The sequence below is a fragment of the Nelumbo nucifera genome, chromosome 1 (genome assembly GCF_055504915.1).
Source record: "Nelumbo nucifera cultivar China Antique chromosome 1, China Antique-T2T, whole genome shotgun sequence".
Taxonomy (NCBI): domain Eukaryota; kingdom Viridiplantae; phylum Streptophyta; class Magnoliopsida; order Proteales; family Nelumbonaceae; genus Nelumbo; species Nelumbo nucifera.
Window position 1 is genome coordinate 75,835 of NC_142649.1, and position 137,838 is coordinate 213,672.

The 137,838-nt window shown below is 38.8% G+C and overlaps 1 protein-coding gene across 1 annotated transcript; it reads right to left on the minus strand.

The window, feature by feature from the left end:
• Positions 1 to 45,363: 45,363 nt before the first annotated feature.
• On the minus strand, positions 45,364 to 119,068 carry LOC104586073 (monocopper oxidase-like protein SKU5). Its single transcript, XM_010243175.2, has 9 exons — positions 118,791 to 119,068; positions 102,238 to 102,347; positions 101,889 to 102,159; positions 101,667 to 101,805; positions 72,769 to 73,132; positions 72,295 to 72,660; positions 72,121 to 72,199; positions 45,732 to 45,931; positions 45,364 to 45,597 (listed from the first exon to the last, which is right to left on the minus strand). Exons 1-9 carry the CDS (start codon positions 118,941 to 118,943, stop codon positions 45,486 to 45,488), a joined length of 1,794 nt encoding a protein of 597 aa, XP_010241477.1. The 5' UTR covers positions 118,944 to 119,068; the 3' UTR covers positions 45,364 to 45,485.
• Between the last annotated feature and the right edge of the window lie 18,770 nt (positions 119,069 to 137,838).

Here is a 137,838-nt window from a genome sequence, read left to right on the forward strand (position 1 = left end):
TTTGGATTTTCTAACTGTAGAAGATCTTTCCACTTGTGAACCTTGCCTTCAGGGTAAGATGACAAAATGGCCATTTAACGGTAAGCCTGAAAGATGTACAGGCACGCTTGACCTAATACATACTAATGTATGTGGCCCTCTGAGTGTTAGGACTCGTAACCAACACGTGTATTTCATCACATTTACCAATTATTATTCTCAGTATGGTTACATGTACCTAATGAGACACAAGTCCGAATCCTTTGAAAAGTTCAAAGAGTTCAGACAAGAGGTCGAGAAACAGTTAGGGAGAGAAATTAAGGCCCTTTGATCGGATTGAGGTGGCGAGTATCTCTCTAACGAATTCAGGGACTACTTGAAGGTCAACGGGATAGTGTTACAGTTGGCTCCTCTTGCTACACCGCAGCTTAATGGTGTTTCAGAGAGGAGGAATAGGACCTTATTGGATATGGTCCTGTCACTTCTCGTACACTCAGAGTTACCCACATCCTTTTTGGGATACGCATTAGAAACTGCGATATACGTGTTGAATCGGGTTCCAACCAAATTGGTTCTGAATACTCCATACGAACTTTGGACCGGAAAGAAACCAAGTATCAGACACTTGAAGATTTGGAGTTGTCCTACGCTCGTTAAAAGAACATGTGCGGATAAGTTGGAATCCAAGACCAGTCACCCAAAAGGCTTTGTGGGTTACCTGTTCTATGACCCAAGTGAGCAGAAGGTGTTCTGCAGCCAAAATGCACAGTTCTTGGAGAATGATTATATCCGCGACACCCATCGTTAGGAAATAGTTCATGATGAAGAGAGCTCAGGACCAGTGGGAGGGGTCCCACAAGTTCCAGGTATTGACCAACCTAGAAGATCTACCCGGGTATCCAAGCCACCAGTCCATTTTGGCTATGATCAGGATAGTTACCTGGTGGAAGCCTTGACTAGTGAGGAGGATCCCGTGACTTATAGGAAAGCTATGTTGGACATAGATTCCCTGAAGTGGGTAGATGCCATGAGAGCTGAGATGGACTCAATGGAGACCAATGGAGTCTGGACTCTAGTAGAACCGCCCCCCCGGGGTAAAAGCAATTGGTTGCAAATGGATCTATAAGAGGAAGAAGGGCCCCGATGATAAGGTTGAGACCTACAAAGCTCGTCTAGTGGCGAAGGGGTATACTCAGAAAGAGGGCATCGATTATGAGGAAACCTTTTTGCCCGTGGCTAGGCTTAAATCCATTAGGATTCTGCTAGCTGTAGCAGCATACCATGACTACGAGATTTGGCAAATGGATGTCAAAACTGTATTCCTGAATGGAGATCTTACTGAAGATATCTACATGCAACAACCGCAAGGTTTCATAGTTGCGGGTTAGGAACACATGGTATGTAAGTTAAATAGATCCATATATGGACTTAAGCAAGTTTCTAGGAGTTGGAACATCCGGTTTGACTCTACTATCAAAAAGTTTGACTTTAAGCAGAATCCGGATGAGCCCTGTGTTTATAGGAAGTCCAGTGGGGATAAGGTTACGTTCCTGGTTCTGTATGTAGACGACATTCTACTCATTGGGAATGATGTAGGAATGTTGACTACGGTGAAAGTATGGCTTTCACAACAATTCTCCATGAAAGATCTTGGAGAAGCCTCCTATATACTAGGTCTTCGACTCTATAGAGATAGATTGAAGCGGATAATAGGATTATCCCAATCAGCTTACATTGACAAAATTGTCAAGAGATGCAACATGGAGAACTCCAAGAAGGGAAATGTTCCTTTTAGGCATGGAGTCACTCTCTCCAAGAAGATGTCTCCCAAGACTTCTGAGGAGATTGAGGGTAGTGTTTGATCATTATAGGTTGAGAGGTTAAGTGTAAAACCATTGAGGGTAATATCTGATGGGCTAATTTTGCATCTGCCCACAGTCCTTGGGTTTTTATAAGGTGGCTTGACCCAAGGACCATTTAGTGTAAATGTTGGGCCCATTAAGAGCCCATGGTGATGGGCTTAGGGGTTCACTGTCTCCTACAGTAAATTCGGCCAGGCCTTGTAACAGAGGCTGGGTTGAACCCATGTGGCTAATGTGTAGATCAATGTTTGGGTCCCACGCCATACAAGGGTATCCAAATGGGCAGCAGTTTGGAAGATATGTGAGCACATGGACTTAATGGGTGTAAAGCCCAATTCGAACTGGTTTAATGAGATTAATTAAAGAGGGCAGATCTGGGATTTAGATCAGTAGATAGGATAAGGGATTATCACTATCCACTCAGAGAGTCCAGATCCAATTAGAGATTTGGATCAGGAAACTCCTAATTGGATTAGGAGGGTTGATCTTTATCTGCAGAAAGATAAGGGATTATCCTTATCTCTTAAAGAGAGTCCAGATCCAAATACAAGATTTGGATTAGGAAACTCGTAGTGGGATTAGGAGAACCTCTCTTTAAGGCTATAAATATAGGCGAAGGGTGAACGTCAAAATCATCCTTCAGTCTTACTGATTCAAGAGAGAAAACATCATATAGTTGGACTGATGCCATCTTCTGCTCTTGCCTTCTCCTGCTATTGCCGCCATTGCTAGTTCGATCTCCACCTGTAGGAGCGATCAAGAAAGGTTCTTGATATCAGTTTTTGGAGAAAAACTGATCTGAAGTCGTGCTCACTCGCCCTCCATCAGATTCTTGATGAAGAATCAGGTTCTTGCTAAATGATCACCCTACTGATTCTGCTCCACCCTACACTGTGTCATCTTTAGTGGGAGCAGTCTTTGGAGATCTCCTTGGGCATGAACACCTTCATTGGGAGTTACTACTACTCTGTATCAGGTATATCCCTCTCCTACCTTTTGGTTTCAGATCTGGTCTAGTTTAGGATTCAAGATTGATCCTTGAAAATGCAGTTTTCTAAAATAGGGAATGTGATTCCCACATGGGAGAGAGAAATTTTTGAAATTTCGCCCAACCTACCTGCAGGGTTCGGCCATCCATATGATGGATCTATCTTCCCTTTAGTGGTATCAAAGCCAGGTTCAAATCTTGAACCGAAATTGGCCAGATCTGAAACTGCGCAAATGGGCAGAAGGCATTCTACCCGATTTGCACAGATTAATGATTTTCTGGGAAATCGGTTCCCAGATTAAGGGCTATTGATCTGAAATTAAATTTTATAAATCTGAATTATATTTAGAATGGTTTTTTATATTTTTCTTGATTTATGGGTTGTTCGTACGGTGGAGATTGTAATCTTGATTGGCACAAGAAATTTGCGCTTTGCAGTTCTTTCACATTCTTGTCTGTAATTAATTATTTTTATTTTTAGACTAAATGTATAGGAATTCGATTTGATGTAATATTAATAGAAAATTAGGGTTTTTCTATTTTATTTCAATCAAGATCGGAGCAGATTGTGCAGAAGGAAGGATTTTCGCAGATTAGGGTTTGGCTATCTACGATTTGCAGTTTAAGAAACTACAAGTTGCGAACTAACCTCTATTTTGTAGGGTAGTAGATCTATGAACAGCCCTTATACTGATTCTTGAATGTCTTTTATCAGTAATTTAATTTTAGATCATAATCTTGATTTAAATCTTGAATTAAAAATCAAACCCTATACCCATTCGAACCAGATTGGACCAAACCGGTTCGATGGGGGCTGTTCTCAGCCCTAATTTTTCATTCTTGGGTCCAGGAGTTGATGTTTAATTGCAAGATATAATTTGGCCCACACCTGTAAAACCCAGTTTTAATGTGTTAAAACTGCTTAAGCCCATTAACTGCATAAAAGCTATATGGGCCGAACTGCTCTTTGCTATTCAGCCCATATACCTAGATAATATTAATTAGTAATATTATGAATTACTATGGTCTTTAATAATAGGTTTTACAGATATTAATTAATTGGATCAATTTTATCCCTGCATGTGATGTATGGATGTGTGATGTGCAACGTTCATGGGCCATAAGTACTTGGCCCATGCTGATACAATAGTGGCTCTTGCACACACCATGGCTGAATGCACATCATTGCCATGGTGTTCTTAAGATCATTAGATGATCCTCCCTTTCTTGGTGGACCCCACACCTTCCTAAGAGGAACCGTGCGGAACCTTATCCGTTTAGGGCCCATCGAAATCTGACTTTATGAAAGTCAGTGGGAGCCACTTTTGTTTGACCTAAATTAAACTAGGGCGCACCTTTTGTTCCCTCCTGAAATATGAGTGCATGTGATAGGGAGATTCATATGATGAACTCTCTAAAGGCCTTCCATCATTAGCATGAAAATGGGTCCTTCAGTAATGAGGAAACACACCATAAAATTGGGCTATCCATTTGCTGCTAGATCTGTTGGAATGTTTCATAAGATGATAGGGGCATCATAGACCGATGTGGGAGGGGCCTATCCTAAAATGGAAGACTCTCTCACGGTACCTTGGCATTCACGAATATGATGGGTAAGCACTCACTGGACAGAAAGGTTTAACCTAAAATGACAATGAACCTCGTCTGACAGAGGCCAAAGGGAAAGCTCATAAAATGAGTGGATATGATCCTTCATAGAAAGGTGGTGGGATTATGCAGCTGAAACAGTTGGCTCCATGTACCCTATGTGATTTTCCACATTTCTATAGACATAATTCGTAGTCTCCGTCATTGAGATAGGAGGGAAATCTCATAGATGAATAAATGGAAATTGAACATAGATTAAAAGTCATATCTATGTGGATAACATGAATCAAATTAGGTTGTCGATTAATATTTGCCTTTTATCAGAAATGGCAAACGGACAATTCGCTAAACTGTTGGACGACAACAAACTTAAGGGCCCAAACTATGTTGACTGGTACCATAACCTTATGCTGGTCCTCACTTCAGAGAAGTTGGACAAAGTAGCTAAGAATCCTGCCCCGGAACGTCCGGGTGATAGGGCTTCTGAGGCTTGTAGGAGGGACTACCAAGAATGGGAAGAGAAAAATTCCCTTGCCCGCTGCTACATCATAGCCTCCTTGGATAATCCGATATAGCGACAATTCGATCAGATCGAATTGTCCAAGGATATCTTGGATAGTCTAAGGATGATGTATGAAGAGCAGAATCATTCTACTCGACAGAACGTCTTGAAACAGTTCATGACCGTGTAGATGTCCAAGAACCAGCAGGTTCATGACCATTGTCTAAAGATGATGGGTTATATTAATGAACTTGAGGCTCTTGGATCTGGGCTGGACCATGTGACCAAGGTAGATGCCATCCTAAATTCTCTGCCTCCTTCCTTCAATTAGTTCATCATGAACTACAACATGAACAAGCTAAATGTTAGGATCTAGGAACTCAGCAATATGTTGCAGAGGACAGAGGAACTGATTAAGAAGGATGAGCCCATTGCCATGCTTGTTGAAGCAGGAAAGTCGGGCAAGAAGAAGAGGAAGGCAAAGAGAAAGCCTCAGAAGAAAGATACTAAGTCTAAGAAGTAGAAGAAAGACAGAGCATCAGATGCTTGTCACTTCTGCAAGCAGGCCGACCACTGGAAGAGGAACTATCCTCAGTACCTGGAATCCAAGAGACAAGGTAATTTCAAATCCTGTGTGCAGATGGATATTCTGTTCTTTTTAGTAATACGATTACTATCAAAAGAAATAACAAATTCCTAGAATATGGAGAACTTGAGAATGGTCTCTATGTTCTTCATCCTTCTCTAGAAGCTAACATAGCCGAAACTACGTCGGATGACATCCCCAAGAAAAGAATCCGTGATACAGTTAATCCCACGTGCCTGTGGCATTACCGACTTGGCCATATTAACATAGATCGTATCACAAGGTTGGTAAAGGATGGTCCTTTGGATTTTCTAACTGTAGAAGATCTTCCAACCTGTGAACCTTGTCTTCAGGGTAAGATGATGAAACGGCCATTGAACAGTAAGCCCGAAAGATGTACAGGCACGCTTGACCTTATACATATTGATGTATGTGGTCCCATGAGTGTTAGGACACCTAACCAGCACGTTTATTTTATAACATTTATCGATGATTACTCACGATATGGTTACGTGTACCTAATGAGACACAAGTCTGAATCCTTTGAAAAGTTCAAAGAGTTCAGACAAGAGGTCGAAAAACAGTTAGGGAGAGAAATTAAGACTCTTCGATCGGATCGAGGTGGAGAGTATCTCTCTGACGAATTCAGGGACTACTTAAAGGTCAATGGGATAATATCACAGCTAGCTCCTCCTACTACACCACAACTAAACGGTGTTTCAGAGAGGAGGAACAAAACTTTATTGGATATGGTCTGACCACTTCTCGTACACTCAGAGTTACCCACATTCTTTTGGGGTTATGCATTGGAGACTGTGATATACGTGCTGAACCGGGTTCCAACCAAATCAGTTCCAAAGACTCCCTATGAGCTTTGGATCGGAAAGAAACCAAGTGTAAGACACTTGAAGATTTGGGGTTGTCCGACACATGTTAAAAGAACGAGTGCGGACAAATTGAAATCCAAGACCAGTCGTTGTCTATTCGTGGGCTACCCCAAAGGCTCTGTGGGTTACCTATTCTATGACCTAGGAGAACAGAAGGTGTTCTGTAGTCGAACTGCCCATTTCTTGGAAGATGAATACATCCTGAACAATCATCGTCAGGAAGTTGTTCTTGATGAGGAGAGCTCAGGGGTAGTGGGAGGTGTCCCACAAGCTCCAAATAATGACCAACCTAAAAGATCTACCCGGGTTTCTAGGCCTCCAGTTCGTTTCGGCTATGACCAGGATAGTTACTTGGTGGAAGCTACGACAAGTGAGGAGGATCCCGTGACTTATACGGAAGCTATGTTGGACATAGATTCCTTGAAGTCGGTAGATGCCATAAGAGCTGAGATGGACTCAATGGAGACCAATGGAGTCTGGACTCTAATAGATCCACCCCCTGGGGTAAAAGCAATTGGTTACAAATGGATCTATAAGAGAAAGAAGGGCCCCGATGGTAAGGTTGAGTCCAACAAGGCTCACCGGTGGCCATGCTTAAATCCATTAGAATCCTGCTAGTTGTAGCAGCATACCATGATTACGAGATTTGGCAAATGGATGTCAAAACTGCGTTCCTGAATGGAGATCTTAGTGAAGATATCTATATGCAGCAACTGCAAGGTTTCATAGCTGCAGGTCAGGAACACATGGTATGTAAATTAAATAGATCCATATATGGACTTAAGCAAGTTTCTAGGAGTTGGAACATCTGGTTTGACTCTACCGTCAAAAGGTTAGACTTTGAGCAAAACCCGGATGAACCCTATGTTTATAGGAAATCCAGTAGGGATAAGGTTACATTCTTGGTTCTATATATAGATGACATTCTACTCATTGAGAATGATGTAGGAATGTTAACTACGGTGAAAGTGTGACTTTCACAGCAATTCTCCATGAAAGATCTTGGAGAAGCTTCCTTTATGCTGGGTCTTTGGCTCTATAGAGATAGATCGAAGAGGATAATAGGATTATCCCAATCTGCTTACATTGACAAGATAGTCAAGAGATACAACATGGAGAACTCAAAGAAAGGAAATGTTCCTTCCAGGCATGGAGTCACTCTCTCCAAGGGCATGTCTCCCAAGACTCCTGAGGAGATTGAGGGCATGAAGGACGTTTCCTATGCCTTAGCCGTAGGGAGCATCATGTATGCCATGTTGTGCACTCATCCTAACATCACTCAGGTGGTGAGTGTGGTAAGAAGATTCCAAGCCAACCCAGGGCAGGAGCATTGGACTGCTATGAAAAACATACTCAAATACCTTCGAAGAACAAAAGAGTTTTGTCTGGTATTCGATGATAGTTCACTACAGATCTAGGGGTATACTGATGCCGAGTTCCAATCAGATCCAGATGATAGAAAGTCTACATCTGGGTATGTTTTCACGATAGGATCGTGTGTTGTTTGCTGGAAAAGCAGCAAACAGGGGTCCACGGCGGATTCCACAACCGAAGTCGAATACATTGCCGTAAGTGAAGCAGCCAAAGAAGCCGTATGGATGAAAAAGTTCATTCACGAATTGGGAGTAGTTCCACCAAGCACATCACCCATTCCACTGTTGTGTGACAACACTGGAGCTATCGCTCAGGCTAATGAGCCACGAGCCCACTCAAAGTCGAAGCACATCGAGAGGAAGTACCACATACTGTGGGAGATAGTTGGAAGAGGGGACGTCCTGATTCAGAAGGTAGCATCAGCGGAAAATGTAGCAGACCCATTGACTAAGCCATTGACACAGAAAGTGTTTGAGAAACACGTGGAAAGCATGGGACTCCGGCTTATACCAGATTGGACCTAAGTGCAAGTGGGAGCTGTTAGACAGTGTTTGCCCTTAGCTCCAATCAGAATGATGTACCTTATGACATTTAATGTAAATGAATAAAGTACATATTTGATTCATGTTATTATATTGTGTTTCTGTGTAATACCCTTAAACTGGACACTTATGAGACTCGTGTGACGGGTTGCCGAAACCCTCAAAATTAGTACTAGTCCCACAATAAAATATTTGTAGTAAAAGTGGTACTAGGTCAAATCCCACAGGGAGTTAACAGTAATCTCTCAGCCGAATGAATATTATCACTAAGCGGGAAAATTAAATCACTGAAATTAAAAGAGAGTAATAGCAAACTAAACAAACAAGAGAAATTAGTCTTACCGAATTCTGGTTCAAGGGTTCGGGTTAGTCAATTGGCCATCGATCATAGGTAGACTCTGTTAGTCTTGCAATTCAAGCATTTAACCTTAGATTTATTAGGATAGCCATAATAAACCTTGTGTTTTCCTAATTCAGCTGACCAAACCCAGCATTCGATCAACACTTATCACTACTTAATTGGGTACGATAGCGTTCCATATTAACCAGTGATAGCATTAAGCTTTGTGAAAACAGTTAAACCAAGATAACAACAATTGAGATAGCTGCAATTATCAAATCTTGTTCCATCGATTCCCTTTAGGTTAAAACATGTCAATACATTGGTCAAATGCTGTCACGAACAATTGACCCAGAAAGATATTAACCTAATTGTTACTTGTACCACTATTCGTGACAATTACGGATCACCGAACCATGGATAGCAGTAGAAAAATCAACATTAATTAATTTGTCAGACTAATTAACATTAACATCCAATGAAAATATGCACAAGAACCAATGAATACTTGAATTAAAAAGCAAGATCTTAAATTAAATACAGAACCTCACAATGGCATAATCGAACCTCCCCCCTTGAACCAGAAAAGAAAAGCTTAGTTGCTCATGATCTTTGAACTCTCCATGCTCTGCTTCTCAATGGCCGAACTGCTCTCTTGGTAGCTTGAGCTGCTTGATGATCTCTTGGATCCTTGGATTGAGTGATGCCTAAAGCTGGTCCCCCCCCCCTTTATATATCTTTAGGAGGGGCTCTCTCTAACTCCCTTTAGGAGATTAACTTTAAAATTAGAAAGTCCTAATCTGATCTACTTCTATCATATCCTATCTAGTGATCTAATCCAATCTTCTTATCTTTATAGGATTACATTCAAAATTTAAATCTAATAAGACTCTCTTTCTGGAGGTTACATTCGAAATTGGGACTCTAGGCTCTTGAATTCGAGTTGGGCTGCTTTAATATCTTGGGCTGCTACAAGGCTCTTCTGGAATTGGGCTTCAGCTGTGAAATGGTCTTTGCTACGAACTTGCTTCGAGTTCGAGCCCGGTTTCGTCTTCGATGCGGACCGAATCTGTCAAAACCCAAAACATAAAAGTTGTGGGTCTTTCTTTTATCTTTCTGATTCTTCTTTAATTGTTCAATTTGGAGTCCAAAATTGAGAGTTATTCCCAGATTACTGACTGTTACCGAAACTATGTAAAATCATCCGAATTGCCCTGTTTTCTTCCAATTGCCTTCTTTCTTGCCCTGAATCGAAATACAAGAGTAATGAGTCCATTTGAGTGCTAAATTAATGTAAAAGAGTGAATATTAGGGGATAAAAATAGGGTTCTTTTTGGTCTCATCATCGTGTTAGTTTAGAATCTTCACAGCCGTTGAATAGATCTGGGGAGGTTTATCCTGCCAAGGCTAATGCTGATGTACCGCCAAGTTGGTTGGGGTGGCTTGTCTCAGCTGTCAGGGTGAGACCTGAGGTACATGCAGTGTGGGTTTTCTTGAAACCCTGAACCGGACTAGAATTCCAGTATTGCCTTGGACCTTGGAAATAGATGGGCAAAACTGGAATGTTACAGCTAACCCCTAGACTCGATTATGATACTACACTAGGTGTCGGATTGGGCTGACTTTGATATGCCAATTAGTGAGATTCTTAGAGGGGGTCAAAACCTAGGTATGTTGGGACAATTTGAAAATTCATTTGAGTGGGTGAACATAGTGACAGGATCAGCCCCTTTGTCGAACAAAGTGAATGATCGGGGATGCACTCTCTCTGATGAAAACCAAAACTGTCGACAGTTGATTTCAACCGTTGAAATTTGTTTTGAAAAATATATTTATATAGAGATATACATATATATATATATATATATATATTATGATTTCTAAGTGTTTGCAAAAATGTTTTAATTCTCGGGATCCATGTGAGTAGAGAGTGCAACACTATACCTTGTAGCCGAGGGAGAGGTCATCTCTTGTCGGGCAGTGTTTGATCATTATGGGTTGAGAGGTTAAGTGTAAGACCATTGAGGGTAATACCTGATGGGCTAATCTTGCATTTGCCCGCAGTCCTTGGGTTTTTATAAGGTGGCTTGACCCAAGGACCATTTACTGTAAATGTTGGGCCCATTAACAGCCCATGGTGATGGGCTCAGGGGTTCACTGTCTCCTACAGTGAATTTGGCCAGGCCTTGTAACAGAGGCTGTGATGAACCCATGTGGCTGATGTGTAGATCAATGTTTGGGTCCCACGCCATTCAAGGATATCCAATTGGGCAGCAGTTTGGAGAATAAGTGAGCACATGGACTTAATGGGCCTAAAGCCCAATTCGAATTGGTTTAATGAGATTAATTAAAGAGGGGCGGATATGGAATTTAGATCAGTAGATAAGATAAGGGATATCCCTATCCACTCAGAGAGTCCAGATCCAATTAGAGATTTGGATCAGGAAACTCCTAATTGGATTAGGAGGGTTGATCTTTATCTACAGATAAGATAAGGGATTATCCTTATCTCTTAAAGAGAGTCCAGATCCAAATACAAGATTTTGATTAGGAAAATCATAATGGAATTAGGAGAACCTCTCTTTAAGGCTATAAATAGAGGAGAAGGGCGAACCCCAAAATCATCCTTCAGTCTTACTGATTCAAGAGAGAAGACAGCATACATTTGGACTAACGCCATCTTCTGCTCTTGCCTTATCCTGCTATTGCCCTCATTGCTAGTTCGATCTCCACCTGTAGGAGCGATCAAGAAAGGTTCTTGATATTCGTTTTTGGAGAAAAACTGATATGAAGTCATGCTCACTCGCCCTCCATCAGATTCTTGGTAAAGAATCAGGTTCTTGCTGAAGGATCACCCTGTTGATTCTGCTCCACCCTACACTGTCATCTTCAGTGGGAGCAGTCTTTGGAGATCTCCTTGGGCGTGAACACCTTCATTGGGAGTTACTACTACTCTGTATCAGGTATATCCCTCTCCTACCTTTTGGTTTTAGATCTAGTCTGGTTTAGGATTCAAGATTGATCCATGAAAATGCAATTTTCTAAAATAGGAAATGTGATTCCCACATGGGAGAGAGAGAAATTTTTGAAATTTCGCCCAACCTACCTACAGGGTTCGGCCATCCATATGATGGATCTCTCATCCCTTCAGTGAAGGCATTACTGGAAAGGCTGCATCTTTCTTTAGCACTAGGGATGAAACAGAGTTATGGTGGAATCGGATTCAACAACCTTAAATGACAATATTAGGGGTGCCTGTGCAACCCCTTGGTTTCTTTGGTATTGGCATGTACAGATTCAAGAGATCATGGAAAACATTGGACATTTTTTGTGTAAATATTTATAGGGAAGCTAAATAACTATTTGATGCTCTTCCAAAGCTTGGGAGCTTAGCGTCTCAACAAATTCTTTATGGTAGTTTGGATAGTTTACCCATACCAGATCTTATTAGAGCAAATGGTAAAGGTCTTCCTTTTCTTAGAGTTCGTTAATTTTTAGGATTCATTGGACATCCATTGTTATTTATGAGCTAGTGGTCCTATGTATAGATTTTCTAAGGGGTAAGGCTTTTGCATCCCCCCTCCTAGGTTTTCTTTGATATTTTTTAATAAAATTTTCGATGACCACCCCTCCACTAAGAGTAAATTTTGGGGCTTAAAAAATCAAACAAAACATTCAACATTCACAACCTTGTACTATTCAATACTACCCTACTAATACTAGGGGCTGATATTGTTGAAATTTCAAAAAAATTTGGGAGCCAATATTATCAAAATTTTCAAAAAAATTGGATGGCCAATCTTGTCAAAATTTGTAAAAAACTTGGGGACTAATCTCATTGAAACTTCTAGAAAAATCTTTAGAAAATTAGAATACACTTATCACACTCCATAAAACTAGCAGAGGGGCCCTGCTTCATAGGGGCTGGAATTGCAACATTGCTATTTGTATTTGCTACATTAAAAAAGATAATGGTTTTTTAATAAGAAACTTGCAATTATAAGTACCCAAGCTTTGAAATTCATATTAAGACTTAAAAGAGATCATCATGTGCTCATTTTTTAAATATTGTTTTAGCAGAGCATCTCATATAAAAGAATTCATACAATCATATAGTGATAGTTCTGAGTTCTACTTCATAGATGTCCTTTGTTTCACATCAAGAACTCCCAGTTGACTCAGACATTAGGATTGTTCGGCCTGAGAAATGTCTAGGGAACCGGTTCCGTTTTACACCAAACTCGGGCCCTAGCAAAAAATCATTGAATCTATCAACAACCCATCGACCCATTCAACGGTTTTTGGCCATTTTTATTTTTTAATTATTTTTTTGTTTTTTAATTTTTGTTGTCAGAACGGGTCATCTGTTCGAACCAAATAGTCGAACTGTCGATGATAGCTATAAATATATAACCCTAGCAAGTGCACTAGTTATCAAGTAGTATAAAAATATCGTTCCCATGGGGATTTAACAAAATAAGTATTAGAATCACAGTCTTCCCTAATTATTTGGATAATCGAAATTCAGATTTGAGCAAGAACTACTGAAAATAAAAACTAGAAAAAGAAAATAGAAGCAAGGGTGATCACTAATCGAATATGCAATGGATGAAATCGCTAGGACTTTAAGTCCACCTAACCAATGTAATGAATATTAATGGATTCGATTAACCAAGATTATTTTCCATTCCCATAAGCTGAGGTCTTTCCAATTTTATTTAATATTCTCTCTCGATATATACTAAAACTACGTCTATCAGGTAACCCTTCGATCTCTTGAGTAGAGTTCTCAAGATGGAAATGCATTAAGTCCAAGAAAAACCATTAAATTCAGATGAATCATGTATATATATCTCTATATACCATTCAATTCACACTATGAATTATTCCGTCGATTATGTGAATTCCTCTCTCGATTCATTCACATAACACAAATCAATTAAGAGGTGGCCAAGCTCTTAATTGCATTAAGCACAATAATTCATAGACTATATGGAAATCACAATATTGGATAAATCATGAAGATAAAAATATATTCATTAACATGATTATGCTTTCCATAGCCCTAGCAAGAAACAAATCAGTTCATGATAAAAGAATTAAAGCAAACAAAGGGAAAGAAAGAACTCATGAATTCGCCCATGGTGCTGAGATCTCCTCTTCTTGTCGCCACCATCTTCTTGAGGTTTCTTGAATTCTTGATCACCTTCCCCAAGTTTCTTGATTTGTTTTCTCCTTTCTTGATTGATTGCTCATTTGCTTCTTGATTCAATCCAGAGATTGAGTGATGCCTAAAGCTGGTCCGCCCCCTCCTTTATATAGCTTAAAGGGGAGGGGGTGGTCTCCTACTTCCTCTTGAAGTTTATCTTACAAGAATAGAAAGTCCTATTCTAATCCTACTCTTATCACTTTATTTAATGAACTCAATCCCTTTATCTTTCCAAGATTACATCAAGAATTTAGATCTGGAAAGACTCTTCTCAGTTTCTTGTTCTTGGATTCGTATTAGACCTCTTCTGCGAATTGGGCTTCAGCCAGGCTTTTCTGCAAGTTCGGCTTCAGTTGCGGATTGGGCCTTCCTACGAATTTTCCCCGACTTCGGGCCCAGATTTGACTTCGATGCAGGCTGAATCTGCGAAAGCACAAAACATGAAAGTTGTGAATTTTTCTCTTATCTTTCCAGTGGGTCTTGAATCAGCCCAATCTAAGTTCGGATACGCGAGTTAGGCCCAGATTACTGAACGGTGCCGAAACTGTGAAAAATCATCCGATTTGCCTTTCCTTGCTCTTGATGCATTCTTTCATGTCCTGAACCGAAATACAAGAAATATGAATCCAATTAGGTGCTAATTCAGTATAAAAGACAGAATAATTGGGGATAAAAATATGAAAAATTCTACTCTCATCAGTCGACCTGGAAACCGATGGCCAGAACGGTTCCGTTTCCGGGTCATTTTTTCTAGATGTCAATAATTAGACAAAATAACTTTGTTGTCATAGTCATGGGAAGGGTGGACATTGCAAGGGATTCCCAAACCTTGAAAGATAAATCCAAAAAATTGGCAATAAATCCACCAAACTGGAAAACCCAAAGAAAAAAAATCAGAAAAATGAGTTCAAAGTTTCGATTTGAAATGGAGCTAAACATACATGCAATCAAAGAAAGAGACAAAGCATATCGTCTTGTAAGAAAAAAAAAACATTGTACAAGAAAACCCAAATAAAAAACAAAAGGGAAGAAATAAAATGGTGATAAAACCTAGACCATTCTTGGCGGATCTTGAAGAAGAAAACCAAACACACAAAAAAATAAAACATAAGCAGAAAATGAAAAAAAAAAAAAGAAACATACCGCACACGCTCAAATAAAGTCAACAGTAGAAGAAACCTTTGAATAGTGAAAATTCAAAAGCACAAAAAACCATGGTTTTCAAACCGTTGTTGACCCAGATGGATGGGCATTTTGGCCCAGAACCGTCCAGGAAACTGGTTTCGTTTTACCCTAATCCCGGTCCCATGCGAAAAACCATTGAATCGATCAACGACCCATTGACCTGGGCTGTCGAATTGTTGACCCATTCAGTGGTTTTGACCGTTTTTTTATTTTTTTAATTGAGAACCGTCCATTGAATTGGACGGTCGAATCATTGACCCATTAACCCGTTCAATGGTTTTTGACCATTTTTTATATATATTTTTTAATTTTTGTTGTCAGAACGGGCCATCCGTTCAAACCCGATGGTCGAACCGTTGACCCAAAAACTGGTGGCCAATGGTTCCATTTTGGGGTCGTATGAGTCACACGCTTGAATGGCATAACACGTATGGTACTACTTAATGGACCTCACACACTCAATTTTCTACTTGTAATTTTTGTTGTCAGAACGATCCGTCTATCAAATTGGATAGTCGAATTGCTGTTTTTTTAAATTTTTCTAATTGGGAACCGTCTAGGTAACCTGTTCCATTTTACCCCAATCCCGGTCCTTGGCCAAAAACCATTGAATTGGTCAACAACCCATTGACCTGAGCGGTCGAACCATCGACCCATTCAATGGTTTTTAGCCGTTTTTTATTTTTTTAATTTTTGTTGTTAGAACGGGCCATCCATCCATTCAAACCATTGACCCAAAAACCGGTGGTCAGAACAATTCCATTTTCAGGTCATATGAGTCACGCACTTGAATGACATAACACATATGATACTGCTTAATGGACCTCGCACACAATTTTTTCCCTATAATTTTTGTTGTCAGAATGGGTTATCCATTTGAACCAGACAGTCAAACCGTTGACCTGAAAACTGGAGGTGATAAGCCTATATTTGTACATATTTTCATACCTCTAACTTAATGATTTTGGGTAATGTTTTTGGAATTAGCATGGTATTGCATTAATTATGATGAAATTGTCTTGCAAGATGATTTGGAGCTTAACTGTGCCATTTTAAGGAGGAGTTCGATTTAATTGATCAAGATAATCATAGAGGAAGGACCATGTAGCAATAATGCTCCATGATGCAGCCATATTGAAATCGGATTTGATATGTATCCACAAAATCGGGAAATTTCCTGTTTTGATATAATTCCCATATTTTGGGCATAACTTCCTGCCTAGAACTCGGATTGAGGTGATTCAAATGCAATAATTAAAGACAAGAGATGGGGTTCAGGATTTCCCAACTGAATTCTAAAACTTATTCAAAAGAAAAGACAAACTATAACAAGACAACTAAAATAAAATTTCATTGGGTTGCCTCCCAACCAGTGCTAAGTTTAACGTCTTTAGCCAGACGCATTCACTCACTTCTCACATCTACACTTCTAGACTCACTTTCTTCTTTACACAGACAGAGCTCAAATTGGGCTAACCAAAGGATAGACAGAGCATCTACAAGGTCATCCACTACATATACCTTGAACTCATCTTCCCCAAGGTTTGGATACTTAGTGGCACTAAATACATTTAATCAGACTTTCTGCTCCCAAAATGAAATGTCTATTTCTCCCAATTTACAGTTGATGTTTGCATTGGCAGTTGCTAGAAACGGATGTCCTAAGATTATCGGGTTATGGTTCAGTTCCTCAGTTGGGGTAGGAGAACTGCACTAACATCTGCCGAGAGCATCACTTTTGTAGGGCCGATTATGGCTCCCTCTTTTGAGTACATAGATCTTTTAAGAACTTGGCATAGGCCGAGACATGTTGGATCACGTCGAGGAAAGGGATGTTAATATGGACTTTCTTGAATAACTCCCTGATCTCCTCGTTAAGAATCTCTTTCATCTTTCGCAACGGCCCGGCTGTGAGGGCGGTTGGAAAGGAAACTATAGGTCGGTTCACTATAGGTTATTCTTCTAAATTTTCCTTTTCTTTTTCTCCCCCCCCACCAACTTATGGTCTTCTTGCTCCTTTTCTTCTTCATTGATGTTTTCAAATTTCTTTTTCTCATACAGGTCCTCTAAAATCCTCCCACTCCTTAAGGTCATAATAGCCTTGGCATTTTTAAATTGAGGATTCTTAGGAGGTGGTTCAACCTATTGTGGAGGAAAACCCGGTGGCTGATTTCTAGGATTCACAACCGGTTGACTCGGTAATTGTCCTACTTCTCTCCCCACATTGGCTTTAGCTAGCTGTCCTATTTGGCTCTCTAATCTAGCATGAACTATTGCTGAGTTAGAATCAGCTGCTGAAGCTACATGAATTTGTCATCAACTATACTGGTCTGAGGAGGTTGTGGGAAAACCTGATAAGGTTGGACCGGCTGGTTCCTAGGGTAATTCTGCTATAATTGGCTCTACACTTGTGGCCTCTAAAATTGCTAGGCCATGGAGTTAGATGGATGGTACTGCTGGGACAGTGTGTTAGGTTGATGTGTCCTCCAAGAAAAGTTAGGGTGATTTCTCCACCCAAGTTGTAAGTATTTGAAAATGGGTCATTATTAGGCCTCGAGAAACTTTGGGCTGCCTGAACCTATTCTTGGATAAATGGTGGAAGCTGGGCCGCCGTTGGACAATAATCAACTTGGTGGTCTGGGCTGGCACAAATGGAACAAACTTCCAGATAAGGTGTAGATGGGCCCGATTGCTGGTTATAGGTGAAGAATTGATCAAGCTTTTGGGCTAGAATATCTACCTTGTCCAATTTTCTAGAGATTGCATTCAGATCCATTCTTGCCTCGGGCTCTATACTGTTCCTGACTTCGTAGAGCTCTACCCTCTTTGAGGGTCCCACAGACCTCTCATAGGAATATAATGATGCATTGTTGATGGAATTTTCACTCAATATTTCGAAAAGAGCATATGCTTCATCCTCACTTTTACTCATAAATGCCTCCTACAGGATGCATCTACCATTTGCCTATATTGATCAGTCAAACCTTCATAGAAGGCTTGGACAATTTGCCACTTGGGCAGGCCATGGTGTGGGCACTTTCTCAACAACTCTTTCATTCTCTCCCAAGACTCGTGAATTTGTTCACCTAGTGTTTGGGTGAATCCAGTGATGGCTCTTATCATGGTGTTGGTTCATCCTATAGGGTAGAATTTTCTAAGGAATTCTTGCTGCATTTCTGCCCAAGTTCTAATAAGTCTCCCTATAGTTCCCAACCAGTGCTTGGCTTTGTCTTTCAAGGAGAAGGGGAAAAGAGTTAATCTAAAGGCATCGTCATTAAAGTTTTGGATCCTTACACTGGAATAGATTTCCAAAAGCTCATCTATGTGTTTGTATGGATTCCCACTTGGGTTCCCGTAGAAAGAGGAGAGCATCTAGATTGTGCTTGATTTAATCTCATACTATGTATCCGGTAATTGTATACAGGATGAAGGGTTATACTAGGTCAGAGCGAAATACTCCTTCAGCTTTCTGGGCTGTTCATCATCGACCCCAGCCATTTGGTTGCATTGTTGGTGATGGAGGTATCTCTCTATCTCAGGTATGGGTTATACTATTTCTCTCCTCAAAGATCTCCTTCCCAACATACAACTCAGAAGTCACTTTTTCTTCTTTTTTGAAATTTAAAATTTAAATTTTGAATTTTAATTTCAAATTTAGATTGTGAAATTTAAATTCTAAAACTTAAACTCAAATTTGAATTTTTAAATTCTTGATTTTCTCTTTTTTTATTTGAAATTTGAAATTTAAATTCAAATTTGAATTTTTAAATTTAAAAAAAATGCAAGCATTTCACATACGGCCTAGCAACTGACCTAAGGTTTCCTAAATTAGTGATTCAACCAATTTGAATCCTCTTACATTCACTTGGAATTACACCACTTCCTTTGGTTAGCCAAGTAAGAGGTGGGGATGTGGGAGGCTCCCCTTTCTCTTGTAAAGACCTAATTAAGTAACCACAAAAACCGCTTAGTTTTAGTCGGTTAACCTCTTTCCTTAGACACCAACCGCCGGTTATGGAAAGTAATTACAAGCTTCCCTAAAATTCAGCACACTTTTGAACTAAATGTGTAGAGCCTCCTAAAGGATCTTGCTATCCAAATTTTAAATTAAGGTTTAGGGTGAATTGCACGAGAAAGGGTGGTGGTTTTTGGGCCAAGGAAGGGAGATGAAATCCCCACCTTATCTTATTCAAATTGGATTGCCCTTAAATGGATTAACGGAAAAACATAATAAACAAAATAAATGCAACTAATTACAATGCACGAACAATTATCTCTAATATGCAATTCAGCAATAATAAAACAAATTAATTCAGCAAAGAGAGCAATTAAAAAAAATGAAAAACCCTAACACATTTACAACTAACAAGATGATTTTAGCAATTAAATAATCCTATATGATGCATGCTCTAGAACATATCAAACCCTAAATGTTGGAATGCAAGTGCAAAAAAATTTAAAATATTAATTTTTTTTTGAAATTCAAAATTTGAAATTTAAATTTTAAAATTTTGAAATTCAAATTCATATTCAAATTTTGAAATTCAAACTCAAATTTGAAATTTTGAATAATTTCCTAATTAACAATTATTTACTCAATTAAATAACTAATTATATCTAAAGACGAAACAAGAGAAAAAAAATAATCCTAAAAAAATATAGCCGAATCTATTAAGAAATAAAAATAAAAATAAAAAACCAAAGATTCGAAAACACTAATCTACCAAGATAAATTCGAAAATAAAAAGAAAAATCTGAAATAAGTTGGGACGACCACACCTGAATCACTACCTAATATTTTTCTTCTTTTTTTTTTGTGTGCAGTTCAGTAGTGTTCCGGCACCCCGCCTTCAACTGCTAAGTCCTGTGAAAACAAAGAAGAATTATGAGAGTTTTATTTCCAAAGATCATAAAACTAACAAAATAAAAAAAAATAATGTAAACGGATTCAAAACAAAGAAATAAAAATTTTCAATCCGTTGCTTCCCTGGCAACAGCGCCAAAAACTTGGTGCGCCTGGGATGCGTCGTTAAACACCCGGAACACCAATTTAATAATTTATATTTTCCCAATCCTCAAAACTAAATAAAGAACATAGTTTAGTGGTGAGGAAGGGGTAGAATCCTCAGGGAAGCAAGGTTAAAAATTATTATTTTGTTCCAGACAAATAAGAAAAAGAAAACAGATTTGGGATTTGTAGAAAATAAGAAAATAAAATTTATTAAAGCTGAAATTAAATATTCAGAATTGAAAAAGACAAGAAATAAAATTCAGAAATTAAATAAAACTGAAATTAGCAAGAAAATAAATAAAAATATGCTGAAATCCGGATCCGGTGGCGGTAGCTTTCCGGGAAGACAAACTGTAAGTCGTTCCTCCTCCGTTCAGCCCTCGAACCCCTCAAGACACCTTAGTCTTGAACTGGGCGAATTCAGATCTGCAAAAGACAAAGAAAAACAGAAATTAAATCAAACCAAAATCGAAAATTGCAGAAATTAAATTGCTAGAAAAACTAAATAACAAAAAGAAAGAAACTAAAACAAAACAAAAATGGTGGATCAGCTCTAGTGGCGGCAGTTGTAGGTTGGACGAACTGCTTGTAGGAATCCCTCCTAACAAGAACTAGGCGTCATCCTTCCTATAACCCTTGAACCCCTCAAGAAGCCTTGGCCTTGTGAACTAGGCTAACCAACCCCTTCTCAAGGGCCCCTAGGGTCCTTTTTGTAGAGAAGGGTGGACAAAATTGGGATTAGAGAGAAAGAGAGGGGCGGCTAGTGGGTTTGCGCAGAAAATAGGCACCCTTAGGGTTTAGAAATGGAGGGTCAGGATTAAACTAGAGGGATCCTATGGCCATAGTGAAAAGGAGAGGGCGCCAATAAGTATGGAGGGCTGGGATTTAAGCTCCTAGGATTGAATGGTGGAGATTAGAAGTTAGGTGGCACCCTAGAATTGAGGGTGGATGGTTAAGATTAGATGTTAGGGAGGAGTGAAAGGTGAAGATTTAGCAATTAGGGGCAGATAGGGTTTGTTAGAGGTGAAAAGAATGAGTGGGGAGGCGCCCTAGGGTTTGCTAAGGAGAGGGGAGTATGCTATTACAATAGGAGAGACGCCTTTCTGGGTTTAGCAGATAGGAGGCACCCTCCTGTGCTTAGTTTTTCACAGAAACACCCCCTCTCTCAGCTGGAATTCTCACCAACTTCCCAAAATCTGCAGAAAACTCTGTAAATTTTCCAGTTTTTACCCAGAATTTGCACAGAGACCCTCGGAGGTCACAACATTGAATTTAACTAGAAAAATGGTATAAATTAGTCAGTCTAAGGTCTAAAATACCCCTAAAATGATGCCCTTAAGGCATCAAAATACAGGGTTATCACCCACTCTTGAGCAAGGGGCTAATGTAAGGGAATGAACTTATATAATACTAAAGTATCACCACATACTATCCACAATAACAGCACTACAGGTTCCACGATCGTATAGCTAGTAATACTTCCCTAAAGAGAACTACAAATTCTCCCTATAGAGGTTGGTCGCAGATGTTCTACGAACCATAGATGCCTCGTGAGACATAAGACAAAGAAAATAAAGTAAAACAATAGTTTAAGGAACAAAATTACTAAAAGTTGATTGTATGATATATACTATCTCCTCTGAGATGACACATAGTAGGAGATTAAGGGCATGGGAATCAAAGAAAATATATTCCTTACATCGCAACCTGAAACATGTCCTCATTGGAGGGACCTAAGGACTCGAGCCCTTAACTATCCAAAGAATATTTTAGAATTCTCAATTCTTAGAAATCTCTTGGCCATCTAGGGAATAATCTAGAATTCTCGTCCATGCACAAAGTGAGCCCTTTCCTCATCTATAAATAGCAAGGTTCATGATGTGAAAAGGGGCTTTTCAATGACCCCATCATTTTTAGCCTTCAAGTTAAATCCTTCTATTATGACTTAAGTCACTCTCTAAGCTCTCTAACCCTAGCATCACCCTGTCCTTTATTCCCTGAAACTTCATTTTTTATCTCTTTGAATCAATCTTGTCTTTGACACCATTTTTTATCTCTAGAATTTAGACTGCCTTCACTGTGCCAAGCCTACAGGATCAAATCCCCAACAGGGTCAACACGAATTTGGATTTTCTCCTTATAGAGCACACCTTACACCAGCCTCACAGTGCATCTCAATTGTGCCATTGGGAACATCATCCCATGAATGATAACAAGTATGGGAGATGTTCTCAATGCACAACTATGATGCTCGTCACACTCCGTTCACATATGACATCACATGACTGTTATATTTTTAAAATTTCCTAAAATACCCTTTTATGGGTATAATACAACAACATCGGTCTCTACAAATCTAGGTTGGAGAAAATTGACCAGTTTCGACGAGGGACTACAAATACATCCACATCATTTTCACTGAAAACCGAAACCCATTACATTATCGAGAGTCCGAATCTCCTGCCCACAAGAACTCTACCCACGTCTACCCACATAACATCTCAGCCACACATGGAGAACATCTCATCCTCTTACATAGTATTATGCACGGGGAGATGTTCCCAATGAACGGGGGTTGTCCATTGTGGATATATGTGGGCAGAGTTTGTGGGCAGGAGATCTGGAGTCCATTGTCGAAGGAAATTCACACCATTGTTCACAGGGACAACCAACTACCAACGTAATAGACATATAGTTCATAGTTGGGTTAGCTGCAACGAGTTAAGGATGACCAACCTCGTTGGAGACGACGTTGAGCTTCTTCTGGTCTTCATCTTGGATGTTGACGGTGCCCTAAAGTCCATGAGGTTAGTAATGCTGGATCTCTGCAAGAGCGAAGCTATTTGCTTGCACGCCAATGAAATGCTAGATAGAACAATCACTAGCTCGGAATCAATGTTTCCGACCATTTCTTCCTTCAATAGCCAGGTATTTAGGGTTTTAATCTCGTACCCAGTCCTCATCGTTGTTCCCGTGGTCCTCATTGTCGAACATCGGACTTCAACAAAGATGCCACCAGGGGTTGTCTTGACTCTTGTTGTTGTTTGGTGAATATGAGATGAGAGTCTTAGCAGGAAAAGCGCAACCCATTTTCTTGTAGTGATGGGCACTATCAATGTGGGTGACTGGTTGTTAGATCACCCTCATGAGCTGATACATCTAGATAACCTTAGCTGACCAAGGGGGTCATTTAGTTATTTCTTTTTTAGTTGGCTTTGGAGATGTCATGGCTATGCTTGTAGCAATAATGACAATATGTTGGAAGATATTCCAAAATAATCCTCTATTGAAACCTTTTCCTCCATTACATTGATGGTTAGCCCTTGTCCTTGTTTATTTTCTCCTCCTCCTCCCATGGTTGGCCTCCCCACTCAACTTTGCCAATTGAAACCTAACCAAATTTCTACTCAACTCCATGCATTGCATGAGACCTAATTTTCCTTTGCTTGATTTCACATGTAGATGGACATAGTTTTTGGAAATTTCTTACATTCATTTTTTGATTGATAATTCCTTGGATCAATTATGTCTACACTTATGGTTAAGAGTTGGATTAATCATTCGAGGTACTTCTAGTACGAAGCCTATTTCCTATATGTAGGCCCTACAATTGAATACAAATTATTTTGACATACCTATGTGTTATTTTATGACTTAGGAATGAGCCAACATACTTGGAAGGCATCAACAAATTTATTGATTTTGCTTTCTCTCACCAATCCCGTGATGGCAAGATCTTATGTCCATGTAAAAGTTGTGCAACTCTAAATTATTGGATAGAGAAGGGGTCAAAGCGCATTTATTATGGAAGGGGTTCCTCTTCAGTTACACCAATTGGATTTTTCATGGGGAGAAGATGTAGCATAGTACATTTACTAATAGGACTACCTATAATGATGGGCTAACTGTGGATGCTGACATTCACGAGATGCTAAGAGAATCATTTGGTATACCAAATATTGATGGTGAAGGGGTTGGGACATCACATACAGATGTATAAGAAGGGCCTACTACAATAGCTAACGAATATTTGAATTTTCTAAGAGATACTGAACAAGAACTTTACTCGGATTATAAAAAATTCACAAAGTTGTCTTTTGTTGTGAGGCTATTCCAAATAAAATGCCGTTGTGGGTTGTCTGATGAGTCCTTCACTATGCTACTTGAATTGCTAAAAGAGGCACTCCCTAAGGGTGAAGTGTTGCCAGTTTCATACTATGAAACCAAGAAGATCATTAGGGATTTAGGGTTTAATTACAAAGAAGATTCATGGCTGTCCCAATGATTATTGTATGCTATATTGGAAGGGCGATGAAAGTAAGGAAACATATAAAGTATGTGGCAGTTCTAGATGGGATGAAGTTGTTTCTATTTCGGAAGGTCGTAGTGATAATCCTTCATCTAGACATAAGACCAAAATTCAAGTGAAGGTTTTATGCTACTTCCCCCTAATACCAAGGCTACAAAGATTATTCATATCATCAAAAATTGCATCTTTCATGAGATGGCATGATGAGGGGCAGACCAAGGATGGGGTATTAAGGCATCATGTGGACTCTCCAACATGGAAAATCTTTGACAATATTCATCCATCATTTGCTGCAGATACATGTAATGTTGGGCTTGGGTTGGTAACTGATGGATTTAGTCCATTTGGGACAATGACTTCTACTCATAGAACATGGCCTGCTGTTGTAACGATATACAATTTGCCCCCATGAATGTGCATGAAGCAACCTTATATGATGATGCCATTTCTTATTCCGAGTCCACGTGCACTAGTAAATGAATTGGATGTTTACTTACAATCCTTGATAGATGAATTGATTCAACTATGGGAACGTGGCATATAAACGTATGATAAATCAAGGAATGAAATGTTCCCACTATATGCAGTTGTTCTTTGGAAAATTGGCATGCCCTTCATGTAATAAGGATACATGTTCACTAAAATTGAAGCATAGCCATAAATTTTGTTATATGGGGCATTGTTGATTTTTGGTTGAAGGCCACAAGTTTCACAATGATAAAACATCATTTGATGGGAACGAAGAGTGAAGGACTGCACCTATTCCTTTAACTAGTAAACAAGTATTAGTTCAATTGCAAGGCCTTAGTTTTACCCTTGGTAAAAAGAGAAGCACTCCTGGTAGAATGATGAGGTTTTAGAATAAAAAGAGAAGCACTTCTGGGCAGAATGATGAAGCTGTTAGTGGGAGGAAGAGTAAAAAGGAGACGTACTCCTCATCAGAATGAAGTTGTTGGTAATTCAAAGGAGAAATTAAATTGAAAGAGGAAAAGCATATTCTTTGACTTGTCATATTGGCAAACCTTGTTGTTGCATCACAACCTGGGTATGGTGCACATAAAGAAGAATGCGTATGGTAGTTTATTAGGAACACTTTTGAATATTGAGGTAAAGATGAAGGACAACTTTTTTTTTATTAGTAAACATGTATTTTATTAAAATTCAGATTATAAGCAGTTTATACAACTTGGTGATGGGACTGCTGAACCCGTTTAATCACTCTATTCTCTCCCTCATTATAGTGCAGCCCAAAATAACTGATGTCTCAATGCCCCCTGTTTTTCTAAGCAATTTTCTAGCCCATTTGCACATTTTCGGATCCATTTAAATTCAGCCTCAACCTCCTTTGCAATTTTCTTCACTTCCCTAATCACATGTTTAAACTGTCCATGGTGTATGGCTTTTATTTGCTGCCCATGTAATTACTATTGAGTCCCCATCCACTTCAACATGTCTATATTTTAGCTGTTTGGCTAGCTTTAACCCTTGTAGTAATGCCAATAGTTCAACTTTCAGTGAGTTTCCGATGCCAATCGATCCAAAGAACATACCCAATATCCTCCTTTCAGAGTTTCTTAATACTCCTATTCATGAGATGCCTGGATTTCCAAAGGAGCACCCATCAAAATTCAGCTTTACTTTATTGCCTTATGGTGGTTTCCACTCCAGCCTTACTTTATCTCTTACTCTTGAAGACTGTGCTACTTTGGACCATGTTCTTAGAATGTCTGTGACTGAGAAGACTTGAAAGCTATCCAAGGGTTTTACCCAATGGGCTACTTTCACCTTGATACTATCAATCACTTCCTCTATTGTTCTACTTTTTTTGAAGAAAATTCTGTTGTTCCTCTCTTCCCATATTACCCAACAAATTGCTGCATTTGTTGCTTTCCACATTACCATCCCTCTTTTCTTTCGCTGTCTCAAGAATTCATGGTTGAAGAATCCTGTTACATCTTGAGGGGGAACCCACCTATAGCCAATGAGAGTACAAAAGAATTCCCAAATTTGATGCACAAAAGAACAGGATATCATTAAATGAGAAAGGGTCTCACCACTTTTCTTACACAATGAACACACATGAGGAGAAAATTAAATACAAGGCCTTCTTTTCTACAACATATCACAAGTGTTTATCTTACTAAGGAATATTTCCCAATAGAAGGCTTGGATCTTTAGGGGAATAGGCTTGCACCAAATTTCTTTCACAAGGAAAACCCCACCTAGAAGGTTGGGGGGAAGCAAGTACTCTAAAGAAAGAGGAGCAAGAAAAGAGGTCGTCTAGAGAGCCTACCCAAATATTGCCTTAATTTATAGATCCTATATATAAGGAAGGCACTTCATCTAGTGCTTGGTTCTTGCCCTAGTCGAACCTCCTTGCCTTTAGCATGTTATACAATGAATAAGAATGAGAAAGCTATTCTTTGAAAGGTTTTGGAGAATGTGAAAGTCATAGATTCATGATTTTCATGTCTTGATACAACAATTGCTATCAATAGCCATAAGAAGAGTCTTGCCTAAAAATGTAAGCTCAGTTGTCATACAATTGTGTAACTTCTTTAAAGAGTTGTGCTCAAGAGTTGCAAGAGGAGGTGATTTCCTTCGATTGGAATCTTAGATTGCAGTAGTACTTTGTAATAAGGAGAGAATCTTTCCACCTTCATTTTTTTGACATAATGGTGCATTTACCTATCCATTTAGCTCAAGAGGCTAGGATTGTCAAGCCATTTCAATATCGTTGGATGTACCCTATAGAAAGGTAAGCTTAGTTTGGTCAATTTTGTGCGTTAATTTTTTTCTTTCTTTTAGTCATGTCCATGTTGGATATGTTTATAGTAGAATGATAATTTTATTTGAGTAGGTACCTTTGAACATTAAAATCTTATGTTTGTAATAAAAGTTGACCCGAAGGAAGCTTAGCAGAGGGATACCTAGCAAAAGAATGTTTGACATTCTGTTCGAGATATCTTTAAGGGACTGAGTCCAAATTGAACTAGCCAATGAGGAATAAAAACGATGAAATGTGTGAAGAAGAAGAAGGTTTTGCACTCTTTTCCAAAATTGGCCATGTTGTTGGTAGTACAAGTACATTTCAACTTGACCTATATGTCTTAACCAACTGTGATGTAATTGCTCCTTATATCCAGTAAAGTTATTTGTATAGAGTTATTGATAAAAAGGTTATTTGTATAGAATAGTAAAGATAAAGGTTGAGCTTTGTTGCTCAAAGTTTTTTGTTTTTTTTTTTTTTTTTGTCATGGACTCTTTGGCTTATAAGTTCAACCACATGCAAAAACATATGGAAATGCTTCAACAACAACATCCTAGGGTTCGACCACATAATTTGCAAATGATTCATAATAGGGAGTTTCTTTCATGGTTTAAGGACCTTGTGAGTCATAAATTGTATCAACTTCTCCTTGTGCAAACATTTAGTGATATTGGTATAAAAATATTCCATATATAATACCCTTCTAATCTTGTATAGGTTTTAGAGTTGCGTAGGAAAGCAATTGAACAACTACCAAATAGTTTAATTTGGTTGGTTGATGGCCCTTACTCAACAGCAAATAGATACAAAGGAGTTTATATAAATTTTTTTAGGTTCCACACCAAGTATCACGGTGAAGATAGAAGGACTTAAAATAGTGGTGTGGCTGTGATTGCAAAAGCATCAAGATATTCTAGTGCAAGATATAGAAGCCCAATTTTAGGAGAAGTTGCATATTATGGTGTCTTAACAGATATCATGGAAATTGATTATTATAGACAAATGAAGGTGTTGTTGTTTAAATGTGATTGGGCTGATATTGCCGAAGGTAGAGGAATAAGGGTTAACGACTTTGGGTCGATGGTTGTCTACAGATGAACCATTTGTGCTAGCCACCCAAGCGGAGCAAGTTTTTTGCATACAAGATCCCATTAATGAAGATTGGCATATGGTTGTCAGAACAAAACCTAGAGACTTATTTGATATGCATGATGAAATTAATGTAGATGATGCTGAATCATGCATACCGGATGATCTGTGTAGCAGTCACAACTTAGTAGACATCGACTTGCATATTGGGGATGATGTTAGCTGGAACAGGGAAGATGCACCAAATATAGAGATTGACTTGCCGTGGGACAAGATCCATAGTCTAGTACCTAGCTATGATAGAGATGATGTTGAATTAAGTGATGTTGGCGGTGATACTAACCCAAATGTTGATGCTCATTATGATGAATTAGTATCATGAGATTATTTTCAAGTGTGTTTATTAAATTGATATAATTAGTATCATGAGATTGTTTTCAGCATGTTTAATTGTATGTTGCACATTTGTAGTAAATAGTATCATAACTTCTAATTCAAAGATTTTATTACTAAAATTCGTTTGAAATAACGAAATGATGATTACACATCGAAGAAGTTCAAGCCAAAGGGTCAATCTATCAACCTCAATCCAAGAACCACTTGAAGATGCTCAACCTAGTCAATAAAGACATGGCTTCATCACAAAGTACAAGAAGGACTTGGGGTGCTACGACAGCAATAGATGTGTGGAGCATGCCTAGTGATGAGAATATTGACCTTGAGTTTAATGAAGATGGTCAACCTATAAATGGAAATGTCAAGAGGCTAACAAGATTCTTGGGTTCCATCACACAGAATGGTAATAAGTTGCCAATCGATGTAGAGACTTGGAGAGATATACCGGCAAAGACCAAAGATGAGGTCTGGAAAGTTGTTCAGGTATAGATGGAATTGACTTTCTTTTATTATTTTTAATATACTAGTAATTAAGCACATGCGTTGCACGTGAAAAACTTTTCTTCATATTAATTACTTGAATTTTAGATATATCATAGTTAAGATAGAAATTGAAAATTATCAAAAGTAATAATATGATTAAAAGCAAACTTAAATATTTATTATTAAATTATGACATCATGGGTTTCTTTGAAAAGTTGGACCATTGATCCACCATCTAGATAAGAAAATAGCATTGCTTTTGGATTAGTTTTAAATTAAGGAATATAGTTGGAGCCGGCTGTACATTTAAAGTTAGGCTAAAAGTTGGTCCATAAACCAACAAAACTCTAACAACCGGCTCTACATTTCAAATTTAAAAAATCCTCGCCATGTCATTGGAGGCTTATGTGGTTGTTGTCAACATGAGACTTTTAATCCATGTTGGACACAACAAAAAGTTATACTAAAATTACCCTTTAATGTTGGGTGATTGGAAAATTAAAAAAAAAAAGGTTTTTAGTTTCCCTCTCTCTCTCTCAATCTCCCTCACACTCTCTCACTCACAGTCATCTTTATCTTCTCAATGACTATGTTATTTGAAAATAAACAAAAATGGTTTTTGGTTTTTGTATTTACGTTCTCTATATCAATTTCTCTCATTCTCTCTACCTATCCTTCTCCCTCAATCTCTCTCATTCTCTTTCTTGGTTGATCTCTCATTCTTCCTTAATTTCTATCATTCTCCCTTAGTTTCTCTCTCGCTTCCTCTCTTGTTTTTTTTTTTTAATTTTCTTATACACTAATTTGGTATTAATCAAATCGTATAAAATAACATGAGACCAACTTGGTATGGTTAAAAAATTATTACACAAATTTGATAAAAATTCACAAGAAACTCTTAGCTATGAAATTTACACCAACTGGAGAATGATAGAGATTGAGAGAAAAATGAGATATTGATCGAGAGGGAGAAGAATGAGAAAGATTGAGGAAGGACAATAGAGAGAGAAAGAGAGAGGAAGGTTTTGATTTGGCTACAGATCGAAGCTGAGAGAGTGGGAGAGATAGAGGGAGTGGGAGACCGAGAGATGACTGTGAGAGTGAGAGAGAAGGGAGGGAGATCTAGAAATAGAGGGAGTGGGAGAGAAACTGAAAACCTATTTTTGGTATAGTTTTTTTATTGTGTCCAACATGGATTAAGAGTCCCATTTGGCAACGGCCACATAAGCCTCCGATGACATGGTGAGGGCTTTTATAATTTGAAATGTAGAGCCGGTTGTAAGAGTTTTGTTGGTTTCTAGAACAACCTACAACCTAATTTTAAATGTATAACCGACTTTGACTAATTTTTCCTTTAAATTATATATTTCATTTACATTATATAAAATATTTTTTACTTATGACACTTAATTTTTGTTTATCTATGATAACTTTTGACTCAAACAACTAACCCACCATCTAAAAGTAAAAATTGTTTTATTTCTAGGTTGACATTAAATTTTGTATTACATTTCCATCATTGATAAAATTATTTCTTATGTATAAAACTTATGTTTGTTCAATATAATGAATGCACAATATTAGAGATGTACCCAATATTTTATTTTTTATAAATATATAACATTAAATATGTGCTTAAAATTTGCTGTATCTTTTTTTTTTGTGATTCTTTGTATTTTCTATTATTAAAAATTTTATTATTATGATATCATTTAATTTCTAGGTAGATTTTGAATTTGGAATTCCATTTTCATCATTAATAAAAATACTTATTATATTTCATAGTTATTTATATTTTTATTATTTAAGTATGGAATTATTTATTAATCCATTTGACCCCAAATGGTCGAATTACTGCCCACTACTAGGAGGGAAGAAAATGGTTTTGTTTTCAAATTACTTTTCAAAATATTTATTTTGTACTATTAGAATTAATATTGTGGATTTAATGACAATAAATTAATGATGAGAAAAATATATCTTACATATAGTATTTAATGTGAGAGAATAGGAAAATATTTTTATTTCCATTTTGTTTTAAATTTTACATTCCATTTCCATCATTAATGAAAAACATTTCTTATTTATCATACTTATTATTATTTAATATGTATGTCAAAAATGTTCTCAAATTTTTTAATTTCTATTTTTTCATTTTATCTATTTTTTAATTTTATTATCTAGTCGTGGCAACATGGATTAACCCATTTGACCCAAAATGATTTAATTTCTTACCACCATGTAGATGAAAACACTATATTTGCTACGTAATTTTAAAAGTATAAGCTTTTATGTTATTGGAATTATTAATTTATTAAGAATGGATTTAATTAATAGAACTTAATGATGAGAAGAAACAAACATGACTTAAATATATGATTTAATGAACATGAATGCAAGTTAATAACTTAAATGTTGGATTTAATGAGAGAGAATTGAATGAATTGAATATCTTTAATTACCTCTTTTTAACTCATTTAATATCAAGAACCGATTACCCTAATTGCCCTCATTTTTTATCAATAAATTTAAATATAGAGGGGTAAATTTTGTCCTTAGAAAATTCCAGAAATATTCTTGAGGTCATTCATGCTTTTTAAAGTAGTATAGATACGTTGTTTATGCATAAATTAAACCTTTCTCATGTGGTTGTAGACAAAGTTCAAAACAAAAGAAGATGACTAGGATTTTGTATTAAAGTCTTTGTCGAAGAAGTGGAGGGATTAGAAGTGTGACCTAAAGAAAAAGTATTTTGACTCTGATCTTCATAATGCTGATAAAGTGCAACTCAAAGATGATCGAGTTCATCCCCAACAATGGAAAAATATGGTACAATATTGGAAATTTGAACAAAGGAGAGTAAGTATCTTAAGTATTTTAGAATTGAAATTTTTAGTTGATGGTATGATAATTTTATACTTTCTTTTATGGGTGTAGGTACAGTCTGAGACTAATAAGCTTAATTATTCAAAGCAGACAATGGTCCACACAGTGAGCTAAAAAAGCTTTGCAAGGATTCGTGAGGAATTTGTAGTTAATTATATTTTTACTGTTCTTTGTATTGTATCTGGTATGTTTTAAATTTTATATATTAACAAATGCACACTATATCACAATGATAGAGGGAAGAAAGAGGCCATGAGGTGTCTCGTATGGAGATATTTTTGTGACACATACCAAGAAGGACAGAACTCTTATAGATGCAAGATCATCCGACTTTATGGTATATATGCTTAGTTCTTTCATTTGTGGATTTTTAATTTAATATTATTTATTTTAAAATAGTTCTTATAAACACAATTTTTTTTTCTTGTATTATATAGAATCAAATGCAAAATTTCATGGCTCAAGATTCGGGTAGTTCGAGTGGGGCAAATGGCTCTTGCCCAGAAGATGTTTATGCTTGTGTAATGGGAGAAGAACATTATGGTCAAGTACGTGGGATTGGGTTGAATCCAACTCCAACTAGTATTAGAAGTTGTGATAAGCATACGACATTGTTTAGAGAAGCAGATGAGGCTAGAAGAAAGGATGAGGAGCGGGCAAGATCATCTGAGTAACATGCAAAGAAAGTTGAGATGGAAATGTCTACTTTAAGGGAAGACTTGTCATCCGTACAAAATCAAATGGATGATTTTATGTCAACGATATAGAATAGACAACTTTCACCTTTCTACATCTTAGCTTATTAATGTTTCTTTATTATATATTTTTATATTTATATATAATGTTGGTAACAATCTTCTTAGTGTCTAAGTTAGGACCCCATGGATTCATTTCAAATGCAAAGATATTATTCATATACTCCCTTCTCGGAGTTTAGTGACCGTTTTTTCAACATTGAATCACAAAATGTTCCGGTATACATTATTTTATATACAATTTTAATAACTAATAAGATGCTAATTTTCCGTTATATTGACATATAAATCTCATTTACACGAAGGTTTTGATGTTGATTTACTAAGCCTCATCGAAAACCAAAAAATTCTTGTGGGAAAAGGAAAAGTCATTTGCTCAGATCCATCAAAAGTTTTTGGGCCCCAAACGCTTGGTCAAGGATGGTATGAGGTTATGGTTACTATCCCAATATTGCCAGAACAACCACTTGTTCGTCCATATGGCTCAGTTAGAACAGTTGGAATAGTTGTTGGGGCGAATATTCCTTGGCTATCTCTATATGTAAGATATAGAATTTTGAGTATAATTTTTTCAATGAGCTTTTATGTTATAATTAAGATATTTATTTTAACCGGTTAAATGTTTTTGTTTGCAGGTTAAACCAGTACAACGTTGAGGATTTAAATGATGGCAAAAGTTTTTTAATTTCTTATTTATATAGTTTATGTTTAATTTTACATGCTTTTCATATTTTCCAAGACAAATTGCAATGGATTTTATATTTTTTCAACTTAGTTTGTTTGTTCAATAGATAGATTTGATTTTATTGATTTATTGTGGGTCAAGGAAAAGGAGTTGGAAAAATTATTTCCTAGATGTTGGAGCTGTCTATGAATTGGAATTTTAGTACCAAATGTCTCAATTATGTTTTGAAGTGATCTATCGTTTATTTTTATTGTTCAGTTTTTACAGTATATTTTAGATAAAGTTGGATGGCACTCAATGATCGTTGAGTCAGTCTCCCATACTGAGAAGATAATTCTCTATCTTAAATTGGCTTTAACTGCAACTTTCTTAGCTGGTCTATTTTTGGCGTCTCTGGGATTACTAAGGTATTGTTGATCCTTATACTATGTTGAATCAAATTGTATATCAAATTGTATATTGAAATCAGAAGCTGTTGGAATGGCTGCCTCAAGTTCAAGTTCAGGTGGAGTATAAGCTTCAACATATCAACCGACCAACAGAACTCCTAAGTAGTTCTTCGGTGAGAACTCATCATTTTCATTGCCAACTTCAACCACGGGAAATGGTAGGGACCCTAAATACATCTGCTATTGATATGACAGCTTATCGTCAAGAGTTTCTTTAAAGAAAAACCAGTTCATTTGATAAATGAAGTTAATTTAGGTTACTTTTATAACACTGACTAGAAAGTGATGGTGGACAGGCTTCTAATCAAGCTGCAGCTGCTGGAGCTGTTGGATCTGATCCAGTACTTGACAAAGTTTCTAAGTTTAAAGATGCTTGTTGGAGATTTCTAAGGCCTCACATAATCCGAGGGACTGCACTGGGATCCATGTAAGTCAGTACCAAGTGAAGTGATTGATCTTGTAGCCATTGATTTATGGAACTTTGTGTATCGTTGACTGTAGTTATCTTTTTATTTTCTAACAGTTCTTTGGTAGCAATAGCATTGATTGAGAACCCAAATCTCATATGATGGTCTCTTTGCTCTATGTGGAAATGGTTACATAGTTGGCATTAATCAGATCTATGATATTGGGATTGACAAGTAAGAAATGTTTTGAAAGATGCAGTTTAATAGGTCAGTTTTTATTAACACATGTGTGCATAAAATAATCCTTTTTTCAGGTTTGCTTCTTTTTTATTTGATAGATGGGTAAACAAGACAGGTCAGAATTTACTTCATTTGTACTGCAACAAATCAAAATAAACTACATTTTGAAACAAAAATAGGTCAGAATTTACATTCAAATCATTTGCACTGCCATAGTTTTGCATCAGGGAAAACACGAGCATGACCTTGGGTTAGGGAATACACAGGCCGAGGCCTAGTGTTTGACAGCAGGATCCCAGGTCTTGAAGGGTAATAGGTCAGTTTTTATTCCAATGGATAGACTAATTATTTAGTTATTTAAATAATATCATTATTTAAAATTTTAAAATATTAATTATTTATTCAATCTAATAATCAATAAAATTATAATTTATACTATTATTACATAATTACTTCATTAATTTTGTAAAATATTAAATTATTAATTTGAATATTATGAAATCTATTATAATTATTTTACTACTATTGAGAAAATTTTTAAATTTATTTCAGAATTTCGTTATTTTAACTATTTAAATTTTAGTTATGTTAAATATTTCATGATTTAAAGTATTTAGTTATTTAAGTATTTAAATAATATGTAAAATATTTAAAATTTTCAATATTTTAATTTTATTTATTTTATATTTATTGAGTAATATTAAATATTTTGTTATATAATTATTTAGCTATGTATAGTATTTTTTATTTAAGATATATAGTTTTTGAAATATTTAAATAATATTTTATTTTTTAATTTTACATTTTATTTATTTGAATAACATTTAAATTGTGATGAATTTTGTAAACAATATAAAATAATCTATTATAATTGTTTTTCTTTGTGTTTTTAATATAAAATTATTATATAATTTTGTTATAATATTTAAACAAATCTTAACTTTTTTTAATTCGAACTTTCTTTAGATAATTATAGATAAAAGGTGGGGGAGAGGATAAATAGGAATTAAAGACAACTTAGGAGAGTAACTCTCTACTAAATTAGAGATAATATAGTAGATAAATAGGAATTAGAGATGATTTAAAAGAAAGTGGAGGGATAGTGGTGATACTTGTCTAGACATTAGAAAAACAAATCCCTCTTTCTTTCTCTATTAGGTGTGAGAGATAATTTAGCCTATGTTGTTTTCATATTGGTTTAATAGGCAATTACGTGGAATTAAAAAAAATTAAAAATTAAAAAAAGGAAATTAGGAAGGGGGTTTGGAGCAAGGAGAGGTATAGTGACGTGGACAACCTTGCTATATTAATATTATTGAAAATAACTAAATATTAATTATTAAAAATATTATACTTAGTGAAAATTAATAATTACTGTAAATATTATTTACTGAAAATAACTATTTAATGTTTTCAGTATTTAATATTACTTAATTATATTATTAAAAATATTAATTACTGAATGTAATAATTAATAAATCTAAATAATTAATAACTGATAATATTATAAAATAACTGAAAATAAAAGATAAAATAACTAAAAGTATTAGAAATACTGAAAATTTTAATTATTAAGTATACTAATTACCAAAAGCATCAATTACTTAAGAAATAAAAAATTACTGAAATTACTGAAAATAATAATTAGTGAACATAACTAAAAATGTTAATTATTGAAAATATATAATTACTATAAATATTAATTACTGAAATTTATAGCTTTAGTGGAAATTTACTGATTTAATGGAAATAATTCTGATAGGGGAATTGACCCAACCCATTAATCCAAATGCCCTTTCCTTTTAATGAAACTAACTAGTGAATGACCCCGTACTAAGTATGGGGAAGTTAATTATATAAATATATATATATGAATAAACATTAATGATTTTTAATATAATTTTTTATTACTGTTTATAAACTACCATTTTTTAAGACACTCATACAGTCTCAGGTCCACATAAATTGACCCTTATATGTCAAACCCGTAAAATTATATGGGTCATTAAATTCAACTTGAAACGTTTATTACTTTAATTTAACCATTCTTATTAACTTATTTTAGTATTTAATTTAATTTTTTTGTTATTTAGTAATAATATTAAATAATTTGTAATTATTTAAATATTTACTTAAAATATTTTTTCCAACTGAGTATAAATATTATATAATAGATTTGTTAATTCATATTTTTCATTTAAGAATAAACATTAATGATTTGGCTTAACAATTTTAATGACTGTTAATAAATATTGATTATTATTTAAGATTTAATTATTGTATTTGGTAATTATTATGGGGCATTGCTTTGAATAAACATTAATGATAAATGATGATTGTTATTTCGTTTTTTATTATTTACTTAATTAAGTACTTGATGATTGTTATTATTATTAATTATTTCTATAAATAATTGATTGTTATTATTATTTACTTAATTCCATAATTTAAAGTAATTATTTGATTTAATCTGAATTATTTCATTTTTTAATTATTTATAATAAACATTTAAGGTAGGCTCTTTATTTGATTTAAGAGACTTACCATGTTTTATCTAGACAATGACCCCATACTAAGTAAGGGGCAACTACAATATCATTTAATTTGAAATTTACTATTTAACAATAAAAAATCAATGTCCTGTTGAGCAACCCACCCACAAAAAGTATCAATAACTTTGAAATCATTAATCTATTTATAAAATAGTAAATTTAGATGGATGTTTACAACAATATCACCAATACTGCTTAATATTTAGGCACATATGAATGGATAAAAAGCATTTATGATATCCATTCAAAGAGGCAAAGAAGGAAGAAACTCATTCAAAGAGTTGTTAAGAAAAACAATCCATGCCAAACAACATTTGTAGATGCATCCATCCTCTGAAGTAAGAGATGAAAAATATATGACTACAATCAAATTATCATCATGTATGGCTACAATCAACTGATAATATAATTAGGACTCCAAAGCCCATCCAACAAAGGAAACATGAAAGAAATGAGAATAATGGGACCATCCTGAGTATGGAAGCCACCTCCAAGTTAGGTGGCAATGCTTCTTTTGGTCGATCATGGTTATAGATTTTAAGTCTAAGCTCTACACAGTGCACGTAGACTGGCTATAATTTATCATTAGGAAAAAGGTAGGGAAACCTATACATAACCTAATGGTTTGTTAGAATTATGGGAATTGAGAGATAGAAGTCGAAAATGTAGGTTGAAATTATAATTTTGGGCATGTTGATGTGTCAAATTCAAGTCAATTAGAATACTCATAGATTTTTAGTTCATTCATTTAATGGCAATTTGAATATTTTTTTATTCAATGTCTTTATTGAGTAATATAGATTAATAATTATGAAATCAATAATAATAACAAGTATATTATTATTACTATTATTTACTAATAATATATTCTTATTATGTGTGTATTGATTTTGAAATCACTAATATTAAATTATTACTATTATTACAATTATTATTACTATTACTATTACTATTACTATTACTATTACTATTATTATTATTATTATTATTATTATTATGAAGTAATTAATTTGTTATAAGTACGATTTTTAGTTAATTCCTGAAATAATAATTGCTTTTATAATTCTTTTAGTTTAACAATAATGAATAATTGAAAGTTTATAATTTAACTTTCACTAAATGAAATATTTATTGGAGAATAATAATAGTATTAATTATAATTACTTACGATAATAATAATAATATAAATAATTAACACTAATTATATATTTATAAAAAAATTAATATAGATTAATATAAATATAAAATGATTATATCCCAATTAATAATTAACATTATTAAAATACTTATTAATTATCATTAATTAATTAATAATTATCATTATTATAATTAAAAAATTAATTATCAATAAGTAATTATAATCAATAATTAATTTTTATCAAAAATCATTATTATTAGTAATAATTAATTATTTCATATAAATGTATGAATTACAATTTCTGATAATAATTCTAATATAAATAATTAACATTCAATATTTATTTTCAAAATAATTAATATGAGTTAATATAAATATAAAAATATTATTTCTGAATTATTAATTACCATTATGAAAATCGTTATTAATTATGATTAATTAATTATAATTCTGAATTAATAATGAAAAATATTATCAGTAATTAAGTATTAGAAGTAATTATTATAAGAAATTATTATTAGTACCCCTCTCTTTCAAAAAGTTGACTCATCGTCATCGTCATCATCAATGACAACAACTTGATAAATACATAATTTGATAAAAATAGGTAAATATCATTAATTTATTTTTTTATCTTCTGGAAAACTGAATAAGAGAAAAATGAAATGGTTAGCATTGCAAATGAAAAATTATTTGGATTTTCGCAAAAAAAATTATTGAACATAAAAAACCAATTATTCAAAAATAAGGTCGTTAATGAAAGAGTAATTAAAATTATTCTATAAATAATAATTTTAATAAATTAATAATTAATAATTAATTATCTGTCTGAATTAAAATGGGTAATTTTAGCAAATAATTTTAAGTAATTAAATTTTGCTATTAACATTTTTTAATAATAATCATTATTATTAATAGATTAATAATATCTTAATAATTGTGAAATCAATAATAATAATAAGTATATTATTATTAATATTATTATTATTATTAACTAATAATATTTATTATTAATTAATAAATATTTTTTCAAAATTATTAATATGAGTTAATATAAATATAAAATGATTATTTCCGAATTATTAATTACCATTATGAAAATATTTATTAATTATCATTTCGAATTAATAATGAGCAGTATTGTCAATAATAAATTATCAGTAATTAAGTATTAGCAGTAATTATTATAAGAAATTATTTTTCCGAATTAATAATGAGAAATATTATCACTAATTAATTATTATCAACAATTAAGTAATAGTAGTAATTATTATAAGAAATTATTTTCAGTAATTAATTATTGTCAGTGAGTAATTATTATTAGTAATTAATAACTGGAATTAATTAATTAGAAGTAGTTAACAGTAAATAATAGCTATAATTAATTAATTAGAAGTAGTTAATAGTAATTATTATTAGTAATCAATAGCTGGAATTAATTAATTAGTTTAGTAGTTAATAGTAATTGATAGCACAAATTCATTTTTTTTAAGAAATGATTGAAGGTGGGAGCTTCCCCCTTCTCACAATTTTGCATGGTGGTGGACTCCACTCTACATGTTAGTGGGCTCTGTTCTTGAACAACCACTAATCAGAATTTGACACATGTCTAATGAACTCTGTTATTGAACTACCATTAACCAGAATTTGACACGTGTCCATTTTGTTTAAATTTTTGAAATGACAGATATCTGAATGTAAATGGACCACATATCTGAATGTAGAGCTTTGGCTTAAAATCATTACTTTAATATATATATATATTAGATTGGTATAGGGGAGATGACCTGACCCGTTAACCCAAATGTGACCATCATCTTCAGATAGGGAATAATTTACTGATTTAATGAAAATAAGTCAGATAGGGGAAATGACCCAACCTTTGACCCAAATGTAGCCATCATCTTCACCGAGTTGTAAAGAAATGGAGAGCGACAACATGTACAATATAGTAACCCATTAACTATTAGAGGAGTTGATGGTCAAAGAAGACATGAATTTTCAAATCATGCAAAGTCTCTTCTCTTTCAAGTAATATCTAGATGGGCAGCAACGGCGAGCTTAAAAGGGCACAAATACAAACAAAAGTCCAATTAAATACAGTCCGAATCTAAAGGCCTAAACAAAAGTAATTGTAGGTTTCATTTATCAATACTCAAACACACATATACCATATTCTCTCAATGATCTATGCAAATGACTTTTAACGATGAGATCTATCACTCAATTAATTAAAATGAGATGAAAAAAAAAAAAAAAAAGAAAAGCACGAAAACTTACCTTGGAACGGTATTCACAGAGAGCTCCTCATAGTGCGTCCAAAAAACTGAATGGAGGTCTTTACAGAGAGGTCTTCACAGTGCATCCAAAAAAGACTAATGTAACCTCTATCCAAGAACGACAGGAACGATTAGACTGTGTCAAAAAACAGGGTATTGTAACCCCTGTTAGTAGAGAAGAAAAAGATGGTTAACAGCGATGCTAAGAAGGCTAATAGACTCCATTGTTACACGTGTGTAATGAAACTAGAGTTGAATATATTTGTTCGATCTAGATGGCAACCATCGTCCCTTGAACTATGGTAGAAAACAAAGGTAAAGTACCGCCGGTTTCTGGGATGGAAGAGTGTCGATTTCTAGGAATGGAAGAGCGAGTAGTGTTCTGTGGGAAGAGAAATGTGACAATGGCAAGATTATTGCATTATACCAACCTACGCTACTTACTAAACATCGATTTCTATCTGTTTTTTTTTAAGCCCATTTCTTTCTATCAATTACATTGGTTTTGGATTTTTTTTTATGATATGTTATTTTCAACATTTTTTTATATCTGCACTTTATTGATCCACCATTATAATAGTATAATACATACTTAATACACTCTTGCAAATTGATATATGAAAACTTAAACAACTTAAATAAAAGATTAAATGTAAAACTCAATCTATTATTAATATAAAGATTAATCATTATAATATCGAAAACAAATTGTTTGAATACAATTTATTGATCTATGGTGTTTTTTTCATGCAAGTGTCTGGTAGAAACCTATAGAATATTTGCTTGATTTCCTTTCAAGACGGCTACTACTTGTTCCTTGTTTTTATCTTCTGTGCATTTTCTTGTATTTTGCAATGCAACAGCATCTTTCTTTCTATCCGCAGGTTTCCTTTTAGCAGAGGCATCTACTATAATTCTGGAGACCTTCCTTGTTTGGCTACCAATGTACTTAGCAGAGGCATCTACTATAATTCCAACTCAAGCACAAAGTTCTCTTTGGAGCTGAAACATGGAAAGCCACAAATTTTATGAGTAAAAGTTATAATACTACTGATCCATGTCACACATATGGCAAGTCGATCCAAGTAAATACAATAATATATTAAAATCTATTTTGATATTTACTACAAGGATTACCTTTTGCCGGATATGGAATGAAACAAGATAAATAAGGTCAGTACCACCAGTTTCAGTATAAACAAGCCAACCCAAGTGAACTTTATCAAGCAAGAATAGTAAGGCGTAAATCTCCAACAGTATGGAGGAAATATAGATCTGGATGGTGTCATGTTCAAAAATTGACAATATTTTGTGTTCCAGAACCATGAATTGTTGGTTACAGAACATGTCACGCTCTAAAAGAACATGGGTTCAGTGTGGTGCCTTCCAAAACTAGTTGGAAGTTGGAATATGAATCCACCACAGTACCAAACAGCCCCTAAGTAAAATACATGTCTAAGCTGTTACAAAATAAGTTTTGGAGCATATTACATGAGATGATCACATTTTATTCCAATTGAGAGGTTATCTCTTGTTGGATAGTGTATGATCTTTATGGGCTGAGAGGTTAAGTGTAAGACTATTTAGGGATAATAAACCTGATGGACTAATCTCACATCTGCACACAGTCCTTGGGCCTTCATAAGATGGCTGAACCCAATGACCATTTAGTGTAAATGTTGGGCCCATTAAGAGCCCATATTGATGGACTCAGGGGTTCATTGTATTCAGTAGTGAATTCAGCAGACCTTGTAATAGAGGCTAGGCTGAACCCATGTGGCTTATGTAGAGATCAATGATAGGGTCCCAGACCATACAAAAAGAGCCAAGCTAGCCAGCATTAAAAGGAAGTGAGCCTGAAAGCTTAATGGGCCTAAAGCCCATTTTGAACTGTGTTAATTGAATTAATTAAATAAGAGGCAAATCTAGGTATGGATCAACAGATAATGATAAGAGGATAACTCTTATCCACTTAAAGAGTCCATATCCAAATAAAGATTTGGATCAAGAAACTTCTAATTTGATTAGGAGTATTGATATTGATTTCCAGATAAGATAAGGGATTATCCTTATCACTTAAAGAGTTCAGATCCAAATAAAGATTTGGATCAAGAAACTCCTAATCAGATTAGGAGATTGACTCTTTAAGGTCTATATAAAGGAAGAGGGCGAACTGGAATATAGATACACAGTTCTACTTCTTTCTGCTTCCAGTTCTCTCTCTCTCTCTTTGCTCTTGCTGCGCTACCCTGTTCGATCTCCACCTCTTGGAGTGATCAAGATTTGATCTTGATATTGTTTCTTGCTGGAAGAAACAATTTTGAAGTTGTGCTCACTACCCTGTTTGATTCTTGTTGAAGAATCTGAGGTTCTTGTTGAAGAACCACTTACTGATCCCGCCTCACCCTAAGCTATGTCATATTCAGTGGAGGAAAGATTTGGTACTCTCTTTGAGCATGAACACCTACGTTGGGAGGAGCTTTTTGCGTGGATTCTGTATTAGGTATTCCTCTCCCTAATCTTGGTTTCAGATTTGGTCCGGTTTGTTTCAAGAACGAACCTTGAAAAATGCAGTTTTTTTTTTTAAATCAGGGAATATGATTCTCGGATGGGATAAAGAAATTTTTGAAATTTCGCCCAGCCACCCTGCATGGTTCGGCCATCCATATGATGGATATCCCATCCCTTCATATTTAACAAAAAGTTTTCAATAATTGTTAGAGATTAAACTAATGTTATTTAACTTTTGAGTTTAATTTATTGTATTGATTGTATTTTTATTATAAATTTATTTTTAGTAGTTATGTATTTTTGTTATAATTTATTGATTAGTATTTATTAGAGGTTAATCTATTTATTAACTAATTTAATATATTTTTAGTATTTATTGTATTTTTGTAATTATTATATTTTTATTAGTTATTTATTATACTTTCATTATAAATTTATTTTCAATAATTGTGTACTTTTGCTAAAAATTTTCAATAATTACTAGAGATTAAACTATTGTTATTTATTGGAGATTAGATTATTAATTTAGCTGAAATTAAGAGTGTTCAGAGTCGGTTTGATTCGGTTGTAGGTTGTTTAACCAACCAAATTAACCTAGTTAGGTTAGGGAGTTGGTCACCTGAAACCAATTAACCATTACTGAAAATTGGACAACTCGGGTTGTATCGTTTTGTGTCAATTTTTGGTTTGGTCGTTTGGTTCAAAAGATTTAAACTTAAAAATTAAATTTATGATATAAAATATTTTAGACTAAGAAATATGAGAATTTTCTCACTTTCACATATTAAAAAATTATATTTAAAATATAAAATATTAATATATATCTATGGTTGGCATGTTTTGGTTTGGTCGATTTACAAATTGCCAAACTGAAACTGATCCAACCTGGTTGGGTTGGGAAATTGCTAAACCAAAGTCGATCGGAAATACTAGAAAACTGATCATCTTGGGTTGAGTTGGGTCAAGTTGGTCGGTTTCATCGATTGATGAACAACCCTAACTGAAATTAATTATTGTAATTTTTGTATTGTAAAAAAATTATTAAGTAGCATATAGAATATAAATAATTATTAATTATTTAAAAAGTTAAAATATAAAACAATTATATATTCTTATGTGTTTCTATTGTTTAGCTTTCGTTTAATAAAGTCAATGTCAAGGTTTTTAAAACTAGACCAAACAGGAAATCGGTCCTAGGTCAAACAGTCTGACTGTCTGGTCTGACTAGGTGGCCCGTTTTGACAAAAAGATAAAAAAAATAATTAAAAAAATGGCCAAAAACTGTTGTCTAAGTCGACGGTTCAACTGCCAAAATGGTTCGCTGACCAAATCATCGGTTTGTGGCAAAAAAGCAGTATGGGGTAAAACAGAACCAGTCATCAGGTGACTGGTTCCTAGTTTTTCCGGTCGAATCCAATTTTGAAACATTGCAAAATGTGCAGATCGATCAGGTGCTCAATAGACAGTTTTGAGTGCTAAAACAGTAGTAGACAAGGGGGCAGTGTGGATTTCGATGGGAGAATCAATTTAACCTGCTTGAATCATATATACTTGAAGAATTTTCAGATATAATATTTTGCATAGAATATGTGAGTCAATCTCTATTAGGCATGATCATGATTAAGAGAAAATTTTAAAACAATCAGATACACCATGGTATCTTTGGGAAAAGCAATGAACCTATCTGTTCACTTGGGTTATAAGGACCTAGAGTCGGTTAATAAGTATTTGCTATTAAAGCTTGGATGGCGTTTCCTTAACGAGGGATATAGCATGTGGAGTGAAGCTTTATGGTCCAAATATCAGATTCATGCTAATTTTTTGGCGGTATCCATGCACGGGAACCACTTAGCTTCGTAAAAAGGTCTATTGGGGTATAGAACCAACTTATCTTGGGGTTTTCTATGGTCTATTGGGGATGGGTGGTCGGTTAAAGTCGGCTTGGATTCAATGGTTACCTTTTAATGCCAATCATATGCCATCCAATTATTTTGGACCTCCAAACCTAAAAGTAGCTTGCTGGATTCATGGTGACCTTTCCATGAATTACATTCCATGACTAGGGAGGCCAGGATAGCTGCTGTTCACCATGTTTCTTTAGGTCAATTCGGAAACTTTGCACAGAAAAATTTATTTCCTCTTTAGTTTGTTGGGCATTGTCCAAGCATAAGCTTTTCCATAAAGCTAGAAATCTCATTTGTTGATAATTTTGCTGCGTATACTTTTCCAGGAAATTGTCATGTTCATGCAAGAGGTGACTCGCTGGATTTCAGTATTTTCATGATTAAACCATTCATTCGCATCATCAACTGCAAAATGATAAAGAAACGAAAAGCCAAGATAGATGTTGAGTTTTTCCTATTTTGCTCGAGCTAAAAATACAGAGTTACAAACAATTTCTGCTATACATTGTTAAAATACAATAAAACAAGTCAACAATGATTATGTTTGTAGTCAAAATGATTATTTGAAGAATATGTTGAGCCACATTATGATAAATGCAGTCAAAATTGTGATTGTACTTGCATTAGCAACGGATGGTGCACCAGAAAACCTTACTCTCTGTGCCTGGTCCCTGCAAATTGGGAGGAAGAAGTGAATGTAATCAAGACCTTATTGGAAGAGGCTATGCTACAACTTCATTATCTTTTCATTAGTAAACTAGAGAACAGTGACAGTGTAGCAGAAAGTTTATTTTGAACATCTTACTTTTGTAAGCTTGCAAGTGCACCACAGAAGATAGTGTTGTCAGGCAAAGGAAGCTCAGTCTTGTCATTCACCTCTGGATTTACCACACTAACATAAACTTCTTGTCCCAAATACCATGAATCAAGGTTCTGCACACGCAGGTTCCAAATGCCCACATTATCAAGAGAAACTAGAATCGCTGTCCATGCTCCAGGAAACACCTGCAACCATGGGATTTATTGAGCATGAATATTGAACAACTACCAGAATAGGTTGAACAGACAAGTAGTTACAAAATACACACTAGGGTTGCATGGGGTTGTAGAGACTAGAGAAAAGGGTCCCAAAAGATTATAAAGGGATTAAGAGTAGGGAAACAGGGATAACAATTAAGTAAATATTGAATGGGGTTTTAGGATTTAAAGGAATGGAGATAAAACTAAGGAAATCAAGAGAAAAATTAAAGTGTAATGGATATAGAAAACATAGATGAGGAGTTTCTAATCAAACTCCGCACAAAGAACAATACAACTAGTTTGGGGCAAGAAAAACAAAATGGAGTTTCATCACTGACACATGGAACTACAACACACATCAGCACCATTTTAAGGAAAATTGAGAACCAATTTGTCAATGTCCAAAGGAGAACTATAGAGAGCTTACCAGAAATTCCTTCAAAATTTTTTGATCACTAAGTCACCAAGTTGAAATGGTAAGATGAGGAGAGATAAAATGTGGTTCCATCAATTGATAAATTGGAATTGCCAAATACAGGTCTGATTGACTGTTTTTGTTAACTCAGACCCAGAGGCTGAGGATGTAGCCAGATGGGGGTGTCTGAGGAATGGAAGACAAGGCAGAGTGGTGGAGATTGGGAGGCTGAATGCTGGTTTGTTTCTTTCTTTATTCCAAAACAAAGACAGAGTGGAGAGAAGAAGGAATTATAGATTGCAAACTAATGCCCGAGTCAGTGGTGTATGCAAATATTCGTAAGGATCAGAGAAATGTATAAGGAGTTTTGGGAATCCAAAGCTCTAGATAGAAGGGCAAATGCTACATTCATCTCTCTAATACAGAAAAAGACTAGGGCAGTGAACATAAAAGATTTCAGGCCAATAAGCTTAATAGGTAGTCCACATAAGCTATTAGCAAAGGAGTTGGCAGGCAGAGGACGGTTATTCATGTGGTAGGGGAATCTTAGATGGCTTTTGTTGAATGGATGAGATATCCATCGTTTGGACGCCCGAATCTTGCAGAATAGAATGGGCAAATTTCAAAAAAATTTCTCTCCATCCTACTGGGAATCGTATTCCCTATTTTAGAAAAATCATATTTTGTTGGAAGGATGAGATATCCATCGTATGGACGCCCGAATCTTGCGGAATAGAATGGGCGAATTTCAAAAAAATTTCTCTTCATCCTACTGGGAATCGTATTCCCTATTTTAGAAAAATCATATTTTTCAAGGATCAATCTTGAACCAATAACCGAACCAGATCTGAACAAAAGCAGTAGGAGAGGGATATACCTGATACGGAAAAATAATATCTTCCAGTGGAAGTGTTCACGCCCAAGGAAGGAACCAAAAACTGCTCCCACTGAAGATGGCGCAGTGCAGGATGGAGCAAAATCAGCAGCATTCTTCACAAGAACCAAATCCTTCGCAAGAATCAGCTGGACGACACGTGACCACTACTTCCAATCAGCCCTTTCACAAAGGACTGATATCAAGATCCAATCTTGATCATTCCTACTGGCAACAGGAGATCGAACTGGCAGATATAGCGGCAGTAGGAAGGAGGCGGCAAGAGAGATTTAGCACAATGATGCTGAATTCTCTCTTCTGTGATATCAGCTCTGAAGAGGATGTGAATATGAATTGTCTTCTAAAGGCTGCCGCCCCCTCCTCCTTTTATAAGCTTAAAGGGATCAGCTCCTAATCCCATTAGGAGTTGCTGATCCAAATCATATTTGGATCAGAATTTCCTTTAAGTGATAAGGGCAAACCCTTATCTTATCAGTAGATTAGATCAACCCCCTCCTAATCCTATTAGGAGGTTTCTATATCTGAATCACATTCGGATCTGGACTCTCTGAGTTGATAGGGTTAAGACTGAATCCTATCTGCTAATCTAATCTCAGAATTCGCCCCTTATTTAACTGATCAAATCAGCTCAGTTCAAAATGGGCTTTAGGCCCAATAAGGTAATGTGCTCACTTTGCCTTCCAAACGGCTGCCTAGTTGGGCTTCCTTGTATGGTGTGGGACCCAAACATTGATCTACACATCAGTCACATGGGTTCAGCCCAGCCTTTGTTACAAGGCCTGGCCGAATACACTGTTATGGACAGTGCACCCCCTGAAACCCATCACATGGGCTCTATGGGCCCAACACTTACCCTAAGTGGTCCCTGGGCCAAGCCACCTTGTAACACCCAGGGACTGTGGGCAGATGCAAGAAGCCAATAATGATCAAACACTGCCCGACAAGAGAAGACCTCTCCCTCGGCTGCAAGGAACAGTGTTGCACTCCCTGCTCACATGGATCCCGGGAATTAAAACCTTTTGCAAACGTCTAGAAACCGTAATATATATACTTTTATATCTCATATAAAATATATTTTGCAAAACAAATCTCAACGATTGAAATCGACTGCTAGCAGTCTTGGTTTCCATCAGAGAGAGTGCATCCCCGATCATTACCTTTGTCCGACAAAGGGGCTAATCCTGTCACTATGATCACCCACTTAGATGAATTCTCAGGCTGTCCCAACATACCCAGGTTTTGACCTCCGCTAAGGATCTCACTGACTAGCATATCAAAGACAGCCCAATCCGACACCTAATGCAGTATCATAATCGAGTCTAGGGGTCAGGCGTAACTTTCCAGTTTTGTCCATCAATCTCCAAGGTCCAGGGCAATATTAGAAATCTGGTATGGTCAAAGATTCAATTAATCCTACACTGCTTGTGCCTTGGGTCTCACCCTGGCGGCTGAGACAGGCCACCCCAACATTTGGCAGCACACCAGTGTCAGCCTTGGTAGGATAAATCTCCCCAGACTTATCCAACGGCTGTGAACATTCTAAACTAACACAAGTCTCATAAGTGTCCAGTTTAAGGGTATTACACAGAAACACACCACAGGAACATGAATCAAATATGTACTTTATTCATTTACAATAAATTCATAATGTACATCATTCTGATTGGAGCTAAGGGCATACAACTGTCTAACAACTCCCACTTGCACTTAGGTCCAATCTGGTACAAACCGGAGTCTCATACTTTCCACGTGTTTCTCAAACACTTTTTGTGTCAGTGGCTCAGTCAATGGGTCTGCTACATTCTCCGCTGACGCTACCTTCTGAATCAGGACATCCCTTTAAACAACAATCTCCTGCAGTACATGATACTTCCTCTCGATGTGTTTCGACTTCGAGTGGGCTCGTGGCTCCTTAGCCTGAGCAATCGCTCCATTGTTGTCACACAACAACGGGACGGGTGATGTGCTGGATGGAATTACTCCCAATTCGTGAACGAACTTCTTCATCCGCACGGCTTCCTTGGCAGTTTCACTTGCGGCAATGTATTCGGCCTCGGTTGTGGAGTCTGCTGTGGACCCCTGTTTGCTGCTTTTCCAGCAAACAACACACGATCCTTTCGTGAAAACATACCCAGATGTAGACTTTCTATCATCTGGATTCGACTGGAAATTGGCATCAGTATACCCCTGGATCTGTAGTGAACTACCATCGAATACCAGACAAAACTCTTTTGTCCTTCAAAGGTACTTAAGTATGTTTTTCACAGCAGTCCAGTGCTCCTGCCCTGGATTGGCCTAAAATCTACTTACCACACTCACTGCCTGAGCAATGTCAGGACGAGTGCACAGCATGGCATACTCCCTACGGCTGAGGCATAGGGAACGTCCTTCATGCCGTCAATCTCCTCAGAGGTCTTGGGAGACATCTTCTTGGAGAGAGTGACTCCGTGCTTGAAAGGAACATTTCCCTTCTTGGAGTTCTCCATGTTGTATCTCTTGACAATTTTGTCAATGCAAGCAGATTGGGATAATCCGCTTCGATCTATCTCTATAGAGTCGAAGACCCAGTATATAGGAGGTTTCTCCAAGATCTTTCATGGAGAATTACTGTGAAAGCCACACTTTCATCATAGTCAACATTCCTACATCATTCCCAATGAGTAGAATGTCGTCTACATACAGAACCAAGAACGTAACCTTGTCCCCACTGGTCTTCCTGTAAACACAAGGCTCATCCGGATTCTGCTCAAAGTCAAACGTTTTGACAGTAGAGTCAAATCGGATGTCCCAACTCTTAGAAGTTTGCTTAAGTCAATATATGGATCTATTTAGTTTACATACCATGTGTTCCTGACCCGCAGCTATGAAGCTTTGCGGCTGCTGCATATAGATGTCTTCAGTAAGATCTCCATTCAGGAATGCAGTTTTGACATCCATTTGCCAAATCTCGTAGTCATGGTATGCTGCTACAGCTAACAGGATCCTAATGGATTTGAGCATGGTCACAGGTGAAAAGGTTTCCTCATAATCGATGCACTCTTTCTGAATGTACCCTTTCGCCACCAGATGAGCTTTGTAGGTCTCAACCCTGCCATCGGGGCCCTTCTTCCTCTTATAGATCCATTTGCAACCAATTGCTTTTACCCCAGGGGGCGGATCTACTAGAGTCCAGACTCCATTGGTCTCCATTGAGTCCATCTCAGCTCTCATGGCATCTACCCACTTAAGGGAGTCTATGTCCAACATAGCCTCCGCATAAGTCACGAGATCCTCCTCACCTTCCACCAGGTAACTATCCTGGTCATAACCAAAACGGACTGGTGACCTGGATAACCGGGTAGATTTTCTAAGTTGGTCACTACCTTGAACTTGTGGGACACCTCCTACTACATCCGAGCTCTCCTCATCAAGAACAATTTCCTGACGATGATTGTTCAGGATGTAATCATTTTCCAAGAATTGTGCATTTCGACTGCAGAACACCTTCTGCTCACTTGGGTCATAGAATAGGTAACCCAGTGAGCCTTTTGGGTAGCCTACAAATAGGCAACGGCTGGTCTTGGATTCCAATTTGTCCGAACTCGTTCTTTTAACGTGTCGGATAACCCCAAATCTTCAAGTGTCGTACACTTGGTTTCTTTCCTGTCCAAAGCTCATAGGGAGTCTTCGGAACTGATTTGGTTGGAACCCGGTTCAGCACGTATATCGCAGTCTCCAATGCGTATCCCCAAAAGGATGTGGGTAACTCTGAATGGACGAGAAGTGACCGGACCATATCCAATAAGGTCCTAATCCTCCTCTCTGAAACACCGTTAAGTTGTGGTGTAGCAGGAGAAGCCAACTGTGGTACTATCCCGTTGACCTTCAAGTAGTCCCTGAATTTGTTAGAGAGATACTCGCCACCTCGATCCGATCGAAGGGTCTTAATTTCTCTCCCTAACTGTTTCTCGACCTCTTGTCTGAACTCTTTGAACTTTTCAAAAGATTCAGACTTATGTCTCATTAGGTACACGTAACCATACCGAGAATAATCATCGGTAAATGTTCTGGTTACGGGTCCTAACACTCAGGAGACCACATACATCAGTATGTATAAGGTCAAGCGTGCCTGTACATCTTTCAGGCTTACCGTTAAATGGCCTCTTTGTCATCCTACCCTAAAGGCAAAGCTCACAAGTGGGAAGATCTTCTACAGTTAGAAAATCCAAAGGACCATCCTTTATCAGTCTTATGATTCGGTCAATACCGATATGGCCAAGTCGGTAATGCCACAGGCACGTGGGATTAACTATATCACGTACTCTTTTCTTGGGGATATTAGTCGACGCAGTTTCGACTATGTTAGTTTCTAGAGAAATATGTAGAACATAGAGACCGCTCTCCAGTTCCTCGTATGCGATGAATCTGTTGTTTCTTTTAATAGTAATCGTATTACTGAAAAAAACAGAATATCCATCCGCACACAGTTTAGAGACAGAAATCAAATTTCTTCTTAAATTTTGCACAAAAAGACAATCTTTAAGTACAATGGATCATTCTCTAAAAAGTAACTCTACGGTTCCCATCGCCGTAGCTGCAACACTTGCAGAAGTCCCCAAGTAGAGCGTCACTTCACCTTCATTCAGCCTTCTTCTTACCTTGAACCCCTGCAGTGAGTTACACACATGAGTTGAAGCCCCAGAGTCAATACACCAGGATGCAAAAGCCACCAATAAATTGGTTTCTATGACACAAGATTCGAAATTACCTTTCTTGGATTCCAGGTATTGAGGACAATTCCTCTTCCAGTGACTGGTCTCTTTGCAGAAGTGACACGCATCCGATGCCCTGTCTTTCTTCTGCTTCTTGGGTTTGGCAGCTTTCTTCTGAGGCTTATTTGCCTTCCTCTTTTTCTTGTCCGATTTGCTAGCTTCAGCAATTATAGCCACAGGCTCATCTTTCTTAATCAAATCCTCGGCCCTCTGCAACATGTTGCTGAGTTCCTGACATTCAGCTTGTTCATATTGTAATTCATTATGAACGGGTTGAAGGAAGAAAGCAAAGAGTTAAGGATGGCATCCACTTGCGTGCCAAGATCTAGCCCGGATCCAAAGCTTCAAGCTCGTTGATATAACCCATCATCCGAAGACAATGGTCATGAACCTGTTGCCCCTTGGACATTTGAGCGGCCATGAACTGTTTCAAGACTTTCTGTCGAGTAGAACGATTCTGCTCTTCGTACATTGTCTTTAAACTATTCAATATGTCCTTGGCTAGTTCGATCTGATCGAACTGCCTCTGTATCGGATTGTCTGGGGAGGCAAAGACATAGCAGCGGGCTAGGGATGCTCCGAGGCAGGATTTTTGGAATGCCCTCCTTCTAGCCTCAGAAGCCCTATCACTCGGATGCTCCGAGGCAGGATTTTTGACTACCTTATCCAATTTTTCAAATGTTAAGACCAACATGAGGTTACGGTACCAATCAACATAGTTCAGGCCCTTAAGCTTGTTGTCGTCAAGAAGCTTTGCAAATTGTCCATTTGCCATTTTTTGGCAAAACAACAAACATTAGTCCACAACCTAGTTTGATTCATGTTCATTACATAGATATGGCTTTTAATCTATGTTCCATTTCCATTTGTTCATTTCTGAGATTTCCCTCCCATCTCAGTGACGGAGACAGCGACTTGTCTCTGGAAATTTGGGGAACCACATAGGGTGCATGGAACCAACTGTTTCAGCTGCAAAACCCCACCACCTTTCTGTGATGGATCATATCCACTCATCATATGAGTTTTCCCTTTGGCCTTTGTCAGACAAGGTTCAGAGCCGTTTTCAGGTAAACCTTTCTGTCTAGTAAGTGCTTACCCATCATATTCGTGAACGCCAAGGTACCGTGAGAGAGTTCCCATTTTTTGGTGAAGCCCCTCCCACATCGGTCTATGACGCCCCTATCATCTTATGAAACACTCAGACAAGCCCATCAGCAAATGGATAACCCATTTTCTGGTGCGTTTCCTCATTACTGAAGGGCCCATCCTCATGCTAATGATGGAAGGCCTTTAGAGAATTCATCACATGAATCTCCCTATCACATGCACTCATATTCATTGGAAGGAACGAAAAATTACGTCCTAGTTTGATTTAGGTCAAACCAAAGTGGCTCCCACTGACTTTCATAAAGCCAGATTTTCGGTGGGCCCAAATCGGCTAAGGTTCCGCACGTTTCCTCTTCAAGAGGTGTGGGGCCCACCATTGAGGGAGGTCATCCAATGACCAGTAGGGACACCATGGCAATGATGTGCATTCAGCCAGGGTGTGCGCAAGAGCCACTATCGAATCAGCATGGGCCAAGCACTTATGGCCCATGAACGTAACACATCACACATCCATACATCACATGCAGGGAAGAATTGATGCAATCAATCAATATCTGTAAAGCCCATTTTTAATCCATAATATTAACCATTAATATGGGCCTAAATTAGGGTTGATCAATTCGATCCATATAGCTTTATCTACAAAGTGGGCTTTTAGCAGTTTTAACAATTTAAAACTGGGCCTTTACAGGTTGGGCCGAATTAAACATTCAATTAATTATCAATCCTTAGGCCCATTAGTAGGAGAATTAGGGCTGACATTCAGCCTTGATCGAACCCTAGATTCGGTCCAACCAGTTTGGACCAATTTGGTTCGAATGGGTCTAGGGTTTGATCTTTAATTAAAGATTTATTCAAGAAATTAATCTGGAATTAAATACTGATAAAAGAAAAACAAGAATCAGTCAGATAGGGCTGTTCACACAATCCCTCCTGCAAAACAGAGGTTAGATCACAGTTTGCAGTTTCACAAACTGCAAATCGCAGATAGCAATTTTCTCATCTGCGAAATCTCCTTCCTTCTGCCACCATCTTCGATCCAAAATAAAAATAAATAGAAAACCTAATTTTTATTAATAATTACATAAGATCGAATGCCTATACATTCAGTCTAAAAAAAATTATTTTACAGACGAAATGTAATAAAATAATCAAGAAACTGCAAATCGCAGGTTCCCTGCGCCAATCAAGATTTCGATCTCCATGTGTACGAACAGCCCAAAAATCAAGAAAATTATAAAGAACAGATCTAAATAATAATCAGCCTAATAAAATTTATTTTCAGATTAAACGCCCATCAACTGTAAACAAATTTTCCAGAAAAACCCTATAATTGTGCAAATCGGGTAGAACGCCTTGTGCCCATTTGCGTAGGTTCAGATTTGATCCAATTCAGTTCAAGACTTGAACCTGGCTCTGATACCACTGAAGGGATGAGATATCCATCGTATGGACGCCCGAATCTTGCGGAATAGAATGGGCGAATTTCAAAAAAATCTCTCCATCCTACTGGGAATCGTATTCCTAATTTTAGAAAAATCATATTTTTCAAGGATCAATCTTGAACCAAGAACCGAACCAGATCTAAACAAAAGCAGTAGGAGAGGGATATACCTGATACGGAGAAATAATATCTCCCAATGGAGGTGTTCACGCCCAAGGAAGGAACCAAAAACTGCTCCCACTGAAGATGGCGCAGTGCAGGATGGAGCAAAATCAGCAACGTTCTTCCCAAGAACCAGATCCTTCGCAAGAATCAGCTAAATGACACGTGACCACTACTTCCAATCAGCCCTTTCACAAAGGACTGATATCAAAATCCAATCTTGATCACTCCTACTAGCGACAGGAGATCGAACTGGCAGATATGGCAGTGGCAGGAAGGAGGCGGCAAGAGAGATTTAGCACAATGATGTTGAATTCTCTCTTCTGTGATATCAACTCTGAAGAGGATGTGAATATGAATTGTCTTCTAAAGGCTGCCGCCCCCTCCTCTTTTTATAAGCTTAAAGGGATCAACTCCTAATCCCAGTTGCTGATCCAAATCATATTTGGATCAGAATTTCCTTTAAGTGATAAGGGCAAATCCTTATCTTATCTACAGATTAGATCAATCCCCTCCTAATCCTATTAGGGGGTTTCCAGATCTGAATCACATTCGGATCTGGACTCTCTGAGTGGATAGGGTTAAAACCCAATCCTATCTGTTAATCTAATATCAGAATTCGCCCCTTATTTAACTGATCAAATCGGCCCAGTTCGAAATGGGCTTTAGGCCCAATAAGGTAATGTGCTCACTTAGCCTTTCAAACTGCTGCCCAGTTGGGCTTCCTTGTATGGCGTGGGACCCAAACATTGATCTGCACATCAGTCACATGGGTTCAGCCCAGCCTTTATTACAAAGCCTAGCCGAATACACTGTTATGGACAATGCACCCCCTGAAACCCATCACATGGGCTCTATGGGCCCAACACTTACCCTAAGTGGTCCCTGGGCCAAGTCACCTTGTAACACCCAAGGACTGTGGGCAGATGCAAGATTAGCCCATCAGGTATTATCCTCAATGGTCTTACACTTAACCTCTCAGCCCATAATGATCAAATACTGCCCGACAAGAGAAGACCTCTCCATCGACTGCAAGGAACAGTGTTGCACTCCCTGCTCACATGGATCCCGGGAATTAAAACCTTTTGCAAACGTTTAGAAACCGTAATATATATACTTTTATATCTCATATAAAATATATTTTGCAAAACAAATCTCAACGATTGAAATCGGCTGCTGACAGTCTTGGTTTCCATCAGAGAGAGTGCATCCCCGATCATTACCTTTGTCCGACAAAGGGGCTGATCCTGTCACTATGATCACCCACTCAGATGAATTCTCAAACTGTCCCAACATACCCAAGTTTTGACCTCTGCTAAGGATCTCACTGATTGACATATCAAAGACAGCCCAATCCGACACCTAGTGCAGTATCATAATCAAATCTAGGGGTCAGGTGTAACTTTTCAGTTTTGCCCATCAATCTCCAAGGTCCAGGGCAATACTGGAAATCTGGTCCGATTCAAAGATTCAATTAATCCTACACTGCTTGTGCCTTGAGTCTCACCCTGGCGGCTGAGACAGGCCACCCCAACATTTGGCAACACACCAGTGTCGGCCTTGGTAGGATAAATCTCCCCAGACTTATCCAACAGCTGTGAACATTCTAAACTAACACGAGTCTCATAAGTGTCCAGTTTAAGGGTATTACATAGAAACATACCACAGGAATATGAATCAAATATGTACTTTATTCATTTACAATAAATTCATAATGTACATCATTCTTATTGGAGCTAAGGGCATACAACTGTCTAACATTTGTAGAAGGAAAGCAAATTCTGGATGGGGTATTGGTGGCTAGTGAATGTATAGATTCAAGAAATATTGACCAAAAACAAATGTATAGATTCAAGAATAGGAAGTGGAAGACCAGGCTTAGTATGCAAGTTAGACATTGAGAAGGCATATGACCATGTAGAATGGGGATTCTTGGAGGAGATGCAAATGTTGATAGGGGTTGGGGAGGTTTGGAGGTTGGATGTATGGGTGCATCTCATCAGCTTCTTTCTCATTGTTAATTAATGGAGTCTCATCTGAATTCTTCCAAGCATCTAGGGGTTGAGATCCAATTTCCCCATTGCTGTTTGTTTTAGTAATGGAAGCACTAAATCTGATCATGAAGAAAGGAGTTCAGAGAGGATGGATAGAAGGCTTTAAAGTAGAAACTAAAGGTCTGCATATCTCCCACCTTCAATGTGCTGATGATGCACTAATTTTTTTAGATGCTTCAGTAAATCAAGTTCTGAACCTAAGAGCTATCTTAGCCAACTTTGAGACGCTGACTGGATTGAAAGTGAACTTAGAAAAAAGCTTACTGATAGGAGTTGGGGACCTAAGTAGGGAGGAAGTAGAACAATTTGCAAGGGTGATGGAATGTAAAGTAGAGGAGCTCTTTCCTCTATCTTGGGCTGCCGGTGGAACATTTGGAGACCTCTAATAGAAAGAGGGGAGAGGCAGCTGGACAGATGGAAGGCCAAGTACCTCTCTTTGGGTGAGAGAATTACTCTCATAAAGAGTGTTCTTTCCAATTTACCAACTTGCTACCTTTCTTTGCTAAAGAAGTGGCTATGAAAATTGAGAAGATTCAAAGAGATTTTCTATGGGAAGGGGTGGGGGATACAAAAATTTCACTTGGCCAAGTGGGAGAAGGTGTGTAGGTCAAAGGAGGGGGGAGGTTTAGGGCTGAGAAAGGTACAGTTATTTAACAAAGCACTGATAGGGAAATGGTTGTGGAGATTTGGGCAAAAGAGAGGGAGGCTTTATGGAGGAGGGTGGTGGTTGGAAAATATGGAGTGGTAAGGTTCAGGTGGGAATCAAAGGAATTAAGAAGTTCTTATGGGGTAAGCGGTTGGAAAGGAATCATGAGTTTTAATCAAGAGTTTAGAAGTTTGGTCAAGTTCAAAGTGGGGGATGGTTCTAGAGTGAGGTTTTGGGAAGATGAATGGCTCGGGGTAAGGAAACTTTGTGATGTTTGCCCAAGATTATACAAGTTGACAGAACAAGTTTCAATAGACCAGTGTTATGAGTGGAGAGGGGAGCAACTGATTTGGAATCCGAAATTTAAAAGACCTCTACTGGACCAAGAAGAGGAAGAATGTATTCTATTATTGGAAAAATTAGAAGGTACCAACATCTCTAGATCCACAAAAGATTACTTATGGTGGAAAGAATGCAGAGAAGGAAGATTCTCTGTAATGTCATTCTATAAGGCATTAATAAGAGAAGGAATGGAGTCAGACAAGATAAAAGGAGTGTGGGGTAACCCAGTACCCCCAAGGGTAGAAGCCTTTGCCTGGATGGTGTCGCATGACAGCATCCTTACTACTGATCACCTGAAGTCAAGGGGATTACAGTTAGCAAGCTGCTATTACTTATGCAACCAGGAGAAAGAAACAATCCTTCACTTGTTCTTCTCATGTAGTGTAGCAAACTTCATTTGGAAGTTCTTCTCCTTGTTTGGAGTGAGTGTCTTCCAACCTTTTTTTTCCAGCAGAGATCTTCTCCAAATGGCCCAAACTCAGAGGAAACAAGGAAGCTAGAACTGGCCCAAGAGGAAACAAGGAAGCTAGAACTCTTTGGAGCTATATTCCATTTGCAGTATGCTGGTCTATATGGAAAGATAGAAACATAAGGATTTTTTAGGACAACTGGACAAGTCAAAAAGCATTGAATACCTGGTAGAAGCAGTGGGCAACCTGATTTCAGACTGGATTCTTAAACTTCAAGATTTCGACCAAGTAAACAAATCTAATCTGTTGGAGAATTTTTGGAGCACTTTTGATTTGCATCTTTGTAATAATGATTCTTTTTCAGTTTAATTTCGCATGTGTATTTGGTTTGTCAACTTGACAACCATTGGTTATGAGTTGTACTTCCTTTTTCAGTTTAATGAAATTTCTATTTATCCTTCAAAAAAAAGGAGTAGGTTGGGCAAAATGGAGGGATGTATCTGACTTTTGTATTGTTTTCTTTCTAGAAGAGAGAGAGGGGAGGAGAGAAGAGGAAGAAAAGTGTTTGGGAGACAAAAAGTTCTGGCTGGCAGCGCCCAGCTTCTCATTTATAATAATATGATGTAAAAATAAAAGAAAGAGAGTTACAAATATGCCCCCGACGGCACCCTAATAATAAAAAATCATAAACAAAGAAAAGAACATGCTGACAACAAACAGTAGAAATAAAGATAAATCTAACAACACTCCCCCTCAAGTTGGGCTGAATATATATCTATCATGCCCAACTTGTCACACAACTAATTGTATCACAAGTATGCAAGATTCAAAGTATTGATACGTATCGGGCCGTATCGGCCGATACTTATCGTATCAGGGGCTTCCTGAAACGCCTCTACAGGGGGTGTTTCGGGGTCCCAACTGATTCAGAGGGTGGACAGACCTTAAACTGGCCCCTCTGAACCAGGTTCAAAAAAAACACTAAAAAAATTAAAAAAAAAGCTACCGATACTGCTCGATACACCACTACCGGCATATTGGGCATATCGATATTTTGAACCTTGCAAGTACGAAAGCCCTTTTGTGAGAACATCAACTAGTTGCTCCTTGGAGTTAACATAAGGAGTACCGAATTCTCCCTTTTCCAGTTTTTCTCTTATGAAGTGCTTGTTCACTTCAATGTGCTTGGTCCTATCGTGTAGGACAGCATTGCTAACAATGTTTAAAGATGCCTTATTGTCATAGTAAAGTGGCATAGGATTGTGAACAGTAACCCCAAGTTACCCTAGAAGATTCTTCAGCCAAAGTACTTCAGCCACCCCATGTGTCGTAGCCCTATTTGTTTTTTACTTCTCCATGTCACTAGATTTCCTCCCACAAATGTACATTACTTATTTATGGACTTTCTATCATCCATAGCACTTGCCAAATCAGCATCTGTATAGACTTCTACCTTTAGATGATTATGTTTGCTTAATAGCAAACCTATTCTTGGGTACTTCTAAGAATCCTCTCTATTGCTTCTTCAAATACCTAAGAATCCTCTCCGTTGCCTCCATGTGTGGTCTCTTAAGGGAATGCATGAATTAGCTTAGGACCCCAACTGAATAAGCATGTCTGGACGTGCCATGGACAAATAAAGCAACCTTCCCACTAACCTTTGAAACTGTTTCGCATCCTCTAAAGGTTCACCATCACAATCACCCAGTTTATGATCAACACATAGGAGTATTTGTTGGTGGCTTTGAACTTAACTTGCCTGTGTCTTGTAACAAATCAAGGATATACTTCCTTTGAGAAATGAATATGCCCCTTTTTGATCGGGCAACTTCAATTCCAGGAAAGTACTTTAGAGGACCTAGATCTTTCACTTCAAATTGAGAGGCTAGGAACTCCTTCAGCTTTTGTATTTTTGAGCCCTAGTTTCCTATAATGATGATATCATCCACGTACACTACCAGCACAACAACTTGTTCCTGACATCTCTTTACAAAGAGTGTGATCAGACTAACATTGTTTGAACCCTACTTGCTAGACCGCCATATGAAATTTATTGAACCATGCTCTGGGAGATTGTTTTAAACCATAAAGGGACTTTATTAGCTTGTACACCTTATTTTCACTTCCTTTGGCATAGAAATTTGGGGGTTGAATCATGTATACCTCCTCCTCTAGGTCTTTAAGAAGGCATTCTTTATATCCAGTTGGTGTAATTCCCAGTCAAGGTTTAATGATAGAAGAACCCGAATTGAGTTCATCTCAGTTACTGGAGGAAACGTCTCATCATAGTCAACACCATAAACTTGAGTGTACCATTTTGCTACAGTAGAAAATCAAGACTGCAATCAGTCTTGAACCCTAAAAGATTTTAGGTTAAGAAAAGCAGAAGAAAAGTGAGAGGAAGGAGAAGGAAGAGAAGAGAAACAGTAGAACACAAGGGTTTGAAAGGAGGAATAGATTCTAACACATCTGCTGCCGCCACTCTCTTAGTATTTATAGGTTATGTTCAGTACATAGAGAAAAGGACAGATCTGCCCTTAGTACTTACATGACATAAAGTAAATAAAAAACTGAAATAAATAACAATTGAAATAACAAACCGACTCCAACTGACACTACTATGAAATAAATAATTACACATGCTGTCCTACGAACACAGTGGGGACCACTGCTGTGGGGCCCACATCAGTGTTCTCTACACTCCCCCTCAAGTTGGGAGTAGATATTTATCATTCCCAACTTGGATAGGTCTGCCTCTAACTTCTTCCTTGGTACAGTCTTGGTGAGGATATCCGCGAGCTGCATATTAGATGTGATATACGGGAGACACTTTTTGTGATGTGACCCTCTCTCGCACAAAATGTCAATCAACTTCGATATGTTTAGTTCTGTCATGCTGCACTGGGTTGTGGGCTATATTAATAGCTGCCTGATTATCACAATACAACATCAAGGGCTTTTCATAGTCAATACCCAACTCTTCAAGTAGTGATCTCAACAATAAGATTTCAGCCACTCCGTTAGCCATTGACCTATATTCCGCTTCAGCACTAGAGCGGGAAACAACACTCTGCTTCTTACTCCTCCAAGAGACAAGGTTACCTCCCACAAGGGCAAAATGTCTAGAGGTAGACCTTCTGTCATCAACACTCCCAGCCCAATCGGCATCTGTATAGACATCCACCTTCATGTGATTATTGTTCTTGAGCAGTATACCTCTACCCGGGCATCTCTTCAAGTATGCTAATATTCTCTCAGCCGCAAGGAGATGAGAAGTTCTAGGGGAATGCATGTACTGGCTAACAACACTAATTGCATAACTGATATCTGGCCGAGTGAGGCAGAGATATAGGAGCTTTCCAACCAACCGTTGGAACATAACTTTGTCTTCAAGAGGCTCCCCGCCCTCTGCACTAATCTTGTGATTCTGTTCAATGGGTGTATCAGCAGGCTTAACACATAACTTTCCAGTTTCCGCCAACAGGTCTAGAACATATTTTCTCTGGGAGATAAAAATCCCCTGTTTAGATCTACCAACCTCAATACCCAAAAAATACCGTAGTGCACCAAGATCTTTCACCTCAAACTCTTGATGAAGGAGCTATTTAAGGAACTCAATCTCATGGCTATCATTTCCTGTCACCACAATATCATCAACATATACTGCAAGTAGTGTCAGAGAGGACTCCACCCTCTTGATGAACAGTGTATGATCTGACTGGGCCTGTACATAACCGAACTTTCCAAGGGCTAATCTGAACCTATCAAACCAGGCTCTAGGTGACTGCTTCAAACCATACAATCCCTTGTTCAGTCGGAAAACCTTCTTACCTGTCTCTGTATCATAGAATCCAGGAGGCAACTGCATGTAGACCTCTTCCTATAAGTCTCCATTCAGAAAGGCATTTTTAACATCCATCTGGAACAAGGGCCAAGAATGATTTGCTGCAAGGGATAACAGAACTCGGATGGTGGTCATCTTGGCTACTGGGGCAAAGGTCTCCAAGTAGTCTATACCATAAGTCTGGGTGAACCCCTTTGCGACCAACCGGGCTTTGTACCTTTCAATAGAGCCATCAGCATTATGCTTCACAGTGAATACCCATCTACATCCAACCAGTTTCTTTCCTTTTGGTAGGTCAACCAGTGCCCAAGTATTATTCTTCAACAGGGCATCCATTTTGACTTGTATTGTATCTTTCTATTCTAGAACTGATAAGGCTTCTTGCACTGTTCTTGGAATAGGGACATTGGCAATGGAAGTGAGATAGGACCGGTAAGAGGGAGATAGGCGATCATAGGATAAGAACAATGAGATGTTGTGAGTTGTAGATTTGGTGCAATGCCATTTCCCTTTGCGGACGGCAATAGGGAGGTCAAGGTCATCCACAAGAGGGGAAGTGGCAACAGTGGAAGGTGTCTCAGTAGGCTCTGGATCTAGAGCCGCAGAAGGAACTGGAGATGGCCGGGACTGCCGATGACTAGGATCAACCTGCCTGCATCACCTGTGATAGACTCTCAACTCCTGATCCCTCTGACCACCTTCACCACTACAGCCTTCATCACCCAGTGGAATAGGTAAAGGAACAGCCCCACTCCCACTGCGCTCCCCCTGAGGAAAGAGACTCAAAATCCCACTCACTGCGCTCCCCCTGAGGAAAGAGACTCAAAATCCCACTCTCACTGCTCTCCCCCTAAGGAGAAACCCTAGGATAATAGGGTGTCTCCTCGAAGAAGGTGAAATCCATGGAGACAAACATTTTCCCTGAAATCGGATCATAGCAACAATAACCCTTTTGAGTTTGTGCATAACCGAGGAAAATGCATTTGGAGGCCTTAGGTTCAAACTTGGAATGATGAGGCCCGAGAAGCTGAACGAAACAGGTACAACCAAAGGTTTTAAGGGGAACAATAAACAACTCCTCGTTTGGGTATAGAAGGGAAAAAGGGGTTTTCATATCAAAAACCTGGGAAGGAACCCGATTAATGAGATATACTGCCATGAGGATAGCATCACCCCAGAAGCGAATAGGTACATTGGAGGTAAACATAAATGCTTCTAGCCACCTCCAAGATGTGCCTATTCTTCCTTTCGGCAACGCCGTTCTGCTGCGGTGTATGAGGGCAAGTGCTTTGGTGAATAACTCCATGGCTAAGAAGGTAGGAGGTCAATGGCTTAGCAAAGTATTCCTTTGCATTATCAGATCTAAGGACTTTGATTTTGGCCCCAAACTGAGTGAGAATCATCTAATGGAAGTTTTGGGTCATAGCAGGAACCTCATCCCGAGAACGCATAAGATAGACCCAAGAAAAGCGGGTATGGTCATCAACAAACAGTAGAAAGTATCTGTACCCACCCATAGAAAAGATGTGATATGGCCCCCAAACATCAGTATGCACAATATCAAAAGAAGAATTACTCCTTTTATTACTCAAAGAATAAGAAGTTCTACAATGTTTGGCAAACTCACAACTCTCACACCTCAACTTTGATAACTCAACAGACTCAAATAAAGTAGGAAACAGACTCTTCAAGGACCTGAAAGACAAATAACCTAATCGATTATGCCAAAGCATAACCGGACTCACAGACTGAGAAACAAAAGACTTCTTATCCACTGACTCCTCCCGACGAGAACTCTCTCCAAGCAAATAAATCCCATTCGTCTTACGGCCAATCCCAATCACCTTCCTCGTCTCCAAGTCCTGAAAAACACATCGGTCAGGGAAAAAGGCAGGTCAATATCAAGCTTAGGAACATGCAAGACAAAAGATAAAGAGATAGTATCCAATAACTTGATGTCACCCTTGCCCGAAATGGGAACAAGAGAGCCATCAGCAATGGATACTCTATCTCGGCCAGAGGACAAGTGATAAGAAGTGAACAATGATGGCAAGCTAGTCATATGGTCGGATGCACCTAAATCTATTACCCAGCAGTGGTCAGTAGTACCTGGAGCTGAAGCATGGTAAGCTGAGGCTCAAGTACCTAAATGTGCAAACGCAGATGTGGCAGGAGCAGATGGTGACTGAGATGGCTGAGCTGAACTCCCAACTTCCTTTTCCAACTGTATGAGGGCAGCCCGAACCGCGACTAAGGTCTCTAGGGATGTGCCTGATGAAGATGCTGAATCAGTGTTCACAGCCACATGAGCATTACCCTTCTTATTTCTTAGTTTTGCTGGGACCAAACGAGGATGTAGCTTCCAACAAGTATCTTTTTGTGTGCTTGGGTTTCTTGCAATGTTCACATACCAGGTCCCGTTTATCTTCCTTCTTCCGGTCCCTTTCTAGATCACCCCCTGACTTAGGTTTAACAGCTATCAGGGCTGGGGAAGGGGGCTGAGGCTGCATCATGACTTTCCTCCTAGTCTCTTCACTATGCACCAGGGAGTATGCTTGAGAGAGGGTCACACTATCTCTAGTCAGTATCTATTGCCGCACAATGTCATATTCTGAATTCAAGCCAGCTAGAAACTCAAACACCCTATTTGTCTCAACTTGCTTTCTGTGAGTTTGTGCATCTTTGGGACTCTCCCACTCAAGGGTCTCTAGATGGTCAATCTCATGCCACAAGGATTTCAAGGTAGAGAAGTAGACAGAAACTGGCTTCTCTCCTTGTTTAAGGTTGTTCACCTCACACTTCAGTTCATAGGCTCTGGCAACATTAAGGGGTTGGGATTAGGTTTCTTTCACAACATCCCATATCTCCTGGCTGTCTTTGCCCACAAGTAATTTCGGCTGATATGTGGCTGCATAGAATTACACAGCCATGCCATAACCAAATAGTTCTCTTGAACCCACTTGGTGTACATTGGGTCCTCCTTGGAAGGTTCTTTCACATCTCCCAAGAGGTAACCCAGTTTTCCCTTTCCTCCAATAGCCATCATGGCTGATTGAGCCCATTCCAAGTAATTTGGCCAATCAAATCTCACAGTTGTAATCTGAAACCCAGTTTCAAATACACTACCATAATTGTTGTTCCCAAAACTACTTTCTCCCTGATTTTTAAACTCCATCTTTGGTCAAGAATCAGTATCTACAAACTGTTAGAGCCACTACACCAGAAAATAGCACTTGGACAGTCAATCACAACCAGAGAACAGTATGAAATCAATGCAGGTCTGATCTGAAACCAATATGTAATCACGGTATATGTATGAACTAGTGCAGGCCTGATCTGAAACCAATCGGCAATCACAGTATATGCATGAAACCAATACAAATCTGATCTGAAATCAATCGGCAATCACAGTACCAAGCAGTCTGTCAAGTTTTTTATCCCTTAGAAGCCAAAAATATCTGAAACCAGCTTAGAGAGCAATCTGAGATGCAGGAGCAAAGTTAGGGTTTCAATCGTAGGTCTGAAATAAGTGCTTAGCCACACTTTCCAAGCAGTCCGTACAGTTAGGACCTGTCGTAGGGTCAATATGAAACCCTAAAACTGATCACCTCTGAGAGAAGATAAAGAGGGTTTGGCCCAATAGTCAAACCCTAGATTAGAGAGAAAAACCTTAAAGCAGTTCGGCCTCTCCTTCTAGATAGGTCCAACCTATCTCGACTGATAGCAGTCTCTGGAAACTAAATAAAACTTACTTAAAGAATGATGTTCACTACCTTCCAGGGTTACCTGAACCCTAGCCTTTGCTGCTTCTTCCTGATTACCAACTCTTTGCAAGCCACGGCAAGTCCTCAACAGCTGCGAAACTCTCCTGGTAATCTCCAAGAATCAGCCGACGAATACTTCTTCATAAGCTTCCTGCCCTAGCTGGTCCTCATGTGGTCGGCTGGACTAGACACACATGAGAAGCCCTAGATAGGCTCTGATACCAAGTAGAAAATCAAAACTGCAATCAGTCTTGAACCCTAAAAGATTTTAGGTTAAGAAAAGCAGAAGAAAAGTGAGAGGAAGGAGAAGGAAGAGAAGAGAAACAGTAGAACACAAGGGTTTGAAAGGAGGGACAGATTCTAACACATCTGTCGCCGCCACTCTCTTAGTATTTATAGGTTATGTTCAATACATAGAGAAAAGGACAAATCTGCCCTTAGTACTTACATGACAAATAAAGTAAATAAAAAACTGAAATAAATAACAACTGAAATAACAAACTGACTCCAACTGACACTACTATGACTGAAACGAATAATTACACATGCTGTCCTGCGAACATAGTGGGGACCACTGCTGTGGGCCCACATCAGTGTTCTCTATAGCTACCAACCTTGCTTTGTACCTTTTAACTATCTCGTCTGCCTTGTATTTCACTATAAACACCCACTTACACTCCATTGGGTCTTTCCCTTCTAGAAGATCCACCAACTCCCAAGTCTGATTTTTATGGAGGGCATTAATCTCTTCCTTCATAGCATCTGTCCATTTAGGGTATTTTAAAGCCTCTACAACATTTCTAGGTATGGGGATGCTATCAATTGCAGATAGGAAGGCACGATAAGAGGGGGAAATGTGATCATAGGAGACATACTAGGTAATGGGGTGTTTGGTAGTGCATGACCTGACTCCCTTTCTTTGAGCAATAGGAATGTCAAGGTCATCCACAACCGAGGTGGGAGTCGGGGTATGAACTGGTGCAATAATGCCTAGTTCATTTGGACTTACCTTCTGGGAGTCTAAAGGTGTTGGTTGCTCAGTGTTTGGTGGCTCCACATCTTTGTCACATTGCTGATCTCTACGGCGTGTGCGTTGGAAGACACGAAAAAGAACAGGATCCGGATTAGAAGGAAGAGAGACTTGATGGACTTGGACCTATTTCTTCTCTTCCATGTTACTCCCCTGAGGAGAAGCAGGGAAGAATGATTCAGACTAAAAAAAGGAGACATCTATAGAGACAAAGAACTTATGACCAATGAGATCAAAGCATCGATAACCCTTTTGAGAGGAGGGATACCCCAGAAAAATACATGGAATAGACCAAGGGTCTAACTTACCACGAGACAGAGATAAAGCATGAACAAAAGCACAACAACCAAACACCCACATGGGAATGGAAAACAAAGGAGACTGAGGAAACAACAACTGATGAGGGGACTTGTAATTCAACACCCTGGAGGGCATGTGATTGATGACATAAGCAGTGGCAAGTACAACATCTATCCCAAAACGTTTTGGTACATTCATGTATAACATCATCCCTCGTGCTACCTCAAGGAGGTGTCTGTTCTTTCTTTCTGCAACACCATTTTGTTGTGGTGTTCTTGCACATGAGCTCCTATGAATGGGTCCATGAGAAGCAAAGAACTCATTGAGCTCATGGAAATATTCCTTTGCATTATCTGATTGAAAATTTTGAATTTCAACATGAAACTGTGTAAACACCATCCTCTAGAAATCTCCCACAATCTTTGGAACTTCATCTCTGCTACGCATGAGAAATACCCATGTATAGCGGGAGAAATCATCAATGAATGTGATAAAGTACTTATACCCGCCCTTTGAAGTTATAGTAGTAGGCCCCCACACATCCGAATACACAATATGGAAAGGAAAACTTGATCTTTTATTACTTGAACGAAATATTGTTCTACATTGCTTTCTCAATTGACATGTTTGACAATAGACATGACTTAAATAAATAAGGAAACCAAGACTTCACTATTTCAAAAGACACATGACCTAACCGATTATGCCATAAAAAAATTTGACTCCTATTTGACTGACTATGCGACTCTAAGGATGACACAGAGAAACCAGTCTTATTGTCGAGAGTGTAGAACACATGAACTAGGAAAAAAGGTTACACTGCAGTTGAAAGAGTTTGTGATACTAGTAATGGAAAGTAGATTGATGGGAAGTTGAGGGACATGCAAAACACTATTCAAGTTAAGTCCATGAGGAAGGGACATTGATCCTTGAACTGCAATGGAGGAGAATGATCCATCTGCAAGTCTCACCTTATCCTTTCCTGACAAAAGGCTATAAGACTGAAAAAGGTTTGGCTTACCTGTCATGTGTGGTTAGAGGCCCCTGAGTCAATGATGTAGGAGGAATCAATGGCAGTGGAGACATGGAAGGCAGAGGCTGCATTACCTAATGTAGACACAAATGAAGTATAAGGGGTACCCATAATTGAACTGTCCATCTAGCACAAAGCCCACCATATGATCCAAAATGACTATGAAAGGAGTCCATGATATCTTCCTTGGGGTTAGAACTAGTGAAGTGTTCCCAAGCAGTACCAGTTGACACTTCAACAAACTAAGTATCTTGGGTTGCCACATTTACTGCATTATGTGCTATATTAGGCTTCTTCTGACCCTGCACCTTACCCTGTTCTTGGTTTTTTACAACCCACTTTGGCCTTCCATAGAGCTCCTAGCATGTGCCATGTACTCATGTGTAGATCTTGAACGCCAGTAGTGGATACAAAATAACTTGTCCTTATCATCAACTTTCTTGGAGTCATTTTTCTTTCCCATATTATTACCACCCATTGAAGATAACGCCACTTGTTGCTCCCCCTCAATTGTAATCATCACACTCCACCTACTTTCCTCAAACTGAACAAGGCCATACATCTCTTTACTTCCTAAAATCTGAACTCTAAGAGGTTCATATACGGGGTTTAGTCCCAACAAGGAAAAAACCCGCTACTGAGAAACCAGCTTCTTATAGGCTTTAGCATCATCATTATTTTTCCATTCTATATCCTGATAGTGGTTAAACTCCTTCCATACTGAAGTAAGGGCTAAATAATAGGCTGACAAACTACGATTTCCCTGTTTTCAAGTCGAGGATTTAGCTTGTAACTGATAAATCTTGGCATAGTGCCTTTGCTTAGAATAGGTGGTTTTGGCCTATTCCCATATCTCACTCACATTGTCTACCTACATAAAGTTCTTCACATCAGGTTCCATGTCTGCAAGAAGCTAGGATATCACCATACTGTTTTCTTGGTCCCACCTATCATGTTCAACTGTCCTACTCTTGGGTTCTTTCACTCTTCCATCTACATAACCAGTTTTTCCCCTTGCTGTTACATAAAGTTTTACACCTTTAATCCACTCCAGGTAGTTCAGGCCGTTTGAAGGGGTAATTGGCATAGGAAACATCATATTTTCAGCTCCCATACCAGGTGTACTATTAGTTGATGTAACCCCATATGAGGCAGAATCATCATCTTCCATTGGCAAAAACAAGGTCTACAAGACACAACAAAGCCCACAGGTGCACAAGACCAGTCCCCCTCTACTACTACCTCTCACAGTCACAATTAGGACACTAGACACCAAAAAATCTACTTCTGAAATAAAGAGCACACTGCTGAAGTCTACTAGCAGCAACTAAACAGTGCAGAAGCAGTCCAGAAATAAGGAAAACCATAGTTGTCAAGGCGTCGCCTAGGCGACTAGGCGCTTTTCAAAGAGCGCCTCGTCCAAACGCCATATGTTTTGCGCACTAGGCGCCCACCTAGAGACTTAAGCGGGTGCCTACATGCATCTAAAAAAATATATATTTTTTTTTAAATTTATTAGTTTGATATTTCATTGGTTGTTGTATTCTTTTAAAATAAACTTGTTACATTGTATCATTGTAGTATTAAGAGAATTATACATTTTATAATTTTAGTATATCTATTTTCTTTTCTAACCCTTGTATCACAAGGGTTTTGGTTCAACTGGAGAGGGAGGAGAACCGAACAGGTGAACACACTGCAAGCTCAAGCAGCCCAGCTCCATCGCACCTTAGTTCGAGCAGGTAAGTTGATAACTTCAGTTCAGAGTTTAAGAGTTACAGAGTTTCAGACTTTTTTTCCAGATTTTAGAGTATCAAACTTTTTTTTCCTTTTTTTTTCTGAAAAAACAGAGGCTCTGCCAGTCCTCCCTTTCTTCTTCTTCTTCTTCTTCTTCTTCTTCTTCTTCTTCTTCTTCTTCTTCTTCTTCTCTTCTCAGATTTCAGTTGAAAAAATAGGGGCTCGCCAGTCCTCTTCTTTTTTTTTTATTTTTTTTGAAAAAATAGGGGCTCCGCCCCTATACTCCTCAATCCTCCCTTTCTCCACCCCATGAGTCCAGCTGTTCTCAGTTAGTCACTCTCACTCTCTCAGCCGTCAGTCCACCCCATGAGTCCATTTTTTTTGTTTTTGAAAAAAACAGGGGCTCCGCCCTACTCAATCAGTATTTCAGTCATGATTCACACTTGAATCATCTCAGTTTTCAACTGCCGAAGCTGCCGAACCTACTCTTCTTCTCTTCTCCAATTCTTCTCTAATCTCTTCTTTAATTCTTCTTCATCTCATTCAATTTTTTATATCATTAATATATATGATTATATGGCTGAAACTTGATTCAGTGATTGTATGGCTGAATTGGATTCTCTTCTTCAAATGTTTCTTTATGGCTGAATTACATGTCTGAAACTTGATTCATTGATTAATTGATTATATATATCATATATCATATATATGATGTGTATATATATATATATATATATCATATATCATATATATCTAGTTGGTTTAGACTCCTTTTTATTGATAATATTTTATATTCTTAGCTTTTTATATGAAATTTATACTCATTTGAGTGATTTATAGTGTTAATAGTGAGTGTATATGATTGCTAGTTAAAACATAAAACCATTAAAATGACTTAGAAAAGCATATATAAAGTAAAAACTCAATAAAACACACATTTTAAAATTCCAACACCTAGGTGACGCCTGGGCGCCTGGGCGCCCTATGGTCGCCTAGCCTCGCCTAGGTGCCTTGAAAACTATGAGGAAAACACTGCTGTAATCCACTGGCAGCAAATAAACAATCCAGGAACAGTCACCATTGGACTACACACTTCACACACCAACCAATCACGACACATGCCTGTGACAAAGGGGACCACACACCCCTGTACAGCACCTGTACAAAGGTGCAAATCTAAGACCAAGTCTTCACAGCATCGGCCAAAGGAAAAAGAGCCTTCACAGCATCAGCCCCCTCTTACTACCAAGGAAGAACCCAGAAAAAACAACAAGAGGTGGTTCTGATTGGTCCAATTAGGGTTTCTTGCCTTCACTGTCCAAGAAATCAGAAAACTGGGTTGAATTGATGTGATTCAGAGAAGAAAAGAGACTCCTATTGCCCAGAGTTGTGCTCTGATACCATGTTTTCTTTCTAGAACAGAGAGAGGAGAGAGAGGGAAGGAGAGACGAGAGAAGAGAAGAGGAGGAAGAAAAGTGTTTGGGAGACAAAAGTTCTAGCTGGCGGCGCCCAGCTTCTCATTTATAATAATATGATGTAAAAATAAAAGAAAGAGAGTTATAAATATGCCCCTAGCGGCACACCCTAATAATAAAAAAAAACATAAACAAAGAAAAGAACATGCTGACAACACCCTAGACTGACAGCACTCTGACAACAGAAATAAAACTAAATCTAACAACATGTATGATAGGATAATACCACTCAGATTAAAAGAAATATTTTATAAAACAGTTTTAGGCCAGTTATGTCGTATGGAGCAGAGTCTTGGGCAGTGAAGAAACAACATGTTCAGAAAATGAGTTTTACAGAAATGCGGATGCTAAGCTGAATGAGTGGAAAAACTAGAAAGGATAGGATCAAGAATGAAGCCACCCGTAGAAACCTAGGAATAGCTCCAATAAGTGGTTAAATGAGAGAGAATAGATTAAAATGGTTTGCTCATGTGCATAGACCATCAACAACTCCAGTGAGGAGAAGTGATTTATTACAAGTGGAAGGGGCTAGAAGAGCTAGGGTAGACCAAAAAGGACATGGGTATAAGTAGTAAGAAATGATTTAAGCAGTAACAATTTAACAGTGCATTTGGCTTTAAATAGAACAGATTGGTGAAACAGGATTCATGTAGCGACTCCATATAGTTGGGATAAGGCATGGATGGAGTTTAAGTTGTTAACTGCAGTCACAAGCTTATATCTGATTATGAGGTCTGATATCCCTATGTTTTAGGACAGAAATACCTGTGTCGTGCAACGAGCAACTCCATCCCATTTGTTATAAGTGCCTCTGCTATTCTCTGTCCATACTCCATAGTCCATACTACAAGCCAGGTACATAAATGAGAACAAGTTTTATGACTCAATTGTATAATATACAGAAATAAACAGATAAGGATGTCAAACTGCAGTGCTTACCCTACAACAAAGAATGCATATCCATCCATATGGTAGCTTTGAACAGTAGTATCATTGTTTTGGAGTATGATTTCCATAAATCCTCTATAAGTACCATTAATTACTGATGTGTCAACCTTTGCAGGTCTGTTCATCATTCTATTTGGGAAATCCAACTTGAAAACTCCAGGAATGTTAAATTGCTGGGCAAGCCTTAGGGGTGTTGCAGGTGCAAAGTATGAAATACCATTTAAGGTAGTTCGCCACTTTCCATTTATAAGCTCTGCAGGTCTGTTAAGCAATATATATACATCTGTGACAGTAATTTGACCATATCTGAAAGATCCCTGTGGATTAGGACGAGCAGCACCAGCAGAGACATTCCATCTGTAGATTAAATGGCATCAATAAAGAAAATTTTAAAACCTAACATTTATAAGAAAATCTGTAGATAGCATAAATGAACCCAATGAATAATTGTGGTGCAAGTATAACCTGATTGATCTTGCTTGATTCATAGAGAAGTATGTGTCATACTCATTAGGGGGATCTGGAAGAGGACCTAAAACAGGACCCTGAGAATTAGAGTAATGCAAGATGGCAACACCTGAAGCTCTATCCCCAACAGATGAGTTGACAAACCGTGCACTTGCAACAACGTAGTAATCACTGCTAGCATTTTGATCCATTGTGACCAAGAATGAATATGATTGACCCACATGGATATCCATGTTTGTATAGTTCTGTTGAACAGTGTAGGACCCTTCTGTCTCCACAAGAAGTAGGTTGTGATTTTGGATTCTGAAATTCAAGCTAGTTGAGATGCCAACATTGTGTACTCGAAGACGGTAGGTTTTTCCTGTTTTACATAAAACATCCAATCTTTCCATATCAAGAGAAAGGGAATGCAAAACAATCTAGAAGATGCTCTATGATTACTACAAAATTGATGGCACTTCAAAGATAAAAAATGACCTTTCAGTTCAGATTCCACATTCACCTCCACTTGGGAAAGAAAAATCACTGGTAGGATCAAATTATATGCATTCATAAATATGTCCCTGAAAGATATTTTCTGGCAGGGAAAAGATTGGAAGAATAAAAACAGTTTTGGTTTTATCTTCCTTTTTCTGTTTTAATGTGCTGTATTGGGATGAAACTTAACATTTAAAAACAAATCAAATTGGAAAATTATATCTATAATCGAACGATACATTTGAGGTTTTTTATGAAGAACAAATACAAATATTTGAGATATGTCTAGTTCCTCTAACCAAATTAATGCGTTTGCTGGTTAAAATTTCCTTAAACTGACCTACCAACAAATTGATAAAGCCTTTACTGGAAATATGTGTATTCTCAATTATCAAAAAGAAATATGTGTATTCTCTTACAGATCATACCCAACCATTGACCATTCTACCTGTTAACAAGATAGAGGGCAATACTTTCGTTGTATTTGGGCTGCTTATTAGGTGCCTAATAAAGGGCACCTTTGTAATTTTACCACAATACAAAAGTTAATGAAAGGAGTCCAGATCTGGTCCCAACATAGGATCCCAACAACCAGTCACAACGGCCATTGCAACTGTGCATTGGGAACATCTTGAAATGAAAGGAGTCAATGCACGGCTATAATGGCCATTGTGACTGGTTGGTGGGACCTGATCTGAACTCTAATGAAAGAGGGGCATGAGATAATTTGACTGATTTCTCACAACCCCACCTCCCTAATTCTTTTCTTTCTCTTCTCCTTTTTTCATCTATTTTTCTGCAAAATATTTCACAACTTGGTATCAAGGCACTCAGAGATCAAAAAGGAATATCTAACAAGCGTACTTGCTAACATCACCACACTATTGGATGGCATATGCTGTCCATATGGTTGGTGGCAGCCCAAGAATGAGATGATAAAGGTTGGTGAACACTTATATTAGATGAATTTTGGTGTGGTTTGTTTGCTGATTAGAGGTTGTTTCAGTTTTTTTTTTTTTTTCTTTTTGCAATCTTCCAATTAAAAGTGTTGAAAATTACATATTTAATTGTTCTACCTTGTCCAATTGGTTGGAACCTTGTTAGGCAATGAGACCTGTTGCATTTCATCACTATGATATTGTTGATCTTCTTGATCTTCTGAAGGTGGCTGCATAATTTTCTGAGCTGTAGAAATATTTTGGAAATTTTTTTCATCCTTGTTTTGACACCGGAACTAGTTTTCCAGTTCTTTGTTGTTTTGTTTGTATGAACCCAAGTATTTAGGGTTCCTATGTTGGCAGCTGTTAGAGTTGGTCGAGTAAGGATAGATTAGTCTTTTCATTATGTTTTAAGTTATATGATGATGTGGCAATTCGTTTTTGACTTTTGTAATTCACTTGTCCCATACTTAAGTAGGGGCATATTTGACCTTGTACTCTAATTACATTATAATAGAAATTATGGTCGACTAGTAGGGTTTATCTCACTAGTTCGACAGCTTCTCCTTCTTCTTCTCTCTCTCTCTCTCTTTCTTTCTCTCAGAACAGGACTGGTCCGAACCATTAAAACATGGTATCAGAGAGCTAAACAAAGGAGAAGAAGGCTGCGGTTTCAAGTATCCTGACCTGTGATCTCTTCTTCTTCTTCTTTTCTTCTTCTCTGGGCTGTGCGATCTAAGGTACACAGGTAGGTAGCTGCGGCAAAAGTTTTTTTTTTTTAATCCAGGACTGCCGCAATCCTCATTACAGGTGTTAGGAAGGTGCGGCAGCCCTAGGAAAACAGTTCTAATACTGCTGTCACCATGAGTAACAGCCCTAGTAGTCGTGTTGTGGTGTCTGTAGCGTTCCAGACCCTCTATTGAACAGTTTCAAGAGGGTCCTTGGTGGTTGTTTGAGTAACAGTCATGGTGATTATTTATCAGTAGTAGTGTGAAAAGAAAAAGGAAATTGGGCTGAAAGAGTGGTTGAATGTGTCTGAAAGGTAGTTTACATCAAGTTCTTTATTGTGACTGGTTGAGAGGTTATTATAAGTGATGTGGAGACTGCTGTAGTGTTGACTTGACAACAGTATTTGTTTGGTGGCTGATAATTCAGAATTAGAAATAGTTTTGGGGGACACAATGGCAGCAACTGAAGATGGTGGTAGTGATCAGAAATCTAGTGCGATGATCCCCTCAGACTATCTAGATGTACAAATGACATCAATTAAACTTAATGGTGAAAATTATGTGCCATGGGCCAAATCAGTGGAAGTTTTTCTCAAGGCAAAGAGGAAGGTGAAACATGTGAAGAAAGATAAACGATCAGCTGAATCTCCAGGGTTTGATGACTGGGAACAAGATGCCCAAATCATGACATGGTTGTGGAACAGTATGGAACCCAAGATAAGTGTCAACTTTATGTTCTTGGATACAGCTAAGGAAATATGGGAACATGCCAAAAAACTTTACTCTGGTCAGGATAATACTATGAGAAGCTCTATCAAGAGTATTTCAATCTGCAACAAGGGAATCAAACCCTAGAAAAGTATTATGCCAGTATGAGAAACCTCATAAATGAACTCAATGTCTATCATCCCCTAACTCCAGATGTTAAAATTCAGCAACAACAAAGGGAGCAACTGGATGTAATTAGGTTCTTAGAGGGACTGAAATCAGAGTATGAACCAGTTAGAACACAAATATTAGGAGGTTCTGCTCTTCCTACACTTGAGGAAGTATTTGCTCGGCTTCGAAGGATTTCATTGGGACCCACATAGAGTACCACAACGTCTGACAGATTAGTATTTGTTGTAGCTAGAGGAGGTGGACGTAGTAATAGAGGGGGAGGGCATGCATTTCGAGGAGGTCATGGTAGTCCCATGTTTGGTCGTGGTGATGGAAGTGGTGGTGGTCGTGAAGTGGTGGTGGTCGTGACTCAGCGGGGGTCGTGGTAAAGGAAGAGGCAACACTACTAGGAAGTGTACACATTGTGGCAAGGAAGGACATTCAGTTAATTTCTGTTATGATCTACATGGCCCACCTTCTACATGGGCTAATCATGCAGTTGCTAGTGGGGGTGATGTGAGTGATAACCAACAAACAGATCAAACACCTTCCACATCTACATCTGCTTTCGAGAAGGAGATGATGAGTGAAACACAAGATGAGTATGAGAGGTTCCTTCAGGCCACTTCACAACATACCACTGCCACTCTTGCACACTCAGGTATGGCCTGTCTGGCATCCAAACCTTCTCACTGGATTATTGATTTTGGAGCCTCTGATCACATGACCGGGACACCAGGTGTGTTTTCTTCCCTCTCTGAAACTTCCACATCACAAATTGTTACCCTAGCTAATGGTTCTTCTTCCCCCATTTGTGGTGTTGGTAATGTTGACACTGCATCTCTTTCTTTATCATCTGTTCTATATGTGCCTAAATTTCCATTCAATCTCATGTTAGTTAGTAAATTAACTAAGGCTCTTAATTGCTTTATTACATTTTTCCCTTCATCTTGTGTTTTTCAGGATCTCAAGACGAGGGAGAAGATTGGTGGAGTGCATGAAGTCGGTAGATTGTATTATCTTGACGGTGGTGGATCGTCAATTGCACTTAATACTTCCTTAACTCCTCTCCAATCGCATTTCGGCTAGAACATCCATCTCTCAAGGCACTCAAGCTACAGGTTTCTTCTTTGAGTCATTTGTCTTCTTTACAGCGTGAGTCGTGTCAATATGGGAAACACCATCGGGTTTCCTTTAGTCCTAGGGTTGATAGTCGTATGTTGAGTCCTTTTGCTTTAGTCCATTCAAATGTTTGGGGTCTGGTTAAAATTGAATCCTATAATGGTCACAAGTATTTTGTCATTTTTATTGATGATTGTTCAAGGATGACATGGATTTATTTAATGAAAGAAATGGGTGAATTATTTTCTATTTTTCAAAAATCCCGTGCTGAAATACGTAAGCAATTTGGTGTTCCAATAAAAGTTCTTCTTTCAGATAATGTCGCGAATACTTTCTTACTTCCTTTCAACAATATTTGGAACAACATGACATCATTCATCAAACTTCGTGTGCATCTACCCCTCAACAAAATGGGGTGGCTAAACGAAAGAACCGTCACCTCCTTGAGATTGCTTGATCTATTCTTCATCATATGGACATTCCTAAAACGTTTTTGTAGTGACGTTGTGCTTACTGCTTGTTTCCTTATTAATCAAATGCCCTCCTTCATCCTTCACGGTCAATCTCCCTTTTCTATTTTGTTGTCCACCTTGTCTCCCTTTCCATTAACTCCCCGGGTCTTTGGGTGTGTGTGCTTTGTTCACAATCCGAGTCCTGGTTTAGACAAGCTGGATGCACACTCTATTAAGTGTATCTTTCTTGGCTATTCTCGAACCCAGAAAGGGTATAAGTGTTATAATCCTATCACTCGAAAGTCATTTGTTTGTTCTGATGTCACCTTTTTTGAGTTCGTACCATTCTTTTCAGGGCCTGAAGTACCATCCTCTCCACCATTGATTCATCTTCCTCTTCCAATTGGTAACCCCATTCCGATTGTTCCTGTTATGACTAAACCTTCACCTCCCCCAGTGCAGATTCCTACTGAATGATCACCAATCCGACACGTGTATACTCATTGACAGACACTGGCACCTGCTCCGGCTTCTACCTCATCTGCGGATCCTGTTGCTGCTCCTACACGAGAACCTTTTGAACTTGATCTTCTCATTGCTTTACGGAAAGGTAAACGTAGTTGTACCCTATATCTATACCCAAGGATGTCCAGGAGGCCCTTACTTCACCCGGGTGGCGTCAAGCAATAGAAGAGGAACTCTCTGCTCTTCAATATACTCACACGTGGGAGCTCACCACTCTTCCTCCAGGTAAACATGTTGTAGGTTGTAAATGGGTGTATACTATTAAATACTTACCAGATAGTAGTGTGGAGCAGTTGAAGGCCCGACTAGTTGTGAAAGGTTATTCTCAATTGTATGGGATGGACTATATGAGACCTTCTCCCCTGTGGCAAAGATTGGTTTAATTCATGTCTTAATTTCCTTGGCGGTTATGTATGATTGGCCTCTGTTTCAACTTGACATTAAAAATGCCTTCCTCCAGGGTGACCTTGGTTCGTTCAGATAATGCTGTTGAGCATCTTGAAAGCTCCTTGAATCTGTTCATGGAAGATGTTGGTATGTTACATCAGTCATCTTGTGCTTGTACCCCTCAACAGAATGGGGTTGTTGAGCGCAAAAATAGACATTTATTGGAGACAGCTCGAGCCTTACTATTTCAGCACAAGGTTCCCAAGCACTATTGGTCTTAAGCAGTCCTTATAGCATTGTATTTGATAAATAGAATGTCACCTAGGGTGTTGGGTATGAGAACTCCTTTCTCTGTTGGTCTGTCCTTTGTCCTAACCTTCTAGATTTCCCTCTTCCTCCTAGAGTCATGTCAAGGATCCTAAGAAGACTAAGTTGGATCCTAGGGCTACAAAATGAGTCTTCCTAGGGTACTCTCCCACACAAAAAGGTTATAAGTGCTACGATCCAATTACCAAGAAAAAATGTTACCAAGGATGTGGTGTTTTTCGAGTCTCAGTCTTATTTTCAGTCCTCCAAAAATCCTCTTCAAGGGGAGACTAGTAGGATGGAAGAGGATTCTTCTCCTTCTTTCTTTGTGCCTCTTCCAGCCTCGGGTCTTCCATCTTCTCCTCCTGATCCCTCCCAGTTTTAGCTACCCAGGTGAATTTAGTGAGACTCCCACTGAACCTGTTACTGCTCCTGATGTTGAGGATGTGACTGATAACATTAATAAACAATAGAAAGATATGAGAATTGCCTACAGAAGAAGAAAATAAGATCCTCAAACTTGTGGCAACAACCCATCGGACTTGGATCAACCTGTCTCAATGGTTCTAGGTAATCCTATCACTCATACTTTTGATTTGGATCTTTCCATTGCTGAATACGTTTCTTGTTCATGTTTATCTCCTCGTTATTATTCCTTTGTGTCTGCCCTTTCTTCTGCTCATGTTCCTGCTAGGTACTCAGAGGCAGTGTCCGACCCAAGATGGAGAGAGGCAATGAATGAGGAAATGAAAGTCTGGACTTAGGAATTAGTGGATCTACTAGAAGGGAAGAGCACTATGGGATGTAAGTGGGTGTTCACTATGAAGCACAAGGAGGATGGTTCCATTTAAAGATATAAGGCCAGACTAGTGGCAAAAGGGTTTACTTAGAAGGAAGGGATTGACTACAAGGAGACTTTTGCTCCAGTTGCAAAGCTTAATACAATCCGGGTTCTATTGTCATTAGCTGCAAATTTTTCATAGAAACTACATCAGTTGGACGTGAAAAACGCTTTCCTGAATGGTGATCTACATGAGGAGGTATTCATGAATCCTCCACCTGGTTATGATTTTCATGGCAAGGTATGCAGGCTAAGAAAAGCATTATATGGACTTAAGCAATCTCCTCAAGCTTGGTTTGAAAGGCTCTGTGGGGTCATGAAGAAAGTGGTAATACACTCAGAGTGGTGTAAATCATACCTTGTTCATAAGAAAACAAGGTAGTAGGCTTACGACACTTATAGTCTATGTGGATGATATGGTGATTACAAGGAATGATCCGGGGAAGAGATAAAAAGATTGAAAGAGTTCTTGGCATCTAAATTTGAGATCAAATATTTAGGCCATCTGAGATACTTCCTTGGAGTCAAAGTTGCAAGGTCACAAGAGGGCATTTATATATGTTAAAGGAATGTTCCTGATCTTCTAGAGGAGACAGGTATGATGGGGAGTAGACTAGCAGATACTCCAATAGAGCATAATCATTGTCTCCAATAATCGGTTGGAGAGAACTACCTTGATAAAGAAAGATACCAAAAGCTGGTGGGAAAACTAATATATCTATCTCTTACCCGACCTGATATAGCTTATGCAGTGCATGTTGTCAACCAATTTATGCACTCTCCCAAGATTCCTCATATGAAAGCAGTTGAAAGGATCCTCAAGTATTTGACGACATGTCCAGGGAAAGTAATTCTGTTCAAAAAGCATAGTAAAATTGAAATTGAGGCGTATACTGATGTAGATTGGGCTACATCAATTGGAGATAGGAAGTCTACTTCCAAATATTACACATTTGTTAGAGGGAATTTGGTTACTTGGAGAAGTAAAAAAGCCAAATGTGGTTGCAAGATTAAGTGCAGAAGCTGAATATTGGGCTATGGCACATGGTGTTGCAAAACTATTGTGGCTTAGGACCCTCCTTGGTGAGCTCGGGATGAAGGTTGATGGTCCTCTCAAGCTGTATTGTGACAACAAGGCTGCCATCAAAATTGCAAATAACCCAGTACAACATGATAGGACTAAGCATATTGAGATTGACCGACACTTTGTAAGAGAGAGAATGTCTCGGGCAAACTTTGCATTCCTTATACACCCTCTGAGATGTAGATTGCTGATGTTTTGACAAAGGGACTGTCTTCAGTGAAGTTCCTAGGCTTACTTGGCAAGCTAAACATGACTGACATCCATGCTTAGCTTGAGGGGGAGTGTTGGATCGAGTGGTTAAGTGTTGGTGGGCTTATTTATCTTTTATGTTTCAGTTCTATAGTCTGTTATGGGCCTTTAGTTATTGGGCCTAAACCTGTTTTATTTTATTATGTGTCTAGGTGTCCCATCAATAATTAGGTGTCCCATCACAACTGCAAGGAGATTGCTGATGGGGATTGATAATCTAAAACATTATGATTGGACATTTGAATAATTTGAGAACTTTGAATTTTGAAATCTGAAATGTAAAAGGTTTATAATTGTCAATCGAGTAGTTATTATTTTGTTTTTTTATCTATAGTGGATAATCTTTATTAAAAATTCAAAGTCAAGTACAAGACTATGGAGAGATAAGCTCTCTTAGCTCTCCCCACAAAATTTCAAGCAAAGCCATAACAAATTAAAAAACAATTATAATTGAGCCCAAAACAAAGAAACCCTAGTCACCCCTTGCTTTGCTAAAACATCAGCAAAGGAATTGGCACTTCTTTTGACCCAAAGCACCTGTACCACAATGTGTTGTTTTAGCCACTTGAACTTTTTCCTTCCATTGTTGTAGTTCCTAAGTCCACTCATCTCTTCCTTCAACTAGCCCGCCACCAACTTGGAGTCTCCTTTTTTTTTATCAATAACGAAGAGCAATTTTATTAAAAGAATCATGATTACATACAGAAATCTAGGGAGAGATAAAATGGCTTAACTCTCCCCCAAAGGACTAAAAGGAAATTACAATATTGCCCAAAACAATTGACCCCCACCCACCCCTGTTTTGCCAAATTATCAGCAAGGGCATTTGCAGTTCTCTTCATCCAATGAACCTGAAATTCCACTCCCCTCAGTAGCCACTTAACCTCCCTCCTCTCATTAGCATAGATCCAGAAACCATTACCCCTCCTTTACCAATTTAACAGTAACCGTGAGTCTCCTTCAATAATCACCTTTTGACTGTTCAGTTCCTTTACCTTCCTTAACCCTACCAGTAAGGCTAACAGTTCAGCTCTAAGAGAGTAACCCATCCCAATGGGACTTAGTACAAAGAGACCACCTTCCCACTTTCATCTCTGATTGCTCCTCCAACACCTGAAGGTCCTGGGTTGCCTTCACTACTCCCATCAAAGTTTAATTTCATAAACCCCGGGGCTGGAGGTGACCACAAAGGACACACCACTGATTGAGCTGGCACAGAAGGATACCACTTCCTTCCAGTTGTTCAGCAGCGTGCCTGTGGAGACATCAGCAAACAACTCCAAAGTTTTCAGACATTGCATCACCCCAACTGTTATGATTTCAATCAGCTCTTCTTTCTTCCTTTCTTTCTCAGAGAAGGTCCTTAAATTCCTTTCTTCCCACAGTGTCCAAAAGATGGCAGCTCTCACACATCTCCACACGATTTTACCCCTTTTCTTCGACCACCTAAAGAAAGAAGAAGCAAACAAGCCTTGTATACTTGGAGGGGGGAGACACCTATAACCAAAAAGATCCATAAACCAAGCCCAAATATCAGAACCGAAGGAGTAGGAAACTAATAAATGGTAGGGGCTTTCACAATTAACTTTGCATAGGATGCAACAGTGTAGAGACAAGAACCTAATAGGCCTTTTTCTTTGGAGCAAATTACAAGTATTACACCTTTTCCTTTGTCTTTTAAAGGCATTTCTCCCACCCAAAGGTTTTCCCAAAACTTCACTTGGTTACCAGAACAAAGATCACACCTGATATCCTGCAAAAAGGAAGGGAGAATGGCATGAATGGATCTCCAAGGAGAAGCTTTAGTAGTCCTTGCCACCAGTCCAGAGTCCCACCCATCCTCGGCAAGCCCATGTATACTCAGTATCACTTTAGCCCACACCTTATCTCAGTCCTTTGCTAATCTCCAATAACTACTTTCCCAACAGAGCTTCATTTCTCTTCCAAATGTTACCTAAACCCAGGCCTCCTTCCTCCCTACTTCTAGAAACTATCTCCCACTTCACCCTATGGTCTTTCTTGTCCTCCCTCGGCTCCCACAAGAAGTCTCTCATCAGTTTCTCTAAGCTCTTACTTATACCCTCTAGGATCCTAAAAACAAATAGATAGTACACTAGCAGACTAGCCAAACTGGACTTTATCAAAGTAATTCTGCCTCCCAAGGATAAGCAATTCTTCTTCGAGGAAGCCTACCTCTTTGCGAATCTGTTAACCACTGGGCTCCAAAAGTTGTTATTCCCCAGGTTATCCCCTAGAGGCATCCCCAAATACTTCAATGGCCATTGTGACACCTCACACCCCAAAATTTCAGCCCTTTCTATCATAGTACTCTCCTCCATGTTGATCCCACCTACACAACTCTTATCAAAATTAACCTTCAGATTTGACAGTTTCTCAAAAATTTGCACTACCATCTTCAAATTTCTAACCCACCCCACCTCCTTGTCACAGAACAAGATTGTATGATCAGCAAATTGTAAGTGAGTGATAGGTATTCTATCTCTTCCAACCCTCCAACCCTTCACTAGGTTCCTAGCATCTGTCCTCTTTACAAGTCTCCCCAACACACATGCAATCAAAGTAAAAAGAAAAGGAGAGAGAGGGTCACCTTGTCTAATTCCCCTAATAGTTGGAAAGTGATTCACTACTGCCCCATTAACCAATATTGTATGATCAGCAAATTGTAAGTGAGTGATAGGTATTCCATCTCTTCCGACCCTCCAACCCTTCACTAGGTTCCTAGCATCTGTCCTCTCTACTAGTCTCCCCAACACACATGCAATCAAAGTAAAAAGAAAAGGAGAGAAGGGGTCACCTTGTCTAATTCCCCTAATAGTTGGAAAGTGATTCACTACTGCCCCATTAACCAATATTGAGTAGTGGAAAGTCTCAAAACACCCCAAGATCCATTTACACCATTTCGCTCCAAATCCAAAGCATTCCATCACTTGCATTAGGAAGGACCAATCTACCATATCATAAGCTTTCTCCAAGTCCAGTTTACATACAATCCCTTTCTTCCTTCTCTTCACCTCCACACATTAGTACCATGCCACCATGATTTGACCAACTCAACAAACCCCAGGTGGGACAGCCAATCTGAAAGGTGTAGGTCCTCCACTCCCCGCCTCCTCTCTCATTAGGGTGATAGTGGTCTGAGATTTTTCTAGGCAACATCCTAGAGGTAACCACCCCCAATGCTCCTCCCAATCTGTTGCGAATAGGAATCTATCCAACTTAGAGCAAATAGGATTTGACTGTAAATTCGACCAAGTGAAAATACTATGCAAAAGAGGAACCTCTTTTAACTCAAAGCTGTTAATGAAATTGTTTAAGTTCCTCATGCTAGTTGTTCTCCCTCTCCTCAAGCTGTTAGTCTCCTGCGAGAATCTTATAACATTAAAATCTCCACGTAAGCACCAAGGGCCCTCCCAAAGTCCTCTGACATCTCCCAATTCCTTCCAGACCTCTTTCCCTATACCCAGTTGGACCATAGATATTTGACAGGACCCACTCAAAATCATCTGCCAACTGCCTAAACTTGACTAAAACTGTAAACCTCCCAATCAGCTCCTCCACTCCCTCCATGACCTCATCCTTCCATAGAGTAATTATCCCCTTGAACTCCCCCAAGGACTCATTGCCTACTTAATACCCCTTGCCTTCCAAATAGACTTAGCCCATCTTCCATCAAACTTCATCAGTTTTGATTCCTGAATGAGAACTACATCCAGATTTGCTCTTCTTATTACTTCCTTGGTCATAGCTCTTTTCCTTACTCCCCCCAAACCCCTAACATATCAGCTCAAAATCTTCATCTTCACTACCTTCTTGTCCCTTGTCCCTGCCCCCTAGTTATTCCCTCTTCTTCTTCCCTTACTCTCACTAAATCTCTTATCCTCCTCAACAGCTCTCCTTAGTCTTTCAACCTCACTGAGCTTCCTCTTCCTTGCCTTAGACTCCCCCTTCCCTTTTCTTAGAAAGACTTTGAGATCATTCTGGTCTTTTATTTCACACCCAAACGGATCCACAAACTCAGCCACTGAGCCCTCCTTATCCTTCCCCTTGACCACACCACTCATTCTTTCGACCTCCCTTTTGTCTTTGCCTAACTCCTCTACCTACTGGTTTCCACTCACTTCCTCCACTTTTCTTTTTAACTCTTCCAGAAAATTTTCTATTAACTTCCAATATTCTTTCCCCCTCTTCCTCCTCTCCTTCCCCTGTAGTACTCTTCTCCCTACCCACCTCCCCACACACCTCCTGGGCTTGTTGCACGGTGGCTAACTGGAGATCTGCAACAAGGACCACAGACAAGGAACATTAGTAATAAACTGGAAATCCAGTCATACCTTGGATGGGTTCTGACACTGGTCAACAAATAAACAAGGATTTCCTGCACCAGATAGAAGAACAGGAAGATGGGGTTCCTGACTATCCTTAGAAGGTTCACATTGATGTGAGGGGCTTCCTGCCGTTGTTTTACCCTGTGGCATACTTCCTAAGCTCTGTTGCTCATTATTAAACTGGTTATCGAAACCTGGCTGCTCGCGATTACCGCCTAACAGCCCAACAGTTACCTGCGCCCTGTTCAAAGTTTGGTCGGTTTCTTCCTTATTCAGTTCCAAATGAACTCCCCCTTTAACCAAACCACTCTCAGCGTTGTTTGTCTGTCGATCTTTTCGGCAGCTTCAGATTAGAGTTTACTTCCTCCAAACTCAAATCACCAGCAAAAAGAAGCCTAGTATCAAGCAAGTCTTCATCCAGTAAGATCTAGGCCATCTGTATCTGACCCAGACGACGAAGAATCTTCCTCTTTGTCAGACATCTCGCAGTAAATCCACCCACCATCTTCCACATCACCCTCCTCTGTATGAGTCCTATCATATCTTGGATTAGGGCGATTTGAACTTGTCCTGCTTCCCTCTTGATCCTTTAAGGTTCTTGGAACCCCCTGAAAATTTTCCTTGTTCGGCCTAATCAGGTTGTACTTCGACTGGGTCTTCTTGGCCTGACTGGCCTGTTCGTAGTTCAGTTCAGGTTTATTACCTCCCACAGCTCGCCCCTAATCTAACCCCCTCTTGATCCTACATCTGCATAGGATGGCCCCACCTCCTGATTTTTGAAATTTAAACCTTTTGAATTACCTTCTTTAATTAGGCTACCACCTAATAACACCTTCTTGTTCGACAGTTCCACTCCCCTAAATAACTCATCCCTTTTTTCTTTTTCCCCCTTCTCTCTTTGTGCCACGTGGGTTACTAGTCTCCACGTCACCATCGTCTTCCTCCTTCAAACATTGGCTCCACAGTGTCGCTTCAACTTCCGTCAAGATCCAAGTTTTCCTGTAGAGGCCATCGGAGAATAACGCTACCATCCGAGGAACCTCTTCCGGCTTCATTGCACACACCTTCACTTCAATTACTCGCAAATTGATGAAACTACAATCCACCATCAAGCCCCCCATCACAGAGATTATCTTCTCCATGATCGTCTTCTTCCAGAAATTAAACAGCAGCCCTACTAGCTTTAAGATGAGATTTCCCACCGGCATGTCCTGCTCATTACAAGACATGTGCCATTCTTCGATGATGTTAAGATGTGTCGAATAGGGGTAGTTTAGTCTTCTTCTGTTTATTAAGTAACTTGCTTATGTGGCTGTGTTATTAGAGTTACTCTGCCCCACACTTAAGTAAGGGCATTTCTGTCTTTGTAAACATGATTAGAAGCTAATATAGATTAAGGGGGTCGACTGAATGGGTTAACCATCAGATTTTCGACTGACCCCTCTTCTTCTCTTCTTCTTCTTCTTCTTCTTCTTCTTCTTCTTCTTCTTCTTCTTCTTCGGACTACTGTACCAGCAGTCGAAATATGGTATCAGAGCAAGGTTCCTGATCTAAGTCAGTTGGTAAAGCACCTCAGTGTTGTTCGTGACTCTTCACTTTCGTTTCTGGTCAGTCGATGGAGAGGACTGGTTCGCCCTAGGTCAGAAACATTACAGCTTGTCTCTCTGCTGCGCATAACTCTCTTCAACAAGGAAAGTAACTTCAGCAGTGAATGGTTGATTGATATTCTCAAAGGAAGGTCGGTTCTCTCTTCTTCTAGTGTTACTTATATTTCTGGGTAGAAACCCTACAAGAAGCTGTTAGTATTGAGTAGAACCTAGAGAACTAGGTTCATTGTTGCCCTAGGTAGGGCTGTGTGTGCAGTAGCCGAATGGTGTAGAGCTGCTGTGAGTTGTTGAGTGGCTGTGTGTGCAGTAGCCGAATGGTGTAGGGCTGTTGTAAGTTGTTGAATAGCTGTGTGTGCAGTAGCCGAATGGTGTTAGGGCTGCTGTAAGTGGCTGAGTGGTGTAAGGTAGAATGCAGTGAACTTGCCGAACTCCTTGTGGTTGTGTAATGCCCTCTTAAGTGTGTTGAACAAGTCTGAACTGGGTGCAGCAGATTTGGCTGTGTTGTGGTGCTTGAGTGGTTGTAAGAGGGCCTCTACTTGTGATTAATGAATGGTAAACTGATTCTTATGTGGGACGTAAGTGTGTGAAGTCAGCAGTAGTGTGAATAAGAACAAGTGTGTGCTTCCACTGTGGTGTTTAGAGACTGCAATAGGTGCTGAAATATCAAACTGTGAACAACATCAATCAGCTTGTAGCTGAGAAGTAAAGTTAGAGACAACTGTGAAAGAGCACAATGGCAGCAATAGGAGATGGCTACAATGATCAGAAACCTAGTGTAGTAATATCCTCCGACTACCTAGGGGTACAAATGACCTCAATTAAGCTAAATGGAGAGAATTATGTTCCGTGGGCTAAATCAGTGGAAGTTTTTCTCAAGGCAAAGAAGAAAGTAAAGCATGTAAGAGATGAGAAGCCACCGGTTGACTCTCCAGGGTTTGATGATTGGGAACAAGAAGATGCTCAAATCATGACTTGGCTATGGAATAGTATGGAACCCAAAATCAGTGCCAACTTCATGTTCCTTGATACGGCTAAGGATATATGGGAGCATGCTAAGAAGCTATATTCTGGACAAGACAACACAACAAGAGTATATCAGCTGTATCAGGAGTACTTTGATCTACAACAAGGAACCAAAACACTAGAAGAGTACTATGCCTGCATGAAGAATATAAGGAATGAACTCAATGTCTATCATCCCCTTACTTCAGATATTCAAGTTCAGCAACAGCAAAAGGAGCAATTTGATGTTACAAGATTTTTAGTGGGGCTGAAGTCAGAATATGAACCAATTAGAGCTCAAATATTGGGGGGCTCTACTCTTCCATCACTTGAGGAAGTATTCTCAAGACTTCGTAGAATTTCTTTGGGCCAGACAGAGAACCCCACACAATATGATAGATCAGCACTTGTGACAGCTAGAGGTGGTGGACATAATACAAGAGGGGGAGGTCATTCCAGAGGGAGCCGTGGCAATTCCATGATTGGTCGGGGTGGCCGTGATTCGGGGGGAGGCCGTGGTAGAGGAAAAAATAATTCTACAAGGAAATGTACTCATTGTGGTAGGGATGGACACACAGTGAATTTCTGTTATGACCTACATGGCCCTCCCTCTAAATGGGCTAATCATGCTGTAGCAGGCGAGGCTGCTATTAGTGACAGTAAACTAGCAGACCGAACACCTCCCACATCTACATCTACTTCTGGGAGGGAGATGGTGAGTGTTCCGCGTGATGAGTATGAACGGTTCCTTCAAACTACTTCACAGCATACCACTGCCACATATGCCCAATCAGGTATTGCTTGCATGTCATCTAAAACTCCTTCCTGGATTATTGACTCTGGAGCCTCAGATCATATGACCGGGACTCCAGGTGTGTTCTCTTCTCTTTCTGAAACCTCCACATCACAAACTGTTACACTTGCCAATGGGTCCTCATCTCCCATTTGTGGTGTTGGTAATGTTGACTTGGTTTCTGTCCCCTTATCATCTGTTTTATATGTACCTAAGTTTCCATTCAATCTTATGTCTGTTAGTAAAATAACCAAAGCTCTTAACTGTTCTGTTACCTTCTTTCCTTCCACTTGTGTTTTTCTGTCCCCTTATCATCTGTTTTATATGTACCTAAGTTTCCATTCAATCTTATGTCTGTTAGTAAAATAACCAAAGCTCTTAACTGTTCTGTTACCTTCTTTCCTTCCACTTGTGTTTTTCAGGATCTCAAGACGGGGAAGAAGATTGGTGGGGGGCATGAAGCTGGTGGATTGTATTACCTTGACGGCGGTGGATCTTCAATTGCACTTCAGACCTCCCTTACTCCTCTACAATGGCATTGTCGACTGGGACATCCATCTCTCAAGGTTCTCAAGATGTTGGTTCCATCATTGAGTCAGTTGTCAGTTTTACAATGTGAGTCATGTCAGTTTGGTAAACACCGTCGTGTGTCCTTTAGTCCGAGAGTTGAGAGTCGCATGTTGAGTCCTTTTTCTTTGGTTCATTCAGATGTTTGGGGTCCAATCAAAATTGAGTCTTACAATGGGTACAAGTATTTTGTCTCCTTTATTGATGATTGTTCAAGAATGACATGGATTTACTTAATGAAAGAAAGAAGTGAATTATTTTCCATTTTTCAAAAATTTCATGCTGAAATACTTACACAATTTGGTGTTCCAATCAAAGTTCTCCATTCAGATAATGGTCGTGAATATTTTCTTACTGCATTTCAACAGTATTTAGAACAGCATGGCATTATTCATCAGACATCATGTGCTTTCACCCCTCAACAAAATGGGGTGGCTGAACGGAAGAATCGTCATCTTCTTGAAATTGCTCGGTCTATGCTTCACCACATGAATGTTCCTAAACGGTTTTGGAGTGATGCTGTACTCACTGCATGTTTTCTCATTAATCGGATACCCTCTTTTATTCTTCATGGTCGGTCACCCTTCTCCATCTTGTTTCCCACTTTATCTCCGTTTCCATTAACTCCTTGTGTCTTTGGTTGTGTGTGCTTTGTTCATAATCTGAGTCCTAGAATAAACAAGCTAGATGAACGCTCAATTAAATGTGTCTTCCTTGGCTACTCTCGGACTCAAAAAGGGTACAAGTGTTATAATCCCATTGCCCGAAAATGCTATGTCTGCCCTGATGTCACCTTTTTTGAGTCTGTTCCCTTCTTCTCCCGTCCTGAAGCACCCTTGTCCTCACCCTTACCTCCTCTTCCTCTTCCTGTCAGTGATTCAGTTCCAGAGGCTGTTGTTGGAGTAGACTCATCTCCTCATCCAGTGCAGGTCACCACTGAACGACCACCGATCCGACAAGTGTATACACGTCGAACGACACCGGCCCCTCCTCCTACTTCTACCTCGTCTGCGGATCCTCTCATGGCTCCTATTGCTGAACCTTCAGATCTTGACCTACCCATTGCCTTACGGAAAGGTAAACGTAGTTCTACACTCCATCCCATTTCCAATTTTGTTTCATTATCTCGTCTTTCTACCTCACATCGCCAGTTTGTTTCACTTTTGTCTTCTATTTCCATACCTAACAATGTTCAAGAAGCTCTTAGTTCACCTGGATAGCGGCGGGCAATGGAGGAGGAACTTTCTGCTCTTCAACATACTCAAACGTGGGAACTCACTACTCTCCCACTTGGGAAGCATGCTGTGGGCTGTAAATGGGTGTATACTGTGAAATACTTGCCAGATGGTAGTGTGGAGCGTCTGAAGGCCAGACTTGTTGCTAAAGGTTACTCACAGTCGTATGGTGTGGACTATATGGTGACATTCTCTCCGGTGGCTAAAATTGGTTCCGTTCGTGTTCTAATTTCTTTGGCAGTTATGTATGATTGGCCTCTCCTTCAACTTAACATAAAGAATGCCTTCCTTCATGGTGATCTAGAGGAGGAGGTATATATGGAGCAACCACCTGGGTTTGTTGCTCAGGGGGAGGGTGGTAAGGTGTGCAAGCTGAAGAAAGCAATTTATGGGTTGAAGCAATCTCCACGTGCTTGGTTTGGGAAGTTCAGTGAAGTGGTGAAGAGTTTTGGAATGAAGCAATGCCAGGTTGATCACTCCGTGTTCAGCTATGACTCAGAAGCTGGGAAGATTTTATTAGTGGTCTATGTGGATGATATTGTCATCACTGGTAGTGATAAATTGGGGATTGGCAAACTAAAGGCATTTCTGCAAAATCATTTTCAAACAAAGGACCTTGGAACATTAAAGTATTTCTTGGGAATTGAGGTTGCCAGGTCAAAACAAGGTGTGAATCTGTGTCAAAGGAAATATGTCCTTGATCTATTGGAAGAAATAGGACTGTTAGGTGCAAAACCGGCTGAGACCCCTATGGAACCAAATGTTAAGTTGAGCAGTGATACAGGAGAAGTATTTGAAGATCCTGGAAGGTATAGACGACTAGTGGGAAAGCTGAACTATCTGACTATCACGAGACCCGACATCTCCTTTGCAGTCAGTGTGGTGAGCCAATTCATGCAGAACCCTCGTATACCTCACTGGGATGCAGTCCTTAGAATTGTGAGGTATCTGAAAAGAGCTCCAGGCCGTGGGCTATTGTATAAACCAGGAGGAAAACTTGAAGTAGTTGGGTATACAGATGCAGACTGGGCAGGCTCAGTGAGTGACAGAAGATCTACTACAGGCTATTGCACATTTCTGGGAGGAAACCTTGTGACATGGAAGAGTAAAAAGCAGACGGTTGTAGCCAGAAGCAGTGCTGAAGCCGAATATAGGGCCATGGCTCACACTACCTGTGAATTAGTGTGGCTGAGGAATCTTCTACAAGAAATTGGGTTTCACATGGATAAACCTATGAAATTGTACTGTGACAACCAAGCTGCACTCCATATCTCTTCCAATCCTGTCTTTCATGAGAGAACAAAGCACATAGAGGTTGATTGCCACTTTGTGAGAGAGAAGGTTCTTACCGGAGAGATAAATACAGAACATGTGAGCTCCAATGACCAGTGGGCAGACTTGTTTACAAAAGCTCTAAGCTCAGGGAAAGTGAACTATCTATGTAACAAGCTGGGATTATATGACATATATTCTCCAGCTTGAGGGGGAGTGTTAAGATGTGTCGAATAGGGGTAGTTTAGTCTTCTTCTGTTTATTAAGTAACTTGCTTATGTGGCTGTGTTATTAGAGTTACTCTGCCCCACACTTAAGTAAGGGCATTTCTGTCTTTGTAAACATGATTAGAAGCTAATATAGATTAAGGGGGTCGACTGAATGGGTTAACCATCAGATTTTCGACTGACCCCTCTTCTTCTCTTCTTCTTCTTCTTCTTCTTCTTCTTCTTCTTCTTCTTCTTCTCCTCTTCCTGTTCGGACTACTGTAGCAGCAGTCGAAATAGATGATAATAAATCTTGCCTTAGTTTCAATTGAAGAAATCCCAATCTTCTCATCCCCTGCAGGCTGCATCTAAGACAGCTCTATTGTCGCTGAACAACACTACCATTGTATCCAACAGAAGTCTAAACTTCTTCGGAATATCATCGACAATCGGCTGCCAGTCTACAATCTTCTTTCCAGCAGTTAGCACATATCTTTTCTCCCGTGCCCCTTTCTCCACTTCTAACTCCACTTTTTGTGTTCTCAGTGAGCAGGAGATCATAGGTCTTAAACTCAGTTCTTCCATCGCCATTTGGCTTTCTTTTACTCCACTAGTCACAGACTCCAACCCCTCACCTTTCTCCCATATAGCCTTTTGTGTCCCATTCTTCACCTTCTCTGTCAACACTAGATACTCCTGTAACCTCTCCACCCATACTTTTTATTCCCTTCTAGAAAACAGACTATCTTCCTCTTCCCTTCCCCAAAATCCTCTATTAGTATTATGTACCAGCCTTTCTTGTTGTTTATCAGTTCAGCACGAAAACTCTTCCCTTCCAACTTCAGGTTACCCTTCCACCCATTTTCTTTCTTCGTACATGTTGCTCCATCCACGAATCCTTTCACCCACATCACAGCATCCCTAAACAAAAAGACTGGTTTTTTTCTCCTCTCTAATCTTCAGACAAGCTTGACCATTGTTTCTGCAGTCCTCAAACACATACTTCTTTGCTTCGAACACCATCACTCTTCTCCATCTCCCAGCTGGCCTGAACTCTTCGCTCCCCATTCTCTCTAACTAAGGCATTAACATATTAATCAAAATCCATTACCTAGGCAGACGACTACACACTTTCTGTGATAATGTGTCTCCAACTTGGAGTCTCCTTCTATAATCAACTTTCTAATGTTTATATCCTTTGCTCTTTGTACCCCTTCTATTACTGCCAATAACTCAGCCCATACAGAATCACCTTCTCCAATTGATCCTGAAAAGAAGGCAATTATTTTTCCAATGCCTGATGACCCTGGATTTCCAGCACTGCTTCCACCAAAATTCAGCTCAACAAACCCACTATTTGAGGGTTCCATAAAGGAATTATAGCATCCTTGACCGGGGCTGAGGAAGCAACTTCCCCTCCAGCTTCTTAATAAATCGTCCATTGGAATATCTTTAAATAATTCCAATGACTCGATCCAGTGTACCGCTCTATTGAATACCACCTCTAAGATAGATTCTTTACTTCTCTCCTTGTCTGAAAATAATCTTGACTTCCTTCCTTCCCATATAGTCCAACTTATAGAAGCCGTCACACATCTACACATTATCCTTCTCTTCTTTGGCCAACTAAAAGTTGTAAAGGCAAACAAGCCTTGCACATTCAGCGGGGGGGACCACCTGCACCCAAACAAAGAAACCATTCCCATATAACTTTAACAAAAGGAAAAGAGATTAATAAGTATGTCAACCATATATTTCATCTGATTTACAGCTTGATGACATACTCACTAAGGGAGTTGCAAAGAACAAGCTTGATCATGATCTATGCAAGTTGGGGATGTGTGATATTTATTCCCAACTTGAGGCGGAGTGTTGAGAATTTAGTAGTTTATGTTTCAGTCCTTTTATTAGTGTTACTGGGCCTAAGTCCCATTAATTTAATGTTTGCTTGATTGCAGTTTTATTTTGTTGGCAGCAGCCACCCTATTGAGGGCATATTAGACATTGTAACTCTTTTGAGTGGAATGGCCAGGATTTTATTGGCTTCTCCCCTCTCTTCTCCTCAACTTCTTCTCTCCTCTCTTCAAGAAACTTTTCTTCTTTCTTTTTCTTCTGTTTCATAAATCTGTTTATTTTTTTCTGAGATTCTTACTAAGTGAAAGTGAATTTGTTCAAGAAATGTGCCAACTCTTTAGCTGATGACTTAACCAAACAAAGGGTGAACAGGGGTGGTTTGTTTTGGGCTCAATTGTAACTTCATTTCTGGTTTCTTTGTTCCTTGTTAGGGAGAGATAAAAGAGTTTATCCCTTCCTTTTGTACCTCTAATTATCCTTAATGAAATTTATCTGTTATTATTCAAAAAGAAAAAGAAGAGCCCATTCTCATCTCTAACCACTCTCCCAATTCCAAAAGGCCCTGGATAGACACTACTACCATTAAAATTCAGCTTCAACCATCCCTTATCCGTATCTTGCCACTATGCTAAAACTATATGGGAGTAGGTTTTCTCACTTTTTGGGTGTCCCTAGAACCTCCCCAATGAATGCACAAAGTTTGTGTTCCCCTTCCTTCTTCAGCTGGCCAATGAAAAGAGGTAGGATCATGTAGAGGTGTCTGAGAACAGTGTATACCCTTAGCTCCAATCAGATTGATATACTTATTGTCATATATTGTAAATGAATAAAGTGCATAATTGGTTCATGTTATTATGGTGTGTTTCTGTGTAATACTCTTAAACTGGACACTTATGAGACTCGTGTTAGTTTAGAATCTTCACAGCCATTGGATAGATCTGGGGAGATTTATCCTGCCAAGGCTGACACTGATGTGCTGCCAAGTTGGTTGGGGTGGCTTGTCTCATCTGCCAAGGTGAGACCTAAGGTACATGCAGTGTGGGTTTGCTTGAAACCCTGAACCAGACCAAATTCCAGTATTGCCCTGGAACATGGAGATAGATGGGCAAAACTGGAATGTTACACCTGACCCCTAGACTCGATTATAGTACTGCACTAGGTGTCGGATTGGGTTGTCTTTGATATGCCAATCAGTGAGATCCTTGACTGGGTCAAAACCTGGGTATGTTGGGACAGTCCGAGAATTCACCTGAGGGGGTTAAGATGATAGTACAGTTCAAGTTTAACTTCTTTAATAACTCTTCTACAATTGTCCTCCAGTTTTTCGGAGGTACTGTAGAAGTTACTATAAACTTTTTCTCCCACTCATTCTTGAGCTCATTGCATACTATTCTACAATCTTTTGCTACTTTACCCAGAATTTGTACACTTGCAACCTCTTTCTGGAACTCTTGTTTCCTAGCTCCACCAACTCCATTCACTACCTATAATTGTTCTTCCTTCTCAGAGCTGCTACCTTCTCCAAATCCCTCTCGGGCAAAGAAGTCCTTCAAAACAGTTGACACTTCTTTCCATCCAATCCCCAGCTTTCCTTCAAGGAAACAAACCATTTGCTTTTTTCCTTCCCCAAAAAACTCCAACAAAGCCACAAACCTTCCTCTAGAGTTCTTCCTCTTCTCTGCTACAAATTTCCTACCATTAACCTCATTTGATTCTTTGCATTCTGAAAAAAACTGAAGAGAGGAGAGCTGAGAGTTCGGCAATGAGGGTCTGAGAAGAGAGTTTCGAACTTACACTCTCTCAGCACCCTAACACTATTTTATTTAGATATATTTGAATAATTACAAAGAGGCCCTTAGTTGGGTAAGAATTTACAAAGAACTTAATATTGACAGGATGGGCCCAGAATAAGGCCCATTACAGAAAAGAAACATAAAAACAAGAAAGAATAAACAACCTATGGGCCATTCGGTCCATCTTCTCTACACTCCCCCTCAAGCTGAGCATAGATGTCAATCATGCCAAGCTTGCTGGTATCATGCTGAAGTTTTGCCTTAGGAATGCCTTTGGTGAGAAAATCTGCCAATTGTCCTTCAGATGTGATGAAAGGAAGACACACTTCTCCCGCAGAGACCCTTTCCCTAATGAAGTGTCGATCAACTTCAATATGCTTGGTTCTATCATGTTGCACTGGGTTGTGAGCAATGTTGATGGCAGCCTGATTATCACAGTACAACATCATTGGCCTGTCATATTCAACTCCAAGTTCTTCCATCAAAGATTTGAGCCATAATAATTCAGAAACTCCATGTGCCATGGCCCTGTATTCTGCTTCAGTAGAAGACCGAGCAACAACCGATTGTTTCTTGCTTCTCCAAGAAACAACATTACCAGCTACCAAGCTACAATACCCAGAAGTAGATCTTCTATCATCAATGTTCCCGGCCCAGTCAGCATCAGTGTAGGCTTCAAGTTTCATATGACCATGCTTGACAAACAGAATACCCTTTCCTGGGGAGCCCTTCAAATAACATAGGATTCTCTCTGCAGCTGCCATATGAGTGTCTCGGGGAGCATGCATGAATTGGCTAATGCAACTGACTGCATATGCAATATCTGGCCGAGTCATGCATAAGTACAAAAGTTTCCCAAGAAGTCTCAGAAAGATTCCTTTGTCTTCTAACAATGTCCCTTCTGAAGCTAAGAGTTTATGACTCATATCAATAGGAGTAGCAACTGTTCTAGCACCCATCTTTCCAGTTTCAGAGAGCAAGTCAAGAACATACTTCCTTTGGGAGATAAGAATCCCATCCTTGGATTGAGCCAAATCTTTAATCTCAAACTCTGTATGGAGAAAAGATTTTAGATCATGAATTCCTGAAACATCATTACCAGTCACTACAATATCATCTACATACACAATGAGGTATACTGCCAGAGGTCCACTCCTCTTCACAAAAAGAGTATGATCAGACTGTGTCTGCACATAACCAAAGTTAACAAGTGCTGTTCTAAATCTCTCAAACCATGCTCTAGGGGACTGTTTTAGTCCAAAGAGATTTCTTCAGCCTGCATACCTTCCCTTTCATATCAGTTCCATACATCCCTAGAGGAAGAGACATGTAAACCTCCTCATGTAATTCACCATTCAGAAATGCATTCTTCACATCCAATTGGTAAAGGGGCCAGTCAAAGTGAGCAGCTAAAGATAGAAGAACCCTCACAGATGTCATCTTGGCAACAGGTGCAAAGGTCTCTAAATAATCAATCCCATATGTCTGTGTATAGCCTTTTGCAACCAGCCTGGCCTTGTACCTTTCAATGGTGCCATCAGCTCGGTATTTGATAGTAAAGACCCACATGCAACCAACTGGATCCTTCCCTTCAGGCAAATCCACCACTTCCCATGTGTCATTCTTGTGTAGGGCATCCCTCCATTCTGAAATCTTAAGATCTTCTAACACAGACCTAGGAATAGGGTGAGAAGCAACAGAAGAGAGATAAGCAAAGTATGAAGGTGAAAGAAAACTGTAAGAAAGGTGCTTGGAAATGCAGTGTGCAGTGCACTTCCGTTTTCCTTTTCTAACAGCAATGGAAATATCAAGGTCAGGGAAGGATGAATCCAAAGGTGTTGAAACAGTACCTGTTGTCTCTTCTGTGACTGGAAGTGTATGAGGCTCATGTGTTGTAGGAGAAACAACCTGCACATTTCTGGATCTTTGCCTTTGATACACCTTGGGATTGAGGATAGGACGAGGAGGTAGAGAACTGGGACAAGGAGAGGCAAACACATCAAGAGACTCAACAGGGACAGGAAGAGGAAGAGCAAACACCTGTGACAAATCCTCCCCCTGTGGACAAAGTCCTTCTGGAGAGGAACCATAAAAGGGGGAAAGCTCATCAAAGGTGACATCCTTTGAGACATACCGATTGCCAGACTTTGGATCAAAACAACAATAACCCTTCTGTGTGGAGGAATAACCAAGGAAGATACACTTTTGAGCTTTGGGTTCAAATTTATGCCTTTGGACACTTGGAACATGAACATAACAGGTACAGCCAAAGACACAAATAGGAACAGGAAAAAGGTCCTTGTCCGGATGAAGAAGAGTGAAGGGAGACTTAAACCCCAAAACCCTGGATGGCATACGGTTTATAAGGTAGGTAGCAGTAAGAACAGCATCACCCCAAAACCTGGTAGGAACATGTGAGGCAAATAAGGTACTTCTTGCAACTTCAACAATATGCCTATTTTTCCTCTCAGCAACCCCATTCTGTTCTGGGGTCCTAGCACATGAGCTTTGGTGAATAACCCCCATGTCAGAAAGATAGCAGGATAGGTTTTTCTCAAAGTATTCTTTTGCATTGTCCGATCTGAAGATTTTAATCCTGGTATCAAATTGGGTTAGAACAAATTCATGGAATTGTTTTACAAGTCTTGGAACTTCATCACGGGATTTCATCGGGAATATCCAAGTGAACCGAGAAAAATCATCAATAAACAAGATAAAATATTTGTAGCCACCCATGGAGGGTAAGTGGTAAGGTCCCCACACATCAGAATGTACAATATTAAAAGGAACAGAAAATCTTTTATTGCTCAAAGGATAACTGTTTCTACAATGCTTTGACAATTCACAAGACTCACAATGAAGACTGGACAAACTAATTCCCTTAAACAGTTCAGGGAATAAATAAATCGAGGCAGAAAAAGACAGATGACCAAAACGACAATGACATAACAAAATCCGACTAACAGACTCTGAAGAGACAGATCCGAGAGCAACATTCCCAAGATCAGTGCATTGTCCCGGAGTATCAAGCAGGTATATTCCGTTCGCCTCATGGCCACTCCCAATCACCTTCTGAGACTCCAGATCCTGAAAAACACAATAGGAAGGAAAAAATGTTACACAACAGTTTAATGACTTGGTTAAACTACTCACAGACAACAGATTTGTATTTAGTTTAGGTACATGAAGGGCAGAAGGTAGGAACAAGGAATCCGTAGCCTTGATGGTTCCCTTACCAAAGATAGGGGCAAGTGAACCATCAGTTAAAGTGATTTTATCACGTCCAGGAAGTAGGTCATATGAAACAAACAAGGTAGACAGATTGGTTATATGGTCAGAAGCACCTGAGTCAATAATCCAAGGGATCTTGAGATTACCTGAAGTGGTAGCATGATTGGCAGAAGCCCTTATACCCGAATGAGCAAATGCTGAAGCAGTAAAATTTCCTGAAGGGTTGGAAGGAGAGGTCACATCACCCAGTTGACTGATCATCTTCCCAAACTTTTCATATTCTGCTCTCATGGCTGCCAACTGTGCAGAAGCAAACATCTCTTCACTATCTGGCCCGGCAGCTACATTTGCACTTCCTGATCTTTTATTATCATGTTTTTTCTAAAACCGAATGGGAACAAGATTAGGATGTAATTTCCAGCACTTGTCTTTGGTGTGCTTCGGCTTCTTGCAGTACTCACATATAACTTCTTTCTTTCCTGTGCCACTAGAAGTTCCAGCATTCCCTTTAGGTTTAACCCCCATATTGGCAAAGTGATCATTAATATCAGCCCCTTGAACCTGGACAGCCCTTCTGCTCTCTTCACTACTCACCAATGCATAAGCTTGTGACAAAGAGACACACTCCTTGGAAAGAATATTTTGTTTTGTGATATCATATTCTGGGTTTAGTCCAGTTAAGAACTCAAACACCCTATTCCTTTCAACCAATTTTCTGTAGGTCTCTGCATCATTGGTGGCGTCCCAAGTTATAGCTTCTATTAGGTCAATCTCTTGCCATAGGGACTTCAGGGTTGAGAAATATACAGCAAGAGGTTTCTCCCCTTGCCTTAAGTTTTTTACATCACTTCTCAATTTATATGCCCGGGCCACATTGAGTTTTTGGGAATAGGTTTCTGCAACACTGTCCCAAATTTCCTTTGCTGAATTCATCCATAGGTAGTGTTGACTGATTTGTGGCTACATTGAGTTCACAAGCCACCCAATGACAGTGTAATTTTCTTGCATCCACTTCTCGTAGGATGGATCATCTTCTGGGGGAGCCTTCTTACTCCCGGAAATGAACCCCCACTTTCCTCTACTACATACATGAATCTTTACTGATTGTGACCATGCCAGATAATTAGTTCCATCTAGTGTAACTGTGGTCACAGTCAATAAGGAATCACTTGGAGTCCCCTGAACCAGTCCATATTCAGCACCACTTTTGTTTTCAAACTCTGAGGAGTACATCATGTAAACACTCCAAATACGATTTCAGATGACTTCTACAAGTATACTGAATAAGGACAAGCAATAACAGAGTTCAGCCGACCACAAGAAGGCAACACACTGAGTTCAGCCGACCACAAGAAGGTAACACACTAAGTTCAGCCGACCACAAGAAGGCAACACACTGAGTTCAGCCGACCACAAGAAGGCAACACACTGAGTTCAGCCTTCAAGAAGTAAACAGAAACTTCTAGGCACTCAGCCGAAGTACCTTTTCAAATCTGGACTTCAAGGTAAATACCACTTGGTATTGCTGAAATAGCCCTTTTTACAAACACAGTGAGGGCAATAGAGACAACCCCACTGTTAAAAAGAAAAATAGGCCTCAAGAACAGTTCGTACAGCCCCCCAAAAACAGCCAAGTATAAGTAACAATCCACAGCCTTGTTACAAGGATGTTTCGGTAGTTTTAACAGTCCAAGAAGGAGTGAAAAACAGCCCAGAAATTTCTGGGTTAAACCAGATTCAATGGCAGCCGAAGGTAGTATAGAACAACCAGAGTTTTCGGACACTTCAACAGTCCAAACACATTCGAAAGTAATACAGAACAACTAGAAGAAAACTGAACCCAGAAATCTGAGCACAACTTACAGTTTCGAGCTTCAAACCAGAACCGAGTTGTTCCCCTTCCCCTTTTTTCCTTTCTCTGATTCTTCCTGGCCACCAAACCACTTCTCCAAGAGATTCGAGTCTTGGGCACTTCCAATGACCTCCAAGAATCAGGCAACGCGAGTTAAGCTTCCAACCCAAGGATATTGAAGTTCAGGTAAGCTCTGATACCATGAAGAAAACTGAAGAGAGGAGAGCTGAGAGTTCGGCAATGAGGGTCTGAGAAGAGAGTTTCGAACTTACACTCTCTCAGCACCCTAACACTATTTTATTTAGATATATTTGAATAATTACAAGGAGGCCCTTAGTTGGGTAAGAATTTACAAAGAACTTAATATTGACAGGATGGGCCCAGAATAAGGCCCATTACAGAAAAGAAACATAAAAACAAGAAAGAATAAACAACCTATGGGTCATTCGGCCCATCTTCTCTACACATTCTAACTTTCCACTCACCTGAACTGCTTTCTCCAAGAATGTCCGAAACCAAACTACAGCTTCTTTCCCGACCAGTAATACCATAGCCTTGTTTAATTCTCTGATTTTCAGAGCTTTCTTCCCTTTCACCCTAAAGCTTTCAAAAAAAACTGCTTAGCCTCAACCTTCAAGGTCCTTCTCCAGCTTGTTGCCATGATAAAATCTCCTTCCTCCTTCAATCCTCCCCTAGCCATCTCTAACTCTTCTACTACACTACTACTACAAGAAATATAAACAGAAGAACAAATTAAACATCCCCAAAGTCCCAGACTTTTCAGGAAATGAAGAGCCATACAGCTTTATCCTAATCCCATTAAAGTGTAACATCTATGTTTACACTTTGACTTAATAAATTGAATCCTCCAATTGTGGGATTAGTTCTCCACCCACCCACCCTCAAACCAAGAATAAAAATAAAAGCAAAAGAAAAAAATCCACCTAGTATTTTCTTGTTCTGCACTTCTTCATTAGTTGATTTGTTTTATTCATATTCTCCTTTCGGTAAAATTTCACATTTCTCTGAATGAAAAAATAATAAAAATTGCAAGGATTTTAAAACATTCCAAGTTTTGTAAAATATCTTGTACAATAGAATTACAAAGACGGAGCTAAGAAACATCCTTTACCCCAAAAGGTTGCTTACCTGGTTCAACGTTTATTGTCTGGTAAGCAATACCATTAGGGACAAGAGAATCATTGTACCGATATGGGCCTAATCCATTAATGAGGATGCCATCAGGCGGTCCAAGGTTAATCCCATCTTCGAGGTCTTTCCTCAGTCCCTGTTGTCCCCTGAAGCTATAAGTCCCAAACTAACTGGACAAAGAACTAGACTAAAATATACAAAACAAAAAGGTGAACTGACCTTATGACTCTTGGTATACCAGTCACTAATAAAGATTGTAATATCTCCATCAGGTGTTCCAAATGGTACTGGAATAATATTTCGATTATTTATGACAATTCCTCCGTATCCACCTGCAGCTCTCTGAAAATTTAGGGAAGGGAAATAAAAGAAACTCCCTATCTGATCTTTAACTTGAAACTGAAATGTCCAATTCCAACCAGCAGGGATAGGACAATTAGTGCCAGAAACACCATCCTGCCAAGAGTTCTTCCTTAGTTGTATACCATTCCTGCATTAACATCACCAAACAATTAACATCATCAAAATTTGCAGACATCATCATCAATAATTCACAGTTAATACTTACCATGTGACAAGAAGTGGCTCATCCAAATCGTTTTTTACATTCACAACAACATTCCAGTTAGTAGTCACATTAAGAATTGGCCCAGGAAACAGTCCATTAATTCCAATCACCTGAAATCATGATGTACATGAGCTATCACTATGTATGGTTATTTTACATGAAAATCAAAGGTGAGGAGAAAAGTCGATGAGAAATATTTTAGATTTTAGTCAGGCAGGGCACATGGGAATATATGTACAGGAAATTCTATATATGTGCAGGAGAAGTGGATAAAAAATTCAAAGCAACCCCTTAGCTTATTTAGCAGCCAGGAGTGCCTTGTCAAAATGCCTGAAATAAATAGATCAATTTTATAACAATGAAGTACCATAGTTAACCAACACACTTCTGTGTACAACATTTTTTTTTTTTGAAATTATTCTGATTTGTAAAAATTGTACACATCTTTGATCCCATGAAATTTCATGTTGGGCTTTCCTCAGCCAACACATGGACATGTTTCATGCATTAGATAGGACTCCAAAGAGGAGTACATAACACTAAATTTTCAAATCACAATAACTGAAACAAATGGAACCCTAAAGGATTTTCCCCAAATACCATTAAAATTGATTTCTACAGGAAAGTTGGTAAATTGTGGACCTTCTACCTCAAGGGATGTTGAATATTTGATGAAATCTTCAGGGTGTTATAGCTATTTTACTATTCATGATAAATGATAATGGAAGGGCCAATGGCTCTACTCTTTTGTGCAGGCAAATACCGTTTCTTTCTCTCTTTGTTAGAGTAATTAGAAACTTCATTAAAAATGAACAAAAGACAAGAGAGAGCATAAGACAAGTATACGAGCTTTGTTGGCCAAGCACCCACAGTGAAAAACACCACACAACACCAAAGAACCTAAACCTGACAAACATAAATTTCATCCCCGGAAACCCACTCCGAACCAAACACCCTTCTATCAAGCCCTAATTCAGTATCAGACATCCCTTAATTTGAGAGAAACCTGAGTACCATTAGTAGTGGAACTTGTTTCTAAACTGAGCTTGAAGATGTTGTACATGCATTGAAACCAACCAATAATTAATTAGATTACTGATCAAAAAAATAATTAATCAGATTAACGTTTTGATAAGGAGTCTAAGTGATTTTGGGGAAGATGATAAAGAGTTAAGGTGGGGTTTAAAGAAACAATTAGAAGACAATGTATACAAAGAAGAGATCTGGTGGAGGCAAAAATCAAGATATAAAAAGATCAAAGAAGGACACAGAAACACAAAATCTTTTCATGCAGTGGCTAATGGAAGAAGAAAAAGAATTTTGTCTCCATATTGATGATAGGGGGAATTGGGATTCATCAATAGGAAGAAATAGCTAGGGCTTTTGCGGATCACTTTAAATCTATTTTTAGAAAGCCCTTGAATATAAGACTCATGGTGGAGACTATGAATTGGCCTAGATTGAGTAGAGAATCCAAGGAAATATTACAAGAAATTATGAAGGTTGTCTTTTCTATGGATATATCAAAAGGCTCCCAAGACCAGATGGATATAGCAAGGCTTTCTACCAAAATTGTTGGGATAGCTTAAATTTTGATTTAATGGAGGTCTTCAATGAGTTCTTCAAAAGAGGAATAATAAACCCACAAGTGAATGCTACTTTCTTGACCATAATACCCTAGAAACCCCAAGCCAATAATAAACCCAAGCAACCTGACCATAATACTTTTTTTTCATTATTGTTTTCTAAGACAAATAAATAAAAAGGAAAATTGACTATGGAAGAAGAAAGAAATACAACAAGGTGATAAGAAATCACCCCAAGGAAAAAAGAAAAGCCACCCCTAAGATCAACCTAACAAAGACAAAACCCACAAACACCACTATAATTTTGAAAAAGAACCCCAGCGTCCCAATTACAATTCATCCCTCACCCAAAATCAAATTTAAAAGGATCATCCATCAATTACCATTACCTCTCCCCCTCTTGCATCTGAACTCTTCTTCCTCCAACCTTGGCCTCCAATTTCTTCAATTTCTCTAAAAACTTTCCTTGCAATCCTTTTGAATTTGAAACTTGTTCGGATTGGATCCTTTTGGTTTCTATATCGAAGATATACTTACGAAGTTGTTCCAACTTATTGATTGGCACTAACCATAGATCCTTGCCCCTGAGAAATGAATCGATACTTACTTTCTGCTCGAGCTCCATCATGTACTTGTACTATTTACAACCCCCCAAAATCGGGATTCTAGTGGAACAAAACAAACTATGTCGAATCAAGAGCACCTTCATTCCTATATAAAATGGTGGATGTAAGAATCCACAGCCGATTATGTCCTTCAAGTCGCACATTGCTTTCTACCACATCATTTCAAACGAAGCTTTACCATAACATTCCTCTAATTTGAAATTTGAAACCAGTATGAATTGATTCAATATGGAATCATGAATAATCATTCGCTCAATCGGTACACTCCTCACTCCATAAGAAATGTAACCCCAAGATTTTGCTCATTTCCACCTCCTTATTAACCACTTCATCCAAATCTATCCTTCTTTGAACAACATAAGTTTTGTCAAATTCCACTTCCCTCTCTTGAAGCGAACCACCTGAACCCAAATGCTCTCTTTCTTCAGCCTCTTCAACAGGTTTAGTTTTAAATTTTCTCATCTCCGGGTCCTGAACTGTGTTTTCTTTGATCAACTCCTAGCTTCAGATCCATCTTCCCTGTCTCTTGATCCAAAGCTTGACAAAGATTGTTGCCTTGACAATGAAGAGCACCTTCAGACTCCTCCAAACATGCATCATGGGTTTGGCTAAAACAAGGGTTATCAGGCATCCCCACTTTACCTTTAACTTTAAATTTCTTTCTCTTATACACTCTTCTGAACTTATTGGATGGGCCAGCACCACAAACACCTTTGAACCTAGAAAAATCTTTATCACATGCACCAACTACTTTTTGAACTCTTCATCTTTTTTTGGATTCACTAATATCTTGCTATCACCTTTATCACCTTACGAACACTTTCCTACCCAAATCTTTGCCCAATCTCCCAATAACAACTCTTTCAAAGTTACCTGAAACCACATTCCTTGAATCTCTGGAAACACAATTTGAAAGCAGGCTCGACCCCATTTGTCTCACCACCAACCCTCGCTTCAACCTCCAAAGGACCAATCAAACAATAACTAAGAAAAACACCCCACACCGGCTATCTCAACTCACCTCCCCCAACTCGACTCCACCAAACCATTATCATTTTGACAACCACAAACCTCTCCTTCAATGTTAAGCTTACCAAATTCTCCTATCACCGCACTCCCATACTTTTGTTGATTCAAGACCACCATTGGCCCTGTTTCAAAAGCACCCCACCCCCCAAGGCAAAGTAGGAATATTAATACATACCTCACCAACAACCACACTGGTCATCATACTTGTCTAGTAGAGACTTGAGATCAGATCTACTCTAGATGAGAATTCAAAACAGAGAATGGAATAGGGGGAGAGAGAGAGAAGAGAGAAGACAAAGAGAAAGATTTCAGAGAAGAGAGTGAATAGGCTTGCCACCCCACTCAGTTATATATATATAATAACTTAAAAAAAAGTACACTTACAATATTGCCCCTACTAACATAACACATGTCAGCAACTTAAAATAATAACAGAAATAACTAACTTAACTTACTAACACTAACAGCAATATAAATAAAGAGACATTACTGCCCTACAACTCTACACTCCCCCTCAAGTTGGGAGTAGATATCAATCATTCCCAACTTGCGTAAGTCTGTCTCCAACTTGGTCTTTGGAACTGCCTTAGTGAAGAGATCAACAAGCTGCATGTCAGAGGCAATACATGGAAGACACACTTCTTGAGAATCAACTTTCCCTCTGATAAAGTGTCGATCCACTTCAATATGATTAGTTTTGTCATGTTAAACCGGGTTATGGGTAATTTTAATAGCAGTCTAATTATCACAATACAGCATCAAGGGCTTTTCATAAGCAATACCCAGTTCTTCAAATAGAGATCTCAACCATAAGATTTCAGCCACACCACTAACCATAGATCTGGATTCAACTTCAGCACTGGAACGAGCAACAACATTCTGTTTTTTGCTTCTCCAAGAGACAAGATTTCCTCCTATAAAGGCACAATACCCAAAGGTGGATCTCCTATCATCAACACACCCGACCCAATCTGCATCTATGTAGACCTCTTCCTGGACATCTCTTAAGATAAGCAAGGAACCTCTCAACTGCAAGGTGAGTGGTTCTGGGGGAATGCATGTACTGGCTAACAACACTGACGGCATAAGAAATGTCCAGTCGTGTGAGGCAAAGATAAAGAAGCTTCTCAACTAACCGTTGAAACATAACATTGTCTTCAAGGGGCTCTCCACCTTTTGCACTTATCCTATGATCCTGTTCAATAGGTGTGTCAACAGGTTTAACTCCTAGTTTTCCAATTTCTTCCAAAAGATCGAGAACATACTTCCTTTGGGAGACAAAAATCCTATGTTTGGACCGTGCTACCTCAATTCCCAAGAAATATCGTAGCTCTCACAGGTCTTTGACCTCAAACTCTTGGTGAAGCAATTGCTTAAGAGAGTCAATCTCGCGGGTATCACTACCTGCCGCAACAATGGCATCGACATATACAACAAGTAAAGTCAAGGAGGAATCCATCTTCTTCATGAAAAGAGTGTAATTTGATTGGGCCTGTACATAGCCGAATTTTTCAAGGGCCTGTACATAGCCGAATTTTTCAAGGGCCTGTATGAATCTATCAAACCATGCTCTGGGAGATTGTTTCAGTCCATATAAGGCTTTATTCATTCAGCAAACCTTCTTCCCCACTTCTGCATTATAGAATCCGAAAGGCAACTCCATATGCACCTCCTCCTGCAAATCACCATTTAGGAAGGCATTTTTTACATCAATCTGAAATAATGGCCATGAGAAATTTGTTGCAATGGATAGTAGAACTCTGATAGTATTCATCTTGGCTACCAGTGCAAAAGTTTCCAAATAGTCTATGCCATATGTCTGTGTAAACCCCTTTGCAACTAATTTGGCCATATATCTTTCGATAGAGCCATCAGCATTATGTTTCACTATAAATACCCATCTGCACCCAACCGATTTCTTCCCTTTAAGCTGATCAACTAACTCCCATGTACTGTTTTTTAGAAGAGCATCCATCTCCACCTTCATTGCATCCTTCCACTCATGTGCTAACAAGGCTTCCTGCACTGTTTTGGGAATGGTAATAGCAGCAATAGATGCTAAAAAAAGACTTATATGATGGAGACAAGTGATCATAAGAAAGAAACTGAGAAATACAATGGGTTGTGGATGAGGTACAACGACACTTCCCTTTACGAACTGCAACTGGAAGATCAAGATCATCCAAAGGAGGGGAAGGCTCAACAATGGGAGATATGGAAGGTATCTCATCTGTAGCAAGGGATAAAGGGACTGTGTTATCTGTAGCAAGGGATAAAGGGACTGTGTTACCTGAATTTGGAGCCGCAAAGGGAATTGGAGTTGGCCTGGACTGTTGATGACCAACATCAACCTGCCTCCACTGCCTATAACACACCCACCCACCCTCAAATCCCAACATCTTTGATAGCCCTTTTCACTACACTCCCCTTCAGTGGTTGGGACAACTAATGGAATTTCTGATGAATGAGGTCCCATCTCACTACTCTCCCCTTGAGAAGAAACTCTATGATAATAGGGTACATCCTCAAAGAATGTGGCATCCATAGAAACAAACCGTTTCCCAGAAGTAAGCTCATAGCAGCAGTATCCTTTTTTTTATTTTGTGCATACCTAAGAAAGATGCATTTCAAAGCTTTAGGATCAAATTTTGAGCAATGAGGTCCAAGAATCTAAACAAAGCAGGTGCATCCAAAGGTCTTAAGAGGAATGGTAAACAAGTCTTTATCAAGGTATAATAGGCTAAAGGGAGTTCTCATGTCAAGGACCCATGAAGGAACTCGGTTAATGAGGTACACAGCAGTGTGAATAGCATCTCCCCATAAATGTATGGGAACATTGGAGATCAGCATAATGCTTCTAGCCACCTCCAATATATGCCCATTTTTCCTCTCAGCAACCCCATTTTGTTGAGGTGTATGTTGACAAATACTCTAATGGATAACCCCATGATCAAGGCGATATGAAGCCAATGGTTTGCAAAGTACTCTTTAGCATTATCGGATCTGAAAGCTTTGATTTTGACCCCAAATTGGGTCAAAACCATATGATGAAAAATCCGAGTTAGGGTAGGGACCTCATCTCGATAGCGCATAAGATAAACCCATGAGAAACGAGTGTAGTCATCAACAAACAACAAAAAATATCTGTATCCCCCCATAGCAGTGATGTGATATGGTCCTCAAACATAGATATGCACAATTTCAAAAGGAATACTACTTCTTTTATTGCTCAAAGAATAGGTTGTTCTACAGTGCTTTGCAAGTTCATGGCTTTCACATTTTAAACTAGACATTTGAATTGATTCAAACAAATTAGGAAATAAACTCTTCAAAGATCTAAAAGACAAATGACCCAGCCGATTATGCCAAAGCATAACCTGGCTTACAGACTGAGAAACTAGTGCCCTCTAAGCAGGTAGATTCCATTTGTCTCACGGCCAATCCCAATCACTTTCCTTGTCTCCAGATCCTGAAAAACACACCGATCAGGAAAGAACGTCACTGAACAGTTTTGATTTTTAATGATATTACTAACTGAAAGCGTGTTAGTACTAAGTTTAGGAACATGCAAAACTGATGACAAGGAGATGGCATCAAACAATCTAATGTCTCCCTTGCCAGAAACGGGAACAAGGGAGCCATCAGCGAAGGACACTTTGTCTCTGCCAGAGGATAAACAATAACTATTAAACAATGAGGATAAGCCAGTCATATGGTCAAATGCGCCTAAATCTATAACCCAACAATGTTTATTGTTACCTGGGGCTGAAGCATGAAATGCTAAAGTCCTTGTATCTGAATGAGCAAATGCAGAAGTGGAAGGAGCAGATGTAGCTGGTGGCTGAGATGAGGGTGCTAAAGTGCCAACCTCACTTTCCAACTGAGTTAGGGCAGCTCAAACAGCAGCCAAGGTGTCCAAGGCTGTGGTTCTTGTGCTAGAGGATGAGGTACCATCAGTAATAGTTGCCACATTGGCATTCCCCTTTTTGTTTCTGAGCTTTGTTGAAACTAGGTGTGGATAGAGTTTCCAACATGTGTCCTTCGTATGTGTCAGTTTCTTGCAATGATCACAAACTAAGTCCTTCTTGTCCTCTTTCTTCATACCCCTTTCCTTGTCACCCCCAAACTTCGGTTTTACTACTGCTAGGGATGATTCCATAGGTTGATTTTGTAGCATAACTTTTCTCCTACTTTCTTCGCTATGCACTAAGGAATAAGCCTGAGACAAGGTCACACTCACTCTAGTGAGGAGTTGCTACCTCACAATGTCATATTCTGGGTTTAAACCTGCTATGAATTCAAAAACTCTATTTGTTTTAACCTATTTCCTGTATGTTAGTGCATCCTTCTGGCTTTCCCACTCAATTGTCTCCAGATGATCAATTTCATGCCACAAAGACTTCAAGGTAGAGAAGTAAACTGAGACCGGTTTCTCTCCCTACTTAAGATTATTGACTTCACATTTCAGTTCATAGGCCTTAGCAACATTAAGTGGTTGAGAATAGGTTTCTCTCATGATGTCCCAAATTTCCTTGGCAGTTTTGGCCCATAAATAATTTTGGCTGATATGAGGCTGCATGGAATTGCATAGCCAAGTTATGACCAAATATAGTTCTCCTAAATCCATTTGGCATATAATGGGTCTTCCTTGGCTGGTTTCTTCACATCTCCCATCACATAGCCTAATTTCTCTCTACCCCCAATAGCCATCATGGCTGATTGGGCCCACTCCAAGTAGTTTGATGACTTTGATCCATCAAACTTAATTGTGGTAATCTAAAAAGTATTTTCAGTCATGTTTCCAGTCACGAAAACACCTTCCCCTTGAGTTTTCAACTCAGTTCCTGCCATCTCTACCAAGAATTTATCACAAAAAAACTGATTTTTATGCTGAATAAAGGTAAATGATACCCTAAAACTGCTAACAGCCAAATTGGGAAGCTGAAAGGGATCAAGCAAACACCTAGAAAATCTGAAACAGGTCTGATAATCTCCCATCACATAGCCTAATTTCCCTCTACCCCCAATAGCCATCATAGCTGATTGGGCACCCACTCCAAGTAATTTGATCCATCAAACTTCACTGTGGTAATCTAAAAAGTATTTTCAGTCATGTTTCCAGTCCAGAAAACACCTTCCCCTTGAGTTTTCAACTCAGTTCCTGCCATCTCTACCAAGAATTTATCACAAAAAACTGATTTTTATGCTGAATAAAGGTAAATGATACCCTAAAACTGTTAACAGCCAAATTGGGAAGCTGAAAGGGGTCAAAAGCAAACACCTAGAAAATCTTAAACAGGTCTGATAATCTTCAAAAACTCATTACCAACCAATCTGGAATGCTGAAAAGGATCAATCCTTACCCAAAACTTGATCACAGTCAATAGGGTTTCTGTTAAGGGCCCGCGAATAGGATCTCGTCACAGGTCGGTTAACGGGGAAAACCTCTTGTTTTCCCTTGTTCCTCCCTTTTCTTGAGGAACCTATCTTGGCGCCTTAATGGTGATTTGTTAAAGAGATCACCAGCTCTCCTCTGCTCTTTCTTGACTGAAATTCTGGATGAATTTATTGAATAACATCTGCTCCTTAAATAGGAATTACAAGAGTCCTTCTTAAGGAAACTTTCTAAAAAAGAACTTTCTAAAAACATTAAGAGGCTTTCTAAGAACATTAGGAAACTTAAGGGACTTTCTAAAAAGAGACTTTCTAAAAACATTAGGAAAATTTCTAAAAGAAACATTAAGAAACTTTCTAAAAGACCTAGGTTAATAATGCTACTGCCTAATTAAGAAACTGAATCTAACGCCCCTTACTGCTGCTGTACTGCTGTTGTCTGCGGCTGCATCCACAACATTACTCCCCTCTTGGACTAAGAGCTTGTCCTCAAGCTCGAATTCAGTATAGGTGTCTTGAAACACAGTCAAAGGAATAAAAACCTCTCAAACTATGCAGTTGCAAGCGCGGGTAGCGGGAAAACCAGTACTGATCCTCGTTGATTCAGGAAGCGCACACAATTTTGTAAGTGAGCAAGCTGCCCTCCAGTTGGGGCTGCCAATGGAAATCAAACCAAGACTACAGGTAGTCGTAGCAAACGGTGAAAGAGTACACAGCCCGGGCATCTGTAAGGACGTCCAAATACAGGTCAATTCTGAATCCTTCTTTGCTGATTTGTTTGTGCTATCCTTGGATGGATTTGATATAGTCCTTGGGGTAAAATGGTTGATCACCCTGGGCCCAATCCTATGCGATTTCAGCGCCCTAACGATGACATTCCGCTTGAACGGAAAGCAAGTCGTGGCAGGGTAACGTGGTAAAGGCTAAAAACCCACAGGTCCATGTGCTCCAAGGTGAAATGACGCATGCAGCAACCATGGAAAGACTCCTTGCCGATTTTTCAGACGTGTTCCAAGAACCCAAGGGACTTCCTCCTTCCCGAGCTTGTGATCACCGGATCCCTCTGGTGACGGGTTCAGAACCAGTCGTCGTCCGGCCTTATCGCTACCCACATCTGCAGAAAGACGAGATAGAGAAGCAATGTGCTGAAATGATGAAGCAGGGGATCATCCGCCTTAGCCGTTCTCCCTTCTCCTCGCCAGTCCTGTCGGTGGCAAAGCGGGATGGTACTTGGAGATTTTGTGTTGACTACAGAGAGCTCAATAACCGGACTGTCAAGGATAAATTCCCTATTCCCATTGTGGACGAGTTGTTGGATGAACTTCATGGTGCCCAGTATTTTTCAAAACTAGACCTAAGGTCGGGGTACTTTCAGGTCCGAATGGCTTCCGAAGACGTTGAGAAGACTGCCTTCAGAACTCATCATGGCCACTTTGAGTTTTTAGTTATGCCGTTCGGTCTCACAAACGCCCCATCCACATTCCAGTCCTTAATGAATGAGGTATTTCAGTCCCACCTTCGCAAATTTGTTTTAGTGTTCTTTGACGACATTTTGGTCTACAGTAAAACATGGATAGAACATGTGCATCATCTGAGGATTGTTTTTGAGCTCCTACGCCAACACAAGCTCTTCCTTAAACGGTCCAAGTGCTCCTTTGGGGAGCGCCAGGTTCTTTACTTGGGTCATGTCATTAACGGGCAAGGTGTAACGGTGGACAATTCCAAAATTCAAGCAATCAAGGAATGGCCCAAGCCCAAATCCGCCAAGGCCCTCCGCGGGTTCCTCGGTTTGACAGGATATTACCGCAAATTTGTACAGAATTATGGCTTGTTGGCTGCCCCATTAACTAACCTACTAAAGAAGAATGCCTTTCATTGGGACAACGCAGCCGCAGGGTTTTGCAAATTTAAGGGATGCCATCTCCACCACTCCAGTTCTGCAATTACCGAACTTTGATCTCGAGTTTACAGTTGAGTGCGATGCATCCGGAATAGGGATTGGTGTCGTATTATAGCAACAAGGGCACCCGATTGCCTTCTTCAGCCGTAAACTTGCTGATCGTCATTTAAAATTGCCATCCTATGAACGCGAATTGATTGGGTAAGCTAGAGCAATCCAACACTGGAGACCATACTTGTGGGGAAGGTCATTTGTCATCAAAATTGATCACTATAGCCTCAAGTACTTGTTGGAACAGCGACTTACCACTTCTCCCCAACAACATTGGGTTAGCAAGCTACTTGGATTTGATTCCCGGGTAGATTACAAGGCAGGATCTTTAAATCGCGCCGTGGATGCATTGTCTAGGCGTGATGAGGACACTATGCTTCTTTGTGGGATTTCACGTCCCCGAGTCACCTTATTAGACGACATCAAGAAGGCGATGCCAAAATCGACAGAGTGGACGACCCTTGTTCAGAAAATTCAGTCTGGAACTGTCGACTCCAATTGGTCCCTTCAAGACGAGCTTGTGCTGTATAAAGGTCAGATACATCTTCCAGCCAATTCCTCTTTAATTCCTTCCATCATCTCCAGTATTCATAACTCCACCCATGAAGGCATTCAGAAGACACTGTATCGCGTCCAAGCTGATTTCCATTGGCAAGGTATGAAGGCTTCTATTAGGGACTTTATCCAAAACTGCTCTACTTGTCAAAAACACAAATGGGAAAATCTGCATCCAGCCAGCCTTCTTCAGCCCCTTTCGATCCCAGCACAGATATGGGCTGATATCTTCATGGATTTCATAGAGGGACTACCCAAGGTTGGGGGAAAATCGGTTCTTTACGTGGTGGTGGATCGCTTCTCTAAGTATGCCCATTTCATCCCTCTGTCACATCCGTACAGTGCTACTTCTATCGCCCACGTCTTTTTCACTCGCATTTTCCGTTTACACGGGTTACCGGAATCTATTGTCAGCGACAGGGACCCGGTTTTACTAGTACCTTCTGGAGGGAATTGTTTCGATTACATGGTACCACCTTAGCTTTTTCTTCCGCTTGTCATCCTCAATCAGGTGGTCAAACTGAGGTGGTGAACCGAACGATCGAAATGTATCTCCGTTGTTTTGTTGGGGATCAACCGCGACGGTGGGTTGATTGGCTTCCTTGGGCCGAGTATTGTTATAACACTGCCTATCATTCTTCCCTAGGAATGACACCCTTCCAGGTCGTCTATGGCCGTGAACCTCCTCGTTTGTTGTCCTATGAACCTGGTTCTACTCGTTTGGAGGTGATTGATCGTTCCCTACAAGAGCGAGATGCTCTTCTGGTTGAAGTTTCTCTTCGCTTACAACAGGCACAACTACGCATGAAGCATGCCTATGACTAGCATCATCGGGAATTGTCATTTGAACCTGGGTTTGTTTGGTTGAAGCTTCAGCCTTATCGATAGCGCTCCTTGAGTCACAGGGCTGCTCCTAAATTAGCTCCTAAATTTTATGGACCTTTCAAGGTTTTGCGGCGAATCGGTACTGTTGCCTAGCAGCTCGAACTGCCATGATGTTTTCCACATTTCCTTGCTCAAGCCGTTTAAGGGTACTTCTCCTGTCAGTGTTCCCCGCTTACCACCCTTGAAGGAGGGCAAACTCATTCCCCAACCTCAAGCTATTGCTCGCTCCAGAATTAATCGAGGTGTTATTGAGGTCCTGGTGGAATGGGCCAGCTTACCATTAGCCAAAGCTACCTGGATCCCTTTGACTGAGTTTCAAGACACATATCCGGGTTTCGAGCTTGGGGACAAGCTCTTAGTCCGGGAGGGGAGTAATGTTGTGGACGCTTTTATTGGGAAGCAATATCGCCGCCGACAGCAGCAGTAAAGGGTGCAAGATTCAATGTTCTCATCTTATCTAGCTAGATATAGTTCTATCTTATCTGTTCAGTGTTCTTATCTTATCTGTTTTCAGTAGGATGGATTAGTAGGGAGTCTTATCTATTCAGTGTTCTTATCTTATCTGTTTCTATCTTAGCTAAATTCAGTAGTATAGATTAGCAGGGAGTCTTCTTAAAAGTAGAACTCTTATCTTCTTGTAATCTCCTATTTAAAGGAGCTGATGATTCAATAAAGGCATCGAAATTTCTAGTTAAGAAATAGCAAAGGAGAGGGGGTGATCTCTTTAATAATCACCATTAAGACGCTAAGATAGGTTCCTCAAGAAAAGAGAGGAACAAGGGGAAATAGGAGGTTTTCCCCGTTGGCCGACCTGTGACGAGATCCTATTCGCGGGCCCTTAACAGTTTCAGACTAATAGGGATTTAAAAGAAGAACTAAAGAAAAACCTAAAAAAAAATTCAGGAGAAATCAGAAAAGAGCAACTGCTTTTCCCTTATCACTCTGATCAATTCTTGATTGGAGTCGATCTCAAGAAAACTTGAATCTTACCCAGAAAACACTGGCCGCCACTTCCAATCCTCAATCTAAACCCTAATCTCGAGTTTCTTTCCTTTTCCCTGATTCTTCCTGATCACCGAACTCTTTCCAAGACTCCAAATATCTCTTGAAAAGGTGTTGCACTCTACCAATGATCTCCAAGAACCAGTCGATTGCCAAATCTTGCTAAAACTTCCAACCCTAGGAAGTTCTCATGCAGTCGACCTGATTAGACTCTCATGAGAAACCCTAGGTTGGCTCTGATACCAACTTGTCTAGTAGAGGCTGAGATCAGCACTACTCTAGATGAGAATTCAAAACAGAGAATGGAATAGGGAGAGAAAGAGAGAGGAAGAGAGATGACGAAGAGAAAGATTTCAGAGAAGAGAGTGAATAGGCTTGCTGCCCCACTCAGTTATATATATAATAACTCAAAAAAAAACACACTTACAATATTGCCCCTACTAACATAACATGTCAGCAACTAAAAATAATAACAGAAATAACTAACTTAACTTACTGACACTAACAGCAATATAAATAAAGACATTACTGCCCTACAACAACTCTACACTCAAGTTTTTGCACTCCTTAACTATCTCCTCAGAGCTCAAAAGCAGCCCACAACTTCCCCTCCAACCTCATCTCCTTCCAAGAATTTACTTTTCAACAAAAAGAACTCCTTGCAACAATGACTGGCAACTCCTGCCCTTATGCGAACTTCTAAAACTCAAGGTATCACCTTCCCCAAGCTTTGGAGATCCTGTCAATAATATGAACAGTAGTCTAGAACAACACTGAAACCCATCTCCTATTTGGATTATTTATTCCGGAGCTACCAATCATATGACTGGAGCCTACTCAGGACTCTCAAACATCAGTATGTATAATTTCAAATGGAGAAGTAGCATGATCAGATTTATGAGAAAAAGGCAAAGTATGGCTCTTACTCAAACAACATGAAACACATGAAGTATCAAAAGTTTGCAAAGAGAGAATTTTGTTTCTTACGAAACCAGAGTCAAACAAAAACTTTAATTTTTCAAAATGTGGATGACCCAAATGCTTATGTCATTTCCCAAACACTATTTGAGGCCAGGTGGATTGTGGCTCGAGTGGGTTTCAACATTTGAGCCTCGATTAATTAGGGATTTTGGAACCGATTGTCCAAGTCATCGCCAGATAAAAGAAGAGGAGTTATTTTTAAAAGGAAGAGAGTTTTGAAAATTAAAGAAAAAAAAGGAGTATTGGGTCAAGGAGAGCTCGAGAGATGACGAAGAGGGTAAGAAGCAGATCTTTGTTGGTTTTGTTGAGGTGTCACCTTGCCAACTTTTGTTGTAATCCTTTTTTTATTTTAACAAATATTTTTATTATTACTCTTCAAAAAAGGAAAAAAAAAGCCGATCTTTGAAACCGATGGGGAGAAGCTTGTCTTTCAACGACAATTGTCTCAACGGTAAGGCTGGTTTGTCTACAGGGACGCATGATCTATGCTCCAATGGGTCCCCTATGGGGTGTAGCAATTCTGCCACTCAGGACAAGCCATTTGGCCATCTCAAGACTCCATCTTTTCCTTGGTGGAGTCATGTATGAGAATTTCAGGAGAGGATGTGGAAGGGATGGAGTTAAAGGTGGGAGGAGGAGTGGGGGATAGCAATAAATATCTAATTAAAAGCCCAGAATCCCTTTTCTTCCTTTTGCAACCACCCCACTACCAGATTTGAATCTCCCTCTATAATCTTGTGTTCATGTCATTTGCTTTTTGTAACCCATCCATGACAGCCATAACCTCATCCCTTAAGGAGTCGCCTACTCCAACTGGGCCTGAAAATAGTCCAATAATTCTGCCTTCACTATCTCTAAACATCCCTCCAATACCAAAAGGGACCCAGGCTACCTACACTACTCCCATCAAAATTCAGCTTGATGTAGTCAACCATTGGTGGAGACCAAGTAGGGCTTGTATTGGACTTGCATGTTGCAACAACCAAAGAACCACTCTCACCATGATGTTTCTATGACAGCCTAGATCATAGATCTTCATAAGATCTGTAAGTTAGCATGAACATACAGTTTCCCCTTCACATCAATGATATGGAGAATAGTCCTTACTACTTTTGAGCGGGTGAGGTGTTTAAGGGGTTGAAACCTTGGGGGTTGAGCAAAAGGAGGAAGATAGTGTGGAGACTGATCCCAATGGCTGTGTTCTGGTGTGTATGGGAGGAAAGAAATGCTCAGATATTTGATAACAGATCAGTCAATGATCAAGAGGTGCTAAGGAAAATTACAGGAAAGTCATGTCCCCAGTTCTACATACACAGGCAATTCAAAGGATTTAATCATAATAGTTTTCTTGATAAGGTTTCGTTGTCTCATTGTTAATTTCTTGCTAACATGAACTTTGTATTGGGCTGCATTTGGCATTCCTTATTTTAATGACTTATCTCCTTTTTGTGGTTAAAAACTCAGTGTTTATAGGGGGCATTATAACTGTAAAAAGGAGATAAGTGCTTAAAAATAAGGAATGCCAATTGCAGCCTTAGTCATTCAAAGGATTTAATCATAATAGTTTTCTTGATAAGGTTTCGTTGTCTCATTGTTAATTTCTTGCTAACATGAACTTTGTATTGGGCTGCATTTGGCATTCCTTATTTTAATGACTTATCTCCTTTTTGTGGTTAAAAACTCAGTGTTTATAGGGGGCATTATAACTGTAAAAAGGAGATAAGTCCTTAAAAATAAGGAATGCCAATTGCAGCCTTAGTCATTCTGGGAGTGTATATGGGCTATACCGCTATAGTTGTATCTTTTCTTGTCTTTTTCTTTTTTTAATGCAATACCTTACCTTTTCAAAAAAAAAAAAAAAAAAAGTCTTCCATTCCAAGGCATAGCTTTTGCCACTCACTGGGTTAAGTTTGGTATAGAAAAATATATCATTAGCCCATGATTAGATTTTTTTAAGCCTTGAGGCAAGTCATTAACCCATAATTTAGTTATATATGCATAAACTTTCTAATCAATATCACTGAATTCGTTTCTAAAGTACATTGAATTTGACATTGCAGAAGGGAATCTATAACTGTTATACTTTCTAGTTACAAATTCAAAACTGCTCAGCTGCATTTGCCCAAAGTAAAATTGAAAATAGAATTATGAACAATACCACAAAACCATGTTTTCTATGGGACCAACCAACTTCCCCACATTTCTTCAAAAGTTCAAATCCGTTCCCTATATCACCCGCCTACTTCACTCGGTTTCTAGTTTTCCTAAGCAACGAACATTCTCCCTGCTACTAAACAGCAAGAACATAATCCTCTTAGCCGTAATAGACATGGATCAACACTAAAATATGTATATTCCAGATATAACCAAACAAAATCAATTCTACAGTTAATTTTGAACAGTTCAAGGTATCGCAGACCTTCAAAGATTCTCTCGAACTGTTAAAGTGAACATTTAAGCAAACATTGTAGGGCACAAAAGAGACAGACATTGCAAATGGGGTTCACAATAAATTAAAAGCCAAGAAAATATAGAGATATGGACCTGTTGCTTAACTCCTAAAGGAGAAGCAGTGATATATGAGACCTTCCAATCATAGTAAGCAAAAGGGTCGCCAGCGAAGACAAGAGTAAACAAACTGGGAAAGAAAAAGCATAAGAAAAAGAAGCAGAAGCCTATCAGCATCGGATCTCTCATCTCTCTTTCTCCTCTCTCAAATTTTTTGATTTCTCAGCTTCTTCTTCTTCCTAACGAGCAGAGCAGCCCTTTCCTGCGAGGAGTTTTGGAAATGCGTGCGTCACATGCGAGTACAGGAGACATGAGACAGCTACAGCCTACTGCTTGACGCTCTAAAACGAATTTACCGTTGTGGGTCCCGCGTTTTCTATGCTAGACAAGCAAAGCTCACTTTGTGAGTCAGAGAATGGGGACTGAGGGCGCCACCACCAGGAAAAGGTCATTGTACCGTTCACAGAGCTCTCGTAAGTGGAATCGAACCCCACCCACCAACCACACCGGTCTGGCTTTCAAAAAAACCTCCCGGCATTTAGGTAGAGGTGTAAAACGGGCGGCATGGCCCGCCTGCCGTGCTGTGCCGGCCCGCACAAAGTCCTAGGCCGTGCGGCCCTCTCCATGGATAATTTGGGGGTTGGCCCAGCATGGCCCAAGCCCATGTGGATCCATGCTTTGTCGCGGGCCTAGGTCGGGCGAGCTGCAAGCTATGTTGGGCTGGGCCACAAGCTAGGCCTTTTTGGGCATGGGCTGAATCAAGCCAATTTGTCTTTTTTACTTTTTTATTATTTTGTTAAGTAAAACTAAAATATTTAACTTTCATTTGGGAACTATTTGAACAAATAAGAAATCTAACAAAGAAATGAAAAAAAAAATACTTAACCAAATAAGAAGTCAAAGGGACAGACTCAAAGTGAATAACAAATTGGAAGAAAAATAGGAATTTTATTTCATTTAAATTTGAATGATACAAATGATACATTGGTTGGATGAATGAAATATGAAAATTGGAAAATGAAATAAATTAATAAAATATAAAAAATACAATATAGTTACAAATTGAAAATAAAAAACTACGTTATTGAAAAATATCAAATAAATTTTACAATAATTTGAAAAAAAATGTTATAGAACTATTGAGTATACAAAAAATATTGACTTCATCATTTTTTCCTATTGTTCTTGACTTTGATCATCTATTTCAGGTGAAACATCAGGTGTAGTGTCTTGCCCTCATTTGTCTTGTAATCTATCTTCAGCATCCAGCCAATTTTTAAAGTAGATTTACATCTCTAGACTTTCATCATTCACACAGCTTTTCTTGTCGTTCAACACCCTAGTACCTATACTAAAACAAGACTCCGATGGAACTGTAGACACTGGAGGGGTTAATAGATCACGTGCCATGGCGGCAAAAACTGGATAATTTTTTGCATATTCACTCCACCAGGCTAAAATATCAAAATTATTTGTTCCTTCCAAGGTAAAGGAAGAATCACCTAAAGTAGAAAAAATTTGCTTGTAAATAAAAATTAAGTTCAGTAAATGAACTTGTTGTCAAGGTAGTGGATTTTTGTCTCTTATTAAATAAAAAAGTTTTTCTCTTCCACTACTAGACACATGTTCAGAAGTGGAAGATATAGTTGTGCAAATTGTAGAACTTTTATTATTTCCTTTTACTTCAGATTTATATAAACTATATATTTCAAATAATAAACTATTATTTCTTCCTTTTTATTTCTAATTTCAATATTCATATTTTCACAATATGTTTCAAGTCAAATATCTAAACCATCTTTCCTAATCATAGAATCTAATATCGTAGATAAACAATAAAGAGGAGAAATGTTCTCCCAATATTTTTTAAAATTATTTTCCATTATTTCAACAATACTTTTAAATTGTGGATTCTTTTTATATTTTGCAAAACAATCACTAATCATCATTAGTTGATAAACTAAATTACAACTAGTTAGATAATAAATATGAAGGGATGAGATATCCATTGTATGGACGCCCGAATCTTGCGGAATAAAATGGGCGAATTTCAAAAATTTCTCTTCATCCTACTAGGAATCGTATTCCCTATTTTAGAAAAATCATATTTTTTAAGGATCAATCTTGAACCAAGAACCGAACCAGATCTGAACAAAAACAAGAGAAGAGGGATATACCTGATACGGAGAAATAGTTTCTCCCAATGGAGGAGTTCACGCCCAAGAAAGGAACCAAAAGCTGCTCCCACTGAAGATGGCGCAGTGCAGGGTGGAGTAGAATCAGCAGCATTCTTCACAAGAACCAGATCCTTCGCAAGAATCAGCTGGATGGCACGTGAGCACTACTTCCAATCAGCCATTTCACAAATGATTGATATCAAGATCCCATCTTGATCACTCATACTGATAAGAAGATATCGAACTGGCAAATATGGCGGCGGCAGGAAGGAGGTGGCAAGAGAGATTTAGCACAGTGATGCTGAATTATCTCTTCTGTGATTTCAGCTCTGAAGAGAGGATGTGAAATGTGTCAAAAGGCTGCCGCCCCCTCCTCCCTTTTATAACCTTAAAGGGATCAGCTCCTAATCCCATTAGGAGTTGTTGATCCAAATCATATTTGGATCAGAATTCCCTTTAAGTGATAAGGGTAAACCCTTATCTCATCTGCAGATTAGATCAGCATTCTCCTAATCTCATTAGGAAGTTTCAGATCTGAATCACATTTAGATTTGGACTCTCTGAGTGGATAGGGTTAAAACCCAATCCTATCTGCTAATCTAATCTCAGAATTCGCCCCTTATTTAACTGATCAAATCAGCACAGTTCGAATTAGGCTTTAGGCCCAATAAGGTTATGTGCTCACTTAGCCTTCCAAACTGCTGCCTAGTTGGGTTTCCTTGTATGGCGTGGGACCCAAACATTGATCTACACATTAGCCATGTGGGTTCAGCCCAGCCTTTGTTACAAGACCTGGCGAATACACTGTTATGGACAGTGCACCCCCTAAAACCCATCACATGGGCTCTATGGGCCCAACACTTACCCTAAGTGGTCCCTGGGCCAAACCACCTTGTAACACCCAGGGACTATGGGCAGATGCAAGATTAGCTCATCAGGTATTACCCTCAATGGCCTTACACTTAACCTCTCAGCCCATAATGATCAAACATTGCCCGACGAGAGAGGACCTCTCCCTCAGCTGCAAAGAACGGTGTTGCACTCTCCGCTCACATGGATCCCGGGAGTTAGAACCGTTTGCAAATGTTTGGAAACCATAATATATATACTTTTATATCTCATATAAAATATATTTTGCAAAACAAATCTCAACAATTGAAATCGGCTGCCGGCAGTTTACGTTTCCATCAGAGAGAGTGCATCCCCGATCATTACCTTTGTCTGACAAAGGGGCTGATCCTGTCACTATGATCACCCACTCAGATGAATTCTCAGACTGTCCCAACATACTCAGGTTTTGACCCCCGCTAAGGATCTCACTGATTGGCATATCAAAGGCAACCTAATCCAACTCCTAGTGCAGTATCATAATCGAGTCTAGGGGTCAGGTGTAACTTTCCACTTTTTCCCATCAATCTCCAAGGTCCAAGGCAATACTGAAAATCTGGTCCGGTTCAAATATTCAATTAATCATACACTGCATGTGCCTTGGGTCTCACCCTGGCGGTTGAGACAGGCCACCCCAACATTTGGCAGCACACCAGTGTCAGCCTTGGCAGGATAAATCTCCCCAGACTTATCCAACGGCTGTGAACATTTTAAACAAACACGAATCTCATAAGTGTCCAGTTTATGGGTATTACACAGAAACACACCACAGGAACATGAATCAAATATGTACTTTATTCATTTACAATAAATTCATAATGTACATCATTCTGATTGGAGCTAAGGGCATACAACTGTCTAACAAAATACTCGATAATTCATTAGTTGCATCATAAAAATGTTTTAAAAAATCTCTTATCAAAATTGTCATTTCCTAGTCTTCCTTAAATATAATATCAATTCGCATTTTTGCATTATTAAAATCACTAAGAATTTATTTATGAGAAATACAACTTTCTAACATATTATAGGTAGAATTTCATCTATGTTTAACATCTAATATACATTTTTTATATTTTAAACTATAATTTTGACATAAATATTTAAATTATTGTTTTCTTGCTCTAGAACTTTTAATATAATACAATTTATAATTTTAGAAATATGAGTGGAAATAATATTTAAAGCATCCTAAGTACATATTTTTAAGATGTGGCATACACATCTGATATGAAATAATTTACCATTATAACATGGTTTTAAATGAGATTTTAAAATATTTATTGTTGAATCATTATTACTAGCATTATCAAAACTAATTGAAAATAATTTATTGTCAATTCCATAAGCATGTAAAGTATTTAAAATACTTGCGACAATATCTGGGCTAGTATGTGGCCATTTAAGACTTGTAAAACTTAAAATTATTTTATTTAAAAGTTAGCTTTCATCAATAAAATGATCGATAACACAAATACAACTTATGTTAAATTTAGAAGTCCAAATACCAGAAGCAATTGCAACTTTAGAATTAAAATTTGATAACATATAAATTAAATTTTTGTTTATATGAATAAAAAATTTTAAAGCATATGATCTAATAGTATTCCTATAAACCTTTTTAAATTGTGGATTTACATAATTACGTAACCATTTTTCAAGTTTGGTTTCCTCAGCTAACAAAAATGGTTGTTTAGCATTACAATGTATTTTTTCTAATCCTTGCCCCATTTTTTCTTGAGAATATCTAAAAGTACCAACCCCCCTAATTTGTGTTTGTGTTGTTTCTCTCCCTTCTTCTTCTTCTTTCTCATGGGTGAGCAAATGTCTACCCAAATGGCCAATACCACCCTTGCTACAATAACTAAAGTCTTTCCTACATTTTTGGCAAACAGCTCTTGATATGGCACGATTCGGGCACTCCTAGCTGGCTGTTGACTGGCTCCTTGTTGGCAACAGACGACACCTGAGAAGATGAAGAAGAAGGATTCCCGGGGATTTGCCCGGCGGGAATACTCCGAAGCTTAAGTTAGAACGCTGGGGAGAAAGAAAAGAGTATAAGAAGATAAGAGTGTAGGTCGCGCTTTATCACTATGCTCGAGAGGTTAGCTCGCGAGCAAGTAAGGACTCAAGTTGAGAGTATAAGAGTGTGTAAGTGTCAAAAGTATCTGAAGACCCCCCCTTCCCATCGCCTAGAGGGCTTTTATTGGGGTGTTCTTGTCAAATCAGGCGTAACCGCCACTGGGCTCCTGTCGCAGTCGTTACCTACTAGGTCTGCGCAGGTGATCGTTACAGTGTACTATTTGCTTGGATGAATGACACGTCCTAAAGGAGCAGGCACGCCTCCATTTGTCGAGAGACGTGAGTGCAGACTTCCGAAAGGACATGGGCTGCGCCGTCAGTCGAGAGACGTGGCGTAGTCTGATCGGTACGGTCTTGTTAGACGGAAGCTTCTTGAGAATGTCGCATCACTCAGACGCAAGTTACTTCGTAACGAGCTATCCTTGCCGCGAGCTACTTTGCAATAAGCTCTTAGGAGTACTTCGAGGTGACCCTCATCAAGGTCGGTCTTTGGGGCAATTCTTCTGCCCAGGTGTTAGAGCGAGCTGGTTTCCCTAGCTCGTGAGTTGAAATAGTCTTGGAGTATTCCCTTCTCAATAGCTCAGAGGACCTGGAGCTCATGTTGTAGCGAGCTCCCCCTATAGAGAGCTATGACGTAGCGAGCTGCTCTACGGGCTTGTTACTTGGTCATGGTCAAGCCATGATGCTGAGCTATTGCTCGTGTTGAGTCAGGTCCACGTGTCGTCATCTCAGCAGGTCGGGTCAAATCATCCTCCATCAATTGCCCCCCACTCCTCAGGCTAAGAGTGCTGCCTTAGCGTGAGGAGTTCATGAAGTGTGACGGATTGATTTGACCAAAATTCAAACTTGATTGACTGCTCATATTAAATGCGTGCACGGGAATCAGGGGATTTTCTGACTTTTCGAATACCAAAAACATGCTGAAGCGGCTCTTAACTCTGGATGTCGTGCAACCGTCATTACCTCAATCATGGGATACTTGCAGCCAGTCATATTTCGGTTTCAGAAGGCGTGCGGTCAGCTTGACTGTGAACCGTTAGATCTGCCTCAATCTGGGTCATTGATTCGGAGGCACAGTGACTATAAATAGGAGGACCCTCTGGGCCTCATTTCCTTTCATGCCATCTTGCTGCCTTCAGATTCTGAGGTCGCACATCCATCTTGATCATAAGCCTACTATTGCAAGGCGTTTGAAATTTTAGGCAAAAAGGTTGAATTTTGTTCTTGATGAAGGAAAGTTTGGGAGGGATCAAATTTTTTAATCCAACCGTTGAAAAGATCTACAGAAATCTGTATTTTTGTTGCACAAAAATATGTGATTGAGAGAATTAGAACCACCACCAATAAAGTATCAAAACTTCAGTTGTTTTGATCCGGTTTTGAGATGGATCACCAATTTGAACTAGCTTAGGAAATGGAAATAGGAGGAATTAAGGGAAGGCTAGAAACAGCTAGATACTAGGGTTGGAGCATAATGAATGATCTATTATTTCAATATTTTATCAGTTAAATAATAAAAGCAAGAAAAAAAATATATTTTCCCTGTTATTACAATTTACAATTCAAACTCAGTATCATGCTGTCCAAAAACTAAATAAATGAATGATCAAACTTGTACGTACTTCGTTTCTTTTATTTATTTTTTTGTTTTGTTTGCCCTTGTGTTTAGCGCAATGGAGGAACCGGGATCCTGGCGGGAGGAAATGATCGAAACTGGTGACGAGGCTTCCATTGAACCAACTCCAATGAAACCTTCAACACTTACCTAGCATTGTTGATAGCTATGTTTATAACCCTAGCAAGTGCACTAGTTATCAAGTAGTATAAAAATATCATTCCCACGAGGATTTAACAAAATAAGTATTAGAACTACAACCTTCCTTAATTATTTGGACAATCGAATTCCATATTTGAAGGTAGAACTAATGAAAAGCAGAAAAAGAAAACAAGAGCAGAAGTAACCAATGCTGAAGTATGTAACGATTGATTGAATTTGCTAGGACTTTTGGTCCACCTAACCATTCCAATGAATATTAATGTATGAGATTACCCAAGATAATTTGTCATTCCCATAAGCTGAAGTCTTCCTAATTTTATTTAATATTCTCTCTCGAGATATACTAACACTACTTCTATTAGGTAATCCTTCGATCTCTCGACTAGAGTTCTCAAGGTAGAAGTGCATTAAGTTCAAGGAAAAACTATTGCATTCAGATGAATCGTGTGTATGTACCCCTATATACCATTCAATTCACACCATGAATTATGTGGTCTGCTATATGAGTTCCTCTCTCGATTCATTCACATAAACCTAATCAATTAAGAGATGGTCACTCTTAATAGCATTAAGCAAGATAACTCATAGACTATATGAAAATCACGATCTTGGATAAATCAGTATAAAAATATATTCATTGTTATGATTAGGCTTTTCATAGTCCTAGCTACAAATAAATCAGTTCATACTAGAGGGAATAAAATAAACAAGAGGAAAGAAAGAACTCAGGGTGTCGCCCTTAGAGCTAAGGTCTCCTTTTCTCCTTGCTGCCACCTTCTTCTTGTAGTCTTCTTGCTTTCTTGACTGATTGCTTCTCTGCTTCTTGATGCCTAAAGCTGGTCCACCCCCCCCCCCCCCCCCCTTTATATAGCTTTAGGAGGAGGGGCTCTCTCCAACTCCTCTTAGGAGATTATCCTAAAAATTAGAAAGTCATAATCTAATCCTATTCTTATCACTTTATCTAGTGAACTCAATCTCTTTATCTTTCTAGGATTACATCACAAATTTAAATCTGATAGGACTCTTCTCAGTTTCTTCTTCTTGTATTCGTATTAGGCTGCCTATGCGAATTGGGCTGCTGCAAGGCTTTTCTGCAAGTTGGGCTTCAGTTGCGAATTGGGCCTTCCTACGAATTTTCCCTGACTTCGGGCCCGGATTTGACTTCGATGCTAGCCGAATCTGCAAAATCCCAAAACATGAAAGTTGTAGATTTCTCTATTATCTTTCTAGTGAGTATTGAATCAGCCAAATCGGATCTCGGATTTGAGAGTTAGGCCCAGATTACTGAATGGTGCCGAAACTGTGAAAAATCATCCGATTTGCCTTGCTTTTTCTCTGGATGCCTTCTTTCATGCCCTGCACCGAAATACAAGAAGTATGAGTCCAATTAAGTACTAATTCAGTGTAAAAGACAGAATATTTGGGGATAAAAATATGTTAAATTTTATTCTCATCAATTGTCTTTTGGGGTTTTTATAGTTCAGTCCACCCCTTGGGTGGAGCTAGGATTTCTAGGGGTGGATTGAATCCTGCCCATGGATTAATGCTAAATTCACGGACAGGATGTGGTTTATAGGGGGGCTACTAGTATACTAGAAGGGGGCTGCAATTCAGATTTCTGAGGAGGATTGCAGTCTAAAAATCCCTTGTCTTTTTCATCCTCCGTATTCGTTGAACCAACTCTTGTGAAACCTTCAACACTTACCTAGCATTGTCTTTTTCATCCACCATATCGTTGACAAAAGGAGAGGCACCGGAGTTTTGTTTTCTGAAATTAAAATTTAAATGGGTGTTTTTGTTTAAATTGGCTTATGTAGAAATGCCATATAAAGAAAATTAGATGACACCTGATGGATATTTTTTGGGTACCACAGAACCCTAATAGATAGAGAACTCTGAAAGTTTGGGTACCACAGAACCCTAATATTTTTTGGAGACTGACTTGAGATAATCCATAAAGTTTAGGGTACAATCAGGAATTTTCCTTAAAGAAAATAAAAAAAAACCTAGCATTTTTTTCAACTATTTTTTCATATATAGACATGTCTTTTTATAAAATTTAACAAATTATATACAAGGAAAAGAGGCAAAACAATCTATATAAAGAAAAACAAAAAACATAAGCATTTTCAACTATTTTTATCATATATAGACATGTCTTTTTATAAAACAACATAAATAATATCCAAATTCAAATCGAATCATGGTTCAGTCTATTTGCACCCACAGTCTCGAGCATTAGGCCCAATGCATAGGGTTAGGCTAAGGTTGAGTTTAAACTTGGCCCACCTACTTAACTTTCATCATAAGAATTTAATCATTTGGGTAAAATGGGTCAAGCAATGATATCATAATTAAATAATAACAATTAAAAATGGATAGAAATAAAAGATTACCAAATATATAAAATTTATAGAAACTTGTTAACATATCTAAGATTTTATAAATTTATGTTAGATAGTGTATGCCCTTTATCTCCAATCAAATTGATGTATAGATACATTTATTGTAAATAAATAAAAGTATATAATTGTTTCATGTTATCATTGGTGTTTTTCTCTATAATAACCCCTTAAACTGGACACTTATGAGACTCGTGTTAGTTTAAAATATTCTTAGTCATTGGATAGACTTGGGAGTTTATTTTACCAAGGCCGACATTAACGTTTTAGCAAAGAAGTTGGGACAGCCTGTCTCAATTGCTAGGGTTAGACCGAAAGCATATGTTGTGTGTGTTTGATTGAAGCATTGAACCCAGACCATTTTTTAGTTATGCCCTGGATCTTGGAGACTGATGGGCAAAATTGGAATGTTACACATAACCCCTAGACTTGATTATGGTATTGCAATAAGTGTCGGATCGGTCTGTCTTTGATATGCCAATAAGTGAGATCCATCGTGGGGCAAAACCTGGGTATGTTGGGACTGCACTCTCTCTGATGGAAACCAAAACTGATGGCAATTGATTTCAACCGTATTTGAGATTTGTTTTGCAAAATATTTTTATATATATCTATATGTATATAAATATATATAGTTTTTTAATTCTCGGGACCATCCGAGTAGAGAGTGCAACACTGCACCTTGCAGTCAGGGGAGAAGTCCTTCCCTGTTAGGTAGTGTTTGATCAATATGGGCTGAAAGGTTGAGTGTAAGAGACCATTAAGGGTTGTTTACTTGATGGGCTATATTTTACTTAAGTCCCTTATCCTTGAGCCTTCATAGGATGGTTGGACTCAGGCATCATTTAATTGTAAATGTTGAGCCCATTATGAAGCCCATACTGATGGACTCAGGGGTTCACTACATTTAGTAGTGAATTTAGTCGGGCCTTTTCAGAAAGGTTGGGCCGAACCCATATTGGCTTATGTGAGGTCATTGTTGGGGTCCCATGCCATACAAATTGAACCTAAATGGGCCAGCAATATCTTGGGATGTGAGCCACTTGCTTAATGGGCCTAGAGCCCATGAATAATAAGATTAATCAAAATGTCACATGACAGTTGAAGCAGTCATGTGACATGGGCGAATATGGGTTTGGTGTTAGACAATGTTATGCCCTTAGCTCCAATCATAATGATGTACATTATGACATTTAATGTAAATGAATAAAGTACATATTTGATTCATGTTATTATGGTGTGTTTCTGTGTAATACCCTTAAACTGGACACATATGAGACTCGTGTAGCTGAAACAGTTGGCTCCATGCACCCTATGTTTTCCCACATTTCCAGAGACATAATTTGTAGTCTCCGTCACTGAGATAGGAGGAAAATCTCAGAGATGAATAAATGGAAATTGAACATAGATGAAAAGCCATACCTATGTAGATAACATGAATCAAATAAGGTTGTGGACTAATATTTGTTTTGCCCTTTATCAAAAATGGCAAACGGACAATTCGCTAAATTGTTGGATGACGACAATCTAAATGTTAGCATCCATGAACTTAGCAATATGTTGCAGAGGGCCGAGGAACTGATAAAGAAGGTTGAGCCCATTGCCATGCTTGTTGAAGGTGGCAAATCGGGCAAGAAAAAGAGGAAAGAAAAGAAGAAGACTCAGAAGAAAGTTAGCAAGACCAAAAGGCAAAGGAAGGACGAAGCATTAGATGCTTGTCACTTCTGCAAGCAGGCCGACCACTAGAAGATGAACTGTCCTCAATACCTGGAGACCATGAAACAAGGTAATTTCGAACCTTTTGTCATAGAAGCCAATTTGTTGGTAACTTCTGCTTCCTGGTGTATTAACTCCGGGGCTTTAACTCATGCGTGTAACTCACTGCAGGGGTTCAGGACAAGCAGGAGACTGAGTGACGGAGAGGTGATTCTTTACTTGGGAACCTCTGCATGTGTTGTAACTACAGCCATAGGGACTATAGAATTGTATTTGAAAGAATGATTAATTACATTAAAAGATTGTATTTATGTACCCATGATGTGTTTAGAAGACACCAGCAAGTGCACTAGCCGATGAAATAATATAATGATGAGTAGAGTATCGTTCCCACGGGGATTGATCCAACAAACAATTACTAGTACTGAATCAACCTTTTGTTATCTGATAAACCGAAAGGTTAAACAAAGAAAAACCTAACTCCTAATTAGTTAACTACCCTAAGCATTCTCGGATCAAACCGCCTTTAATGATGAGAAGAATTACTGCATGCAAATACTAGCAGAACCGGTTTAGCAATTAAATCATTTAGCTGTCCAATTGAAGTGAATTCAATCATGGGTTGGCTAAACCCTAATTGTATGAGCAGCCTCTCTCGAGCATAGCCCACTCTATCTATGAACAACAATTCCTATATTTCTATCAGAAATTTAATCACCATAGATGCATTAAAAACAAGGAATTCGACAAAAATTCATTCTAGTTGAATGAATGCCACACGAATCATGCATATTATATCTAAGATGCATTCAATCCGTTTCTTGATCAGTTGATCTGATTACCTAAACCATTTCTCAAGCAATTCAAGTCATCCAAGAAACAAGAACAATTCGCCCAAGATTATTCTTATAATCGAAAACCCATATTGGAATTAAAATCCATCATGGTTCGCATAATAGACAGAAGGAAAGAAAGATTCAACAAAGAAAAACCATGGGACCCTAATTGAATCTAGGTTACCAAATTCGTAGAATCAAAGAAGAAGACAACCTATGATTTTTGCATCAATCTTCGATCTCCTCTTCAATTCGCATTTAGCAGCCTTCTCTCCTTCTCCAGCACTTCTTCTCTTTGATTTTTTTCTTCAGGGGTCCGAACCCCAATTTCTTCCCTTTCTTTTCTTTTTATACTCTTCCTCTCTCCTCCTTCAATTCTCTAAAGTTAGACGCCTTTTGGAGCCTCCGTTAGGGCTGCGGTTGGGCTGCTGTTGGGCTGCACTCCTTGGTGGGCCGAACTGCTGTTGGGCTGCTCTCCTTGGTGGGCCAAAGTGTTCTCCCATAGGGTTTTGGCTGGGCCCTTCTTCTTGATGGGCCAAAGTGTTTCCCTTTCCGCCATATCAACATGTCTTCACGCTCTCTTCACCCTAGACTGTCCCAAACTCCTAGTTTCCTAAAATTATGCTCAATTAGGGTAAAAACCATTGAAACTCAATTACCCATAAACAGATCAATCCCTAGATTATTACCATCTACCGAATGAATTTTAGGATGAGAATACATTAAGTGGTCGGGAATCCTACATAAACATTCTGATTCATCCCCATGATTGGCCACTCTTACCACATACATGAGAACAAAGGAAGGGAGAACATGAAATTCTTCATGCTCCAACACTTAAGTTCGTTCAATATGTATAGCAGCTCCTTGACCGCCATAATTAACCATCACCTTGAGCTTGATCTCAAATCCTGTCAATGCACTAAATTGAATTTCCAAATATACTTTTGTCCCCTTGAACCTCAGCCGTCGCCAAATTCTTTCTTTCTTTCGTTTCTTTTTTTTTTTGTGTGAGTGCATTTTATGCTCCATCTCACAAGGGTCACAGGGTAGAGGCAAATAACAATACTCATATTCCAAGTTGCTAGTTTTACTATTCAACTTGGAATAGCGGAGTTGGGACTGAACTCATATCATGAACTGCTAGTTTTACTATTCAGTTCATGACAGCGAAGTAATTCGAACTTTGTCCCTTTCTCTTCTTCTCTTCCTTTTTTTTCTGAATTAATTATTGAAGTTTATGCATTAACAGTTCATGATGTTCACTAGCAGCTCGAATGTTCATTAAGACTTCAACCAAGCACACTATACACATGAATAGAGTTAGTGCTGGCCATGATGAAAGTCCTATTCGACTTCCTCATCCTCATGTATTGTGAAAAAAATGGATAATTCACAAGAACGCATTCTAGCACTTACAGTGATTTCCTTCGACTTCATCATATTCCCTCTTAGATTTCACCTTATAGACAACAATAATTTTGAGGCGATTTCCAGTTTATGCGGTCTATCAATGTATTTATGTATTGGAGTGATTGAGGTGCATAACTATAGCCTCCCCCACACTTATCATGAACATTGTCCTCAATGTTCGTATAGATAGAGTGTGAAGATGAATTCAACAATCTGAACAGTGGGACTTCAAGCATTTGAAGGGGTTTAGAGAACTTCCTTGAAGAGCGTTTTGAAATCAGGAATGGTTCCTTCGTTTGGACCCTCTAGCTGCTAAGATCAAAAGAAATTAGAAGGAGAGAATGAGAAACACTAAGAGGGATCAACAATCTACAAAATTAACACCCTAAAAACTCGAATGATACGAAAAAAAGAAAAACAAAAAAACAAATAAATAAAAAAAAACTACTACTCATCAGCATTGGGTTGCCTCCCAATAAGCGCTTGTTTTCTGTCTGAAGCTCGACATTCTAGTGGCATCAACGATCGTCTAGGTATACAGTTGATGGGGTAGGCATCGTTCCATCCACTATATATGGTTTGAGGTGCTGACCATTGACCTTAAATGTGCCCTGTGTCAGGTGCGTCACCTCTATAGCTCCATGAGGGAAAACTTGTGATATGGTGAAAGGTCCAAACCACCTCGATTTCAGCTTGCCTGGGAACAACCAGAAGCATGAATTATACAATAATACTTGCTGTCCCACCTAAAAGTCATGCCTCAATAAATTCTTGTCCTGCCATCGTTTGATTTTTTCCTTATATATCTTGGCATTCTCATACGCTGCAAGTCTGAATTCATCCATCTCATTTAGCTGCATTCGTCTCTGTTCACCTGCGGCTTGCAAGTCAAAATTTAATAGCTTTAGGGCCCAATATGCCTTATGCTCAAGTTCAACAGGTAAATGACATGGTTTTCCAAAGACCAACCTATATGGGTACATGCCGATGGGTGTTTTGTATGCAGTCCTATATGCCCACAATGCATCATCTAACTTGACTGACCAGTCCTTCCTAGACGAGTCTACCGTCTTCTCAAAAATTCTTTTTAGTTCCCTATTAGCTAATTCGACTTGGCCACTGGTTTGAGGGTGATTCGGGGTTGCTAATTTATGCGCTCCAACATATTTTCACATCAGCCGCTCAAATTGGGTGTTGCCGAAATGAGTTCCCCTATCACTAATTAAGGCGCGAGGTGTGCCGAATCAAGTGAATAGCTTTTTGAGGAAGTGCACTACTCTCCTAGAGTCATTTGTGGGTAAAGCCATGGCTTCCACCCATTTGGATACATAGTCAACAGCAACTAGGATGTATTCATTTCCAAAAGAATTTGGGAAGGGTCCCATTAAGTCAATACCCCATACATCAAAGATTTCACAGATTAATATATTAATGAGAGGCATTTCATTCTGTCGAGAGATGTTACCTATCCTCTGGCATTGGTCACATGCGGACACATACCTGTGAGCATCCTTGAACAAGGTGGGCCAATACAAACCTGATTGTAACACCTTGACTGCAGTGCGGTTGAATCCAAAATGGCCTCCTGCTTCCCGATCATGGCAATATCGGAGTACCGACTCCATCTCCTCATCGGGGACACACCTCCGAATGATCTGATTTGCACAAAGTTTATACAGAAAGGAGTCCTTCCACAAATAGTGTTTCACATTAGAGAACAATTTCTTCCTCTACTGATATGAAAGATTAGGAGGGAGAACGTTTCCAGCAAGATAATTGGAAAAATCAGCATACCAAGGGGATGTATCTACCAGAATGGAATAGAGCTGGTCATCCGAAAGATCATCTCGGAGGGTGCTAGTTATCTTCCCTTCCCGATCTGCATTCTCTAACCGGGAAAGATTATCTGCTGTTAGGTTCTCGGTACCCTTTTTGTTACGGATTTCCACATCAAACTCTTGCAGCAACAGGAACCACCTGATCAGCCTTGGCTTTGCATCCTTCTTTGCAAGTAGATGTCTGAGTGCCGAGTGATCTTTATACACAATAACCTTAGACAAAATCAGATATGAACGAAATTTATCAAAAGCAAAAATTACCGCTACTTGTTCCTTTTCCGTCGTGGTGTAATTTTGTTGAGCTCCATTCAAGGTCCTGCTAGCATAGTAAATTGGCTGAAAATGTTTGTTCACTCTTTGTCCTGTCACAGCTCCAATTGCCGAGTCACTCGCATCGCACATCAGCTCAAAAGGGAGTGTCCAATCCGGTGCTATTATGATCGGGGCATTAATCAGCTTGTCCTTCAAGATGGTGAACACTTCTAGGCATTTATTTGTGAACTCGAAGGGCACATTGACCGCTATCTGCAAGAGTACGGAGTCATGCAAGTAATATATTAGGGAATACAGAATCGTCCCCACGAGGAATGAATTATTTAGCCACCTATTAATTTCTTCTCAACTTGTTTAAAGCAATAATCAATTTGGGTTTACGATTTAAGGAATTTAAACTAGCGCTACTGATTAAGGAAATTAAATGACAAAAACTAGAAATTTGAACAAAATCAATAACAAAGTTGCTTGGGATTAATCCTATCACGACCATCAAGATTCAATATCAATAAAATCTCACGAGGGTTGTTATGTTCCAAGGTGTTTCCTAAAAGCACTAGTCGATCTTTCCCAAGAGTCGGTTAACTAAACCTATGTTCAATTAAATGGAATTTCAATCAATGAATTCTAATTCTTTCAATCGAAATCCTCTTTGCATAAACACAAGTTGTTAATACACATACAAGGAAATTGTATCAACAAATGATATCTCTACCTAATTATTGGTTGAATAAGGGTTATTAGTTCCACCTCAATTATCATCTCTCAATGAATAATCTTTATTAAAGAACAAGTCATTGGTGATCAATCAATGATAAGCAATAAGCACAAATAACACAATATAACAAGAACCTTATCGATATTATTAATGAATGAAAATCAATGCATGATCAAGTATTAATCCCTAACAATAGAAACTTAGCTCCTCATGATGTAATTAAGAACAGGCAACATCCCAATATCAAGAGAAAACATGATGTTACAAGAGGAAAAGAAAGTATCTTGCAACCGATCTCTCAACCTTGGCTCAAGAATCTTCAATCTTGTCTCCACCCTTGTTTTCTTGTGTTTTCCTTTTTTTTCCTTCTCTTCGAATTGAGTGTGCTTCGTCCAAAAAGATCTTCTCCTCCTCTCTTCTTCTCATGTTTTTTTCTTCAAGGGTCCTAACTCTAATTCTTTCTTTTTCTTTTCTTTTTATACCTTTTCTCTTCAGCCTCCCTTCCTTCTCTAAAGCTACCCGCCTTTGGAGCCTCCCCTAGGCTGCGAACTGGGCTACTGTTCTAAGTGGGCCGAACTGCAGTTGGGCTATTCTCCCATAAGGTTTCGGTTGGGCTGCAGTTGGGTGTGAAGCTTTGCACTTTAGTCCCTGATCTTTATTAGCTTGTCCCAAACTGGCCCAAAACTTTCATCTTTGACGATTAGTTACCTGAAAAATGACAAAACATCCAAATGCATTAAATTGACTCATAAATACCCAAATTAACCATAGAATCTCAACAATTAAGCCTAAAAACACCCCAAATTCTTATGAATAACTTAAGCTTATCTAATTCCCCCACACTTGGATTGCTACTTGTCCCCAAGTAACAAAGACACAAATCAAGCAAAATCTTTGCAAAAAAAATTCAAATTAAACACAACTATGCTCGATTCACTATGTTAATCACAAGAGCCTCACTAATGCACTGCCCATGTTTTAATTAAGAGCACACAAGTCAACTAAATCCAAGATAAATCACCAACTCACAATGTAAATTCAAAAAATTCAAGAGACATCAATATGAGTATATGAACACTTTATAAACACTTCATAATGAGCACCTCAACTAGATTGTCAACAAATGAAATTACAAATGCAAATTCAGATGCCATGGATTTTACCAACTAAATAGCATAGAGTCACAAACAAACACATGAGATCATGAAGGTCAACCTTTTTTTTTTTTAACAAGACGCCCCCACACTTAAGCTTTTCAACACACCGCTTGTGGGGCATTTTATTATTTCCTAAGTTATTAATATGCCTTTTGACACAAATACAAACGTGGGTAACGAATGCACCTGGTTACTCAACATATCATATGCTTAGAATGCTTTGCATACTCTTATTCTCAGTCGCCATTTTATGTGAAAGTCGACATTTGTTATGAAGATTCCCAGTTACTAAGCAACCAAAAACATTGGAGTAGACACATTTTAATTTAATTGACCTTAACTCATGTCTCAGAATTAAATAATTTTACTTCCATTACAGTTACAATGAATAGCATCCAAAGGAGTAAATGTAATTTCATTCATCAGCTACCCTTCCAAACTACCCATTAATCCGCATCTCAAAAGTATCATACACACCAAATTGACTTCCTAAATTTATGCTCTTTACATTACAACTTAGTAAATTCACCCTAAATTCTTTTAACTTGATATGTCCTAGAAATAGCATGAGTAGCATTCTTTCATTGACTCTCAAAAAGATTAACACCATTAATACCGAGCATAGTTCACACAATTTCTGCAAAAATTTTGCCTAGAATAGAGAAATTAAAAAGAAAGGACTGCTGCAATTAATTAAACATCACACCTAATCCCCCCCCCCCCCCCACACTTATGCATGGCATTGTCCCTAATGACAAATAAATAACAGAAATGGAAACTTCCCTGCATGGCAGTATCAAACAAGCTCAATAAGGGACATATCTCCCTTTCTCTAAGCACTTCACCCTGAAAGTATGGCTTGCAATGGTGACCATTCACCTTAAAACGCTCTCCTTTCGAGTTTTCCAATTCAAGAGCACCATGAGAAAATTTCTGAGTCACTGTGAACGGTCCACTCCATCTCGACTTCAGCTTTCCTAGAAACAATTTCAAACGAGAGTTTATCAACAAAACCAAATTACCTACCTGGAAGTCCTTCTGAACAATATGTGCATCATGCCATCTCTTTGTCTTCTCCTTGTATAGCTTGGCATTCTCATACGCCTGCAGTCTAATCTCATCTAACTCATTAAGCAGTAATATTCTCTTTTCACCTGCAGTCTTCATATCGAAGTTTAGTGCCTTAATTGCCCAAAAGGCCCGGTGTTCCAACTCGACAGGAAGGTGACACGCCTTGCCATAAATCAACCTATAAAGGGACATACCAATAGGGGTTTTGTAAGCAGTCCGATACGCCCATAAAGCATCATTAAGTTTTGTAGCCTAGTCTTTCCTTGACCCATTGATAGTCTTCTCTAGAATCTTCTTAAGTTCCCTATTAGATACTGACGGGTTGTCGAAGCCCTCAAAATTAGTACTAGTCCCACAATCAAATAATTGCAGTAAAAAGTGGTACTAGGTCGAATCCCACAGGGAGCAAATCAGTAATCTCTTAGCCGAATGGATAAAGTATTTGAGTGGAAAATTTAATAACTAAAATTTAAAAGAATAAGAAAGCAAGAACAAACTAAACAAGAGAAAATCAGTCTTACCGAATTCTGGTTCAAGGGTTTGGGTTGAATCGATTGGCCATTGATCCTAGGTAAAATTCAGCATTCTTGAAATTCAAGCATTTAACCTTAGATTTATTAGGATAGCCATAATAAACCTTGTGTTTTCCTAATTTAGTTGACCAAACCCAGCATTTGGTCAACACTTATCACCACTCAACTGGGTACGATAGCGTTCCATGTTAAACAGTGATAGC

Bases quoted from the DNA above. Each gene is read 5' to 3' on its own strand.
- LOC104586073 (XM_010243175.2), bottom strand. From the start codon at position 118,943: ATGAGAGATCCGATGCTGATAGGCTTCTGCTTCTTTTTCTTATGCTTT. The intron at 102,348-118,790 runs GTCCATATCTCT...TCATGATTTCAG, and splicing joins CTTTAGGAGTTAAGCAACAG to GTGATTGGAATTAATGGACT. The intron at 72,200-72,294 runs GTAAGCACTGCA...CCTGGCTTGTAG, and splicing joins TATGCATTCTTTGTTGTAGG to TATGGACTATGGAGTATGGA.